General features: G+C 42.1%; 1 protein-coding gene and 1 long non-coding RNA gene across 14 annotated transcripts; one reads left to right on the top strand and one right to left on the bottom strand.

The window, feature by feature from the left end:
• Positions 1-44,279: 44,279 nt before the first annotated feature.
• Positions 44,280-106,104, bottom strand: LOC140617208 (uncharacterized). Of its 6 annotated transcripts, XR_012017411.1 has the most exons (8): positions 105,740-106,104; positions 104,865-105,099; positions 102,897-103,017; positions 101,318-101,437; positions 92,699-99,722; positions 55,822-55,893; positions 53,269-53,307; positions 45,813-48,409 (listed from the first exon to the last, which is right to left on the bottom strand). It is a non-coding gene; the product is annotated as an uncharacterized lncRNA (long non-coding RNA). The 6 variants fall into 6 exon arrangements; XR_012017412.1 differs by lacking the exons at positions 45,813-48,409; positions 53,269-53,307 and adding an exon at positions 44,280-45,806; XR_012017409.1 differs by lacking the exon at positions 53,269-53,307.
• PCED1B (PC-esterase domain containing 1B) lies at positions 52,845-114,288 on the top strand. 8 transcript variants are annotated; one of them, XM_072798215.1, is made up of 8 exons: positions 52,845-52,998; positions 64,999-65,206; positions 76,063-78,519; positions 89,642-89,804; positions 99,254-99,376; positions 101,813-102,017; positions 109,354-109,453; positions 112,679-114,288. In XM_072798215.1, exon 8 carries the CDS (start codon positions 112,733-112,735, stop codon positions 113,981-113,983), a length of 1,251 nt encoding a protein of 416 aa, XP_072654316.1. In that variant the 5' UTR covers positions 52,845-52,998; positions 64,999-65,206; positions 76,063-78,519; positions 89,642-89,804; positions 99,254-99,376; positions 101,813-102,017; positions 109,354-109,453; positions 112,679-112,732; the 3' UTR covers positions 113,984-114,288. The 8 variants fall into 8 exon arrangements, with proteins under 8 accessions (XP_072654316.1, XP_072654318.1, XP_072654320.1 ...); XM_072798217.1 differs by having other exon boundaries at positions 112,676-114,288; XM_072798216.1 differs by lacking the exons at positions 52,845-52,998; positions 64,999-65,206; positions 76,063-78,519; ... (1 more) ...; positions 99,254-99,376; positions 101,813-102,017 and adding exons at positions 105,528-105,968; positions 106,086-106,256; positions 107,829-108,029.
• The last annotated feature ends 29,891 nt before the right edge of the window (positions 114,289-144,179 follow it).

Below are 144,179 nucleotides of genomic sequence, written 5' to 3'. Positions count from 1 at the left end.
CATGTGTGACAAAGGTGACAGTCACCATGGCAAAGAGAAATGGAACATGTTTGTGAGGCGAGCCTCATGTTTCAAGTCCCATTAGCTTTAAAGGCCTTCCGTTCCTGTCCTGGACGCTCTGGTATGTCCTAGTAAGGTTACAGATGCAGTTTGACACACACTCGGTGGAGTATCAAAATAGGAAATGTACTGAAGCAAATCAAGAACAGAGTTTCAAAAAACAAAACAAAACAAAACAAAACACATCAAAGCACTAAGCAAACAGTCTGAACTTTTGGCAGAGGAATTGGACTGCCTGGATCCCCATGACTCTTTGAGTTATTAATAGTGACTCATTTTGCCATATTTTTGGCAGTTATATATTTATATCTTATGCGGCCTGGGCGAGGCTTTTGGGGCTCGATGGCCCTTTGAAAAACGTGTTACTCCGGACTGGAGCAGGGCAAGGAGGATGCCACGCTGGCACGGGAGCACCCCCTTGCACGCTGCGCTCGTTAGTGGCGGAGGGAGAGCGCAGGGCTGGGGGGCTGAGCAGCTCCCATCTGCTCCGCCAGAAGCCAACGATGAAGTCATAAGTTGCACAACTGTAGTAATTCGCAGCTATTTATGACCATTTGAATAGCGAGGCTCTAGATTGGAAGGCTGTGTTTACATGCCGAGTTCAGAATGGTTCCAGGAATCACTCCCACAGTAACTGGTGGTCAAACTGATCATCCAAGTGATGAGAAACCAACCAGTTGGTCCTGAAGCTGTGATGAGCGGGTCTCTGCTTGGTCTCTACCTTCCTCATGCTCTTCCCCATCTGAGCTGGACTCCTGCCCCCTGCCCCCCAGCCCCTACCCTGGGCCCACAGCCTCCCCTCCCCACCTGCCTGCCAGCCACCGCCCTGCAACCCTCTCTCCATCCCCGCTCACAACCCTAAGACTCAGGCCGAAGGAGCTTTAGAGACTCCTGAAGAGCACCTGAGAACATAATGGAGGAAACATGTTTATTCTTAGCACATGTTTATCTTCTCATTGGCGGTGCTCCCTCCTGTGACTGAGTCAGTGACCCTGATCGTTCATTTGCATCAAGATCAGTAAAACACTTGCCTTCATCCATTTAAACTGAGTCCAGGTTCTGGTTAATGATCACTACCTGACAGCCTGAAGGTCAAACCATTTCCTTTTGTTTCACATGGCAGTTAATCCCCTCATTAAGGGTGATGGAAAATGAATAATTAAACTTACGCCATTTTCATATTTCAGGGGATGAGAGGCCCTCAGATCCCAGAGATACCATGTGATAAGTCAGGACCTCCTGCGAACATGGGAGTCTCTCTTCTGGTCTCATGGTAAAGAAGGCTCAGCTAAGGCTCTTTCCCTAAGTTCGAGCAAAACAAAACAATTGGGAAAACACTTGCTGGCTCGGCTTTGGGGCGCACTGGCTGTGTGGCTGGGGGAAAGGCAGCTAGCATTTTCACAGGAAAGATTTTTCTCAACTGTAAAATGGACATAACAATAACCAATTTAGAGGATTGCTGTAAGCATCGAATGCACGCATGAATGAGGAGTACTTGCAAGAGCAAGGCCACACAGGAAGGCCTCAATAAGTGCTAATCAATCACATGATCACTTTCATTATCACCCTGGACAAGTCCTCTTCTGAACGCTGTGGGTGTCAGGCTCCAGCCTGGTGTTCATCCACTTGCAGTGCCCTTGCTCACGACTGGCTCAAGGTCACTCACTTGGACCCACTGGGACCAAGATCAAAGTTCAATTATGGTAGGCCTTGGAGAAACACCCAGGTAGCCATGCCTCTGGGACCTAAGGGGGCTCAACCTTTCCCCATTCTTCTCTAATCACTCTAAAAAGATTTTTTGAAGGTTGGAGATGGTAGAAAGTGAAAGGACACAATAGATGGGATCCAGAAGACCACTCCTGGGGAGGGAAGGTGTCCCTGGCCCTTCCTGGGAGTCTCCGTTTGTCATGAAGCCGGCCTACCCTAAGCCTCCCGGTCCTGTTCTGCTGAATCTATTCGGAGGCCCACCTCAGTACTTTGAGTCTTGTCCCACCTGACTGTGCTGTAGGGAGACCTTAAGCTTGTGCTGGGTGAAAGTTTAGCCTTAGTCATGCTAAGGAAATCCTAGTAACAGGGGAGAAAACCACCCAGTCTAATGTGGTCTTGTCTTTTGCTGTGCCAGGCAGTGGACTTCACAAAGTCGGGCTGGCACCCTTCAAGAGGCAGAGTTCTGGGAAAGCTCTATAGAGGAAAGGTAATCTCAGCTGTTTTTTTTTTTTTTTTAAGATTTTATTTATTTATTCATGAGAGACACACAGAGAGAGAGGCAGAGACACAGGCAGAGGGAGAAGCAGGCTCCTTGTGGGGACCCTGATGCAGGACTCAATTCTGGGATCCTGGCATCGCGACCTGAGCAGAGACCCTCAACCACTGAGCCACCCAGGTGCCCCTCGGCTAGTTTTTAAAAGATCAGTAGGACTCCGACTACAAAAGAGAAGGAGAGAAGATGTTCCAAGTCAGTGAGGAGAAGGGGCAAAGTGGGAAGGATCCGAGATGTGCCCAGAACAGGGAATCTTCCCAGTGACCATACGTAGACTGTGGAAGGGAGTAATGGTAGCTGGGCTGCTCAGATCCACCCGGACCAGCTGGGCGGGGGGGGGGGGGGGGGGGGGGGGGGGGGGGCGGCAGTCTAAAGGTTGTGTTAAGGCCTTAGACTATCCTGCAACCAATATAAACTTTGGAGGGCGGAAGCAGCATTTCAGGGGGAAGAAAGTGTGCAGTGCTGTGCATGTGCAATCAGTGGGAATAGGGTGGGCGAGCAGGGTCTAGGGCCTGTGGTCCTGGGGACCTGGTAATGGACAAGGACCATGCATAGTACACTGGGCTGCTTAGGTGCTTGCTTTCGTGGGCTGATTATATGCAAAGGGGGGTGGAGACCATTGCTCACAACTGAGCCTTAAAAAATTTATTTTCATCAATGCTTTACCCCATACTGTCATTCAGTACAAGCCTCCCTCAAAGATGTTGTGGGTTCTGCTCTAGACCACTACAGTGAAGCAAACCAAGGGAATTCTCTGGTTTCCTAGTGCACAGAAAAGTGGTGCGTACACTAGCTGTACCGTAGTCAGGTAAGTGTAGGACGGCATTATGTCTTAAAAAAAAAAAAAAAACCTACTGTATTCACCTTAATTCAAAGCATTTCATTGCTCAAGGAACACCACAACACAGATCCTAATAATGAAAAAGTTTGCAATATTGCAAGAATTGCCAAAACGTGACCCAGAGACCCAAAGTGAGCAAACGCTGTTGGAAAAACAGCACCTGTCAACTTGCTTGACACGGGGCTGCCGCAGACCTTTAATCTGTGAAAAACACAATTATCTGGGAAGCTCAATAAAGTGAAGTGCAATGAAATGAAGAACGCCCATAAATCCTGATTGGATTTTCGTAGAGAAAATATTTTGCCCCTTTAAAAAAAGTCCAGTCTAAAGCAGCTTAAAACCGCTTCTGGAAGAATCAAAGTCACCAGGAAAGTGGGCGGAGCTGGAATGAGTGAGAATGACAAAGCACTCCTGTCTTGGGAAAGGACACACTGTGAGTTGATGACTCCTGTGACAAGTACAATATCACTCCCTCGTTACTATTGGGAAATACTTTCTTTATCTTCCTATCGAGAGGAGAAAAAGAGCCTAATAATGATGCAATCAGCAAGTTTGATCATTTTTAAGACTTTTTCAATACGTTTTATCATTTTTAATTGAAACATTTATATGGAAATTCAGATAATTAAATCTGGAAGAGAGATACCTTGCATCCTTTTATGGAAGGGGAAACGGGACAAGAGAGTAAACAACCCCCTGAGGGCCTCCCAGCCAGCCAGACCCATTGCTAGGAGGTAACGGCTTGGACTCTTGGTCTAGGGCTCTTTCTGTTTGGCCTTGACAATCCCCGAGGGTCATTTGATTGCTGACATAGACGTGTTGGTTGGTACTTCCCATTTTCTTTCTAAAGTCAAGAAGCGAAAAAATAAATAAATAAAGTCAGGAAGCATTTAATTGCATGAATTTCTCACACTACTCCAAACTGCATAATTTTTCCTGTTTATGGAATTAAATAATTAACTCCGAGGTACGTTGTGGGATGAAGGTAGGTTTACCCCAGGGGACAAGCGGTTATAGAAGGAAGGAAAGTGGGTATATATGGGAAAGTACTCTGGCCAGCCCGCTCAACTGGTATTCAAGGTAGGGCAAATTCACAAAGCATCAGCACACCCCTGGCTCCGAACCCCCATGTGCCCGCACTGTCAGCCCAGGCCCCTAAGAGGTGGCACCTCCTGCCAGGGAGTCACAGGAGTCACTCCAGCCTCCTCCCCTCTGTGCAAGGCTCTTTGTTCTCAGAGAGGGCCTACGATGATTCTAGTACCACTTCCAACTCGAGGGACACCACAAAGCAATTCTAACACCGGCTCCGTGTCCTACCATTCAACTCCATTGTGACACTACCTGCCTGGACTTCTGACCCAGGGTTGCAGATTAGAGGTTCCAACCACCCTCTCCTTGAGTTGATTAATTTGCTAGAGCAGGTCACAAAACTCTGAGAAGCATTTTTACTTCCTAGATTATCAGTTTATTATAAAACGGCATAACTCAGAAATGGCCAGATGGAAGAGACGCATAGGGCAAGGTATGGGGAAAGGGCACAGAGCTTCCACGCTCACTCGGAGCACGCTGCTCTCCCTGAATCTGTGTGCTCACCCACCTGGAAGCTCTCCGTACCCCCTGCTATTGGGATTTTATGGACGTTTCCTGTCCATAAATGATCAATGATTAACTCCATTTCCAGTCCTTCTTGCTGCTCTAGAAAAGTAGGGGTGGGGCTGAAAATCCCAAGCTTCTAATGATGGCTTGGTCTTTCTGGTGACCGGCCCCCTCACCCCCACCCCCCACCCCCGCCATCCAGCCCATCCAGAGTTGCCTCGGTGCTCTCATCGCTTAAGAATCAACAAGGGTTTTAGGAGCCCAGTATCAGGGACTGGGGATGAACATCCAATATATCTTTCTTTTCTTTTTTTTTTTCAAGATTTTATTTACTTATTTGACAGAGGGAGAAAGCACAAGCAGGGAGAGCTGCAGAGGGAGAGGGAGAAGCAGGCTCCCCAGGGAGCAAGGAGCCCAATGTGGAGCTTGATCCCAGGACCCCAAGATCATGACCTGAGCCAAAGGCAGAGGCTTAACCGACTGAGCCACCCAGGTGCCCTTCTATCTTTCTTATTTTACATCATGGGGCCTCCCCTCCCTGACCTCACAGGGCTCCCATCAGCCTCAGTCCCCTGTTCTCTGCTTTTCCTAGAAAAAGTTTAAAGGAAAACTAAATTCAGTCTGTCAGTCCATACTGCTTTTCTTTATCCTCCAACCATTTCCTTTATGCTCAGGCCCTGGCTCTCAGCTGAAATCGCATTTCTCCACCGCAGGGAGGTGAACCCGCAGCAGGACCTTGGTTCCTCTGCCTCTGGGGCCTGCAGCCCCCTCCAGGGAACTTACCTCCCTCCACTGGTCTCTCTTGGCAGATTAAGAAGGGGGGGTGTCTGGGTAACCTCCACAGGTAACTGCAGCTGACTCTTTCTACCAATGTCTCAGTGACTTGGCCCAGGCGCAGGCACAGGAAGTCCTGGTTGCAGGAAGCTGCAGGCCTAATGAACAGAAACTCAAACAGTTGTATTTTATTAAAGTGCACACAGGGCAAGTGTACACACGTGCCACCGAGAGTCTCTGAAAGGCCATGATTTTTTCGCACAACCCAGGGAAGTACTCAGGTAGTGTGTTTTCATTAGGCTGTTATTCCATTAAACCTAGACTAATGGAGACTTCTATCTGGATGCCCAGCTTGATGATACTTCCCTTATAAAATTGGGTCAAATAGAAATATGGTGACAGGTGGTAAGTTTCTTAAGCTCAGGTCTGTCCTCATGTAATATAAATGTCAACTTGTTGAGTAAACTTTAAAATTTTCAGAACTGGCTGAAGCTTTGAACCTTCTTTTTTCTTTCTCGAACCTCTTTCTTTTTAGCCATTTTAAGGTTTTGACATTTAGCTCCTCAGACACTATTTTTTTCGTATGTCGGTGTCTCTGTTCTCTGGATTCCCTGTCAAGTGAAGCTGGTTGGATCTTCTAGTTCTAGGCATTCATCTCATTTTCTCTTGCTTTCTGTCAGCGTTTCTTAATTCATGGTTCTTTAACTTTGGAATCATCCAGGGCTGGCCTTAGATTGAATCTAGCATCAAAAAAAAAAAAAAAAAAAAAAGGAATCTAGCATCAAGGTTGAGCGGATTCTTCGTTTGATCTTTCAAGGCGGGTGATTGATTCAATCGTGCCAGGAATGTTTTAGGTGCTGGGGAAATAGTGGTGAATAAAAGAACTTGTGATCCCTGCCCTCATGGAGTTCACACTCCAGCTGAGCAGACAAACAATAATCAAATGATCATAGGATAAGCAAATAATTAAAATTGCGATTTGGCATAAGGGAAAAATATGGATAATACGTTAAGATCTAATTTCCAATGATTGCGATCTTATCAATTGGAATCCTCTCTGTAGATACCTATTTCAACTATTTAAAAAGCAAGAGGATGATGGGAGTTAAATAAAATAAATGTGTGTTTTACAAACACTGTTTCATTGCATAGAACTGTAATGGTCACTTTCCATTTCTGCCCAGCACTCTTTTCTCTTTCTCATGATAATAAAGCCCATTCCAGTTATCAGCGATGGCCACATGATCCAAAAGAGGACTATTTGAAACTTTCTTTGGGATTTTTTTAAGTGGAGCTGCTGGAAAGGTTTTTCCCTTGTTGGCAGTGGGGTGGAGGAGATGCGAGCTTGGGGGGCTGTGGTCTGTGCCCAACCTCCTCTCCACTCAAACTCTTCCATGGTAACCCTGAATTTACAGGGACTCCAATATGCAGAGACAGGCAGAGATCAGAGACAAAGAGAACCCCAGAGCAGTGGGAGTTCCTAGCTTCAGACATACCAAAGTCCAGTCTTCTATGACTTTTTCCATGGTTCAGATACAGGAGACTTTAAACTCCTCTCTCCAGCTCAAGTGAGTTTGAGTCAATGACTGTCACTCATGATAAGTCCATATTAATACAGAAAGCAAGCATTTAATGTTGTGAATACTTCTTAGGATGGGTTTTTACATGTGGCTGGGCTGTCTGGGCATATCTTCAGATGAGTCCACTAAAGTTCTAATTTTCTTGCTTCGTCTCCTTGAAGCAAATTTTTTTTATACCAAGTATCCTAATTCTTTGCTCAAAGTCAGTGGGATGAGCGGGATGGTGTCTTGATATTCCTCAGTGTTGATTCATACTCAGAAAAGATTTCTAAAGTTCTGATTGGTGAATACCTGTGCCAAGTGTCGCAAGTCAAAGGAGTCACCATGCTGCCTCGGTATGAAGAGGCTGGAGATCTTGATAGGGACAGAGTCTTGCCCACATCCATGGACCATTATCTTGCTTTTCCAGACAGGTCTATGGGACAAAACAGCATATACTCTGCCATAGAAAGAAGGAGGCTGTTCTCTCTACTTCCCAATGGGACACGGGGCGGGGGTGGGTGGCACACAAAGGTGGCAGCCCTCACGGCTCAAATTTAAGAGGGAAAATTGAGGCAAACTCATTGAAGTTTTGGCCGTTTTCCCAGAAGAAGCAAGGAGTGCAACAGATCAAAGTTAGAGCACTATGGAGGGCCATGGGGAGGCCCCTGACGTCAGCTTGGGCAGAGACCAGGTTCTACCAGTGGCAGCAGTGAGAACAGTGGCCTCTTTATCCAATGAATGTGCAGTGGAGGGGCACAGGGATTGACATGCCCACAGGACTGGCAGTGACCATGGCAGGGTGGGAGCCAGTCTCTGCAGTGGATGCCCAGTGCCTCAGGGAGGAAAGGAAGCAGAGCCTAGGGTTTAAGGCTTAGGCATTGGAGTCACCAGCCTGTGGTTAGCACCCCAGAGGTTAGCCATTTCTGCAAGGATTTGGTCAGAGGCAGTATCATCCAGGAGAAGAAATGGTAGAAAAGTGTGTTTTCATACCCCTCAAATTTTACATCCAGGTGACACTGCCGAACCAGAAAAATAGGGATTTTGCTGCCAATTACAAGCTGGGTGTCCTCACAAAAGATATTTAAACTTTCTAAATCTCTGTTTTCTCATCTGTAAATATGAATAAAAATAATAATTATGTTATAGGACTGTTGGAGGACAAAAATGACAGATGACAAAATGCAGTGCTTTGCCTGATAACAGCAAGCATTCAGTAAATGGTCGGGATGGTAGGGAGGTACACATCCAGCGCTGAGCTGGTGAGAAGCTCCCTACCCAGGGGTATAGGACCTGCCGACTTGCACAATGACGGGGCATTCAAAATGTAGTAGGGTGAGTGGGCATTGCTTTTTCCCATTGAGAACACCAAGATTCGCTGCTGGAGTGGGCTAGGAGTGAGATCAAGAGGCAAGCGGGAAAGAGAGTAGCCCAAACACTGCTGAGCTCCTCAGAAGTTGATTCTGCAGCAGCTCAGACACACTAAGCAAAGATTAGGGTGTCTGATGGGGCAGGTCAACAATCTCAGTGGAAGATAAAATAATGAGCTTGGTGAAGAACAATGATCCTTCCCAATGACTTCCTCTACTAGGACCTTATGTACTCTGCACATTCCTGTCATTCAGGCTCTGTCTGGAAGGAGCACATTTCCCAAACGTGCATTGGATTGCCCTTTTCTCCTCATCTTTACCCAGTCTGGATGTTATCAAAAAAAAAATTTTTTTTTTTTGCTTTTTCCTAATCTGATTTAAAAAAAAATGGTTTAAGTTCCATTTTCCTGACAGTGAGACTGAGCATCTTTTCACATGTTTATTGGCCATTTGCACTTCCTCTTGGGTTTCCATTATTTGACTTCTACAGCAGAATGGAATCAACTTTAGAATCAATTCTGTTATTTCATTTCTGTTTTCTTCTCTTCTTTATGGTCCTGATTAACCTATTGATTTTAGAAGTGTGTAATATTTCAAGGCACACACAGATGATGTTTGTCTTCCTTCATCAGATTTCTGATAAGAGGTAGAATTTTTTTCATCTTTTGGACTCATCGCAATTCAGATATAAAAATGACAACTAAAATATTACTGGGGAGACAAAACCCTAAGACACGAAGATACTCCCTTTCTTTAAATCGCATGGCACAGACCACAAGTACAAGAGAAGCAGCCTTACCTTGAACTTCAAGTGAGAAATGTTTTGGGAGCCCTCTGTGCCACCAAGTGGGGGCATAATCAATGAAAGGGTATGAGCCTCTCTGAGAAGGTGCTTTGATCATAAAAACATGAGCTTCATTTTTCAATTCAAACTAGCATTTTCTTTCAGGTAATTATTGATCAGGCCCTTCTCTGCTGAGTCAATAACTGACACATAACGCAGTTTGGTCCCATATGAAGTTCAGTTTCCCAGGCTGCAGATATGAGGAAACATGAGGTCAGAGCACCAAAGGTTTGAGCTCTTCAATTCAAAAACCATATGCGGCATGAAAGAATGTGCTGGTGTTCTTTGAAGTTTGACTTACGTAACTTCAAATTTCAGAGAGAAATACATTTCTCCTCCCACTGAATTCAGTTGCTTTAAAAGCGATCTGATTTCTTTAAATTAATTTTTGGTAAAATGGAAGAACTCATTTGACATTTGGACTGTCTTAAGCAGCCTGGGGACACTGTGGACCTCGTCTTCTGAGCCATAAGGACACAAAGATGAAGATGGCATCGCCCTGCCCCAGAAGAGCTCATTCTCTAGGAGGAGCCAACACTGACATGAAAGAGTCTTCTGGAAAACCACCTTTAAAATATTCCAAAATGCATTGCTCTCATTTTACGATAAGAAGAACATCTCCATGGTTTTCACTGACCCTCAGGAGAAAATAACCACTTACTAGATTTTTATTTATATGTTTATTTTATGTATTTTTAACTTGCGGTAAAATGCACAGTGTATAAAATTCACCACCTTCACCATTTTTTAAGTGTGCAGCCTAGCGGCATTACGGACATTCACATTTTTGCACAACCATCACTACCATCCATCTTCACCATGCAAAACTGAGACTGTACCCATTAAACAAAGACTCCCCTTTCCCCCTTCCCTACCCCCTGCCAATCACCATTCTGCTTCCTGTCTCTTATGCATTGGACCATCCTAAAGACCTCCTGTATGTGAAATCATCCAAGATTTGCTCTCTCATAACTGACTTATTTCACTCAGCCCAGTGTTCTCCAGGAAGACTTTTTTTTAAGGAGCTATTACTTTCAGACATCTCCTAAACAGCCAGCCTCAACTGTTCTAGTGGAGGTGGCCCAATTTATTTACAGATCTCACGAGAAAGTCCCTTCTGAAGGTGGTCAAGAGACATTTTGCCCAGAGTTGAGGGAAATCAGTGTCATTCATGAATTGTCTGGACTGATCCAAGGCTCTCTGAGCTCTCACAACCACCAGCATGGCTTTTAATAACTGTTTGTGGAGGTAGGGGAGCTCTTCCACAAGAGGAAGGGAGAAGGCCTGACTCAGAACTACCTCGCCAACCCCCGGGCCACACGGCTCTGAGCTTGATTACGCGTGCGTATAACCATCTGGTATGTGGGTTTAGCAGCAAGAATGAGAGGCTCCATTGTCACATGTTGGTATTATTTTATTTAACCCCCGTTATATAGCCAACACTGCACCAAGCACAGCATAAACCTGGAATTATTCCATGCAGCCCCCTCTCTATTACACAAGGGACAATTTTGCCAAATTTGCTTTGGGGGATTGATTTCTCCAGGCCAGTGAAAAGTAGCCTCGTTTCCTAATGCCTTTCAAATATGGTATCTTGATTGTTTAAACTCTAAAAGCTGTGCTATAGAATTTTTTTTTTTTTAAGTAAGTGCCATTCCAACGAGAGTCTCTAGGCAAATTTCACCATATTTCATTAGGTTTCTGTCTTGGAGAAAAATAGATCCCTCCATATTCTGTGAAGTTAGGGCAGAAAATGAAGCAAGCGTTTCCACCCACTCTACCCCTCACTGTTTCTATTTAACAAAACAGTGATTTCAGCTGAAGATTTGTGATTTTAATCACAATCTATGTGTTTGACCTCAGCAAATAGGAATTTGTGTTTTCTTCATAGGAAAGCCACTTCCAAGATACATTATTTTACCAGAATGCCTTCTGATGCTGTACATTTTTAACAAAAACTTTTTAAAGTCACATTGTTTGTAAATACGCACAACAGACATACTACTTGCCTTTCTCTTATGCCCTTTGAAAGACTCGCCCATTCTGCCCTGGGCTCCGGGGAGTGTTGGGGTATTCAAGTGCCTCCTTCTTTCAACCTGGACACTAACATTCCATTTCCACAGTAAAGAACCTCAGTTTGCAGCCGGCATCCCGAGCATGCAAGAGCTTGCCATTGATCTGCCCCCAGCACATCCTAATGCCTTGCTGGGTGCAAAGCCAAATGGAAATTCCTTTCCCTTCCTCTTAATTAATATTCCCCCACTCCTGGAAGGTTTGTCTCTAGAGTCTACTGCCTACTAGAGCTTGCTTGCTTATTTACTTATTTATTTAGAACTTGCTTTCTTTAAAATCACACACAGTCCCCTCCCAATTACATTGGCTGCCTTATCCATTCCATAAATGAATGCTGGGTACGGGGCTAGGTGTCTGGGATGTACTAGGATGAAGCAGAGTCCGTGTCCTGAAGAGAAGGGAGAGGAGTTACACTCCTTTACTGTAATACAAGTTAGTCACAAAGCATGATAGAAGAGGAGGCTATGGGAATTCAGAAAATGAGTGAATCTGTGACTTTAGAAGTCACAGACAAGAGGTGAAAATAACCAACTTTTCTTGAACACATACTATATACCAGGCAATGTGTCGGGCAGCTTACCTGCATTATCTATTTCAGTCCTCACAACCTTGATGTAATTAGGCATTTTCCCCCCAATTGAGAAATGAGGACACCGAGGTCTGTCCAAGTGTGATTGTTTGCTTAGCTTTTACGCTTTATACTGCACTAGTTCATGCTGGTAACTTCCTGCTTCCTGTCCCTCATCCATCCTGATTCTCACCCCTAAAAAAAAGGAGGGAAAGATGGGGAGGAGACTTCAGAAAAGCAGCTTTTCCTAGATTTGAACTGCTTCCTAGTTTGCAAAAGAAAGTTGTGGGACGTGTATGCAGAAAAACACATGTGCCCAAAGGGTGACCAAAAATGTGATTTTTTTTTTTTTTAAGAACATGGTTTTGAGGGATGCCTGGGTGGCTCAGTCAGTTAAGCCGCTGCCTTCAGCTTAGCTCATGATCCTGGGGTCCCGGGATCGAGCCCTATATCAGACACCCCTCTCAATGGGGAGTCTGCTTCTCCCTCAGACCTTCCTCCCTCTCATGCTCTCTCTCCCTCTCTCAAACAAATAAATAAAATCTTAAAAAAAAAAGAAGAAGAAGAACATGGTTTTGAGAGTCATGTGTTTTTTTTTGTTTTGTTTTGTTTTTTTGTTTTTTGTTTTTTGTTTTTTTAGTCATATGTTTTATTTAAAAAAAAAGCATACTGGTAAAGCTCCTTGTATGTTAGGATCATTCTCCTAACATTCAGAAGGGGAAAAACTCAGTTTGGGACTTGGGCAACTCACTAAAGATCTACTGAGAGTAGGAAGAGACACAAAGCCAAAGTAAACAAAGGGACACACACATAGAGAGAGCAACTATGGAAATTCAGGCTCGGCACATCTTCTGGGGTGCCCACTATGCACCAGAGGTTAGGGGCTTATCCTTTACATTGTATCTTCCTAGCAAACCTGGGAGTTGGATGCTAATGAGGAAATGAGGCCCAGATAGCTAGTAAGTGAGAGTGTGTATAGTCAGACTCAGGTCCTGGTCCCCCAAGGACAGCTCATAACTTACAAAACAAATATGTTGGAGATCAGGGCAGAGAGGCTTTTTAGCTAATTATAATCTGGCCTATCAAAGCTGGAAATACAGCTCTCTTCCCCACTCTGCTTTGTCTCCTTAGCACACTGGACAAGAGACAGAAGACACCGCCCCTGGGACCAGATCTCTGGCTGGCTGGCTCCTAGCACATACACACACGCTTTGATTCTAGCTCAAAATTAGGTTGCCCTGGGTTAGTGGAGGCTGCCTCCCCGATACTCCTCTTGCTGCTTGACCTGCAAAGCTTTCCCCCACTCAAAAAAAGAAAAAAAAGAAAAGAAAAAGAAAATATCCCTATCTCAGAACCCTTAAGGTTGTTGCCTTTAAGCTCTCCAGCTAGGGAATGAAGGCCACTATCACCAGGGACTGTCAGCAAGGGACAGGCCTCAGGGTAAGCCTTTAAGAACAAGAGGATGCCAGCATCTGGCTTTCTGTAGCCACCATCCTACTCCAGGGCACAGCAGGTTTTGAAGACGTTTCACTGTCATGTTTCCTGCCATCCCTCAAGCCAGCTCTAACAACATGGTTTGGAGATTCAGGTGGGAAGAGGTTTGGCAAGTTAGACTGTGTGCACATGGAGACTGTAACTTTTGTCTAAAGTACTCCAAAGTTGTTTTTTTTTTTTAAGATTTTATTTATTTATTCATTAGAGACAGAGAGAGAAAGAGAGGCAGAGACACAGGCAGAGGGAGAAGCAGGCTCCATGCAGGGATCCTGATGTGGGACTCGATCCTGGGACTCAAGGATCACGCCCTGGGCCGAAGGCAGGCACTAAACCACTGAGCCACCCAGGGATCCCCTAAAGTACTCCAAAGCTGATGTCTTACTCAAAACAATAAAGAAAACATAGAGCAAATTAAATCAATTCTAGTCCAACTCACTGTGGTCTGAATGTAACGTGCAGTTAGCAGTTTATCTAGGTATATAAAGGGGTTTATATATCAGAGCCTGTCACAGAGGTTATCAATAGATATTTGGGTGAATGAATGGGTGGTGGGTTTAGGGCCTTGCCAAAACTGAGGGTGACGGCCTTCTCTGCATTAGGCCTAATTCAGAATTTTTATAATAACGGTGGAGGAAATTTCAGGTGCAAGAGTAAGAGAGGAGTTAGAATCTTCTAGCAATGCTCCTCAGTCTCTGCCAAACTCATTTGGTGAACCACCTGCAAGGGCGATCTGTCCCCAGTTCTGGCCTCTGCTGGTGGGTTCTTTTCTCTTCCAATGTCTGTGACGATCTGGGCTTCCCATTTTGCACTTTTCAGGAGACAAACATGGGAGGTTTGTCTTAAAACTATAGCCACAGTCACGAGGTAAAACTGGAAACTGTTTTTAAAAAGGCAGGTGTCGCAAATGCCGAATGACCTTTTCTTGGGCAGAAACATCTGACCTCACTGGCGATGGGCTCCACGAGCAGATCCCTTTCTTGGACACTGAGAGAGTTTTCGTAAGAATTTGAAAGACATCACAAGTTCTTTCTGTCCCCGTCAGTGGTAATGTCCTCTGGAAATGAGTTAGTGGAATTTCAGTGCAATTACAGTGGTCCCATTTGTTAAAATAATCACTCATTGGGTCATCTGTGTTAGCAGAGTCGGGCATACAAAGGGGAATTGGACCAAGAGTCTCTAAAAATGATTGATAAATGGGTGGATTAACAGGCGAATGAGTTAAGCAGTTCAGTAAGGTGCATAGCATGGCCTTCTTCACCTCGCCTGCAGTATTGCACCTCCTTTGAAAATCTTGGCTGGGGAAAAAAAGAAAAAAGAAAAAGAAAATCTTGACTGAGAATTTTAAATCTTTAATATCTTAAAGAATTTTTCAATGACTTTCTAGGTCCTAGAGTTTTGATTATTAAGATTTTTCCTTGGTTTGCATTAGTTCAAGTACATTGTTGTAGTTCCAGAAATAGCTTATGTTTTTAAGATTAAAATTCTTTTCCTTAGCCTTGATTAGATTTCTTTAAAAATATTCAAGCTTGGGGTTCTTTCGTTTCAACCATACATGAGTTCATGTGGAACATTTAAGTTCTCAGCCTAAATGTATGCGTAGCAGTTCTATAATTGAAGCAGCTTTCCTGTATTGGTACTTAAATAGTGTAGTGTGCTTTTAAACTTTTTCAAAGGCAGGGCCGTCTGATGCCTACAGACAAGCAAACACGAAGAAAAAGTTATTTTCTTTATCTGTTTTCTCTCTTAAAAAAAATCTTCTTTCCCTCTTCCTCCTTTTTTTCCTCTTTGCCTCCTTCTTCTAGAAATGTTTTCAACTAAAAAATACTCTATTTTTCTGCTATTAAAAAATGCGAAAAAAGAAAAAAAATGCGGTATGGGGATGCCTGGGTGGCTCAGTTTGTTGAGTGTCTGTCTTTGCCTCAGATGATCCTAGGGTCCTGGGATCGAGCCCCGCATTGGGCTCCCTGCTCCCCCAGGAGACTGCCTCTCCCTCTCCCACTTCCTGCCTCTCTCCTTGCTTGTGTTCTCTATGTCAAATAACTAAATAAAATCTTAAAAAAAAAAAAAAACTGTGGTATGGGGGAGCACCTGAGTGGCTCAGTCGGTTAAGGATCCGACTCTTGATTTCAGCAGGTCGTGATCTCAGGGTCCTGGGATTGAGCCCCACATCGGGCTCTGTGCTCAGTGCAGGATCTGCTTGAGATCTTCTCCCTCTGTTCCTCCCTCCGCTCATGCCCTCTCTCTCTGAAATAATTTTTTTAAGATGTGGTATGAGTTGCATGTCCTTATTCATCTTACATATCAAGTTTCATATTCATGGAATGTGCAACCATCTATTCTCTAAGTGATGGGATGATTATAACAGATTGGAGGCACCCTTTCTGGCTTATACCTCTTACATCTTCATATAATCCTTTCATGTGTAACTACAATGAAAAATAATTACATACAATAATTTGAACTGCTGGATAGACTCTGATCCTGAACAATTGTCTAGATTGGTTTTTGACATCAAAGAGCCTTTACCAGTCAGCTTGGATTACCGTAATAAAAATACCATAGACTGTGTGGCTTGAACAACAGAAATTTACTTCTCACAGTTCCAGAGGCTAGGAAGTCTATATCTCATTGCTGATAAGTTCAATTTCTGGTGGGAATTCCCTTCCAGGCTTGTTGACAGCTACCTCCTTGCTGTGTCCTTACATGGTAGACAGAGAGAGAGACACAGACAGACAGACAGACAGAGAGTGAATTCTCATCTTTATTCCTCTTACAAGAACCCCAGCCCTATGGGATCAGGGCTCCACCCTGATGACTTCATTTCACCTTTATCACCTCTTCACAGGCCCTGTCTCCAAATATAGTCCCATTGGGGGTCAGGGCTACAAAATACGAATTTGAGGGAGACACAATTCAGTTCATAGCAGAGCACTGGAGCTTTTGTTCAATATCAATAAAACCATATTCTTTTAAATGAACACACTAAAAATCTATATTAATCAGACTAATGAAAAATTCAAATACACAAAGTATACAGAATAAGAAAATATTCCCAAATCACTCGTTCTATGATTTCTATTAGTTTATTTTGTTAGTGTTTTGCTTCAAAATATGACAGGTATTTTCTCATTATGTCTCTATTTTAAAATTATCTTTACTAATGAGATTTTTCTGGGGTCCACATGGGGCCAAGTATCCAGAAGACAAGTACAAAAGTCTGTCATCTAAATATTTGCTGACACACCCTCTGTGTGATGAGTCTTGGCTACAAAAAAGATGTTGATAAACTGTTCACACCAATAACTGTTGTTCCCTTTAGAGAGATTCAGTCTGTCAAAATACCTGAATTATTTCTAGTCTGCAAATAAATTTAATGGAGCAAATGCCTTTTGGGTCACACTTTGGAAGAAGATGGCACCTTTATTATGAAAACAGTCAAGGTTTGATTTTTTTTTAATTTATTTAGAAGTTTATTCTTTAATTAGTAAGCTTGTGGGGAAAAGCCGCATTAGGACTCATAGACAAAGGTGGAGACCCAAAATCAGCTGGTTTTTCCTTGTCAGGCTGGAGCATAATTTCAACCAGACCAGATCCAGTCCAAGTCTGAAGACATAGTCTACTCCTCAAATCCTGATTCCAGGTACCTTGGTTGCTTCATCCAAGCACTTAGCTATAGGGCTTTCATGGTATCCTCAAGTTTGAGTATTCCTTGTTCCTGTTGCTGGTGATGCCACTCAGCCAAGGACTGGACCATCCACCTGGCCCAGAGCTTGTACAAGTAAGAGTCATAAACCATGACCTCCGTGAAGCCCGAGGGTTCCAGAACCTTTAGTTCGAGTATGACTTTGCTCACTTGCTCAATGTCCAAGACTCGCGATCCAGCTAGGCCAAACATAGCTTCCAAGAACTGAGTGTGGACCTGCAAGTCTTTGCAAACTTTAACTCACAATGGAATATCTTTTCATTCTCTACCCATCTAGAGTGCCTCAAAACTAATCATGCCCCAACCCTAGGCTAGGCTTAACTCAACAGTCAGGGTCTGATTTTTAATCTGTAAAAACCATACAACAAAATAGATTGCCCTAGATAATGTCTAAGTTGTTTTTCCTCTTCCAGTATTGTATAATTTATTTTATTTTGAGATTTTGATTTTCAAAAAGCGCAATCAATAAGGAAATGTGACATTTTTGTCATGCAAATTTTATCCTAAACGTGGTAGATAGCATGCAACTTTATGGCAGTTTATTACTGGTTTAGTATAAGGTTCCAAAAAGTGGTTGGATCATTTGAGCCAAATTATCTGCCAAACTAAATGCTGGTTAATCATTATTGGAATTGCGAAGTCCTGGATTGTGTCAACCATGGATGTTTGTAAAATCTTATCCTGTGCAAAACAATGGCACTGGCATGGGAATAAGGATAGACATATAGAATATAGATAAATAGAATTGAGAGTCTAGAAAAATCAATATGTCTATGGTCAACTTTTTTGGGTTTTTTTGAAAAGGGTGCCAAGACCATTCAAGGAAAAAGAACAATCTTTTTAACAAATGGTACTAGGACAGTTGGATAGCTACATGAAAAAGAATCAAGTTGGGCCCTTACGTCACACCATATACAAAAATTAATTCAAGATGAATCAAAGACCTAAATTAAATAGCTTAAACTATAAAGCTCCCAGAAGAAAACTTAGGGTTAAATTTTCATGACCTCACATTTGGCAATGGATTCTTAGAACAACAAAAGCAAAAGCAAAAAAAGAAAAAAAAATAGATAAATTGGATTTCATTGAAACTAAAAACTTTTGTGTATCAAAGGACACCATCAAGAAAGTGAAAAGACAACCCACAGAATGGGAGAAAATATTTGCAAATCACATATCTAACAAGCGACTTGTGTCCAGAATTTATAAAGAACTCTTACAACTCACTAATAAAAAAGACAGCTCAACTATAAAATGGGCAAAGGATCTGAAAACACATTTCTCCAGTGAAGATAGACAAATGGCCGATAAGCGCATGAAGAGATGCTCAACATTATTAGTTAATCCTGATGGAAATGCAAATCAAAACCTCAGTGAGATACTACTTGACATCACTAGAATGGCTAAAGTGAATGTGTCAGAAAATAAGTGTGAGCAAGGATGTGGAGAAATCAGAACCCTCACACACTTCTAATGGCAATTTGTAATGGTCCAGCAACCTTCTAAAACAGTCTGGAGGTTCCTTAAGCATTTAAACATAGAGTTACCATATGGTCCAGTAATTTTACTCCTGAGTGTACACCCAAGAAGAATGAAAACATATGTCTACACAAAAGCTTGCATATGAATGTTTCTAGCAGCATCATTCACATAGTCAAAAGGTGGAAACATCCCAAATGCTTATCAACTGATGAATGGACAAACAAAAAGTGGTATATAGACCTACAGTGGATTGTTATGCAGTTATAAAGAAGGAATAAAGTATGGGTGAATCTTAAAAACATGCCACGTGAAAGACAACATATGATTTCATTGACCAGAAATGTTCCTATTGGGAAAACCTATAAAGACATAAAGTGGATTAATGGTGGCTTAGGGCTGGAGAAAATGGGAACGTGGTTTCTTTCTGAAGCTAAAGAATACAAGGTCTCTTTTTGAGGTAATGCACAGTTCTAAGACAGTGACATGTGAGTATACTAAAGCCACTGAATCAAAAAAAAAATTTTTTTTAAATAAAAATAAAAAAATAAAGCCACCGAATCGTACATTTTAATGGGATGAGATGTATGTTGTGTGAATTACATATCAATAAAGCTATGGCAAAAGTGAATGAAAATCGTATTCCTTACACATTGGAAAAGAAACCATTGTGCTGGTACACTGTGGGGGAAGGTTTATAGACGAGGCTTCCACAAAAGGCAGAGGCGTCTATGTGGCTTTCCCAGGTTCCTTAACTGGCTACAAATTTATGTCACTAATGGGTGCTCTTTGCCCTGTAAGATGAAACCTGCTCTAAAACCACTGACTCTTTAGGAACAAAACCATTTCCAGATTTTATAAAATGTAAAGTATGTTGAAATCCATAGTGAACTGGGTTTTTTAATTACTAAAAAATATCAGAGGTGGGTTTTTTTTAAAGGTTTTATTTATTTATTCATGAGAGACACAGAGAGAAAGAGAGGCAGAGACACAGGCAGAGGGAGAAGCAGGCTCCCTGCCAGGAGCCTGACGTGGGACTCCATCCCGGGACTCCAGGATTGCGCCCTGAGCCAAAGGCAGGCACCAAACCGCTGAGCCACCCAGGGATCCCCGAGGTGGGGTTTTTTTTAAAGGAAAATTTCCTGTGTAATTTTTCCCCAATATGTAAGAATAAGAATGCCTGTTGGAGATGTGCTAATACACTTATAATAAAATGGTAATTTAATCTAATTAAATGGCCAAAGAGAATATTTTGGATGGGTAGGCTCACCTGTCTGAGGAAGGGATGGGATAGTAGAGAAGAGCTTAAAAGCACCATGGACTTAGGCTTCTGTCCTGGCTCTGTCAAAGCCACGGTAAAAAGGAGTTGTCAGTCTCTCTTTCTTGAGCTGCAAAATGGGTATAATTCTAGTTTCTCCAGAAAGTCATAAGCAAATCAATTGGAATAATAAAATGGATACATTTTATATATAGTAATCACCCTGAAGGCTTTTTATCGTTATTATTATCAGTTAGGCATTCATCCCTTGGCCTAATAAGTATTTTATCGGAGGAATGTATAGAACCTAGTGATTCATTCTGGCCCTTATATTTTCCTTTCAAGCATCATGGCAGATTTGCCACTGACTTCAGTGTTTATACCAGAAAATGTGCTTCATTTGTAATTGGAGCCAACACGATGTTTCCCTGAAGATGGGCAGGACGCCAGTCACACACACTTGGATCCAGAACTTGGTATTTCACTTTGTCAGGGTGCGACTTAACATCGTAATTGCTCAAACCACATTTTGTTAAGTGCAAAAAACAAGTGCTTTCCTTATGTCCTCAGTAATAGAAAGTTCTTATACATCTTACAGCTGCTGGAATCTTTTTGTCAAGATATATAGTATGGAAAACTAGATTGATGAGGCCTCTCCCCTTCCAACCTTTGCTCTCAACGGCTACCATTCTTTAGAAAATGAACACTTCCCCCAAGGCACCAAGCAGCTTCTCTGTAGGCTGTAGTTCGGTCCCTTGAATCTGGAAAATGAAGAATTGGAGATGGGGGCACAATCCTTGGTACTTGGGTGACAGGTGATTTACAAGTTTATCTTGCTTTCATTTGTAGAACTTGGCTGTACAGTGCAAGTCTTGTCAAAAGCTGTTTGATGATTAAAGATTTATTAAGGGCAATGGGATGTCCTGTGCATTTTTGAGAAGTCACAAAGGAATTAGTGACCTCCTGGAGATTAGAACTCCCTAAATCAAAACCAAATAGCATATGCCCGTTTTCTTTCGCTATTTTCTCATTAGAGTGGGGAATGCCTGAGCTTCATGGGAAGCATGCCGTAATATGGGAGGCAGAATGCAGAAAGTAAGTTTATTACATTTGAATGAAGGACTTAATATCTGCTGATTGAGAAATCCCACTTTCCAGGATAATTGACAGTTATGTCATAGCCTAGATTGTTCGGCCAAATACGGGGTTTGTTGGTTTTTCACAAAATCAGGTGTTCCCTTTGATAGCAATCACATTAAAGAGATCCATGTTCGGGGACAATTGATGGGCAAAAAAACTTTGCTACAACTTCTATTAGGTAAAAAAGATGCTTTCATGTTTCTGAACACTAAAATTTTTGTGCAAGGTATAACAGCATTACTTGGGTTCTAGAATGGCCCCTTCTAAACGGTGTATAAACACAGCCTCATATATATCCAAGTCTGCCCAAGCAGAGGTCAGGAAAAAGTGATTAATTTTTCACGACATTAGTTATCTGCGAAGAACAGAGATTGCAAAAAATTGCCTTTTAAAGATCCTATTTGATCTATGGTTCAGATATACACTTTCATTAAAATCAACAAAACGATGTACCAAAATTCTATTAAGTTTACCAGGATATAAAAGTTTTATTAACAGTTTCTTTTCCCCTTCCTTAATATACTATATATTCAAGTGACAGATAGGTGGATCTAAGAAACCAAGAACAAAAGTTGAAGATAGATGTTAAAATGCCTGTTCTTAAAACGGCATTTTAACAGCCAGCGCATCACAGATGTTAAAGTCACATTTTTTTTTCTGCTTTGTCTCTATTTTATTTTAATTTACAAAATCAAATCATTCTAATCTAGAATTTGAATTCTCTTTATTAATATTTGCATTGTGATGTGACCTTTTCCCCATGTTATTAAATATCCTCTGAAAATATTTTAGTGACTGCATGATAATTATATTTCATGTATGCATCATTATTTATTTAGCCATTTCTCTACTGTTAGACACTTTGTTGTCTCCATTTTGAGTTACTATAAATAATAGTGCAATGAACATCTTTATGCATATATTTTTAATAATACTGATTATAATTGACATACAATAAACTGTATGTAAAATGTAGAACTTGGTAAGTTTTCACATGTGTATACACCCATAAAGCTATCACTACAATCAATAAGTTTTCTCATGTTCTTTAATCTTTCTTTGGACTTTGCCCCCATCCTCAGAAAATCATCAATTTGCTTTCTGCCGCTATATATTATCTGGTATTTTCTAGAATTGGGTAAAAGGGAAAGATAAAGCACATACTTTTTTTGTCTGGATTTTTTCGCTCCACATAATTATTTTGAGATTGATGCATGTTGTTTTATGTTTTAAGAGTTCATTTCTTTTATTGCTGAGTACTGTTCCATTGTATGGAAATATCACAATGTGTTTTTCCACTCATCTATTTATGAACTGTTGGGTTGTTTCCAATTTTTGGTTATTACCAATAGAGCTCCTATAAACATTTATATACACATCTTTGTGTAGGCGTATGCTTTTATTTCCGTTGGGTAGGAAACTGGAAGCGGAATGGCCGGGTCACGTGGTAAGCATGTATTTACGTTTTTCAGAATTTCAATAACAAGATGTGATGGCATTTCCAGTTGTTCCAATCTCACTGATTCTTATAGTAAGTCTTTCATTTTAGATATTCGAATAGAGTGGGATATATAAAATATCTAGATATTCTAATAGATATTTTAATAGGGTATGGTGATATTACATTGTAATTTTAATTTGCATTTTGCTAATGGTTAATGATGGTAAGCCATTTTTTACATCCTTATTTGCTATCTGTGTAACATCTTCAGTGATGTGCCTGTCCAGATATTTCCATTTCTTATTGTATTATTTGTTCTCTTATTATTAAGTTTGAGAGTTCGTTATATATTCTGGATACAGATCCTTTATCCGATGGATCACTTGTAAACATTTTTCTCCTAGTCTATGGTATGACTTCTCAATCAAACAAAAGAAAACAAAACAAAAACTACTTTTAAATAGTAGGTACTCTTGATTTTAGTAAAGTCTCACTCAGGTTTTATTGTATAGATCTTATGTTTGATATTGCACTTGAGAAGTCTTTGCCTAACTCAAGGTCACAAAGAATTTCTTCTGTTATCCAAGTTTTATAATTTTAGATTTTTATACTTGGATCAATGATCCATTTTGTGTTAATTTTCGTACACTGTGCGATGTATGGAATGAAGAGGGGGGTTTTGTTCTTTTTCTTTGTATACGGATTGTAAATTGTTCTATTTCCATTTGTTGAAAAGACTTCCCTTCCTCTAGTAAATTGCACTTTGTACTTTTGTCAAAAACCAATTGCCCATATGTGTGTAGACCTCTGGACTTTCTGTACTTGCTATTCTGTTCTATTGATCTAATTGTTTATTTTGATGAGAACATTATGCTGTTTTGATTACTGTAGCTTTATAATATGTCTTAATATCAGATAGTATTGGCCTTCGCTTACAGTTAAACCTAAGCCCTCTATTTAGGGATATAGCCCTCCTCCTATTCCTTTTCTAAGTTGTTTCAGCTCTTCTGAGTCCTTTGCATTTCTTTATGAAGTTTAGAGTCAACCTGCCAATTTTGACCAAAAAAAAATCCTGCTTGGATTTGGATTGAGATTATGTTAAATCTATAGATGAATTTGAGGATAATTTACATCTTCCTAATATTGAGTCTTCCAATCCATAAATATAGTATATCTCTCCATTTATTTAGGTCTCTAATTTTTCTCAGCAGTGTTTTTCCTTTTTTTCTTATTGGATTGGTTGAATATCTAGTTCAATGATGAGTGAAAGTGGACATCCTTGTCTTGGTTTCAATAATAGAAAGAAAACATTCAGTCAGTCTTCCATCATTAAGTATAATGTTAGCTATAAGCTTTTTTTGTAAAAGTCATTTTTTAGGTTGAGAATTTTCCTTTCTAATCCTAACTTACTGTGAGTTCTTATGAGGAATACATGTTGGGTTTGTCAAAATGCCAAATACAAATGGATTTTGCCAAACATATCTACTGAGATGTTCAATTTTTCATTTTAATCTGTTAATATGGTGGATTATAATTATTGCTTTTCTAATGTTAAAGCAACCTTGCATTCCTGGGACAAATCTTATTCACCATGATATATTATTCTATTTATGTAATGTTGGATTTAATTCACTAAACTTTTATTAAGAATTTTTGCGGTAAGGAGGCTCCTGGGTAGCTCAGTCAGTTAAACTCTGACTTGGTTTTGGCTTGGGTCATGATCTCGGGGTGATAAGATCAAATCTCATGTCAGGCTCTGTGTTCAACATGGAGTCTGCTTGACATTCTCTCCCTCTCCCTCTCCCTCTGCCTCTGCCCCTGTCCCTGCTCTTTCTCTCTCTCTCTCTTGCTCTCTCTTTCTCTCTCCTCTCTCTGTCTCTCAAATAAATAAATAAAATCTTTTAAAAAGAGAGAATTTTTGCACTAAGTTTCATGAAGGATATTAGTGTATAGATTTCTTGTCTTATAATTTCTTTTAGTATTGGGATAATGCTGGCTTGCTAGACTGAGTTGGGAAATATTTGTTTCTCTTCAATTCTCTTGAAGAATTTTTGTAAAGCTGGTAGTATTTCTTTCTTAAATATCTGATAAGAATCACTAAAGAAGTCATCTGAGCCTGAAGTTTTCTTTGGGGGAAAGTTTTAATTTCAAATTCAATTTCTTTAATAGATACAGGATTATTTAGGTTATTTATTTTTTGTAAAATGGGCTTTCATAGTTTATGTCTTTCAGAGAATTTCGTCTAAGTTGCCAAACTTATTGGCATAACATTTTTTAAAGTAATACTCCCTTGTTATCCTTTTATTATCTGTTGAGTCTATAGTGTTATTACCTCTCTCATTCCTGATGTTGTTTATTGTGTGACTTGTTTCTTCTTCTTCTCTCTCTCTCTTTTTTCCCTGATCAGTCTGGCTGGAATTTTGTGGGGTTTTTTTTGTTTTTTTGTTTTTGTTTTTGTTTTGTTTTTTAATTTATTTTTTATTGGCGTTCAATTTACCAACATACAGAATAACCCCCAGTGCCCGTCACCCATTCACTCCCACCCCCCACCCTCCTCCCCTTCTACCACCCCTAGTTCGTTTCCCAGAGTTAGCAGTCTTTACGTTCTGTCTCCCTTTCTGATATTTCCCACACATTTCTTCTCCCTTCCCTTATATTCCCTTTCACTATTATTTATATTCCCCACATGAATGAGAACATATAATGTTTGTCCTTCTCCTACTGACTTACTTCACTCAGCATTTTTTTTGTTTTTTTTTAAATTAATATTATTGATTTCCTCAAAGAACTGGTTTGCTGTTTCATTCATTTTATGTTGCTTTTCTGTTTTCTCTTTCACTGATTCTCACTCTGATATTAATTATTTCAATCTGTTTACTCTGGATTTTATTTGCTCTTTATTTTCTTATACTTAAAGTGAAAGCTGAAGCCAATGATTTCAGAAACTTCTTTTCGAATATAGGCGTTTTTATGCTAGAAACTACCCTTTTAATAACTGTGTCAGCTGAATCTCAATGTATACCACAAATTTTGATATGTTTTGATTGCATTTGCATTAAGTGCAAAATATTTTCTAATTTCCCTTTAACTTACTTTATTACTCAGGGTTTTTTTTTTTTAGAAGTGTGTTAGTTTCCAGATATTTGACAGCTTTCTTATCTTTGTTATTGATTTCTAATTTAATTCCACTGTGGTAAACGAATGTACTTTGCATGGCTTAAATCCTTTTAAATTTATTTAATCATTTTTTATGGCTCAGAATATTGTTTGTCTTGGTAAATGTTTCGTGAGTACCTGAAAAGAAATATGAGTGAGGTGTTCTGTAAGTTAACCATTAGGTCAAATGGGTTGGTCGTGATGTCCAAGTCATTGATGTGTGAAAGAGTATTACATTAATCAAAGACCTGAAAGCAGAACTTAGAAATGTTGTTCTGCCAATTTTTATCTTAAAATGAAAAGTTCAAATAGTTGGCTGATTATACCTGTGGATGGTTCCAGTCAGATCAACCCATGAAAAATGTTATGGTGGTAAACACACTGTGGCCCAATTGCTGATGATATAATAATTTAGTGATTTAAAAAAATGTTTAGTTGCAGAGGTTTTTTTCTCATATAAAATTTTACCTGGAACTTCAATACATATATCACTTCCAACAGAAGTGGACCTCTTCAGATTTTATGTAGACTTCAATTACTCAGCATCGCTCTGAGCCTTCCTCTCCTTCCCCCAGAGGCAACCCCTGAGATACCCCAGCTGGAGCTTCCAGATACTAAAGGAAGTATTGCAAACCATAGATCTATCCAAATATTCTGCTAAATAAGAAAAGAAAAAGAATTCCACTCAAAACACCTACTGAAGCAAGGTAAATAGATTTCAACTCTTGCATCAATAATATGGATTGATAAACTGCCTAGTGAACTACTTGAAAGTTTCTGAAATTGATTCCTGTCTCAACAGTAAAATAAAGGGTCATGTTCGATTACTGATGTACGCCCAGGGTGTAGGTGTAGAACTTCAGAAGGACACATGCTTCACATTTGATGTTCTGGGTCCTGAGATACAGGGGTCTAAACCTGGTGGTACATGTGATCTCTTGAATTGAATGATATGTTTGTTAAAGCAGGAAAATGACCCAGTGGGGGTCAGTGAGATTTTTTTCAAATTGAAATCTCAAAGTGTACATAGGTCACCTTGCGGGATAAAGATTTCTATAAAGATACACAGGAAAGTGGGAAACTATCCCAGAGTTTCCTTCATGGCAGGCCAGTGGTCCCAATCATCTGGCAAGGGAACTAAAGTGGGGACGGCTGCTTCCTTCTCCAGTGTTCTGGGTCATTAGGACCTCCCGGCTCTCTTCTCTTCTTTCACTTCTCCTGCTATAACTAACTCCAACTCATGTTGTCTCAAGTCTTCTGCTTTCTGCCTTCTTTCTGTATATCTCCCTATTACCTTCCTCTTGGTACATCCCAAGTTCAAATTTCCCATAGACAGTGATAGGTTAATGAGTGATCCTCCAGAATGCAGTGCCCGTTTGAGCAGAATTTTTGTGCCAGGTTACTTAAATGTCACTGGGAAACCTATAGATAGCTGTCCTTACATCAGGTGCCCATCCCTCGTCCAATCATCTGTGGCTAAGGTTGCAGAATCACAAAGTGCAAAGGATGTACCATGTGTCTGGCAGGAACCCTGAAGGACCTCAGCAGAGGGCAACATACCAGGCTGGCAGGGAACAGGATCCAGCCATGACAGCCAACTCCCAACAGGATAGTGTACACTTCTCCTCTGCTTGGAACCAGATGAAGAACACGTTTCCTTATGATGGGCTACAGCAGTGCTTTTCAGGCTGTGCTGGGCAGGAAGTCTTGAGTTCTGGCCACAGGAGACAGTGGGTAGGACTCTGAGCTCCCTATGCCCATTTTCAACCTAGAGGAGTTTCATACAATTCACTCTTACATATTAGGATTTTAAATAAAACTTCATTTGAAGATAAGATCCTACTACCAACAAATAATGAATTGAGAGCTGCCAAGCTCTAAGAGCAGAAAAACTTTTGTTTGGGTAATTTTTTCAAGTACTGTAACTTTCATTATCAAAGCATAAAGTTAGTAAGGAATACGCTGAAATACAAGAATCACTTAATGTGTTTTACTTAGTTTTCTGTAAAATGCTTTTGGGAAGGGTAAACAAGAAAAGAGAAGAAGTTTATTTAACATTATATTTCTTAGCCCAATTGTTTCTGTTTCTGTGTTTTGAGTGTTATCGTGAGAATTGCTTAATCATAACTGTGTAAATATATGTTTGATGAGTAGGATAAAATTTTTGATGACCATGAACAGATTGCTCACTCAACAAGTTAAAATAACATATTATTACAACTATTTTGTCTTATTTGGTTTACAGATACAGAATTGCCACATCAGGGTAAAAGTTTATATTAATTGCTAGTTGCATTAACAGTTAACTATTTCTGATGAACTGGGATACAATACAGCGATCATACACATTACTTATATGTTAGGTCAAGACATATATTTTGTTATAACAATCGTATTTGTTATGCTCAGTCTTAAGCATAGAATGATCATCTGCTAAGAACATTTTTTAAAGCCTGAAGGCATCCTGATGGTATTTATAAATATGAATTACTTTTCTTTTTTTTTAATTTATTTTTATTGGTGTTCAATTTACTAACATACAGAATAACCCCCAGTGCCCGTCACCCATTCACTCCTACCCCCCGCCCTCCTCCCCTTCTACCACCCCTAGTTCGTTTCCCAGAGTTAGCAGTCTTTACATTCTGTCTCCCTTTCTGATATTTCCCACACATTTCTTCTCCCTTCCCTTATATTCCCTTTCACTATTATTTATATTCCCCACATGAATGAGAACATATAATGTTTGTCCTTCTCCGATTGACTTACTTCACTCAGCATAATACCCTCCAGTTCCATTCACGTTGAAGCAAATGGTGGGTATTTGTCATTTCTAATAGCTGAGTAATATTCTATTGTATACATAAACCACATCTTCTTTACCCACTCATCTTTCGATGGACACCGAGGCTCCTTCCACAGTTTGGCTATTGTGGCCATTGCTGCTATAAACATCGGGGTGCAGGTGTCCCTGAGTTTCATTGCATCTGTATCTTTGGGGTAAATCCCCAACAGTGCAATTGCTGGGTCGTAGGGCAGGTCTATTTTTAACTCTTTGAGGAACCTCCACACAGTTTTCCAGAGTGGCCGCACCAGTTCACATTCCCACCAACAGTGTAAGAGGGTTCCCTTTTCCCCGCATCCTCTCCAACATTTGTTGTTTCCTGCCTTGGTAATTTTCCCCATTCTCACTGGTGTGAGGTGGGATCTCATTGTGGTTTTGATTTGTATTTCCCTGATGGCAAGTGATGCAGAGCATTTTCTCATATGCATGTTGACCATGTCTATGTCTTCCTCTGTGAGATTTCTGTTCATGTCTTTTGCCCATGTCATGATTGGATTGTTTGTTTCTTTGGTGTTGAGTTTGATAAGTTCTTTATAGATCTTGGAAACTAGCCCTTTATCTGATAGGTCATTTGCAAATATCTTCTCCCATTCTGTAGGTTGTCTTTGAGTTTTGTTGACTGTATCCTTTGCTGTGCAAAAGCTTCTTATCTTGATGAAGTCCCAATAGTTCACTTTTGCTTTTGTTTCTTTTGCCTTCGTGGATGTATCTTGCAAGAAGTTACTGTGGCCGAGTTCAAAAAGGGTGTTGCCTGTGTTCTTCTCTAGGATTTTGATGGAATCTTGTCTCACATTTAGATCTTTCATCCATTTTGAGTTTATCTTTGTGTATGGTGAAAGAGAGTGGTCTAGTTTCATTCTTCTGCATGTGGATGTCCTATTTTCCCAGCACCATTTATTGAAGAGACTGTCTTTCTTCCAATGGATAGTCTTTCCTCCTTTATCGAATATTAGTTGACCATAAAGTTCAGGGTCCACTTCTGGGTTCTCTATTCTGTTCCATTGATCTATGTGTCTGTTTTTGTGCCAGTACCACACTGTCTTGATGACCACAGCTTTGTAGTACAACCTGAAATCTGGCATTGTGATGCCCCCAGATATGGTTTTCTTTTTTAAAATTCCCCTGGCTATTCGGGGTCTTTTCTGATTCCACACAAATCTTAAAATAATTTGTTCTAACTCTCTGAAGAAAGTCCATGGTATTTTGATAGGGATTGCATTAAACATGTAAATTGCCCTGGGTAACATTGACATTTTCACAATATTAATTCTGCCAATCCATGAGCATGGAATATTTTTCCATCTCTTTGTGTCTTCCTCAATTTCTTTCAGAAGTGTTCTATAGTTTTTAGGGTATAGATCCTTTACCTCTTTGGTTAGGTTTATTCCTAGGTAGCTTATGCTTTTGGGTGCAATTGTAAATGGGATTGACTCCTTAATTTCTCTTTCTTCAGTCTCATTGTTAGTGTATAGAAATGCCACTGATTTCTGGGCATTGATTTTGTATCCTGCCACGCTACCAAATTGCTGTATGAGGTCTAGCAATCTTGGGGTGGAGACTTTTGGGTTTTCTATGTAGAGTATCATGTCATCGGCGAAGAGGGAGAGTTTGACTTCTTCTTTGCCAATTTGAATGCCTTTAATGTCTTTTTGTTGTCTGATTGCTGAGGCTAGGACTTCTAGTACTATGTTGAATAGCAGTGGTGAGAGTGGACATCCCTGTCTTGTTCCTGATCTTAGGGGAAAGGCTCCCAGTGCTTCCCCAATGAGAATGATATTTGCTGTGGGCTTTTCATAGATGGCTTTTAAGATGTCGAGGAATGTTCCCTCTATCCCTACACTCTGAAGAGTTTTGATCAGAAATGGATGCTGTATTTTGTCAAATGCTTTCTCTGCATCTAATGAGAGGATCATATGGTTCTTGGTTTTTCTCTTGCTGATATGATGAATCACATTGATTGTTTTAGGGGTGTTGAGCCAGCCTTGCATCCCCGGGATAAATCCTACTTGGTCAAGGTGAATAATTTTATGAATTACTTTTCTAATTGAGGAATCACATTCTCACTCTATGACTGGGACATCCCAATACCTATCATGTATTTTAAAAAGATAACTCATCCAGTAAAACCGTCGAGCCACAGTGACTTATTGAAGTGGCAAATAAAACTATCTGAAACTCTCGTCTAAGCATTCCACTCCTTAGGTTGAGCAAAAATACCCCGGATTGATCCTTTCCTTTAGAATGCTCCCCAAATACCCTCTTTAATACACACAAGGCAAGAGCCTCCTTTTGCTTCCTCTCAGACTCCTGGTGTCTGATTTCAGCAGAAAATTTTTCAACCAGTCATATTTCCTAGACACTTGTTAGAGTGAACATGTAAAAAGTTGCTCTCTTCATCCAACAGAACACTCAGAGGTACACTTTGTTGTTCCATACCTTCTCAGGCCTGGCTGGGATTATAGGGGCAGATTCTCACTGTTGGTTCTGCTGAGAACAGAAGGGAAAGAGAAGGGAGGTTGGAGGGAGCAACAGGGGCATGGACCATTTCCACTTTTATCCAACATCCTGATTGTGCTGATTCCATTGTCAGGTTTTACTTCATGTTTACGTTAAAAAATGAGGAGGTTGGGATGAGAGCAGCTGTCTTGGGCATTACATGGAAAGCCATTTGCAAACAAAACAAAACAAACAAACAAAAAACAAAGTAAAAACAAAAAGGAAAGTCATTTGCATCAAAGACAAATAATAACGATGGAAACATTGCAATTTTTTCCAATGCCTTTGGTCTTTTAATAAAACAATAATTGGCTGCCAGTACTCATGTAAATAAATAGTAAATCGCCCCTTCCCTTTTGGTGAACTCTCTTATTTGCAAATGAACTTCTTCTAAACAAGTCAGTTAAGCTGGAGCCTTGATTTATTTAAGTGGCTATGCATAAACATAGTTATGGGGCAAAAAATAACCATGCCATAAACACATTGCACTGATTAATTTTTATTCCTGTGTGTACTGAATCCTGTAGTCTGGAGCTTTGATACAGTCCATTCAAAATAAAAACGAGGCCCTCATATAATTTTAGTAAGACTTTTTCTTCTAAATAAATGTTCCTGTATAAATGCCCTAATGCTATGGAGAAATTAAATGGCTGGTGGATTTATAGTTTGAATTTGAATAACATCTTTATATTATCAAGGAAACAGTACATCACACCCAGTATGGCCTGTGTGAAATCCTGTGGCTAAGGGGCAGGCTTTTGAAGCCATGTTAGCCATTGCACTTTGTAAGTTAATTTTCAGATGGTCCTAACTACGCTCAACCCTATCCCAGACCTAAGAAACTGCTGTCAGTTAGGAGAAAGACTGAAGGGGACACAACACACAACTCAGCCCACATGCATCACTCTTGCTGGAATAAACCCCAAATCACGGCCTTCTGAGGCTGGCAAGTAATATCCTCTTAACACTGAATAACAGCCATCACGAACAAAGGAGAACCAACACCCAGCTGGTACACAATCAACATCTGTGGAATTTAAAAGTTAGTTCTTTTTGAGAGAGGGAGGCAAATCATAGGAGACTCTTAACTATGGAAAACAAATCAAAGGTTGATGGAGGGAGATGGGTAGGGGATGACTAGATGAGTGATAGAGATTATGGAGGGCACTTGTGTGATGAGCACTAAGTATTATATGTAAGTGATGAAGCACTGAATTCTACTCCTGAAACCAATATTACACTATACACTAACAAACTAGAATTTAAATAAAAACTTAAGATAATAAAAATAAATAAATAAATAGGTGATGGGGATTAAGGAGTGCACTTGTGGTGATGAGCTGCGGGTAATATACTGATGTGTTGAATCTCTATATTGTACACCTGAAACTAACACTGTCTGTAAACTAACTAGAATTTCAATAAAAATGCACAAAAATTAGCTCTTTCATAAAGATTATCATTAGGAGTATAGTACATTCAGGGAGAAATAATAAAAGAAATATGATACTATGGTAATCTGTAACACTAATGGGTAGAGAATGGTATAGTACACTATTCTACTTTTATATGTGTTTAAAATATTTCATATTTGGAGCTTAAAAATACAGATTAAAAAGTAATTCCACCCTCTTATAAAGGAGACTCTGGAGAATATTTTCTTTGTGCATTGTCCCATAAAATAATACAAAGTTAATTTAAATCACTTGAGACACAAACATTATTTGCTGACTGTTTTCCCACATTTATAAATCTGCACAGGTTTTAGAATTTAGTCCTTGAAAAGCCAAGCCAAACAAGGCAACATGACAGCAGCAAACATATTTTCCAATACCATGATATCTGTCGCAGAAGTGGTACTAAGAGAAAAAAGAGGAAAGACTCTATCCCTGTCCTAAAAGGATTTGCCCTGATGGATGCCCCTCGTATGGAGCCCTGAAAGAACAGAAACAAGATGGGTAAATAACTGGACCAAAAGCAGTTAGGTAATTTCCAATTTGATAATAATGGCTTAGATTGAATTATGGGAGTGGACTGGTTGGGGTGAGGTACCTCATGCCACTGAGGTTTGGAAGATCATTGTGGAGTTTCTGGAGTCCAGACAAGATCATCTGATATTCATTGCGACCTGGTTTATTTGTTTGTTTAAGATTTTATTTATTTATTCATGAGAGAAACAGAGAGAGAGAGAGAGAGGCAGAGACATAGGCAGAGGGAGAAGTAGGCTCCCTGCAGGGAGCCCAATGCAAGACCTGAGCCAAAGGCTCAACTACTGAGCCATCCAGGTGCCCCTGAGACCTGTTGTTAAAGATAAACAAAGCGAGGGAGTAAAGATGTGGGGAGAGATTTTATTCAGTCACAAACTATTGCAATAGGAGAGAGAATCCAGCCTGAACTGAACTCAGTTCTGCCAAAAGGCAGAAGCCTTTGTAAAGGCTGGGATGTGCTACGGAAAAAGCCCTGGAGGGGGTTGAGGGGGGTTGGTCCATGACTAGATCATCTGGTTTTGTTAACTAGTGCTTACCTGGAAGAGAAACACACGTCTCCTATCCTAATGACCAACAGGAGGCAGCGGTAGAGGCTAAAGCAAGACACCCTCCCACTGAGTCTGTAGCAGAGTCACTCAGGTCCCCGAGAAAACAGTTTGGGTGGTAGCATTATATCTAAAAGGGCAGAGAAAAAAATTACTTGTAAGCTTTCTAAAGAATCTGTTTGAAGATGGGGTTCAGAGGCAGATCTGTCGATCACTGGGTGTTGGCTTGGAACAGACAGTAAATTCTCTGGGGAGCACTGAGCTTTTTCAGTCAGGTCCTTTAAGAGGAGCTGGATTAAACCTAGGAGAGCAGCCTTGAGCCGTCAGACACTGTGCTAGAATCAAATTCCAGCCAAATGGGAATGGATGAAGTCATTTGTGCTGAGGGTCTGTAGTTTTTATAGGCTGAAGTTCAGATTAGCTGACAAGAGGGTTCAGAGAAGCCAGAGTACAGCTTGGTCAAGGAGAAAGCCTTTGTCATGGCTCAGACTTTGCACTAATATGATCCTGCTGCATATTACACACATCCCCACTCCTTGCAGACCGAAATCATGATACAAGTATAAGAGGCCTCACAGCAGCCAGGGCAAGACAAAGAAAGGAAGCCCTACTGGTGACTTCTAAGATACAATTTCCAGTGACCAAGATCCCTGATTGCTTCCTGATGTGAATTGTCAGTTGAGATGTGAGAGCGTCTGCGGATGCTCAAGGACGGAATCCAGAGCAAGATGGCATTTTCTGCCCCAGGGAAGAATAGAAGGGGATTTAGAAAACACAAGGCCTTTATTAGATTAGGACAGGAGATGACCACGAATTTACTTTGTAGATAGGACTGTTTACGTGTTTATGTTCCTTATCAACACAAAACCCCTTTCTTGGTCCTTTTCTTCCCTTTTAGCCTTTTTTCCATTTTAATATAGAGAAAAGACATGCCTTATTAACACTTAACAGAAAATAATACACGTAGCTGGTTAGAAAATAGAAAATTCAAACAAGGCAAAAACAAACAGAATGAAATGACAAGCCATGTCCCCTCTCCTGAATTGACTCCTTCCTGTCCAGGATTTCACATCAGAGGTAACTGCTACTTAATAATGTTTTTGTGATTCACTCATGACACAAAAGGACTTGTATATGCATATATGCATGTGCATATGTTCGTGTGTATTTTTCTATTTATTTTTCTTCTTTTTTAATCCATTGAGTCTATATGTCTCCTTGTTTTTTAACTTATTACTAAATATTGAAAAACTTCCCATATACAGATCTATATTATCTTTCATGTACCAGTATTTGTATCTATGGACTTAACTTTCTTTTATTTTGCTAATTTCCTACTGATAGGAATTGGTTGTTTATAATTTTTTGCAATTACAGATAATGCTGTAATTAATGAAATTTGATGTCCATAGATCTAGGTGAACTTCCATCAATATATCTATATAGTAAGATCCATGCAATGGGATTATTTCTTTCAAGGATATATGCAATTAAAATTTTTTTTTAAAGATTTTATTTATTATTCATGAGGGACACACAGAGAGAGAGAGAGGCAGAGACACCGGCAGAGGGAGAAGCAGACTCCACGCAAGGAGCCCGATGTGATCCCGGGTCTCCAGGGTCATACCCTGGGCTGCAGGCAGCGCTAAACCACTGCACCACTGGGGCTGCCCGCAATTAAAATTTTTATAGATAATAACAAATTGCCCTCCAGAAGGGTATTCAAATTTACATTTCCATCAGTAGGATACAAGAGCCTTTATTCCTCCAAACCTTCACCAGGAGTAAGTACCACCCAACTTCCCCCCGCCCCATGCAATAGGTCTTTCGTTGTTTTGCTATTCATTTCTTTTATTATAAACATCTTTCATGTATTCATTGGCCATATTTATTTTTGTACTAAAAGGTTCATGATCATATCTTATACCCATTTTTTTCTCTTGGCTTGCTCACCTTTTAATTTATTTGAATGATCTCTTTGTAAATCAAGAAAACTAGCCTGTCCATCTGTCAAAAGCTTCTAATGGTAAAAATAAATTATCTTCCTTCATCTTAGCAGATGGAATTATTAAGCCCGCTTATAAAAAGAGTTTCAGCCGGATCCCATTTAAAAATGAGATATTGGCGATGACAAAAGCCAAACTATCACTTTAAAGGATAAGTGAACAGTAAGAAGACAGCATGATGTACTCAAGGGAAATTTGATCAATAAGAATTGGGAAAGCAACCAAATATTCATGCCTTTATAATCTGCATAAAACTTGCACACCAGAACTTCAAAAAGCTGACTCTTTCATGTGGTTCCTCAATACCTTCCAGAATCCTGAATCTTTCTAATTTTAAGTGATACCACTGACAAATGCTAAGCTCTATTCTGAATACCTTGGTATCACTGCAAAATAATGTTACAAAAATCTTTCAATTAAAATGATATCAACTTATACTCTAAGGGCATAGTACAGCAAGAGAACTATGTTGTAGAATGGCCATTATGATTAGGGTTGGGGGACTTGTCTCTGTCACTTTCTTGTCATATAACCTTAGGTAACTCCCTCTGGTTCTCTGTGTCCCAATTTTCTCATCTATAAAATTAAAATAATAACTTTCCTACCTATCAAATAGTTGTTCTGCAAATTAAAAGATCTCATGGTGGGGCACCTGGGTGACTCAGTGGTTGAGCATCTGCCTTCAGCTCAGGTCATGATCCCGGGGTCCTGGGATCGAGTCCCACATCAGGCTTCCCACTGGGAGCCTGCTTCTCCCTCTGCCTATGTTTCTGCTTCTCTCTGTGTGTCTCTCGTGAATAAATAAATAAAATCTTTATTAAAAAAACTTAAAGTAAAACATTTTTGCAAGCCATATAGCACTCCCAATTACTTTAATTGTTGGAAAGTTACATATCTATAAATCACATTCAGCAACGTCTCATTGGCCTCCTGATTGTTCTCCAGCTCGTGAAAGATTGTGGTACTGATCGCAAAAACTAATATAAAATTTTCCCATAATGTAGATATAAACAGAGGCTTAATTTAATTTTATTTTCTTCATATTTAAACAATGGTATATTTTTGATTAAATATGTATATTATGGCTTCTTATTTTATCACGTTTAATATATGTCTTCAAATTAAAGAATGATTAGAATCAGAATCATCAACAAATCCAAAGCATTCCTTTGCAAAGATGACTTATCTGTTATAGGAAATAAAATATTTAAGGTGTATAAAGTAAGTCTTGCAAGAAAACTATTAGAAAGATTTCTATAAGAAGTATTTCTAAAATGTTTCTATTCTAATTTCTAAATATAAGTATTTAGGGAGGAAAAGCTCTTTTGTTTTTCAAAAAAAGGCATCTTTTTAATGCTTAAAATTATGAGGATTATGTAGTCCTACATTGTACCTAGAGATGTTCATACTGAAGCTGAGAGGTTTGAGCCACTTTAGAGATTTGAAACTTTATTCAGAAACACTCAACCTTGTCATCAAAGAGGGACTTATTATTTCAGTGCAAATGGTCTAGTTTGTGGAAATTGCCAGGGAACAGTTGTGATGATCTGAGAAGCAGCCCTCATTCTGGAAGTCCCAGCAGCATAAAAGCCCAGGCTACCATTCACGAGAGAATTCTTTCCATAAAATGATGATGAGTTGAGTTAATTGTGCCAGACAGGCAGAGAGGACATTTCACGAACATGTAGGGACTCTTCCCAAATATGCCTTCTCTTTCACCACACACACACATGCGCGCGGCACACACACACAGACACAGTCAGATGCTCCCATTTGGAGCCTGTCTCCTAGATAGAACCTCAAGCATGGGGAGAAGATAAAAGGAGTCTCTGAGCTCCAGGTAGGTCATTTTCTCAGGAGCCATTGTTTTGTGATCTCTCGCTTTGTTCAGATCTGGTCTTCCTTACCCCTGTGTTACTTGGTCTCCTCTCATGATGGCACCAGTAGGCTGTTACGGATCCAAAAATGGGTGTAGACTGGGCCATTCCTGGATGAGTGGTCCGATTTGGCTGTGGCCTTGGGTGTGACCACGGTTGAATTCCCAGTTTTCAGCAGCCTGGCTTCTGCTTTCAGACGGCTGATGATTTTCTCAGAAGATTCTTGGTGTTCAAGTCGGCTCTAGCTACTAGCGGCAACTGACTTTAAAACTACAATATCTAAACTCTGTGAGGGTTCTTTATGTACCGTGTTTTGAATGGATCCAGTCCAGATTTCACCATTATCTTAACTGCAATTATTGCTACAGAGAAAGCCAATACACCATCTAAGGGTGTTTTACGCCCAGGTACCTTGAACCTAGAGTCGGAAACTGTGCCTTCTTTTCAAGTCCAAAGGAAGCCCTTGCTAAATCTTCCGCACTCATACCTTAGCCTGCCACCTGGCTACTGTCTTGAAAGAACAGATGTTTTAACATCTGGAGAACTTCCAACACACTCCATCTCCACGTGCCTTTGGGATAATGTTTCTCAACTATTCCTGGCTATTACTTCTGGTTTTATTTTTTTCCTTCCTGCTTCTTGTTTTGTTTAGTTTTATTTTTAAGCATTAATCACTCCCTCACATCCACTATACACTTCCCTGTTTATTACCTGTCTCCCTGAAGAGAATGTGAGTTTTCTTGCCCTTTGGATACCCCTCCGATACCCAATACCAAGCTAGCAACCGGCACACTGGAGCTGACTAAATGTTTGATGAAAGGATGGACAAATGATTTGTGTAACCTCGGACAAGTCACTTCTTTTGCGGTTTCCAAGTCGTTCTCTACAAAAAATGAGACTCTCAGACTAGATTAGATGATTTCCAAGGACCACTCAGAACTCATGGTTGGGATTGAGCATACAAATAACTAAAGCCAGTTTGGAGAATGGATGGGAAGGGGCAGACACACAGGCTGGGAGTGATCTGTGTGTTTCCCTGGGCAGGGGGAGTCAGGGAAAGGCTTTCTGAAGAAAGCCCAAGTCATGTGCATGGGCAGGAGGGGAGAAATTCAGTAGCGGGGACTGCAGATGCAAAGACGGGAGTGCTTGGAGTGTTCAAGAAATGGGTTGGGAAGCAGGTGTATCTAAAGTATAACAAACAAGGAAGAGAGGGTTGAAAGTTAGGTGAGGAGGTAGCCAATGGCCAGATCATGTTAGGGTTAGGTAGGGAGGGGGCTATATTGTGTTTGGTGTAAGAGGACATGTGCATGTGGTATAGTGTGTGTGGCATGTGTGTGGTAAAGTCTCCTGTTTGCAGGATGAGTGTGTGTGGTATGCATATATGTGTGGTGTGGTGTGATGTGTGTATATGCATGTCTGGTTGATGTGAGAAGTGTATGTGTGTGTGTGTGTGTGCACTATGGTGTGTGGCACAGTGTGGCGAGCATGTGTAGTGGATTTGCACTTGGTGGAAAGGGAAATATGTGTGTATGATACACTGTGTATGGTACAGGTGTGTAGTGTGTGTGTAAAGGTGCGGTGTATGTATTGTGTGTAGTGTGTGTGGGTGTGTTTGGTGTGAGAGGGGAGAGTTGTGGGGTGGCATGTGTGTAGGTGGTGGTGTATGTGTGTATTGAAGTTAGTATCATAGTTAACAACAAACGCTTGTCAGACACACTACTTGGCCTGTTTCAAAATCTCAGCTTGAAAAGAAGAGAAATATTTCATTTCTGATTCTTTCCTTCTGAACAAGCTCACAGGTTAAAAGACCACCTTGCATATGTTACTGCATATTAATAAGGAATCTTGCTTATCAGATAATCCAGATTTTCAATAATTCATTGATGTTTGCTGAGAAAGAACAGTGTTTTGCTTCTGCTACATCATCACGATCATTGAAGTCGAATCCCTCATGACAGTGTAAATGCGTAATGTAGCAAAGCACATATTCCAAAACAAATCCATAAAACACCTCAAGAAAGTACAGAGTCTTAAGATTCTTTTGTTTATAATTCTGTTTCAAATGTGAGTTTGGAAGCCCAAGGATTCTTGACCTATATTATCTAGTGTCTTATGCCCCTGGCATCTTGGGCTGCCAGGAAATGTGTATCAAAGTGTCAGGGACAGCAAAATATGTTGTCACTTACAACTCTGTTTTATGTATTAATATCTGTACCCAAAACCTCTCTCCTCATTTAATCAGCGAAATGAAATGATATACTGTCTCCATCTTGACCCACATAGAAAACACAACCAGGACTGAAGTAGTAAAGATGTGCTTCACCACCAAGCTTTCAGTTATCTCAGAAAACAGTGAAAAATGCTTCATACATTTGACAGATGATATAATAGAATTCTCCCCTAGTCATGACTGTGACAGTTGTATGCCAAAAGGAAAATCTATTCAAAATACACTGGGCAAACAGGAAAAGGGAGCTAGGGCAGTGAATCCCCCTCCTCTTGTTGGTGGTGTTGACTGGTGTGTCTCTACACGTCCCAAGATACGTTTACTTGTTGAATATCCTGACCCAGAACCAAAGACAACCATCTTAGGTAAGACTGGTATATTTCCTCTAGTGGCCTTGGTCTAGGGAGAGCTTCTAGATCATTATTGGTGCTTTCAGATGACAGACTACACATCTCTAAGGTGTTTTATATTTAAGAGACTGAATTCACTGGGGGTACTTGATAGAATCGCATTGTAAAATGGTTGATCGCTTGAACTCTTCAATCACATGGCTGTGGTTTGAGTTTTAGCTTTGCTCGTTACTAGTTATAGAACCCTGGGAAGTTTGTTTAATTTCCTCCTCGCAAAGTTTCTATTTAAGATATAACATGAGGCTAATTCTAGAATAGGGATTCAACGAGCCAGTACATGTTCAAGTCCCTGGCACAAATTCAACACTCGGTGTTAGCTACTAAATATTCCACTTCTGTGTCAAGTATTAAAAGTATATGCAACATCTAATCGTTAAAAATCCATACAGTCTTCAAAGCGTTGTCACAAGCATTATCTTATGTGGTCCACACAACAACCTACTGTAGTAGAGCAGATCTTGTCCCACTTGGCAAAAAAGCACAGATTAGAGATCTGTGACTCCCCCAAGGCCCCTGCCAGTGCCATGTCATGGAACCGGGATGTGAATCCAAGTCTTCCAGGTCCCAGTGCTCTTTCCAGGGGATCAGTTGACCCAGCTAAACACTGAGTTGATATGCGACTCTAGAAAGAATATAAGAGATTTCAACAGAAGTTCTAGGTTTCTGTGTAATGGGGGTGTTGGGGAACCCCAAGACCACCTGCAGGCTCAAGGATTCACTAGAAGGACTCACAGAACTCAGAAAAGCTAGTAAACATATGGTGATGGTTTTTATAGCAAATAGTACAGATTAAAGTCAGTAAAGGCAAAGATGCACAGAGCAGGAGAAACCAGGTGTAACCTTCCAGCTGTCTGCTCCCAAAGGAATTGTACAGGCTGTGCTTAATCCTTCCAGCAACACTGTGTGATGACACACACTAAGTGTTATTGCCCACCAGGGCACCCGCCTGAGCCTTCATGTCCAGGGTTATTGTTGGGGGTCAGACACAAAGGCATGGAGCACCTGAGTGGCTGACCTTAACTACTCAGTTCTCCAGGTCTCCATGGGTCAAACAAATATGGTGGGGCCCAGCGCCCCAGGCAGATGGAACACATGTTCACCATAAATCATTTTGTTAGCATAAATTATCTGGCTTAGACCAAAGAATCAATTATACAAAGACACTCTCATCAGGAAGGATATTCCAAGGGCCTAGAGTTTATCTGCCAGAATTGAGTTAAGGCCAGTCCTGCGTTTAGAATGTGCATGGTTTGAGCACTCCAAGTCTGCTGTGCTAATCCTGTAAAGGATCACATGGCAGAGAGATAGTGTCTGGGCATCCTGAGGATACCAGAGGACAGCAGGAGGTAACGCAGAAGTGGTCCAGCCCAAAGGTGAGCCTAAGAACCATTTCTTTTTTTTTTATTTTTTATTTTTTATTTATTTATGATAGTCACAGAGAGAGAGAGAGAGGCAGAGACACAGGCAGAGGGAGAAGCAGGCTCCATGCACCGGGAGCCTGATGTGGGATTCGATCCCGGGTCTCCAGGATCGCACCCTGGGCCAAAGGCAGGCGCCAAACCGCTGCGCCACCCAGGGATCCCCCTAAGAACCATTTCTAAGTTTGGTCCATACATCAATCCTCCAGGCCTATGGGCATTTTCAGCTATTACGGTGGGCTACCAGCACCTGGAAAAGCTGCCTTAGAATCTAGCTGTGATGGGAGTCCCTGTCTCAACCGTGGGCCCATTGGTATGCTGGGAGCATCCCCACTCTCTGCACTCTGGGAGACCTCCCACATAGTGAGAGGGAGAGAGGCCTTACTGTTACTCCATGACCGGTCCTGAGGTAAGGGCTTTATTGCAGGCACATTCAAAGTTTCATTATAAGAGCAAGAAAAAGAAAATGGAACAACTTGGGCAACAGAGAATTCAACTCAGAATGGCTGAAACAGCTAAGGGATTTATGAGCTCACATAACAAGGGATATTACAGCTTCAGGATTGTTCAACCCAGCACCATGACAACATCATCAAGAACCCAAGTTCTTCCTTCTGCTCTTTCAGTCCCATCATGTTGGTTAGCTTCCTCATGCCTAAAAATATGGCTGTCGAGGTCCAGGTAGCACATCTTTGCAGTCCATTATTCAAACACAAAAATGAGACTTTTCCTTGTGTTTCTTTTTTTTTTTTTTTTGAGGAATAAAAGTTTTTTTAATTATGACAGTGATACAGACATTATACTAAATATAATTACCTAATTATCTGGGGGTTTTATTTTTATTTTATTTTCTTAAAAATAAATTTATTTTTTATTGGTGTTCAATTTGTCAACATACAGAATAACACCCAATGCTCATCCCGTCAAATGTGCCCTCCACCCAGTGCCCGCCACCCAGTCATCCCCACCCCCCGCCCACCTCCCCTTCCACCACCCCTAGTTTGCTTCCCAGAGTTAGGAGTCTTTCATGTTCTTGTGTCTCTTTTAAAGAGCTATAAAACCTTTTCCAGATCCCAAAAAAAAAAAAAAAAAAAAAAAAAAAAACCCTTTCCCAAAAGCTTCTGCCACTGGCTTTCTAGACATACCCCTGGCCAAAACAGCTTCTTCCTAAGCCAATTGCTGTCAGGGATTTAAATTTTCTCCATTGGCTTAGTGTAATCAAGCTTCCACATCTGGGACTGGGAAGGGGACCAGCATTCCCTAAAGCACATGGTTCCTTGGAAAAGTATGGATACTAGAAAAAAAAAAAAAAAATCAGGTTCTGTTGGAAGAGAGTGAGTTGGGGATTGCTATTGGATAGGCAACCAAAGTTGTCTCCTGCAGCATACTGCCAGGTTGTTCAGAACAGCAGAGGGGACTCCACAGCTTCCAAAACCACCAGTCTTCATGGGGGAAATCTCAAGGGTCATTCAAGATGCCTCAGTTTCTTGAATTTAAATGATGCCTAGGAAAAAAGGCCAAAGGCCTAAAGAAGCCATGTTTTGTGCTCATATAAGCTTTATCTTCCTGCTTTTTGCCAGATGTTCTCTGCAAAGGAGAGTCCTTGACTTTAGGAAGGAAGCACACCCTTTATCTCACCAGTGTCTTCATTATTAATTCAGATGCTCCCACCCCATTGGCCCCAGTGCTGGCGTTTCTGACTAGAGTCCCTTAAATCTCGGACAGATCTCCAACACCAGAGGGACCACAGAGATTTTCACATCTGTCAGCCTTCAGAGTCTTTCCCTCATCCCATGAGATCTTACAAAATTAAGACTCTCTATCCTCTTTTTCTCTTCCCCTTGCCCATTTCATTTTCCATCATCCACATACCCTCAGGCTTGGTAACGTTCCGTCAGGAAATGGGATGGCTGAGAACCCTCCCCAGTGAAATTCGGTGTAGGATTCCATTAATCTAACAATCCCTTTGGCTAGCTAGTCCCAGTCTTTTCAATTTACAGAAATAAATCTGTGCTCTCAACTGGTGGAAAGAACTTTCCAGCTATTATTTCTCAGTTGAAAAACCATTCAATTGCTTTCATAATTTGGTGTTTTGTATCTGGCTTCCAAACACTGTCTCCTAGTGCTGATAATGCACTGCACTCATCTTAAGTGCTTCCCCTATCCACCCACCCTCCCTATTGTGTTTAAATGCAAGAGGAGACAGCAATATCCTGACCCTCCATTAGAGCTCAATTCCTTTTTCTTCTCACTTCTGTCTCCCTTTGTCAAGTTCCCTTCGAACCAGCTCAATAATTGCCTCGCACTTTTGTGATCTGTTATTGTCCCCTTATTCTGGCCCTCCCATTAAATGATTCGGGATAACTGTCTTTTTATAGGCTGGTTTACCCAATAGTAGATGGCCTATCTGGAGGGGTGCAAATATGCTTCATGGTCCTTTTTCAGACAGTTGCCTTAAAGGTTGATTCTGGAGCCTCTCAACATGAAAGATTGTCCAAGAGAATGAGGAGTGAGGGATGGTATCACAAGAATCCTTTGATGGGAAAAAAAAAAAAAAAAAAAAAAGAATCCTTTGATGGGGACTCACACTTTAACATATGAGCTTGTTTGCATAGCATTTGCTTTTTTTTTTTTTTTTTCTGATTGTAAAAGTAATACATGTTAGGGGCCCCTGGGTGACTCAGTGGTTAAGTGTCTGACTTTGGCTCAGGTCATCCCTGGGATCATGCCCCATGTCAGGCTCTCTGCTCTGCAGGGATCCTGCTTCTCCCTATCCCTCTGCGTGTCACTCTGTCTGCTTGAGCTCAGCCCCTCTCTCTAATGAATAAATGAAACTGTAAAAAAAATTTTAAAAATAATACACGTTCATTGTAGAGAATTTAGGAGAAAAAAATATTTCCTTTATATGGACAGACAGCTATCAAAGAGACTGGGAGGACTATATTGCAGGCAAACATTCTAATGAATAAGACTGAGTCACATACGATACTTGTGCAGTTACTGTAATATGCATTCGAGTTAGAAATACAGATCGTCAGTCCTTATGCTGGCAATCTGTTATCAAATTAACACTAATCATCGACATCTGAAACATCTAAGATATTTCCTTAAAGAAAGATGAAGCAGGTTAATTCAATAACACTCAACAACAAATATATTTAAGTTCCCACTAAGTTCCAGGTACCATCCTAGGTCAGGGAGTGTGGCAGCGAGCAGAACAAAGCACTCGTGCAACTTACATTTTTATAACTAAGACAGATAAAGAAGAAAATATATAATATAGTGCCTCTTGCACAGAAGCCTGAGGGAAGTGAGGGCCTACCTGTGTCGACAACTGGGAGAGGGCGAGTGCAAAAGCACTAATGCAGAAGCACATGTGGGATGCTGAAGGGAGAGCAAGGAGGCCAGTGTGACTAGACCAGTGTAGGCAAGGGGTTATGTGGCGAGGAGATGAGGTCAGAGGGGCCTAAGGAGGCTGGATCATGCAAGGCTTAGAACATGGAAATACTTCTAATTTGACTTAGAGTAAGATGGCAAGTCTGGAGGGTTTTGTGCAGATAAGATCTGACTTAATTTTTTTTTAATTTTTATTTATTTATGATAGTCACACACAGAGAGAGAGGCAGAGACATAGGCAGAGGGAGAAGCAGGCTCCATGCACCGGGAGCCCGACGTGGGACTCGATCCCGGGTCTCCAGGATTGCGCCCTGGGCCAAAGGCAGGCGCCAAACCGCTGCGACACCCAGGGATCCCCTGACTTAATTTTTTAAAAGAATTTAAATGGTACCAAATGGACAATTACAGATGAACAACATGACCACGGTGAAGAGAATACCAAAGAAAAGTGCTAACCTGGGTAATTTCAGAAAATAATATTTTAATTATATATTGTATATAAGTAGTCCAGGTTCTCCAGAGAAACAGAACCAGTAGGAGATAGATACAGATATAGATATAACTACAGGTTGAGATTAATAGATGATGGAAAGATAGATGGATACCCTGTGATCTGTATTACCTCTCCCTATGATTTATTTTTTTTAAAGATTTTATTCATTTATTCATGAGAGACACAGAGAGAGAGGCAGAGACATAGGCGGAGAGCAGCGAGCCCGATGCAGGACTCGATATGGGGACTCCAGGATCACACTGAGCTGAAGGCAGACACTCAACCGCTGAGCCACCCAGGCATCCCTCCCTATGATATATTAAGAAACAGGCTCACACAGTTCTGAGAAGCCCCAGGATCTGCAGTTCACAAATTGGAGATGCAAGAGAGCCAATGGTTCCAATATGAGTCCAGAGGCCTAAGAATTAGGAGCGCTGATGGTGTAAGTTCTAGCTTGAGTCTCCAAAAGTCAGAAGAAAACCAATGCCCCTGCTGGAAGATAAGCAGAGAGAAAATAATTATGCCCTACCAGCCTTTTATTCTATTCAGCCCTTCAAGAGACTGTGTTTGGTCTCCACATGGGGTGGGAGGGTGGTGCTGACCATCTGCTTTACTCAGTTTACTGATTCAAATGTCAATCTCAGGGATCCCTGGGTGGCTCAGCGGTTTATTTATTTATTTATTTATTTTTAAGATTTTATTTATTTATTCATGACAGACAGAGAGAGAGAGAGAGAGGCAGAGACACAGGCAGAGGGGGAAGCAGGCTCTATGCAGGGAGCCCGATGCGGGACTTGATCCCCGGGTCTCCAGGATCACACCCCAGGCTGAAGGCAGCGCTAAGCCACTGGGCCACCAGGGCTGCCCATGGCACAGCGGTTTAGCCCCTGCCTTTGGCCCAGGGTATGATCCTGGAGTCCTGGGATTGAGTTCCACGCAGGCTCCATGCCGGTGTCTCTGCCTGTGTCTCTGCTTCTCCCTGTGCCTGTGTCTCTGCCTCTGTCTCTGTCTCTCATGAATAAATAAATAAAATCTTTAAAAAAAAATGTCAATCTCATTCAGACACACCCTCATAGACCCACCTAGAAATAATGGTCATCTAAATATCTGGGCGTCCCATGGCTCAGTCAAGTTGAAACATAAAATTAATCATTACATACATGTAATGTGATATAATGTAAGGCTTAAAACAAAAAGAACTTAAAGAAATATTTGATTTGAATTGGAGCATTTGTTTTTCACAGAGGTATGTTTAACAATTCTGAAACGACTCTATGTGCATTATAGGATTGTGCAAATAAGTAAATAGATTGTGGATAATGAGAACCAAGTATCTTAATAAAAGAGAAAGAAGACGTAAAGAAGGAAAAGGGGAGACTGCAAGCAACCTTGTGGTGTTGGATTGGAATCAGAGATATGAATGTGAATCATGGTTTATTTATTTATTTATTTATTTATTTATTTATTTATTTATTTATTTATGATTTTATGATTTTATTTATTTATTCATGAGAGACAGAGAGAGGGGGAGAGGCAGAGACACAGGCAGAGGGAGAAGCAGGCTTCATGCAAGGAGCCCGATGTGGGACTCGATCCCAGGTCTCCAGGATCCCGCCTGGGCTGAAGGCAGGTGCTAAACCACTGAACCACCAGTGCTGCCCTGAATCATGGTTTTAAACAGAGATGTGTATATGTGTGTACGTGCACATGTGCATGGGCATACAGATGTTTTCTAGATCTTTCATTGAAAAGGGCTGGAAGTGGTGACACCCCAGTAATGATGAGTACCCCTGGTACCCACCATTTCTTTGTTTCTGAACATCATTCTTCAATCAAAGGAATCAGGGCTCCTTGGAGAAATGGCTGATTCCAGGCCTGGCAAGGGAAAGTCCAGGGATAAGCCTGGACTCAGTAGAATTCCAATTAATGAATGCCAAAGGAATGATAAAAATTATTCTTTGGTAAACATCACGGTAATAATAGTCACAGGCTAGCAAGACTGCCAGAACCAGTGGACAAAATGTGATGAGAAATAGAATATTTGCGTAGTCACAGAGTGTCTCTCCACAAAAGACTTATGAGTTACAATGAGAAAAAAAACCATAACTTGACAGTGAAGAGAGTCCTGGCAGACACCATCTTAACTGAACGATCAAATTCAGCATCACCAAAGAGGAGACACACTGATTTCTCCTCCTGATAGGCCGCCGCGAAAGGGGCACCATATCACCGCTTTAATCTTCTTGCCAAAAAATGTGTAACCTCTGCACAATTGTGAAAAAGCCTCAAGCCGGTTCAAACTGAAGGGCCCTTGAAAAGATCAAGGCATGGAAAATAAAGAATTGTCTCAGACTGGGGGAGATTTTAAAAACTTGAAAACTACTTATAATGTGGGACCTGGAGTGAATGTTGGACCAGAAAGAACAAAAATTGAGTAAGGTCTGCAGATGAGTTATGAGTAGTATAGAGGTGTTATCTTCCAAAATAGCCCTAGGCTACCAGGGCTAGGCTACTAGGGCTTCTAGTAGAAGACACTAATTGGAAGACACTAATTGGAAGGCTCTATGCAGGGAGCCCGATGCGGGACTTGATCCCGGGTCTCCAGGATCACACCCCAGGCTGAAGGCAGCACTAAGCCACTGGGCCACCAGGGCTGCCCATGGCTCAGCGGTTTAGCCCCTGCCTTTGGCCCAGAGTATGATCCTGGAGTCCTGGGATTGAGTTCCACGCAGGCTCCATGCCGGTGTCTCTGCCTGTGTCTCTGCTTCTCCCTCTGCCTGTGTCTCTGCCTCTGTCTCTGTCTCTCATGAATAAATAAATAAAATCTTTAAAAAAAAATGGAAGACATTTGGAAGACACTAATCAAATGTATTCATTTTAGGAAAAGGAAAAAACGCTTAGAATTTAAAAATCGGAATTACAGCAGAATTACACGTGTTGAAATTATGTGAAATGTTCCAATCAGTTTGATGTAGAAATTCAAAACGGTTCAAGTTCCATTCATCTCCAATCTGGCAACTCTCTCTCCCCATTCAAATCCTTGAAGTCTGAGGACAAGGAGCCGTTAGATCCAACCCAAAGAAAGGAACAGTCATCTATGCAGAAGGAGGAACAAAAATTAACCCTCCATAATTGAACTCTGAATTCTTGGATCACCTTGAGACTAAAATTTTTCCAACTGCTGTAGAGCACCCAGTTTTACCCTTTCCTCTGAATTATGAAATGCATGATATGTACGTCTCTGAAAAAGGAGGAAAAATAACTATTCTTTGTTTCCGTTGTCCTGTTTCCTTCTCTATGAGTCGATCTTTTTATCCAAGTTCATTTCCATACGTAAATGAACTCTGCATGGCTCTAGGCAAGAGCTGGACCATGTGAGCTTCCTACTCAGTCTAATAATCCCCTCTTCACATTAATATTCTTTTGATATATGTTTCGATATTGTGTGTTTCCATATACTGTTCAGTAAGTTTATTTAGCGGGACAGGCATACTAGGGTACTCCACGAGGTCACATTACTAGGTCCTGGTTGGGAGACAATCCTCCGGGGTCTCTGGCCCCTCCACACATCTCGTAAGCAAGGTGCTAACTCTCTTTGTTCCAAAGAGACCTGGAAACTCATGTTTTCCTATCTGACCCCGACACCCACGTCACCTCCCAGCATCCAATGAAACAGTGGCAGAAAAACTTATCAGCAGACAAGGAGAGCGAACCCCCACATCCTTGACAGTTTGGGACAGTTGTTTTAACTTGCCAACCACAGGTACTAATTTCAGGCGTGAGAGTTTAAGACTGGTGGTCAATCCGGTAACTGCGCTATATGACTTGCCAATAAGCACCACACAAACACTCAACTTGAAACAGGAAGTTTAGCACCTATAGGAAGTTTTGGTTTATTTGCTTATCTATGTGCTTTTAACTATTTCTCCTGGAGGTCAGTGTGTCATTTAGGGGAGCAGCACCAACCTGTGTGTCTTCCAGCCGGCCCCCAGGTGGAGAAGTGACTTTCAGAAACCTGACTTCGCTGGTTACCGTGGTTCCAATCCATGGCAATGACATTTTAGCCCCCTTACCCATTGGGTCCCCAAGCAAGGGCCACCTAAGCTGCTTCATAATCTGGTTCTGCTTCTCACAAGAGCAAGTGCATCTGTCGTGTGTGTGTATGTGTGTGTGTGTTTGCACGAGCACCTTCCCACTTTCCCCCCCTCGCAGTAGGCCTGACATCTGTGATCAACATGTTTCCACAGGCCCAGAAAATTCCATTCATTACATTCCTGGTTCCATTTTAGAAACTGCTCTGAAAATCTCCCCGTCTGTTGTGTTCCGTTTGGGGGTAGCACGTGCGGCTGGGAGGACAGTCGAGGAGACCGGGAAAGGCGGCGCCAGATGGTATGGAGCACGTAGGGAGGCTGAGTACAGGGAGGCCTTGGACGTGTGTGTTCTTAGGAGCAGATGTGTGGCCAGGTTGCGGAGGCTCAGAAAGACCAGATGAGGCCTTGGCCACGGATCTTATCTTTTCTGTCTGAGATCTACCGAAGAGGAGCAGGCTAGGGCTCTTCCTTTTATCTGTTGGCTGGTGACCAAACTAAAAGCGCTCCCTGTGCCAGGAGAGACTACCCTATTTCGTTTGTTGTAAGGTGTCGCCCACTGTAAGATGCTCCAGTATTTTATGATCCAGTAAAAAAGAAAAACCATTGCCAGGTAGCCGTGACACAGGGCCTAGGATAAGACACATTCCAGTTTCAGAGATGTTAAAACCTGAAAAGCAGGGATGCCTGGATGGCTCAGTGGTTGAGCGGCTGCCTTTGGCTCAGGGTGTGATCCCGGGTTCCTGGGATCGAATCCCACATCGGGCTCCCTGCATGGAGCCTGCTTCTCCCTCTGCCTGTGTCTCTGCCTCTCTCTCTCTCTCTCTGTCTCTCATGAATAAGTTAATACAAATCTTAAAACAACAACAGCATGAAAGCAGTGTGTGGCTAAGGATGAATGACCTATGGTGACAGGGGTGCAGACTGTTTGCCTAGGCCACTTCAGGGCTTTATTGTTTGACTTAGCATGTGACTTTGTGTCCCTGAATAAATAATGACAGCTAGGAATTTCTGAATACCAGCATGTGCCTGTCCCATTTACCTTCTGGTCCTCTGGGCTACACTGGAGGGGGTGGATCCCATTTGACAGAGCAGGAAACTGAGCTAGTGAGGTTAGGTGAGGTGTGGAGGGGAAGCTGCTGGGGGGGGGAGGGAGGGAAGGGATTCCAGATTCAGTCCCAGCCTAGTCTCCGATCCACACGGAGAAGCTTGCAGTTCCTCTGAGGAGCTGTCACTTTGAAGAAGCTGCATGACTTGAGAGTGCCTTCGAGAAGGGTACCAAATCTAAATATTTGTGGATTTGTTTTAGAAACAAGTCCCACCCGCCACACAGCTGTCACACAGCAGTCATTGTGAGACTGCCGGGCTCTCTTGAAGCTCCAGTTAAAAGTGCAAGGAGGGGGTGGCGCGCGCCCCAGAGCAACCATTACTAGAGACACAATGGGGCTGATGCTTCTGGAAGCTGCAGAGTGCAGCGTCATTGTTTACCTCCTGTCAAGTCTTTATTCCTAAGGAGAAAGCCCTTTCAGGACTCTGCCTTGATAAGTAAGGCTTCTGGCCTTTTCAAGGGGCTGGGAGGTTAAAGCGTTTGAATTCTTCAAGCATATGCATAAAGCATTTCTAGCACATTCTTTAAAATATACCTTTCTCTCCCCCACCCCCTCCTCTTTCAGCTGGGATTTGAAGAAGCCTTCACCACACAGAATTTTAACTGATGGCAAAAATATAAAGCCTTGAGGTAATGTTTTATCACTGTTTATGATTGTAGCCAAAGAAGAGGCCTTGACAAGTGTTGGCTGCTGCTGGGTTGCCATGGCACTAATCAGTCAAGCAGGGATGGGATTTTGTAAAGCCTGCTTAACCCTTTTTCTTACCCATTAGTGCAACACTGAAAGAAAGACTCATTTCATGCAGTACTGGCAGATGAAGCAAATATGTCCCCTTGTAATGAAGCCTCGGCCCCGCTGCCCGGGTCATCCTGCCCCCTCTCCCCCTGGAGTTGCTCCAGCCTCGTGGGCGGCCACCTCTGGGGCCTCCGAGCACAGACACATGTGGCTTCCTCTGCCTGGAACACCCCTTTGCACCTGTCCTAGCCCCCAACTCCTATTTATGTTCTATTGAGTGAAGTAGCACCTCCTCCAGGTAGCCTTCCCATCCTTTCCTCCGCTCACTCTGGGTTAGAGACGTGTCCCAAGTGCTCTAATAACGCTCTGTATTTACCTCCACCTCAGCACACTTCACCTTGAGTATAATTATTTGAGACACTCCTGGTGAAGGGCATCTAGACTGGGTGTGGCCGTGTTTGAAGTTCTCCTTCACTACTTGAAAGTTGTGATCTTGGCCAAGTCACTGGACCTCTCTAAGCCTCAGCCTCCCCCTATGTGAAAGGAGGATAATAGTAGTGTTTACTTCCCAGAACAGTTGTGGGGGTTAAACGAGATAATCTAAACAAAATGCCTAGCACAAGGGGAAGTTGAGTAAACGGTAGAGTAGAAACTCATCTCCTCCACCAAAACTCCACCAGGGCAGGGGCCATGTCTTTAATTTTTGAATATTCAGGACCTGACATCGTAGGCGCTTCCTAAAAGTCGAACACAGAATGGTCAAGGCGTGAGTTTCTCTACGTAAATGAATGTTTCAAATAGCTACAGCTTACCCCTGAACACGCACAAAGAAAATCTTTTCTTGTTCCTTATTAAATTAATTCGCGTAGATTGGTGAAAATTTTGGAAAACACGGCATCGTAAAAAAACAAAATAAAAACCATCTGCGATCCTACCATCCACTGTTAATATGTTAGCGTACGTCCTTCTCTTTAATGAGCGTGTATACGTTTATATTACATTGAAATATTCTAATTTAATTTTCAAAATATTTGTTGACTGGTTCTTTATTGATGGACAATTTTTCATAGCGCCGATCCTGCAGGGAACAGCCCTGTGTCATATGTCTTTGCAAACATACAGCACTGTCCTTAAAATGTTTTTCTTGAACTGTTTGTGCCTTCCAGCAGTGTATAAGCATATCCAGATCTTGTGCCCTTATGGCACTGGCTCTATCTTAAAAATATCCTTGCCAAATCCATAGAGGAAAAATATCTCATTCCCCCCACCCCTTCTATAAATTGATCACACAGCTCCTCATTTAGATCTGATGACTCAGCGTGGTCATTTCCAGCATCAAGTGCTCATCCCTCGGAATCTCCTTGCAATTCCTAGGGGCTAATGAGGTGTGTGAAGCTCTTTGTCCCTACATTGAATGGCCCCAGATGGCTGGGCTTTTCTTCTGCGATTTTAGTTTCTTCCTACACCGTAACCACCATATGTGACTTCTTGCTGCTTCCAACAGAACATCAACACTTCTAATTCTCTATTTTTGATTCATTGTGTTTAACAAGCATTCATTGGACGCTGACAGTGCAGGAGGTTTTTGGAAAGACTTTGAAGGAGAAGGGAATATAAATAGCAATAGAACATATTAAGTACCTACCCCAAAAGAGGAAATGGAGTTGTAAACAACTATACAATGGAGTCAACTGGAGAGAGACAAAGAGTCCTAAAATTAGGACTAAGGACAAAAGGCAACAAGATTCCAAGGTAGGATCCAGCATTTCTTGAAACATGCTTTCAAATGCTACCCTCAGGAAACTAGCACTGAGTAAAAACCCTTCTAACCTTTGGCATAGAAACTACATAAAAGTATTTAAATCCTGTGCTAAATGAGATTAGGTAAACTTGATTTGGGGCTCTGGGTGCTTCTGGGTGCTTCTTTAAGGACTCTAAACCTGTTGGCTCTGACTACAGGAGTGTCAGCTGGCTCTTCAGAGAACATTCTTGCGTCTTTCTTTGGTCTCAGCTGTTTCTTACCGGGGAGATTTGGTCCCAGGATATTCCAATCAAATGCTTCTGTGTAATAGAAATAGTGAGAAGGGTGATAATAATGTGGTTTCTTTGTAACTGAACAATCGGAGCTTCTTGCCTTTTTATCCTCTCTTTGAAAAAGATGCTTATACAGCAGTGATCCAACTGGCTGAGACGTAAATATTACTCAAAATCTAAGATATTTTATTTACATGTGGCCAAAATACACATTTTGAAAACTTTACCTAACATATATTTCCTGATGTCCACAGGGTGCCGGGCACTGCATATTGGACTATTGGTTTGCAAATTCGTAAACAGAATTGTTTTGTTCAATTTTCACCCGGATCTACTGGCATCACCTAAGGCCAAATGTGATCAGCAATAAGATGACTTTTTTTTTTTTCCTGTAGGACCTTCAGCCTATAGCATAGAACCAATCTCACCAGGGGAATATCTGATTTAGTGAAACATGTATTCCATTTCCCTATAACATATTATCCCATATAATGTTCTTGTGATTGCAAAGATGAAACAATTTTACAACCGATAATGAATGATGGCCAATTTTTCTAGAATTGTGTTTCATCTTTGTCAGCTTCACGAAGGTGTTCACATTTTCACATACATATTTCCAAAGAGTGTCTGTGCTTTGGGAAAATGTTCTGATAACTAATCTGACATGTATCCTTTTCGCAACTCTAAGAGAGAACATAGATCCTTTATTGCCAGTTGTTTCAATAATTTTTCTACAATGAAAGGATTCATGAGGTTAAAAACTTCCATCCTGTATGACTAACTCCTTGATTTTCTAGCACCACTTAAAACTGGTAGGCAAAAGCTGACTTGTTTGACTTATGTCCCCACAAAACCTTGCTTCTTAAAAAAAAAAAAACAAAAAACTAACAGTTGTTCCAGATAGCTGACTCAGGGCTCTCCTTTAGAGCTGGTTATGGACATATGTATTATGCTGCTACTCAGCAATATCTTCAGGGGCTACTGAGGCATAATATTTGATTGGTCCTCTACTCAATTAAAAAGTTCAGTGTGGTTGGGCACCTGGTGGCTCAGTGGTTGAGCATCTGCCTTTGGTTCAAGTCATGATCCTGGGGTCCTAGGATCAAGTCCTGCATCAGGCTCCCCATAGGGAGCCTGCTTCTCCCTCTGCCTGTGCCTTTGCCTCTCTCTGTGTGTCTCTTATGAATAAATAAATAAAACCTTTTTAAAAAGTAAAAAAAGTTCAATGTAGAGTATTAATTTGATTTTGTGTTAGTAAACAAAATTATAAATTCAGTGACAAAGGGAAATCCTATGGTAACAGCTGTACACATTAAGATCATTATCATAGCGTAACTTCTTTTTTTTTTAAATATTTTATTTATTTATTGATGAGAGACACAGAGAGAGAGAGAAAGAGAGAGAGAGAGAGAGGGAGAGAGGCAGAGACACAGGCAGAGGAAGAAGCAGGCTCCATGCAGGGAGCCTGACATGGGACTTAATCCTGGGTCTCCAGGATCACGTCCTGGGCTGCAGGCAGCGCTAAACTACTGAGCCACCTAGGCTGCCCATAGCATAACTTCTTTAGGTTATATCTGAAAACTGTCCTTTACTCTCATCACCAGCAATTTCTTGCAACCCTTCCCTCCCACACACATGCACACACATAGATCTTACACACTAACAGGGCTTCTTACAGGTCAAAGCCGCATCTATGGTTGAGCAACTAGCTGGGAAAACTCAAGGTTGACAAAATAATTTACTATTTGTTCCAGTGAATGCCTAAAGTCAGGAACCCTATTCCCCAGTCTCTAGGGGGCAGCAGAAACCCCACTTCCATAACAGGCGGTTAACAAATCCTGAAGGCCTAATCATGTTGACCAACACCCCCTCCCCCACCCCCACCCCCCACCCCAAATACACACCTGCTCTTTGTGATTCCACTTTTCTGGCTCCCACTGGGTCTCCACACCTCTGCGCAGGACAGCATTGAGCTCAGTCCTACATTCAAGCTCTTTTTCTCTAAAGCAGTAGTTACTCAAGAAAGTCTTAAGTTGTTACTGGCTTTAACTAGTGTCCAGCTTTTTTTTTTTTTTTTTTAACACATTCCACTGAAAAAAAAACCCTCCAACTAAGCCTATTAGATACTTTTAGTTCACCTCAAAAACATCTCAATAGCAGTAGTCTATGGATTAACTCTAGTAGAATGGCAACTGGCCAGAGTCATGACAACAGGTGACTTGCAATCCATTCTAGGAAGAGCATTTGAAATAATGTTCTGCTCATCTCAATCATCCCTCCCATAAAATGAAAGAATCCAAGAGGGAAGTCTTGACAAACAAGTAGTGAGGATGAACTATAGTCAAACTTAAGAACATCACCCTTATCCCAAGGGTTAATTTTTCTGTCGGTGATGACTCTTATTTCCAGTGGGCATTCCTGGGATGTTCATGCTGAATTCCCTCACCAACCAACTGGGGATAGGAGGTGGAACTCAAACGGGCATTGTGGCTGCCTTTCTAAGTCACAGATGATTCATCAAAAGCCAACCATGCCACTTACCTGTGATTGGGCTGAGATGTTAGGTGAGGTTTGCTGGAGTTGTCTGGGGAAAGAGCCCGTTGTCTTTGCATCCTGCACATGAACAAGGATGAAGTTAGTGCCATAGAGGGCAGAAATAGAAAGAAGCTGGATTCCAGATGATATTGTTCAGCCCCTGAATCAACCACCCTTACAGGCTGCCTCGATGTAAAGTTATCTAAGAGAACGCACTTATTGTTTATGACATTTGGGGTTGGTATTCTGTTACTTGAAGCCATAGACATCTTACTTGAGACAGGAATCCGCACAGTGTTTTATAAGGTTTTCTCTCCACCAACAGTAGCAGAGCCCACAAGAGGGAGGCAGCGCTCTCCCAGGAAGAAGGAGGGGCCTTCCAGCTCCAACAAGCCCCCCAGGGGCAATATTGTCTGTTTGATCTGAGCAGGGAAAGTGGGTACCCTAAAACTCAGCCTGACCACCTGCCCTGGGGACACAGACTTTTTGATGAGGGAGGGGGCAAGGAGAAATAATTTTGAATCCAGCAAGTCTGTAAAGGCAGCTAAATGTGTATGTGTATTGGGGTTGGAGGATAAGACAGCTCTGGGTGAGCTTGAGGGGGAGCTGAACATTAAAGAGAGGAAAGATAATGAAGAGAGTTATGTGAGAGGATACTAAAGATTTCTTTTTCTTTTTTCTGCAAAAGTATGTTACATTTGGATCACCTGATTTATCTGTTTATTTTTAAAGATTAGCTAGAACTTAGTTCTGAATCCATCTGGTCCTGGTGATTTTTTTTTTTTTTTTTCAAATAATAAGACTTTTAAGCAGAGCACCAAAAGGAAGCCATCTTCATCCTGATGGTGCCCTTGGCCACTAGCCTTTCAGCCTCAGGATAGAACAGACTTGGCCCCTTTATTCAGCTCTCCTGAAAGGCCAGGGACACTAGTACACATCTCAGGAGCACCTCCATGAGCTAGTACTATCTCTCTTCTCTTTGGGTTGATTGATACTAGTCCCAGGGCTAGTTGAATTTGGATTAGTTGGGTTGATCGATACTAGTTCCAGGGCTCTTTGCAGCAGGTCTCCAGGCTCTGATTCAGTCTAGAGGGTAGAAGTCCTTCTCTATCTAACCCAGCTCAGGCCAAGGCCATGCTTCCACCCTCAAGCTTCAGCTTGCCTGCTAGCTGCAGGACCCAGTCCTCTCCGGGGGAGAAGCAGATGGATTGGTGTGGTGGAGAAAAGACAAGGGGCATCAACTTCCAAACTCATCAAATGTTTAAGAGGAGAAAAGCTGAAGCTGGAAGAAGTAGATCCTCTGGAAGACGAACATAGTCAGCCTTGAAGAAGGTGTAAAGTTAGGACAGGAGGAGGAGAAGGTTATTCCAGGTCAGAAGGTACATCCTACCTTAAGACATAAAACCAGGAAAGCCATATGGTAGGTAGCTTGGATGAAGTTTGGGGCTAATATAAAACTGATTGGATAAAATCAGAACTTGATCAAGGAAATCTATGAGTGCTAGATGGAGTTTGGTCCTGGAAGTGGTAGAGAACAAGATGACATAGTGAAACAGCATGAACTTTGTGGTCAGGAAGACCTGGGTATAAATCTCTGTTCTTCAAATGCTGACTTTGTGAACTTGGGCAAATTGCTTAAATTCTCTGACCCTCGTGGGGATAGCAATACTTTCTCAGAGCTCTTGCTAGGAGATCATGGCTGTAAAAGAGAAGGACTGGGATATCGTGAACTCTTTTTCCTCTTCTGGTGGTTTTAAGGAAGGAGGATATGGTCTCCTGAGACCCCAGAGGAAACAGAAATGTCACTGGGGGAATGAGGTTGAGGAAATGGCAAGAGGATATCAGTTTGAAACAGACAAGGCTGGGAAGGTACCAAACCGTACCTGTGTGTTTGTGGGGGCAGTTTTCTGGGAGACAAGTTGTTGAAAGAGCTGGTGGAGAAGACAAGACAATAGAAGAGGAAGAGGAACTAGGAGAGTGAAGTAAGAAGACTAAGATTTCCTCTGCATGTCTGACTCTGGGTCAGACACATAGAAGACACATCAAAGCATTGAATTGGATGATTTAAACTATGACAAGTCATAGAAAAAAGAAACTAGCCATCAGAAGAGTTGTGAATAGAGTTCCCCCAAAGCTAATACATAACTTACAGTACCCTTTGGGGAGTTCAGAATTATATATTATTTTTTTAGCTTTGTACACAAACACATAGATTTTTTTTCCCCTTGAACATGGGGTGGAGGAAGGAGAGACATATAATGTCTGTGATATTTATGATGGCATTTGAGGCATCCTGCCAAAGAAGATACACAATTACTAATTTTAGGATGAATGTGATTAATCTCTAAGATACTGGAAGAAAAATACAATGCCCAAATAAGAGACACTATTTTTTATCAGTTGTTTAACTATTATTCATCTAAAAGATTTCAGATCTTAGAAACATGATCATAAGAACCTCACAGATACTTCTCAGGTTTTTCGCATGTTTTGAAACACTGAGGAAACCATCTGCAGAAAATGTGGCAGATGCATTAAAGAATATTCTTATTAGGACAAATTAAAATAAATAGATGTGTGAAAAGTGTCTAGCATGATGTCCAGCAAACAATACAAACTCAATTAATGTTAGGGGAATCCAATTAAATCCTTTAATCCAAATTCAATCCAAAATACTGTCAGACAGACCTTTGCTGTAGAACAGATTTGGGTCCAAAAATGTGGCTGGAGTAAGCCTCAAAGGTAACCATGGCTATTGAAAGTTCCCAGAGACAGGTTGAGGATTATTTGAAATTCACTCCATTTTTCAATATTTAATATAGTGGGTTACAAGGAGAACATTTCTGTTGAGGTTTTCAAAAGTCCATTGATTACCTAACGGCACAGTTGACCAGAAGGCTGTTGGGATTAAGGTGCTATTTCTGGTCATAGAAGAGTGCAGTGATCCACAGAAGAGGGGGTTCTACACATACATTCCTTCCCTCTTAAATCTTGGGTGGCTATCAGATGTATTAATTAGAGATTTTTGTGTGTGTGTGGACGCATTCCCATTCATTGAATTCTCATTACTTCCCACATACTTGCAGACATTCTCTTACTTAATTCTCATAACAACCCTATGAGATAAGTATGATTATTTCAACTTCATTTTGCATATGGGAGAACACAGTCTGGGGTAAAACCAGCGCTGGGTGGGTAGACCAGCAGAATTTGAAATCAGATGGATCTCAGTTTAAATCTTGGCCCATGACTTTGGCATTTCCTACCCATGATGGGCCTCCATTTATTAATTCCAGCTTTGATAGAATAATTCTTAGAGAACTACAATCAGAGGTTCAGGTTAACAATTAGCTAACAAATATTTTTTAAATGACCGCTAAGAGCAGGTTGTGGATGTCAGATGCCCAACATGCAATGTTTGGGAATAACTGGCTCATATTTGTTTTATTCATCAGGATGTTTAACGTTGTGAAGACCCCGTCTGAATTTACTCTGCACCATGGCACCAAGCCAGAACTAAATTTTTAGGAGTTAGTAATCCCTAATTGATTTGGTGACTTTCTCTTTGTTTCTTAACAAATCCCCTCCCACCACCTTCCCCCTCCATAATGTAGGTGTTTTATATCCTGTTTGCCTCCACCTGCACATATATGAAGGGAAAACTGAATAAACACATAGTTATATTTATCGTCTCCAGTGCACTTGCTTCCTTCTTGTACATCCAGGTTCCCATGTGGTAACATTTCTTAGCTAAGGTCATCTGGCAGTGAATTCTCTTAATTTCCCTTGATCTGAAAATGTTTCTCTTTCACCCTCATTTTTTAAGCACTTTAATCAAGAAACAGTTTACCTTCAGTTAAACGCACAAATTTCAATGTTCAGCTTGGTGAATTTTTATGTAGGTATATACTCATGCAACCACTATCCCAATAAAGATATAAAGATTTCTGTCACCCCTCCCCTGTGCCTCCTTGCAGTCAATTTCCTTTCCTGTCCCCCAAGACTCGGTAATCACTAATTCGTTGTCAGGCACTATAGTTTTGCCTTTTCCAAAATGTTGTATAAATAGACTCATAGAGGGATCCCTGGGTGGCGCAGCGGTTTAGCGCCTGCCTTTGGCCCAGGGCGCGATCCTGGAGACCCGGGATCGAATCCCACGTCGGGCTCCCGGTGCGTGGAGCCTGCTTCTCCCTCTGCCTGTGTCTCTGCCTCTCTCTCTTTCTCACTGTGTGTCTATCATAAATAAATAAAAAAAAAATTTAAAAAAAAAAAAAAATAGACTCATAGAATACGTGCCCTTTTGAGTCTGGCTTTCTTCACACAGAATGCATTTGAGGTTCACCCAAGTCATTGCCTGGATCCATAATTCATTTCTTTTCATTGCTGAGTAGTATTCCATTGTATGGTAGGACCACGGTTTGTCTATCCACTCCCCCATAGGGACACCTGGGTTGTTTTCACTTTCTGGCAATTTTGGATAGAGCCAGAGTATAATAATTGGAAATGAGTTTTTGTCTGAATATGATTTTCAACTATCTGTTAAATAGAGGAACCCCAAGTTATAAACCGAGTGTGTGTTTAATATCATAAAAAGCTGCTTTTCAAAGTACCATCCCACCAAAAATGTGTGAGTTTTGGTTTCTTTTTATTTTTTATTTTATTTTATTTTATTTTATTTTATTTTATTTTATTTTGGTTTGGTTTCTTTGTAACCTAGTTCTTGGTATTAGCAGTTTCATTAACTGTTAGCCATTATCATTATGGCTTTTTTTTTATGTCATTATGGCTTTAATTTGCAATCCCTTAATCACTAACAATCTTGCGCTTCTTTGCATGTGATCATTTACCATCTATATATCACCTACGGTGAAGGGTCTTTAAATCTTTTTTCTACTTTTTTTTTCCTGGGTTGTTTGTTTCCTTATTGTGGAGCTTTGCAAGTTCTTCATATACTCTAGCTACAGGTATTTTATTAGATATGCATTGCCCTGCAATCGTTTTCTCTCCATCTGTAGCTAGTCTTCATTTTCTTAACACTGTCTTTCAAAGAGAAGCTTTCAGTTGTGGTAATGTCTAATTGATTATTTTCTGTTTTATGGTTTGTGCTTTTGTGCCATATCTAAGAAATCTTTGACTAACCCAAGGTCACAAGGAATTTTTCCTATGTTTTATTCTAGAACTTTTACAGTTTTACATTATATATTCAGGTCTATGGACTTTTTGAGTTCGTTTTTATATATGGTTCAAGGTACTGTTGATGTGTTCTCTCTTTCTTTTTTGCATATGAATGTCCAACACCTTTTATTCACTTCCTGAGTCCATTGGCTCCCTTGATTCTCTTAACATTTATTTCATGTTTATTATATCTTTCTAGAATCTTATTTCATATTCACTTTGGCTAACGACTGAGTTTTGAGCTTTAGTAATAAAACATTTGAATGATTCAGGAAGGAAGAATGAGAGGGAGGGAAGGAAGTAAAGAGCAAAACAAACAGAATGTCCATTGAAAATATTTGGGCTGTCAGTCGTGGTGTGCCTGAATGGAGAGAGCCTGCCGTCCTGCCTGGAGAAGTTGTAATCGGGTGCCTGTCTCAGAACCAGGGCCCTTGGACAACCCCCACTGCCTAAAGTGCTCCAAGGATAAAGGGTGTCAAGAGAGAAAAGTATGCTCTGAATGGGAGCTAGAGGCTATGAAAGAATCATTTCAGTTTTACCTAGTTATATCCAGGTTTGAATCATTGTTTTCAGTGTGAAATGCCAAGAACCCCCACACCTGAGTAGGTAATCTTTTGTTCTTGCTAAGATTCAAATTAATAAATGTGAATCAGGCACACGGATGTCAGTCTGGCAGCCTAGTAAAAACCCTGGGCAGGAAGGTTTCCTCCTCCTCTCCCTCCTCCTCCCTCTAGCAGGAAGGCAACATGAAGGAACAATTAGTCAACCACCCAAATAATTATTTGGGCTTCAGCTCCCAAAACTTGTGTGGTCAGAGTGGCTGCCTACAAAATGCAGAGATGTGGCACATCTGAACTATTATTGAGACTGTAAAATAGTTAATGGACACCCTGCCATTATTATACTCATCCTTGCAGATGGAGGTCCCTTTGTTCCCTATTGCTTCCTAGTTATCTTTGAATTCTGGAAGGACAGCATGTGAGATGACTCCACTTTATAGATTGTCTTTCACATTGTTGTTGTCTTACAGTTAAAGTCACAGAAAGTGCTAGTAGGATGAGATATTTGGGGGGTTTTTTGTTTGTTTTTTTAAGATTTTGTTTATTTATTCATGAGAGACACAAATAGAGAGAGAGGCAGAGACACAAGCAGGGTCCATGCAAGAAACCTGATGCAGAACTCGATCTCGGGACTCCAGGATCATGCCCTGAGCCAAAGGCAGACACTCAACCGCTGAGCCACCCAGGTGTCCCAGGATGAGATATTTGTATATATCTAACATACTGGTCCTGGCCATCGACATTCTTAATCAAATCGAATTCACACATTCTGTTGCGATTTGCACATGTGGTATGAAGTCCTCAGTCAACCAGTTGGTCTAGTTGCTCTAGGCAGACCTAGCTTCAGGTTGAACTGATACCATGCCAACCAGCTGGAAATTTGAAACAGAGAAGTTTAGTGAGGATCACATATATAAGAAACTTAAACGACTGCTAAAGCAATTCAGTAAGGTGCTGCATTTTCTAGGCTTTCATAAGACTTGATTCATATGGTGTCCTACTTGGCCATTTTCACACCCATTTCCCCCACTGGGCCACCAGACCCTTGTCTAGTTTATCCACACTTCATGACTATCTCTCAATCATCCTTGCATTTAGGAGAGTAACTAATTCAATATGTGTTCCATAAATATGTGTTGACTTTGGTTGAAAATTGTTTAATTTACTGAAGACATAGAAGGCAGTTTATCTTATGTTGTGGGTATTACAGAGCTTGAAGAGTTTGGCACTGTTGGTGTCGATGACATGATCAGCTGGCTGGAATTCAACCTGACGTCAGCCGGGTTGACATTTGGAATGTTAGGTCGCTAAAGCCACAAAGAAATTAATAGGAATACAGGCAAAGACCCATGTAAAATTTATTCGTAACTGGGTTTTCCTACGTCTAGGATGGATATCTGGTTTGCTAGGCGCTGTTTAAGTGCAAAAGATCCAGCAGTTTTCAGTGGCCCACACTCGGGGCAGGTGTGATGGTGGCGGCCTGAAATGCTAAGGCAATTTAAATGACAGGTGCCAAAAGCTTGAGATGTGGCTCAGGGAAGTAGCACACGCACTATACTCTGCTGCTGAAGCTTCAGGTAGGATGAAACATGAGTTTCCAGCACTACTTTCTAAGGGGACAGTTGGCAGATCGGGCATGTTCTGCAAGATGGGAACAGATGACGGTTAACCTGTGGCAGGCACAGGGCTCTGAATCATTTGGGAATCACTGAGTTCAGGGAGTGAGAGGGAGATTTACAACGTAGCTAGGAAAAGGTTTTCTGTATGGGCTTGGACTGAACTGTCTCTGTGAACCGATTTTTGCCCTTGGGAGGGAGGCATGTGGGCAATAATCTAGTAGAGCTCTGCTAAGTGCAGGGACTATCGGAGACTCGGGGAGCAAAGCATCCTGAACATCCAGCTTCCTGGTACTTCATCTACCTGGTGCCCTCTAATCACAGGCTTTCCCCAGGATTTTCTCCTGCACAGATGATGAGGCTCCTCCTTCTGCCTCAGTTTCGTGCCTCACACTGCCTGTTCCCACTCCAAAGCCGGCAGCCTAGACTGATTCTGCTGGGACTGGCTACTGACGTGGGGAACTCTTAGAAACCAGGGATGCAGGGACAGGAGAGCTGCAATCAGCCTTCCTTGGCTCGTGCTTCTGCTTTGGATGCTCCTCGTGCCCTCTTGTCTCTTGAAACCCTGCTCTCCCCGGATCTTGTGTGTGCTCGTCCTGTAGGAGCATCTCTGCCCTCTTCCCCCTCTTGCACGGACTCCTGACTCCCTCAGACTTCCACCTCCTCTGTTCTGGTAGGTTGCTCAATGGCATACTCCACCCACCGGGTTTGCCATCCATCAGCCCCATTTGCTCTCAGCTCATCCTCTTTTCCTGCATTTGCTTTTTCAGAGCTTTATCTAATTTGTACGATTGTAACAATTTTATAAGGAGAAAGAAAAGTAATTCATATATATACTTTGCACACCTGAGCATTAATCTTTTTTAAGTGGCTTCCTGGCCTGCCTGTCTCGTAGCATATTGGTTAAGTGCATAATCTCTGAGGTCAGACATGCACAGGTTCAAATCCTGGGCCCGCCACTAATAGACTGTATTAACTTGGGCAAGTTATTCAATATTGCTGAGCATTCGTTTCCTTGTCTGTAAAATGGGAATTATAACTATCTAATGCATAGATTAAATGAGATACTGTAAGTAAAGTTCTGGTAAAGTATGGTACATAGTAAGCCTAAGTGACATTTATTGTTACTTGTAACACTTCTAAATATATACCTGTTTATACCTTATATACAAAATTAGTATAACTAGATACTATAAGACTTATAAGTCTTTTAAAATATCCCTTTACCATCTCTGCTCAAATTTCTCCTATTCTGTATTTTTCGTGTTTAGTAGAGGATATTGAATCATAAATGATGAGAAATTGAATTGCTAGTTGAATAGAATATTTGCAGTTAACATATGGTATTGGCTTTATCTTAGAAAACTGGTCTTAGAAATTTAATTTTCCTTTTCTTTTTTATTTATTTATTTATTTATTTATTTATTTATTTATTTATAGCATTACATTATCCTCGAAGCAAAGTGGCCAAGTGCCCATAATATCTGGGCAACAAAACTAAGTTCAATATAAAAGTATTTACTCACTCTGGGGCTCTCGTATTACTTGAGTTGGTAAATCAATATTAACTTGCACAATATCCTCACATCCATGAATTAAATTAGTTCAAGCCTTTTTTTTTTTCCAAAGGAGCCAAACCTCATAATTAATTTTATTTGGTCATTATCTAGAACATCGTAATAGTTTTTGGATGTCAGGTCAGACATTTCTTATGTATAGAAATCCCATTTGGGAATTTCAAAACCGGTTTGCTCCTTTTAATATTGGTGTGTCCTGGCTGATGGTTCTTATAATAATAATGTTATTACTGAGCACTTTTTCTTCTTAAAAAGCATCTAGGTTTCAAACTGGCTAAAATCAGGAAAACTTGAGGAGGAGAAGTCAAAGCCATCCACGTTGGGATAGCAAGAAGATACAGTTGATGCTGAGTACAGAAGGGAGTGGAGGAGAGAAGACAAATAGGAGACCATCCCCTGGGAGCAGACTGAGCAGTCCCAGATGGAGCATCAGCTATGAACTCAGAGAAGCCTCTGAGCAGGGGTGAGAGGCTTAGCCTGCATGCTCTTCGGGGCTCTGGGGAAGAGGAAAAGGGATGCTACTAGGTACAAGACACCTAACAAACACAAATACGCATCTGGGGGGGGGGGCGTGAGGAAACTCTGTGTCCCTAGGAAAAATTTCCACAGAGACTCTTAATATTCAACAAGGGGATGTCTGACCCCTACACACTGGCAGTGCCCACCTAAATGATGTGCGGAGGAAATTATGTTGTGTGCACAGCCCAATGTTGTTAGATTTTTCGCCTACCTGCGGAAATGCGAGAAAAAGATTTCCTTCTGTAGGAGAGCAAGCAGCCAACTGATTGCTCATGGACCCACTCACCCCGTCTCCTCACTGTGTTCCCATCACCCTCACGTTAAATTCTCACGTGCATGAGGAGCTTCTGCTCCATGACTGAGTCTGGTTGGAGTGGGAGTGCCAAAGGTGAGGGTGTCTGTGCTCCAAATGATGCCTCAGCCCAGCCTCAGGAGGTTGGGGTGGCAACTGGAAAGTTAGGGAATGTTTCCAAAAGAATGTTTGAGACTCTGGCCAAGGAACGAGTGCCAGATCCTGACAGAAGTATTTCCATGAGACAACTGGGAAGATTATGAGTGAGGGTACAGTACAGAAGCTGGAGGAGTACAAAGTACCCTGGATATCATCAGATCTGCACAAGGACCCACGTAAGCCAGCGTAGCAGGGAATTAGAGAAAGGGCCTTTCTCCTCTTCTCTGCACTAAACCCAGTACCACACTCACACCCAGGAACATGGCACCCTTGGCATGAACACTGACATCCTTAGCTCAGACCATGGCGGTTGGCAGTGGTAGGTAAGTCAAATGGCAGCCAGCAGAAAGACATGGTGGATGCCATGTGGTAACCATCTGACAGGTCTGTGAGCAAATGTGAAGCATCTCTTTGGGGAGTCCCCAAAACAAATAGGAGCCAGTTGGTGGTGGGGTGGGGAGAGATACTGAGTTACTATTTGAGGAAACAGAGTGTTGCCACAGGAAATCTCATAGGCTGGTGAGGCCAGGTAACACTGGGTTTATGGGTCCAAATATTGGAAAGGCAATCGTCACATATCCCATATAGCTCTTGCCATCATCTCAAAAAATAAAAAGAAGAAAAAAATAGAAAAGAGGAAGGCACCTCAAATCTACCAGTGTCATGAATTTGGTATAAGAGTGAATCTCTTCATGCTGAATGATATAAAAATGCATTACATTTTTTTTATAAAGTGTTTACAAAAGCCCACAAAAGCAAGAGCTACCCATTTTTAGTTTTGAAAAGTAAAGCAGGATTAATGATCCAAATTTGTATCTAGCTGATACAAATCACAAACGGAAGCACGGCCATAATTTGTTTTAAGAGGTGCCCGCTTACTAACCATACAGCCACAACCACAACTAATCTCCCATCTTCCCCTCTGTGCTTCTGATCCTCTACATCTCCGAAAGGTCACACAGGACCTTCTGTGCCAATGTTAGTCTCAATTAAGAGCAAGAAAATTAATACGGAGTTTAAATTGGGGTGACCTCTTCTCAAAGATGAAATAAGGGACTATCAAAGTTCATCAGAACATCTGGCGATGCTAGCTGAGGGAGAAATTTCCATAAGGTTTTATTATCAAATCAAAGTTTGTACCAATTAAAATAATTCATAACCTCCGAGTCAGCACTTTTATTCTTAAACTTGAGGCCTCAATTAATGGAAATTGGTGGACCATTCTGATGAAATAATATTTCTGGTTCATCAACCCTTTTTTTTTTTAAAAAAAGCTCAGTACTTTGTCAGCATCTTTCTAAATACTTTATAAGTCAACTGTTCTGCTTTAAGAGGTCCAGTTCCCTTCCATATAACTGATACCGTGTCGATGATTACAAACATTATAATGCCTCTGCTTCGTAATTCGGAACTCTCACGTCTCATTTTTTCAGTACCATTCATTCATTCATTCATTCATCATTTTGACAAATATTACTGAGTGCCTACTATGTGCCAAGTGCTCTTCTAGAGGCTAAGGGTATAACAGAGAATGAAACAGGCAAAAATTGCTTCCATGGAGATTAACTTCTAGTATAATGTTCTATGTATAAGAAATAATAAGCTGGACTGACTTAGGTTATACTCGGGCATGCCCTTATACTTGGTTATTGATTAATCATGGAAGTCAACTAGCTTGATGTTATATGATGCTTTCTCCTGAAATATATATTTCCAATTTATTTTACATATAGTTTCAGGGAGTTGGGTCCTGGCTAGTGAAGGTATTTTCCATTGTATTTCTCTTAATTATGGGCAATAAGAGAGAAAAACCATGTATAGTAGAAAGAACATTGAATCTTTAAATCCTTTTAAATCTAGAACTATTTTCACCTCTTCAGTCTAAGCTATCTCCTCTACAGGAAAAAAAAATGTTTTAAGTAAAGCAGCTCCATTTTTTCCAGTGCTGAACAGAGGACGGAACATCATTACCAACCAATCACAACCCTTCTGCAATCTTAGTCCTGTCAAGGAACATCCTGTAATTCCCCACTCCCCCCTTCAAAATCAGAACTGAATCCAAGATCAGTGCAGAACTGGGGAGCTAATAATAGTCCACTCCCACTGATAACAGAAAGGCTGAGGTCTTCACAAACCTTTTCAAAGAACAGTTTGATGTAACTTTAAAGTCACAAATGGAAAAAAAATAAATAAATAAAGTCACAAATGGTTCTGCGTCTCCAAGCCATCATTTTGCAGAGGGCTGAGCTCAGAAATCTGAAAACTGAAAAGAGCCAGTGAAGCCTGAAGCTAGCTCATAAAAGAGCAGCTGAAATGGCCGATAGCTTGGGAGGCGCTCCTGGTGAGGAGATGCTAGAATCAAAAATATTGTTCTGAGCTGGCCGGGTAATGGAGTGCATCTAGAGGAATTCGAAGATGCGTGGCAGCGAGGCAATGCAAGCAATAGACCGAAATGCTGAGAGAGCTAAACTTATAATAATAGTGCATTGAGTGCTTGATGTGCATTATCCTTTTGAAGCCGTCCAATAATTCAGAAGGCAGAGATTATTGCTATTATTCCCACTGCACAGTTGAGGAAAACTGAGGTTTTCCTAACTTGCACAAGGCCCATAGCTAATAATGGAAGAACTGGGCTGTGAACCCAAGCTGACTCCAGAGTCCTCAGATCTTAATTGCTACACCATATATATAGCCTTAAGAGCAGAAATAGCCAGCTGTCCATAAGATATAAATAAATGAGGACATATAAACAAACAAGAATTCAAAACTCATCACCCCAAAGATTGTAAATGGAATAGAATGTCTTATTGAGATGGATGGGGTTCAGGTCTGCCTGAAAGCTAAAAGGGAAATAACTAAAATGGCTTAGCAGGGGTCTCTTTTTTTTCTGGTAATTATTGAAAGATGATTTTTACTTATTATACCATTTGGAGAACACAGGTGACAGGAGGAAAATTAACACTTTGATTAAATAACGTAACTGATATCCCGGGAATGTTAAATACCTAATTAGAGAGTGAACTTTTGTCAATTAGGGAAAACTGGAGTACCTACAATTCAGGTACTTTAACATTATAATGTCAGGTAAGTGTTCTAGTCTGGGTGATTCTGTATGGGTAAAGAGGTAGGCAGAAAGCACGTAGAAAATTTTGGAACTATCTCTGCTATGTCTGAGGGTGGAATTCCCAAATATATTCTACCTTAATGCCTTAGAGAAAAGAGCCTTAAAGAAATTGGCATAAATCTTTTTGACATCTAAGATGATGATATGTGCTTGTGTTTCCTGTGATAAAGTTAATTTGTATGTTGGGGACCCACAAAATGGAGGCCACCCTAGTGCCCAGCTCATGTCACAGATCTAAACATAAGTCAGCCTGCATTTACGGGAAATACTTGTCAAGGGAACTGAACACACACCAATTACAGTCCTCCAGTCTAGCTTTTGATACCTTACTTATCCTAGAAAATAGGGCCTGCTAGCTTTCCAAAGAAATCCCCGACCTCCTGGACAAGAAGCAGGTGTGTGCCAGTAAACAACTGAGGGGAAGGAGGTTTGATTTATTATTTTCAGATTCCCAGGATGGAATTACTCCCACCATGTCGGATTTCAAGCTACCAAGGTGACATCAAGCCACCTCCTAGAAATTTAACCATCTGCTTCCACAAGCCAGTACCAGAGACTCTAGCACATCATCGGTTTTAGATCTTCAAGGCAAGTTTTAGATCTTCCAGCCAACATTCTTCTTGACATAGACTTTTGGATTTCACAAGCAAAAATAAAAAATTTTGAAAATTCAAGGAAGAATAAACTAAAACCGCTTCCTCCCCCTTATCCCCCTCTCTCCTTCCTTCCCTTCTTTGACAAGGACTAAAAAAGTCCTTGTCATACAAGACATTCATCATTTCATACAAGAAAGGATGTTTTAATAACAGAGTGAAAGCAACATAATTTTGGAATAAAGAATAGCCCTTTAAATTTAATGAATCTAGATCTATGGAAATTTTATTACCTTATTTTTCTAATTTTGTTATTATAAACTAGTGGAATTTGGGGATGTCCATTAGAATATTTTTGGCTACAAGTGACAAAAAAAAAAAAAAACTGGCAGTGGCTTAAATACCTCAGGTCATTCTCTTGCGTATCAAGAGGTCTAATGGTTAGTAGTTGCTGGCAGTAATTCAACTGCGCTGTGATACTGTCAGATACCTTCCCTCACTCCTGCTCCTCTTCCCATCATCTTCAGCCTACTTCTGTTTTCTCATGCTTGTAACCTCATAGTCATTAGATGGCTTCTGTACTTCCAGGAAGGCAAAAGGAAAAGTGCACAAGGCCTTGTTGGAGGTTGAATTTTGTCCCCCCAAAAAGGTATGTTGAGGTACCTATAAATGTGACCCTATTTTGGAAATAGTCTTTGCAAATATAATTGGTTAATATGAGGTCATACTGCATCAGGGCAGGCTCTGGACTGGTATCCTTTGAAGAAGAGAAAACAGACACAGAGGGTAGGACCCCTTGAGAAGGCACAGAGGAGACACAGAGGGAAAATGGCCACATGAAGACGGAGGCTGAAATTGGAGCGATACAGCTGGCCAGCCGAGCAACATCGAGGACTGCTGGCAACCATCAGAGGGAAAGAAGAGGCAAAGGATTCTTCCTTAGAGCTTTCAGAGGGAACAACACCTTGATGTCAGACGTTAACCTCAGAACTGTGAGGGAATAATTTATGTTGTTTCAGGGGCCCCAGTTTGTGGTACGTTATGGAAACTAACACGAGCCTCTCCATTGAAAAGCCTATTCTTGGGAAGTACCCAGATTTCCCTGTAGAGCCCATTGGTGAGAACTGGGTCAGATACCCAAACTTAGAAAAATTAAGGGCCAAGAAGAGGACATTTCCATGACCTGTCCTGATTCATCCTTGAGCCTGGGTAGGGCATACTCTCCGTGATCCAGGGATCTCTCCCCACCATCTGAACACACTGGAAGAAGGGGAAATGGCCTCGTGGAGGCAATGGCCAGTGACTGTTATTCATGAAGATAGATTGTTTTTGCTGCTTTCTGGGCAACACGTTAAAAATGCTGCCTGATAGAACAGTGCTTGAGATTCACCCCAGAACAGATCTTCACATTCTCCAGAAGGACTCAGAGATTTAGGTGAAGATCCAGGTTGGTGGTTCCCGTGTAAGAATTTAGAAAAATGAGGGTATCTGAGAGATAGTATTCACAGGAAGAGACCACGTGATCTCATCTAAAACCAGGAGAGAAGTCATGGAAGCAGCCAGTGCCTGTTGATAGATGAATGGATAGAGATGGTATGTGTGTACAATGGAATATTATCTAGCCATAAAAAGGAAGGAAATCTTGCCATTTGCAATGACATGGATGGAGCTGGAATATAATGCTAAGTGAAATAAGCCAGTCAGAGAAAGACAAACACTATATGACTGCATTCATATGTGGAATTTAAGAAACAAAATAAATGATCATGATGGGGGAAGAGAGAGAGAGAGAGAGAGAGAGAGAAATCAAGAAACAGACTCAACTATAGAGGACAAACTGGTGGTTACCAGAGGGGAGATGGGTGGGGAGATGGGGGAAATAGGTGATGGGAATTAAGGAGGGCACTTGTGATGAGCACAGGGCAATGTATGGAAGTGCTGAATCACCAAATTGTATGCCTGAAACTAATATTACACTGTACATTAACTAACTGGAATTAAAATTAAAAACTTAATTTAAAGAAGTTTTACTTAGCTAATAATAGCTAAAGTATCATTTCAGATGAAGTAACAACCTTTGCAAGACTACTTGCAAAAATGGAGGTGGGAGGATGTCAAATATCCATTCAGTATGATCCAGCGTTCCTTAGCTAAAAATCCAGGGAAGAAAACAGCAAAATGTTAATAGTGATTACCCGCAGGTAGTGAGATTTTTTTTTGATGGCTTAGAGGTTTCCCTTTGATTTTTCTTTTTCAAATTTTCTACAATGAGCATGGACAATAATGACGATGATAGCGAACAGTTATTAAATGAACACGTGCTAAGAACGTTACTTGGATTTCTTTTTCTTTTAGTTTTCACAAGTCTTTGCAGTAGGCACTATCGTTCTCCCCATTGCACAGATGAGAAGACTGAGGCACGGAGACATCACTCAAAAAAGAAAGTGTGAGAGAGAGAGAGAGAGAGAAAACCAAGAGAGAGATGGCAAATTTAGAGGAAATGTAGTGTCAGAAAACTGGAAATCGGTGAAACGATCTAGTGCTGATGAAAATCCTCCATCCTAAAAAAAGTAAAAAAAAAAAAAAAAGAAAGAAAGAAGGAAAATCCTCCATCCTTACTCCAAGGGAATTGTCACCCTAGTTTAACTATAGGCAGCAACACATAGTAAGACATGCATTTTGAATCTTCACTCAGTTACAGGCCTAAATAGTTGAACCTGGCACCAAATAGTAAATGTATCAGTGTTGTTCAACCTATTTTTTTTAATAGCTAAGACAGAGACTAAACATGCTCAAGGATTTAGCTCTAAAGACCAGAGGTGACAAGGCGAGTAGCTGCCCAAGCATCCCATCTGCTAGGCAACTCTGGCTCTGCACATTCTGGAATTCCTCTCCAACATTATAAAGTCATCGAATGCCTATCTGGGCACTACATTGTCTGGAGGCCAAGTCTTGTAAAGACTGTTAACTTGCACTGGAATCTTCCTAGATGTGCCAGTCAAAGCCCGTTCTGCTGCATCCTCTACTGGGACCTATCCTTTATCCCACCGGCTCCGAGAGTAGGGTTTTTACTGGCCCAGTGATCTAACTGCCTTTTCCTGACTGCACCAGTTCTTTGACCGTGGGTGCTTTATTCTCAGTTTGCTCAGCCCAGGAGCACCTCCTCTTCCTTGGGGTCCCCTCTGCTCCCCAGACATACATCTGTCATAGCCCCGAGGCCCACTGTGGCATTTATTACCTGTCTGTCTCACGTTACTAAGGACTTTGGAGGCCGCAGCCATGCCTTCCTTACCTTTATATTCCCAGCATCTGACACAGTTGAGGGCCTATTAAATATTGGATGAATAAATAATTGAAGGCCAACCCCAAGGGAGGCGGATCACCTCATCCATGCCTCAGCTAAAGCACGGTGGCTTTCTGCAGCCATAACCTCAGGTGTACAGAAGCCAGACAAGGGAAAGAGTCCAGGAAGGGTGTGGGCCACACCGTGGAAAAGCACGAGACCTACCAGGAGCCATGGGCCCAGCATCCTTGGAAGTGGTCTGACTTATTTCTGCAAAAGTCAATGCTGAGAGGTTGTGATCTGTTTCTAAGGTGCGACTTCTGCTCTCCTGAGAAATTGAAAGGAACCTGAGCGGTGTCTTAGGATGTTTCAAGGCCACACTACTTCTCAGGGCTAAGCACTTCCTTTTTTGAATGCCCATGTGAACACTAGCAGTCGGAAGGCCGGGAGGGCAGAGCCTTGCAGCTGTGTGGCGTGGAAGCTCAGGTCATCCAAGTAGAGATGCCACACAGGGGGCCTGTGGCCACAGGGCTCTGCTGTGGTGACACAGTGGCCAGAGGACCCAAGGGCTCTGGCTGCAAGTGAAGAGAAGTCCAGAGACTGTTGGAAACATGCTCGTTTTCCATGTTTAGGGTTTAGGTTTAGGGTTTCCCCCTAAAACCAGACTTGCTGCTGGTACATGAACTATTTCCAGCCCGATTTACACAATTGCTGGACTCAGGAGTCCCAGAGTCCTGTTGCTTCTTACCTCGAAGTGCCCCCGCGTGGCATTTTGCCCTGTTTTCCTTTCTGCCATTTGTGAGGTCACCATGAACTTCCTGTCCATGTTTCCTCACACCCCAAGTGTGCAGGGGGGGGGGCCCTCCACCTGTGTTGAGACCACCTACCGTTTCTCCTGATTCACCTGGCTGTGCTACTTCTTCATTTCTTGTACCTTATGTTCTGATCATGTTTATTTTCTTCCACTTTATTGTTCACATCATTGGTTTCCTACCTGGAAGTGAACCGAAGAAGCCCCCTCTGCAGAAGAGATGCGTTGTGTTTTCAGACCTTGAGAGGACTGCCGTGGCCCCGTGGGGGGCCTTTTGTGAACCGGAGAAAGACATTCCTTCTGGGCAGATGCAGCCCCACACCAGGGTACAGGCTTAGTGAGCAGGGGGCAGAGTGATCTCAGGACCCACTCCAGTGTGCACTCTGGTGCCATGAACAACCTGCCCAACCGGAAGGCACAGTCCTGCTCAGAAGAGTCCGTAATCTTGCTTAAATAAATGGTGACAGTGACCGTTTTTTCTCATAATGAAAATATTCTTCAAAGGCCATTCGGCGGATGAGTGGCCTTGAACACACATTTATTTCTTCAAGCTTTCAGAACGTACAGGTCCTTAAACATTAACTCAAGGCTGCACGGTGGCTTTCTGCAGCCCTAACATCAAGTGCAAGCACCATGGACTTAGTTGCTAAGCCGTCTCTTCTCGGTGCTATATTGCCATCACGCATATTGTCTTCATCTCAGCAGACAATTGATGGGCGGAGATGATGAGCCAGACATTTTAATCCGTGTTCTCTTGTGTCTCTCCAGCTTGGCATTTTCGCTTCAACTAGCCTTATGACGAAGTGAGCGTCCTTGAAATTTCCAACCAGAAAGCTCCTGAGGTGTTTGGCAAGCCCTTGGCATAGCTTTGCCGCTGCTCCAGGCCTGGGAGCCACAGAAGAGAGCCCTTGGGTTGGCTCCTCCAGCCCCACCTGGCACTTGTCGTGGCCACTGGGCACCCTGCTCCCCGCCCACATGCCCGCTTCATGACCATGTGCTCGGAAACCCGCTTGAAGTGCACAGACTAGTTCAGTACCATTTGAGAGACTCTCCAGGTATAGACTCCGCACGGAAAAAAACATGATAAGGCTTTATTCACATAGTATTTTGTCCTTTGGAAAATATTTTCCTATGCATTAGTTGAAGTGGTCGGGAGCTGGAATTATCATCCAAAAAAGCAGAAATGCATAAACTCAGACTACTTTCTTTCAAGCTGTCAGTCCCAGCCCACCCTTTTTTTTTTTTTTTTTTTAAAGATCTTATTTATTTATTCATGAGAGACACAGAGAGAGAGAGGCAGAGACACAGGCAGAGGGAGAAGCAGGCTCCATGCAGGAAGCCTGATGCGGAACTCGATCCTGGGACTCCAGGATCATGCCCTGGGCCGAAGGCAGGTGATAAACCACTGAGCCACCCAGGGATCCCCCCCAGTCCGCCCTTTTCTATGGCTCAGGTTGGTTCATAAAAGGCACAAGTGACAGCCCCGCCCCATGTGGCCTCATTTCAGTCTCCAAAATGGGTGCAGGTCTCACCCCGGTTTGTCTGTTCTGACCCACTTCTTCTGGGCCTGGAACTCACACCTGTGACCTCTGCACCTTCACTCTGACTCCCACCCTCCCCACAGGCTGAAGGTGCACTGCTTCCTCTCAATTCCCTTTGTACTAGAAACCTTTAGATCGATGCCAGTTTCCAAGGGAAACCTTCTTTACCCGCAGCCACCTAAATCCTGAGTCTGGGACGCATGAGTCATTCACACAGAATCTTTATCTTTTGGAAACAACAGTAATATTAACTAATGCTTATTCCTGTCTGTAGGCCAGGCATGGCACTCTGTGCTCCCATTTGATCTCACAACAAACACGGAAGGGTGCTACTAAGAGTAACAAGTGAGGAAGCTAGGCTAAATTTATGCCACTTTTATCAAAAAGACCTAGCTGGCCTCACAGCCATGTGCTGTCTGTTTTCAGGCTTGTTTCACCTCTCTATCTTCTGACAGCTTCACAATTCCGTATATTTCACTAAATCCATCTTCAGAGACGCACAGTTTTTGCTTAAATTCCCCAGGTTTCTCCCAAATTCCGTAGCCCAGCATTAACCATTCAACAACCTACCAGATCTCAGAGGGTCGCTGCCCCCAAATCCTCAGCTTGAGCTTCCCCAGACAAACCAGCATTGCTCACAGCCCAAGGCATTCCCTTTACTCTCACCCCAGGCAAAGTGGAGGAAAGCACATTTTCATTACAACCCAAAAGAAGAAACATTCACCCCAGGCCTGCAGCTCTCCACACAAGACTTGGAAATATTCATCAGCTAATCTTTGCCCTAAGCCACAGGTTTTCAGCCCTGGATGCATGTTCTAATCATAGGGAGCTCCCCTAAAGCTTGGATGCTTGGGCTCTCAGACTCAGGGTAACTGCTGCGGGATCTCTCTAGGTGGGTCCTGGCGGTAGCTGGTTTTCACTAGTTCCAGGTGATTGTGATGAGAACCCCTACTTGCCCTTCTTTTTATTAAGCCATATTCATTACCGTTTTCTACAGCTGACTCAGAACCATCCAGAGGCTACTTGGACCACCTAGCCCTGGCCAAAGAGATGGCTGTTCCTTCTCCATACCTCCTCATTACCTCCCGACCAACAGAACATCATCAATTTATGTTGTCTCCTCTGTGTGACTCTCTCCAATCTATCCCCAAATCACCGTGGAATATCCACACGTTGTTCTAGAACTACTGTTTTCTCATTGCATATAGATTTGCTCTACTTAAACGAACTGGTAACTATCTCGAAGACGTAGGCTATACTTTTTCTTCTTTGCCTCTTTCCGTGGTTCCGCAAATAGCTTCTAAACCACCACGGACAGTAAATGGATGCTGATTTTAAGAAAACCTATTCTTTTTGCTTTCATTTCCCTTTGTAATGAAAGTCGATTAAATAGACTGCAGAGAACAGGGTGTTTAGAGGCTGAAATAAGAGAAGTATGTAGCCTGGAAAAAACCTGAAGATGTCCAGTAAGCAAAAGTGAATCTATAAATACCGCAGAATGATGACCTGTTCAAGGGGGTAATTCTTCTAGCTATGAACTCACCGAAATGTTAAATGATCTCATTCAAAACTTCCCTTTGGGACAAGTTGCTGGAGTCCCCACCTTACCCAAAAGGCTCCAACACTCTCTTTAGAATCTCCAGTAGAAGAATTTGAATTGGATGAGGCCACAGGTCTACGTTCATGTTGGGGCATAAAATTGGTAGCCTGTATCCTAGTCTAGGCCCTGCTATGAACTAGCTGTGACCTTGATATGTCATTGAGGCCATCAGAGCTCACAGACTCCCAGAGTCTCTACAGTAATAATGTTAATAAAAATAGCTAACCCCGATGGAGTACTTGCAGCGTACCAGGTCCTGTGCTGAGCATTTTTCATGCATTATTTCACTTAGTCCTCACAACCGCTCCTGGAGATAGGTACTAGCATTATCCCCAATTGAGGAAACTGAAGCTCACAGAGATTAATTTGTTCAGAATCATGGGGAAATGCATTTTGGTGAAACCATATTCAGTCAACCCGAGCTCAAATGCCCTTTTTCCTCACATGTGCAGCAGAGTGCATGATTCTGCACTCCTCGAACACTTCACGTGCACTGATATTTCAGTGCTTCTTCCCTTTGGTGTGTGTGGATTGTACCCCCAGCACCCTGAGAGTGCTTTGAACGCCTGGCTTGGCAATTAGAGACAATAAATGCGCCAATTTAGCGGTATAAACTCTTTAGTCCTCACAACATATCTGTACGTGGAACTATTCTTGCTTTTACAGATAAAGGCTCTGAGAGGCTAAGTAATGGCTCAACTTGGCATAGAAAATAAAAAAGCAGAGTCAGGTGTTGTATCCAGGGGTTAGAAGGTCCCTATTCTGTACTGGCATCACCATCCATTCAGTTGTCCAAGCCAATCCAGATACCCCTGTTAAATGAGCCAAACTAGGAGGCCATTCGATTGAAACAGCTCTGATGCCATGGCAGCCTAGGTAGGCAAACCATAACCTAAGCCCAGATTACAAAATTGAAATTAAGGATAGTTGATCACAATGGGCCAGCTGGGCTTTAAGCCAGAGCCCATCAGTGACATGTTCCCTTGGCTTCTACCTTTTTACTATAAGTAAAATCTCTATGGGAACTCCTGTTGGCAGAGTCCCCTTAACCACTTCTGATTTGACACCACCCCATGAGAACTGAGTTTTGCTCAAATAAACTCTTAACATTTTGGATGCTTCAGTTTATCTTTTAACACCAGGGAAATGTCCTCTGCAATTCTTCCTCGGCTGTGATTCTTGGGCTCTTCTCTACTCCATTCACCGTGTGGTTCATCATTTTGTCCCCCCCCCCACTGTAATTCAGATTCCTGCCTCCACTTACCCAGATTACCATGACAGCTTGGAGGAGAAGACTGGCTGACCTCCAAAACAAAAAGATATAAAGAATTGGGAATGACTTTGATAAACTCTAAGCATTTCTTATTGTCTCTCTTAGAGACAAAGACACTTCCACACCCTCGGTCCTGAATCGCTTAAATCATGATTTACTGGGAAGTTAGAGTTGTATTTTCACCCACTGACATAAATTTTGGTATGAGGATCAGCACACTGCTCTAGTCCTATAAATCATAGGAGGCAGCCGGATAGTCTCCAGGATTCTAATCTCGTTTGCCCATCGCATTTCACCAGTTTATGTCATTGCCATTTAGGACCTAATTGTGATAACTGCACTTGTTTTCTGGAGTTGTGGTTGCTTTTAACCCATTTCATTGCTTGAGTTCCTACAAGGCTGGAGCCTTGTATTGCTCCACAGGTGGAATTCCTGGTGTCCTGCCTGCCTACCATTGAATAAATGCCACAAGGAGGTGCTTTGCCTGTGCTTTGCCACCCAGAAGGGGGACACTTGGTCACGCTGCCCTGAGACGTCCCTGCAGTGCTGACAGCTTGCCCTTTGCTGCCATCATCCCTCAGGTAACCTTCTCACATGGCCCTGAAACAGATCTGTCTCCCCGCTGCCTGCCTCATCTCAGAGGTGGGTCCCCTTCCAAGCATGAGAACAAGTTCAGATCCGTAAATGTCCCATTGATATCTACTTATTGCAAACACAAGAGAAACTTCTTCAGAGCAAAAGTCGTTGGTCATTCTTGGCAGACTGCTCAGACTGTTGCAACAATGAAGCTTCTCCGAATATTATGGTCTCCTGCTCTTCTGGGAACCGTGGAACAAAGTAGTCTAGTTAATATTCTCAGATGACCTGCCAGGAAGGAAGGTCACACTGGTAGGAGTTCCATACGCTATTTAAAGAACAGATGTTCCTTAGATGGGGGAGCAGGAATAGATGGCCAGGGTTTTAATGAGGCAGGGAAAGGTGTGATGTGGCAATATGAGATAGTGAATGAAACTGTGCTCTTCAAAAATAACACTGGCCATTTATTCTGTTTTGTAATTCCATTTAAACTTATTGTCTTCATTTTGAGTACTGTGAATTATTTATTAGCCTTATGTATTTCACTTGTTAAATGAAGAAATTTGTTCTTATGTGAAAGGAAAAGAAGCCTGCTTTCGTCTTTTGGAATTAGTGTTTAGGAATATTTCTAAAAGTTGGAGCTGTCTCAAGGGAGTAAATGAGGGTCATGAGGAGAGGACACGATCTCTCTCCATATTCATTATGTTTACATTTCTTTTTTTTCTTAAGATTTTATTTATTTATTCCTGAGAGAGAGAGAGAGAGAGAGAGGGAGAGGGAGAGATAGGCAGAGGGAGAAGCACACCTCGCACAGGGAGCCCCATGAGGGACTCAGTCCCTAACTTGGGATAACACCCTGAGCCAAAGGCAGATGCTTAACCACTGATCCACCCAGGTGCCCTTATTACATTTCAATTCCATCTAATAATTGATGACTGTAAAGCTATTCCTTCTCCCTCTACCTACCCTTCTTCCTCCTCTGATTGTCCAAATTCATTTAGAAGCGGCAAATCCCAAAAGACTACATGGTGGTAGATGGAGGAGGGGTGAGCATTATTCTCTAGAAGGTGTAGTTGCCATAAGTAACATGGTGCAGGGAGAGTCAAAAACAAGGTGGCTCAGAGCAGCCCAGTCCAGTTTCATAACAGACACGAGGCAAGTCAGGAAGATCTAAGAAAATCTTACCTGAGTCCATCAGAGATATCTCCTCTACTTTTTCTATTCTCCACTTCCTCACCTTCCATTCTATTTTTTTTGTGTGTGTGTAGTTAAATATTTATTTTTTCACTCTATTATGCCCATGCAAATAGCATTCATAACTTAATATTGAGTGCACAGTGATTATTAAATTTTCTTACCATTTTCTTTTTTCCTGTAAGTAATAATTGCCATTAAAAAATATTGCTGTTTTCTTTGTCTCCATTACAATTCTTCCCACACCTTCCAAGATTCTATTAGACCAGTTTTCCACAAGATCTGTCAAACTAGGAAATGTGTCAATTCTGATTCCAAATTAATAAATTATTTTAGGGGTGCCTGGGTGGCTCAGTCAGTTAAGCATCTGATTCCTGGTTTCAGCTCAAGGCTGCGATCTCAGGGTTTGAGATTGAGCCCCACAGGAGGCTCTATGCTTGAGACTCTCTCCCTCTGCTCCTCCCCTGTCTCTACCATGCACTCTCTCTCTCTCTCAAATAAATAAATTAATATTAAAAATAAAATGAATTATTTTAGATTTATGAAGGCTATGACATATAGTTCTGTTATGAAATTTGAAAATATTGCCATTTTTGAAATAGAATATTTATGAGTGTCCTTTTAAAAAAATAGGCAAACCATAAAAAATATAGGTAAACCATATCATCTTTCAGTGGGAGCACTTTACTAGGAGTCAGTAGAGTTCAGGGATTAAGTTTCTGGCATTAGAGCACCTGTCTTCAAATCCTGGCTCTGCTCACCTAAAACAAGATGCTGACCTATTTGCTCCTCAGTTTTCTTTCTTTCTTTCTTTCTCTTTCTTTCTTTCTTTCTTTCTTTCTTTCTTTCTTTCTTTCTTTCTTTCTTTCTTTCTTCTTTCTTTCTTTCTTTCTTTCTTTTTTTTTATTTTTAAATTTATTTATTCATGAGAGACACAGAGAGAGAGGTAGAGACACAGGCAGAGGGAGAAGCAGGCTCTATGCAGGGAGCCTGGTGTGGGACTCGATCCCCGGACCCCAGGATCATGTCCTGAGCTGAAGGCAGACACTTAACTGCTGAGCTACCCAGGTGTCCCTGTTTTCTCAGTTTTCTCATCCATAAAATGGAAATAATAGTACCTACCATCAGGACTGCTTGAAGTTGAACTTCAATAATACTTGTAAATCACTTTATAAGATGCTTGACACATAGTAAATTGTCAGAAAATGTGAGGTATTGTTTAGCATAATAACACAGGAAGAAATAGTCAAAAATAAAAGATTTTATGTAAACCTTATGTAAGAAAAAATATGAACACTCAATTAAATGGAAGATAATAAGCCGGGGCACCAGTTTAAATATATTTAAAAATATATATTTACAGTGGGGCACCTGGGTGGCTCAGTGGTTGAGCATCTGCCTTTGGCTCAGGTCCTGATACTGGCATGTCGGGATTGAGTCCCACATCAGGCTCCCTGCAGGGAGCCTTCTTCTCCCTGCCTGTCTCTCTATCTCTCATGAATAACTAAAGTCTTAAAAAAAAAAAATTTACAGCTTGTATGACAGAACAAAAGGTTAAATTGTATTTATTTCATTAGTATTTTTTATTTTTTATTTTTTTTTTTAGATTTTACTTATTTACTTGACAGAGTGAGAGAGAGAGTGCACAAGCAGGGGGAATGGCAGGCAGAGGGAGAGGGAGAAGCAGAGTCTCCTCGGAGCAGGGAGCCAATGCAGCATTTGATCCCAGGATCCTGGGTTCAGGGCCCAGTAGAGCTCAGGGATTAAGTTTCTGGCATTAGAGCATCTGTTTTCAAATCCTGGCTCTGCTGAAGGCATACACTTAACCACCTGAGCCACCCAGGCACTCAAAAGGTTAACATTTAATATATCATAGGCCTTAGATAAAGTAGAAAAACAAGCAAAGGTACATGCCTTGGTAGTTTATTAAAGAAATAAAACTGGCTATATGGAAATATATCTGCCCTCACTTGTAATAGAATTACATATTAAAATGTAATCACATACAAAAAATGAGAGAAAAAATTACTAATATCAGAAATGAAATAAGGGCCATTGCTATGGATCTCATGGACTTTAAAAGAATAACAAATGAAAATTATGAATAACTCTGTGCCCACAAATATAATTCAGGTGAAATAGACTATTTCTTTGAAAGACACAATCTATGAAAACATACCAAGGAGAAATAGACAGTCTTACTAGGCCCATATCCATTAAAGAAATTGAATCAGTAATTAATAATCTTTCAAAACAGAAAGTACCAGGCCTGGATGGGTTCAATGGTGAATTCTAGTAGACATTTAAGGAAGAAATGATATCAATTCTTTACAGTCTCTTCCAGAAATAGAAGCTGAGGAAATACCTCCTAACTCATTCTATGAATTCACTGTTACCTAGTAGCAAAACCAGACAAAAATATTAAAGAAAGAAAACTACAGACCAATGTATCTCATAAACGTAGATGTAAAATGCCTCAACAGAATATTAGCAAATCAAATTTAACAATATATAAAATGAATTACACACCATGACAAGATGGGTTTTATTCCAGGTATGTGAGGCTGCTTCAACGTTTGAAAGCAATTAATGTAACTCATCACATCAATAACCAATAAAAAGAAATTATATAATATCAATAAATGCATAAAATCATTTGAAAAAAATCCAACACCAATTCATGATACAAACAAACAAACAAACAAAAAACACCTTACCAAACTAGGAATAGAGGGAAATAGAGAACTTCCTCAACTTGATAAAGAATATATGCAAGACACACAAAAAGATGCTCAACCTCATTACTCATAATTAGGGAAATGCAAATCAAATCTACAATGAGATATCACCTCACACTTGTCAGAATCAAAACAAATCAAACACCACAACAAGTGTTGGCGAGGATGTAGAGAAAAAGGAATCCCCGTGCACTGTTGGTGGAAATGCAAACTGGTTTGGCCACTCTGGAAAACTGTATAGAGATTCCTCAAAAAGTTGAAAATAGAGGCGCCTGGGTGGTTCAGTCAGTTAAGTGTCTGCCTTTGGCTCAGGTCATGATTCCAGGATCCTGGGATCAAACCCCACATCGGGCTCCCTGTTCCCCTGTGAGCCTGCTTCTCCCCCTTCCTCTGCCTGCTGCTACCCTTGCTTGTGCTCTCCCTCCCTCCACCCTGTCAAATAAATAAATAAATAAATAAATAAATAAATAAATAAAATCTTTTAAAAAAAGTTAAAAACAGAACTGCCATATGATCCAGTAATTCCACTACTGAATATTTACCCAAACAAAAGGAAAGCACTAATTCAAAAAGATACATGCACCCCTATGTTTATTGCAGCATTATTTACAATAACCAAATTATGGATGCAGCCCAAGTGTCAATTGACAGATGAATGGATAAAGAAGATGTGGTAAATATATATATATATATATATATATATAATATATATATATATATATATAATGGAATATTACTCGGCCATAAAAAAGAATGAAATCTTGCCATTTGTAACAACATAGATAGATCGAGAGGGTATAATGCTCAGTGAAAGAAATCAGTCAGAGAAAGACAAAGAGCATATGATTTCACTCATATGTAAATTTAAGAAACAAAACAAATGAACAAAGAAAAAAGACATAAACAAAAAACAGATTCTTAACTATAAAGGACAAACATAGTTACCAGATGGGAGGTGGAAAGGAGGATAGGGGAAATAGGTGAAAGGGATTAAGAGTACACGATGAGCACTGAGTAATGCATGCGACTATTGAATCACTACATTGGACATCTGAAACTAATATAATACTGTATAATCATTATACTGGAATTTAAATAAATAAATAAATAAATAAATAAATAAATAAATAAATAAATACTAACTACAAAATATCTGCATCTAACATCCTACATAATGGAAACTAGATGCTTTCTCCCTAAAATTAGAAATAAGGCAAGAGTATGTCCTCTCATCACTTCTTTTCAATACTGTACTGGAAGTCCTAAGTTATGCAGTTATAATTTTTTATAAAGGAAGTAAATGGTATACAGACTAAGAAGGAAGAAATAAGCTGTCTTTGCTTACAAACAGCATGACACTTCGTGTAGAAAAATCCCAAAGAATCAACAACAATGACAACACAACCCTGTGACTATAGCAAGTGATGATAGCAAGGTCACAAGATACAAGTTAATACACTTAAGTAATGGCTTTTCTATATAGAAGCAATGAACAATTGGAGTTTGACATTTAAAACCAAACATCATTTATGTTAACACCAAAAAATCCTTAATTAGAGATGTAAAAAAGATCTATATGATGAAAACTATAAAACTCTGATGAAAGATATCAAAGATTTAAATAAATGGAGAGGTATTCATGGATAAGAAGACTCAATATTGTCAAGATACCACTTCTTTCCAATTTGATCAGCAGGTCAACTCTGTCCTAACAAAAATCCTAGCAAGTTATTTTTTGGCTATTGATAAATTTATTCTAAAGTTTATATGGAAAGGGAAAAACACCCAGAATAGCCAACTTAATATTTTTAAAAAAAGAACAAATTCAGAGAACTGACACTATCTTTAAATTTTTCTATAAAGCTGTAGTGATGTGGTATTGGAGAAAAAATACAGATCAATGGCACAAAATAAGGAGCCCAGAAATAGACCCATATCAACTTATCTTTCACAGAGGAGCAAAGGCAATTCAGTGAAGTAAGGATAGTATTCTCAATAAATATTTCAGGAAGAAAGTTACATCCACAGGCAAAAAGAAAAAGAAAGAATTGATATAGAACTTACGCCTTTCACAAAAATTCACTGAAAATGGATTGCAGACCTAAATGCAAAATACAAAACTATAAAACTCTTAGAAGATAAAATAGGAGAAAATCTAGGTGACTTTGTATTTGGCAATACGTTTTTAGATTCAACATCAAAAGCATAATCCATGAAAGAAAAATTGGTAAGTGGGGCCTCATTAAAATTTAAAAATTTCTGCTCTACAAAAGACATCATTAAGAGAAGGAAAAAAACAATCCACAGACTAGGAGAAAATATCTTTTAAAAAAGATTTTATTTATTTATTTATTTATTTATTTATTTGAGAGAGAGAAAGGGTGGGGAGGTACAGAGGGGAAGGGAGAGGGACAGAGAATCTCAAGCAGACTCCCCATTGTGTGCAGAGGCCATCCTGGAGCTGGATCTCATGACACTGAGATTATGACCTGAGCTGAAAGCAACAGTCAGACGCCCCTAGGAAAAATTGTTTATAAACCGTATAATTGATTAAATTCTTATATACAAAATGTACAAAGAACTCTCAAAACTCAATAGTAAGAAAACCACCTAATTTTTAAAGTAGGCAAAAGATGTGAACGCTACCAAAGAAGATATAAATGAGAAATAAGCATGTGAAAAGATGTTCAATATCATATGTCATTGGGGAATTACAAACAAAACAAAAATGGCACACCTCTTAGAATGGCCAACGTCCAAAACAATGACAACACCAAATGCTGACGAAGATGGGGAGCAACGGGAGCTCATCAGTGCTGGTGAGAATGCAAAATAGCACAGCCTCTTCAAAGTTTCTTACAAAGCTAAGATTTCTACCAAGTCTCTATTTTTTTTTTTTTTTTTTGGTTTTTGAACTTTAAATGCATGCTGCTAAGTGAAAGAAGCCAGTAAGAAAAGGCTACCTACTATACGACTCCAACTATATGACACTCTGGAAAAGGCAAACTATAGAGACAATAGAAAAATCAGTGGTTGCCAAGGTTCCTGGGGGAAAGGAGGATGAGTAGGTGAAGCAGGCAGGATTTTTAGGGTAATAAAATTATTCCGTATGATACTCTAATAGTGGATACATGATATGGTGATACATGATGACTTGTGACACCAGGAAACAGGGTGGATACAAACATACATTTGTCCAAACTCACAGAATGTACAACAGAGTGAACCCTGATGTAAACAGAGAACTTTAGTTAAAATGAGATATCAAGATTGGTTCATCATACACAATATTTGTGTAACAAATATACCCTAATGTAAAATTTAATAGGGGAAACTTTGGGGGTCGGGGTGAGGAGAGTGTATATGGGAATCTGTACTTCCTACTCAATTTTTCTTTCTTTATTTTTTTTAAGATTTTATTTATTTATTCATAGAGATGCAGAGAGAGAGAGAGAAAGAGAGAGAGGCAGAGACAAAGGCAGAGGGAGAAGCAGGCTCCACACAGAGAGCCTGAAGTGGGACTCGATCCAGGGTCTCCAGGATCACGCCCCAGACTGCAGGCGGCGCTAAACCGCTGCACCACCGGGGCTGCCCTCAATTTTTCTATAAACATAAAACTACTCTAAAAATAGTCGATTAATATATATTTTATACATCATTATATATAATGATATAACATGTTTTACTTATGACATTTTAAAATTATTTTTATATTACAATAGTGAGGATGAATATTACTGTTAGGATGAAATTTACTCTCCACTCAAATACAGTATACATTTACACTTATGTATTTATATATATAATTGTGTGTATGTATTTACTTTATTATTTTAAGATTTTATTTATTTATGTGAAAGAGTGCACACAAGAGTGGGGGGAGGGGCAGAGCAAGAGGGAGAGAGAAACAAGCAGACTCCACGCTGAGCCTGGAGCCCCTAGGCAGGGCTCAATATCACAACTCATGAGGTCATGACCTGAACCAAAACCAAGAGTCAGATGCTCAACCAACTGAGCCACCCAGGCGCCCCTGTGTGTACCTACTTTAAAATTTCTATTTGCTTCTCAGTGCCCTCTACAAAAAAATCCTTATTGACTCCTATGCTTGTAGAACCTACTGCACTACTTAGTGCATAGCAGATACCCAATAAATATTTGCTAACTCAATGTTTGTTGAATGATAGTCGAATATTGAACGCACTAAAGTGCGTCATCATGTAGCACAGACATATTTCTCCTTCTTATTTATAAGGTCTTAATAACAGGGGTTTCCAAAGGCCTTGATCAGGACACAATGTGCCTATAGCATTCTCCTGGTATGTCAGATAAATAACTCTGATCTCAGTCCAGCTTGTCAGAATAGGCGGAAAAATAATGATGGCAGTTAAACAGTAAGGGATGCATGAGATGTGGATTAAAAGGCACAGTTGCTCATTTAAATTTTACTTCCCAGGATACCTGAGTGGCTCAGCGGTTTAGCGCCTGCCTTTAGCCAGGGCATGATCCTGGAGTCCCAGGATCGAGTCCCACGTCGGGCTCCTTGCATGGAGCCTGCTTCTCTCTCTCATTGTGTCTCTGCCTCTCTTGCTCTTTCTCTGTGTCTCTCATGAATAAATAAATAAAATCTTAAAAAATTAAAATAAATAAATAAATAAATTCTACTTCCCCAGTGTTTTACAAACAGAATAGAGAATTGCTGGAAGTTATTTAGAAGGCTTTTTAAAGTTCTCCATAGTATGGTTATCAATATTGCCCTAACAATATTATTATTATTATTATTATTATTATTATTATTATTATTCCCTAGCAAAGAAAACAAGTATTTTTCAGTTTGTCTTTGAGTAAACCTGAGCTTCTATCTGAAAACAGGCCATTGAGCTCTGCCCGATTGTGAAGAAATATTAAAAGCCATTTGGATCAACTACACTATCAATATATTGGTGTTACAAATATCTCATTATCTATCTTCATTGTTAGCACCACAAATTAAATAAAAACAAAACCTAAAAGATGCTTATGATGGATTCAGGCTTTGAGAATCTGATTTCAATGAACTGCAAAGACAAATGAGTATTCCTGAAAAACTCTATACTTAATGGAAAGGTTAAAATTTGCCATGACAGGGACTTGCTACTCAATAGCACATCTCAGCTTCCTTCCTTCGGCTTGTAAGACTCCAAAACTGTGCCCAAATTTGCCTATCAAGAAATGTCGCTGCATTGCAGAAGCACGTGGGTTTCCAGGCTAAAGCCAGACTGGATGTTGCCTAGGAAACCATTACTGGTTTCTGCTACAGCTAAAAGGGAAAATGTCTGTTCCTGAGGCAGGAATGGCATCAGAATTCTGTCTCCGGCCCTTTTGTAGTTTCTGCGGTTTTCCCTGCTTACCTGTTTTCTATCCCAGATCCCATTTGACTTGATTCTGTGTGGTCCGTGATTCCCAGATGTTCCCTTGAATTGGACTCTCTCACTATCTAGACAGAAGTAAAAACCTAATGGCTGCAAAGTTGTTTGGTTTTGCCTGCACAGTACTTTCATTTATTTATTTGGACCAATGTTTAAAAATCAGGATATATCTCTTAAAAACTTTTATGGCTTTCTTCTTTTTGAAACATTGGAATATCTGTCAATAACTGAAACCATATTCTCTTATGGAGCAATCTGCTAGGACAGAATGGCTAATGGCTACTTGAATGACGTGCGTTTTCCAGTTTGCCACAATCCCCGCGACTCCCTACTGTCCCCTACAATGAGGCTGAGAATAAGTTGTCGTTTACCACTCTACTTTCACTTTTGTTTTTTCTTTGTGGTAGAGGGGTTTCTCTCTTCCCACGTTTTTAGAAGAAGTGGAGGAACAAGATATGAGAGGTTTTAAGAATTTCAAGGAGGAAAATACTTTCTTGGAGGAAACAAAGACTACTTCTAAATATTTAATATGAAAAATGAGTATACACACAAAGAACAGACCTTGCCCATGTACTCTCTTATATCTCATGTCTATGCCTACAGCCATTGGAGTTTATGACTCCTGGTCTAGTTCTTAGACATCTGGATTTTCTTGGAGTGGTTACTATGTTCTGGATTTATTCCCAATCCTAACTTGCTGCCTCGTTTCCTTAACTTGCCCCTGCCTACAGACCAGGAGAGACAAATCATACATCTAATAGTAAAGGTTCTGGGTGCCTCCAATTGCTTCTCCTCATCGTCTACATATAAGCTGATTTCTGCAGATGGGCCATAACATTTCCTTCTAATTTAGTGATAAATGGTAGATAATCCATGATTCTTAGTATAAAAGAATCTGGATATCCTAGCTCACTTACCTCCCTACTCATTTAATCTTATAACTGTGGTTGTGTGTAGATTATACTATAACCACCAAGGAATTTAGCCAATAGTTTTTTGTTGTTGTTGTTTTGGTTATGTTTGTTTGTTTGTTTGTTTGTTTATAAAAAAAGAAAAGTTAGGAAGGAGGGAGAAGAAAGGAAACAGAACACAAATTGTTCAGCAAACCGTTATATTATCATTAGTTGGCATCAGGCCTAGGGGGTTGTGCTCAATTTCCTCTCCCCTTGGTAATTCCTTCAGCTTCCAGGAGACAAGGCAAAAGTTCACTTCTGTTTTCTGCACTCTCTCTTTAATGAGTTGGCACTTGAAAAAAAAAAAAAATCCCAGTTTTTAAGGACCTTGTATTTTGGAAAGGAAAGCGAGGAACAGATCCGCATGCACTCAGAGGATGTTAGCAAACGACAAGATACAGCAAAATCTCATCAGGAGAAGGTGTAGACCGAGGTTACCCTGGTGTGGGCTCCGACTGAAGGCCTCCCAGGGTACATCTTTTCAGGTTCTAGGTGGCCTCCCGTGGTCAAAGCACCAAGGAAGTAAAGAGGCCTTAGCCTAAAGTGGCCAGACTGAGGGTTTAAGTCTTTGTCTCCAGAATGTAAAAGAAATGATTAGGATAGTCCGTGCTGGTTTGAGTAAGTGCGCTGGTCTGGTCACGATGAAGCTGGACCTGGCAGCTGGGCTCATCCGCTACCACAGAGGAGTCCAAAGTAGCTGTAATTAGTGCCATCAAAGAGGAAGCCCTGAGCCACCTCCTCAGGGAGGTCAGGTTGGGGGGGGCATGCCCTCCAGCCGGCTGATGCTGCTGCCTCCCCCCAAGCCTGCTGACAGGAGTGCTGTTTCTCTCCTCATAGGACAACCATGACCAGGCACAGTGGCAAGTGGCCAAGGGGAGCTCCCGACTGCCTTTTGCTGCACAGGTGACAGTGTGGCATGCCCCCCCCCCCCTTTTCCTTCCTCCTCTGGACCAAGTGATAAAAGGACAGGACAGTAAGGAAACCTTCCTTGCATAAGCAGGTAAGTATGGGTCCCTCATCAGACACAACCACAATGTAAAGAATTTGCATCAGCCTTGGGAGCTGGGTCCTGGCCCACAGGTTGTGTTTTCTTAAGAAGTCCACTGAGAACCTACCCAGATGAAACATTTTAGTATTTTTCCCCTGCTTGGGGCTTTCCCATTTGAAGAAATAATAAGCTCCCTCTCTAGTTTCCTTTAACGAACTAAGCATATGATGGGCAAGGTCTCAGATTTTTTTCTTTGCCTATTTCCTCCTAAAATTTAAGTTTGTGGTTGGGTAAGCTCTGTAAGACAGTTCCTCCTTCAGACTGTGGGCTAATGAATAATACTCCACATTTGGTTCTTTGATTTTTCCCCGAGGAGCATCAGCAATCAGAATAACAAAACTGTAAATAAGTGAGGAACAAGAAATTCTCCCAGGGTCTTGCATCTGCAACTCCACCCAGTGTCAAGGACTTGTGAACCTGCTGTCACCAAACATGCATGCCTGAAACCAGAGCTGTGACAGGTTAGGTGGTAAACTAGGTGCTGCTGTCCGCTCGGGGCCAGCCTCTCTGCCCCCACAGGAAATAATTAAGCAGTCTGCTCATCTTTGCCACAATATTTTATTTTATTTATTTTTGGCCACAATATTTTAATCCTGCATGTCACCGTTCTCTATGGGGCACCCTGTGGGCATGGAAGCAGCCTCAGAACAGGAGGTGTGCAGTGCCTGATTAGGGGGAGGGAGGGGTGTAGGGGGAGGCTGAGGCAGGCTGGAACTGCAAAGTTGCTACTTCCTAGGGAACTGGCCTGGGCTGGCACTCTGTAGGGTGGTTTAAAAAGTAACGGTTAATGAACATGTTATGCCTGGAATGTAAAGGAGACGCCCAGTAAATGGCCGGAGTAATTATTGTTGCAGACTCTGTAAAATGAGTTAATATAAATTATTAACATTCAGTCCATGATATACTCAGTGTGTGTTCAGAAGGATATACTCGGGATATATTTGTAATTTATTATCATGATCTAAGATGCCTTGTCAGTTTGGGATCTTCGGGCCTCACACTAAGGTAATGCTCTGGAGGTATTTGACTAATACGCCTGATTAAGAAAAGGCAAAAGGCTGGGTGTTTTCAGAGAAATCTTGACATGATTTAGCAGGTTGTATTCAGCCTCTGAAAGGGAAATGAAATGAGAAGATGCACATCCAGAAAGAGCAAAGGCTGCAGGTTAGAGAATGGGGTAGGAGAAGAAAAGAACACACGTGGGAAGATAAATTAGGAAGCCACAGCCGGATTTCAGATTTGAACGAAGGTAGAGGCTCTAAGGGAGAGAAGTGGACTGACCACAGAATGGTCTAGAAAGGAGCATCTACTCTACTCCTGGTGGATGAAGGCAAGGAAGGAATTCCAGATGATCCTGCAATTTCTGTCATGGAGCAATTAGGTAAATATTGACTTCACTTACTGAGAGGAGGAACAAGCTTGGGGAGTAACATAATTAGTTTAGAATTTACTTTAAATTGGATCCTTACACCATCACAGAGTCTATTCAACCGGGAACAGGGAGACATTTCTTTCTTCTTAGCTATTTTTGTCATGCATTTTAACACTGCCCCATGATTTAACTAGCATGCATCACCAAGAGTAAATGCCTATCTAGAAAATAAACAGTCTTTTGTTCTCACACAAATATATAAGGTGACTGAGTCGACAGTTAAGCAACACCTAGAAATCATGACTAAGAAAATGGGATATTGACATATGACTCAAAGATTTATAGGCAGAGGTCAGTGAAACTGGTAAACATCAGAGTCAGAGAAGTGAAAGTAATTTATAGTTCTCCATTTTTTAAAGATTTATTTATTTTAGAGAAAAGAGCGCGAGAGCAAGAGAGCATGAGTGGTGGGAGGGGCAGGGGGAGAGGGAGGGGGAGAGGGAGATGGAGAATCTCGAGCAGGCTCTGTGCTGAGCCAGAGCCAGACATAGGGCTCGATCCCATGACCCTGAGATCATGACCTGAGCCAAAATCAAGAGTCGGATGCTTAACCGACTGAACCACCCAGCTGCCCTTTTATTCTCCATTTTCATTTATTCGAATATTTCAGAGATTCAACAACAAAATTTTAAGAAAAAGAATATCCTAAAGGAGAAAGAGGGGAAAGTAAAAAACATACACAGTGACATTAGTTTTGTAAATTGTAATTTGGAAAAATATTTAAAAGCCTACTGTTTATTGATAGAATGGAATAGTGACACACAGTTGATATATAAAACAATATATATAATGCAGTTTGGGTCAATCATAATTACAAAGCAAAAACATCCATGTGTAAAGAGTCTGACCAGAGACCACTTTTCCCAGTGCTATTTTCATATATTTAGTAAAATTTTTAAAAACCCTTTTCAATAATAGAAGTGATACTCTCACATAAGGCCATAACTGCATTTCCAACAATGAATTATAATCATCAACTTCTCTGTTTTCTTTCCTCTCTGAACACAGAGACCATGCCTTAGTCAATCTTCTAGCGGGGGGCCAAGCACTGTGCCTGGCCCCAGAGCCCCCCAGCCAGAGTTTATCCAGTGAAGGAGAAAAGGGAAATTAGCATGCGTCAAAAATACTAAGCAATGTCTACCTTCCTGGACAAAGAAACAAAGAAACCTCATGTTCAGCAAGTTAGCAGTTAATATCTCTGAAAATATTGGAACTTTTTCTTTATAAATGTAGTTTGGCCAAGTTTCAGATAGCTCTGAAAATAAAATTCCCGCATCCACATCCCATCATGTAAATATAGGAAGAGGAAGAGTTTTATATATATATATATATATATATATATATATATATATAGCATTTTGATTCAGGAAAAAATAATATTAGCCCTGTTAGAATTAATTTAAAATGCACTTACCAGCATGCATTTTTTTGAAATATCCAGGTTTTTAAAAAATTCACAGTGTTGTGGATAGCCTCTTCCAATATGACGACTTGAAGGAAAAGACAGTTTAAAAATAACCTTTTTAAAAATGCAAATCATGGGGACACCTGGGTGGCTCAGCGGTTGAGCACCTGACTTTGGCTCAGGTCATGATTCCAGGGCCTTGGGATCGAGTCCCACAACGAGCTCCCTGCATGGAGATGCTTCTCCCTCTGCCTATGTCTCTGCCTCTCTCTTTGTGTCTCTCATGAATAAGTAAGTAAATAAATAAATCTTTAAAAAAATGCAGATCATAAATGTGAAAGGTGAAGAAAGATTGTTTGCCAGCCTCTTTGATTGGGAAAGGGATGATGCTCCCAGCATTTTTTGAGTCTAGGTTGGAGCTTCTTGTTTTGCATAGTTTATGCGAACATGGATCAAGGACAGGAAGTGTTGTTGTAGCTCATAAATAGCTAAATCAACTGACCTGTAACATAAAACAGCCCAAGTAGAGGATCTGAAAGCTTCTGGCCTGGGATTTGACATAGCTATGTTCTTATGCAGATGGTATCCCAGGAAACTGTAGTGAACTTGGCAGTGGAATATTATTCAGCCTTTAAAAAGGAAATCTTGTCACATACAACATGGATGAACCTCAATGACATGGTGTTAAGTGAGCTAAACCGGTCAGAAAAGGCAAATACAAAAAAAATAAAAATAAAAAATAAAATACAAATAAATAAGTAAATAAATAAATATCATGTGATTCCACTTGGGTGGAGTCTCTAAAGCAATCACGTTCAGAGAAACAGAGGGTGGAACGGGTGGTTGCTGGAGGCTTTGGAGATCAGCAAAGTAGAGTGGTGGCTTAGTGGATATAGGGTTTCAGATTTATGACATGAAAATCCTCACGAGGTGTGCTGCATGATACTGTCGTATTGTGAATACACTCAACGCTACCAAACGGCACACTTACACATGGTTTAGTTGGTAACAAAAAAAAAAAAAAACAAGACAAAAGAGAGAGACAATTGGAATCAGAAGACTAAGTCAGTAGTTAGGAGTCCTCTAAAAAAATTTAATATTATTTAGAGGTAAGGGACTTTGCTAAATAATTCAAGGCCCAATTCTCCTAGGATGTTAAATTATTCTTTATGAAAAAGGTTAATCATCTTTTTGTGTTCTGTTTTGTTTGTTTTTTGCTCCTCTGGAATTTATGAACTGTGGCTCTGGAACTGAGACTGAGACTCAGGAGGCCTGGTCCTTAGTCCAAGCTCAGCAGCTAGCCTGGCTGTGATTCAGGCAGTTGCTTGACCTTCTTAGAATCTCAGCTTGGCCTAAGGTGCCATCATCTTACCCACTTGTCAAGTCTGTTCCTACATGGATCAGGGCACACCAGTCCAGAGCTGTGCCACCGAACGGGGTACTTGTCAGTGTTTACATTTTATTCAGTGGTAGTCATTTAAAGCCTATTTTTATATTACTAAAGCATGGATATATGTATACTAATTTCTAGAACAAATTGAGCATTTACTAAGTGCCAACTGCTCTGCTTAGCGCTTGGCATATTCAATCTCCACTGCTGGATTTGGGCCAGGGAAGTTAAGGAACTTTCCCCAAATCAGCCAGCTTGGAGGATTCAGACCTGAACTCAACTTTTCTGCCTGCAAAGGCCATGCTCTGAACCCCTAAGCAATACTGGACCCGGACAGAAAATTTGCATAAAACATCAGAATTCTAAGAAAGTTCATAGAAAATTTTAAGAAGTCCTGACAGAATGAGGTCTTCTATAAATTCACCTCTCACTCCATGCATCCTGGTGAAACTACCAATTTGGCTCTTCTCAACCTATAACCTCCCAAACTCCAACTCTAGCCTCCCTCCTCAACAACACAGAAGTTTGCAGGGATTGGCTTTGTGCAGAACTTAATTCAATCACTACACTGAACGCATGATAAATTTTAATCCAGTCTCAAAATTCTTAGTATACTATCAGAGAAGACTTTGTGCCTCAGTAGAAACAAATTACTCACATGTGCTTAAAAGTTCAAAATGCAAGTGCTTTGAAGAGAAATTATCGAGAACATGCAGACTGTTTCAAGTCATACAAGCAAAGAAAACACATAGTGTTTTGTGATTTGCCAAACTTGATCCTTTTTTTTAAGGTAGCCACTCACAGATTTGCACATAAACACACAGCAGCTTGCTGAAATAAGTATATTATAAGTACATATGTCATAGGTTGATTTCTGGCCTGCTTGAAGCACTCCGTTCCAAGAAGATAAGAAAAATAAGTGTTCTTGGAAACAGGAAATGTGAATAAAATGATATTAGCTCATATAAAGATCAACTTAAACTAATCTGTGGCTGAAACTACTAAAAGAGTTGTTAATGTTAAAGGAACATCATTTTTTTGTCCCGATACTCATAATATTTTTCACTGTCTAAAATATTTGGCTTTTATGGGTTTGCTTCTAAATAAATCAGAGTGTAAAACACATTATGAATTTGTAATGACATTTAACATACATCAGTAGAGACCAAAAGTCCTAACTAAATACAATTTTTGCCTAATCTCCTATCTGCCTTCCATGTGGTTAAAACAGACTAGAGAAGGGACGCCTTTGTGGCTCAGTGGTTGAGCGCCTGCCTTCGGCTCAGGGCATGATCCTGGAGTCCTGGAGTCCTGGGATTGAGTCCCATATGGGGACTGAGCCTGCTTCCCCCTCGGCCTGTGTCTCTGCCCCTCTCTCTCTCTCTCTCTCTGTCTCTCATGAATAAATCAATAAAATCTTAAAAACAACAACAACAACAAAAGATAGACTAGAGAAAATCAAGCATCCATGCTGAACACTCCCAGTTTGACCAGGGGCTCCCAGCCTGAAGTGGGCCTCCAAGCTGCTCAGTAATGACAGCCCCCTTCATCTCCCAGAGGACAATTTCATACCTTCTCCTCCATCCCCAAACCTCTAATAGGGCCTGAGGCAGGATCACTCTCAACTGGTGACCTTGCCTTTGCTGCCTATTTCACTGAGAACATAGCAGTCAGCAAAAACTCCACAAGCTGGCGCCCCCACACCTAGCCATACACCAGCCTCAGGCCCCAGTACCCAGCCTTTACCTGTGTGTCCTCCTGTCCAAGGTCAACCCCTCCACTTAGGCATAGATCCCAACCCTTTCACCGGCATTCCTCCTGCATCACCTGGTTTTCCCCACTCACTGACTTATTCCTGTAAGTATACAAACATACTATTATTGTTCCCATCTCTTTCATTCATTCATTTAAAGATTTTATTTATTTATTCATGAGAGACACAGAGAGAGAAGCAGAGACAGGCAGAGGGAGCCTGATGTGGGACTTGATCCCAGGACTCCGGGATCATGACCTGAGGCGAAGGCAGATGCTCAACCACTGAGCCACCCAGGAGCCCCCGTTCCTATTTTATTTTTATTTTTTATTTTTTTAAGATTTTGTTTATTTATTCATGAGAGACACAGAGAGAGGCAGAGACACGGGCAGAGGGAGAAGCAGGCTCCATGCAGGGAGCCTGATGCGGGACTCGATCCCGGGTCTCCAGGATCAGGCCCTGGGCTGAAGGCGGCGCTAAATTGCTGAGCCACCTGGGCTGCCCCCTATCCCAACCCCGTTCCTATTTTAAAAGAAAATAAAATTCTCTTGGCCTCCCTTCCCCCTTGTGGAGGAAGAAAAATTTTCCTCTGCCCTTCAAGATTCTTCTGGGTGGTATAAGAATTAAATTAACATGAAACAGATTAACGGGGCAAAAAAATTAATTCATATACACAGAGGTCTCATAGATATGGGACCTCAGAAGTGACCAAGGCAGCAGTTTTTATACTTTCTAGACAAAGGGACACAGGTTTATGAGGAACTGACAGGACAAAGAATACTTTATGTTTGGGACCGTCAATTAGTAAGGAATCTAAGCAGAATTTGGGCTGGGGTGGTGAATTAGCAAAATTAACAAGGTTTGTTTATGTGGCTTCTTCAGCCCCGGATTCCCTGTCTCTGATGATAAGAATGCCTCTCTTCCTCCTGGTTGTAGGGAGGGGACCTTTCACAGGGGAGATTTATGATCTGCTTTCTAGAGACCTAAGAGGGTCAGAGTGTTTTTGTTATACTGGCTGTTTCCTAAATAATGTTAATTAAAAATAATCATTATGCCATTGGGGGCATCCTACCCTGGGCTCCCCCACTTTCCAGCTGACTTCTCCTCCACTTTCCAGCTTTATTCATAGTAAAACTCCTCCAGGGTGGTACCATTTCCCATTCTCCTCTTATTCTTTTTTTTTTTTTTTTAAGATTTTATTTATTTATTCATGAGAGACACACACACACACACACAGAGAGAGAGAGAGGCAGAGACACAGGCAGAGGGAGAAGCAGGCTCCATGCAGGGAGCCCGACGTGGGACTCGATCCCGGGTCTCCAGGATCCTGCCCTGGGCTGAAGGCGGCGCTAAACCTCTGAGCCACCCGGGCTGCCCCTTCTTATTCTTTCTTACCACTCTAAGCAGCCTTTGTCTCTACCACTCAGTCAAGGTCACCAATATCCTGCACAGCCAATGGCCAAATATCCCACTTGACTTATCAACTGTCTCTGAGACAGACAACGTCTCTTGAGTCCTCCCTTGAAACTCTTTCCCCTCGGCTTCTAGGACCTCCCACTCTCCTAGTTTTCTTCCTTGAGAAGGACTAAGAGTCCTTCCTGTAGGACTTCCTTCTCGACTTCCTGGCTTCCTCTACCTGTAGTGCCCCATGGTTCAATTCTCAGACCTCTTTTCCTCTCTAGCTTCACCTGCTCCTGTGGTGAGAGCATCCAAGCCAAACTGATACCTCAGGCCTGGCCCTCTCCCCCCAGCTCCAGACCTATATATTCAAATCTCCATTCAACAACTCAATTTAGATATCTATAAGGAATCTCAAATGTAACAAGCCCCATATCAGACTCTTGACTCCCACCCCCCAAATCTGTTTCTCCTAAATTTTCTCCATCTCAGTAAATGGCAACTCCATCCTTTCTGTTGTTCAGGCCAGAAAACCACAGAGCTAGGCTTGCCTTCCCTCCTTGTTCTCATACCCCATCTTCTCTCCATGGGCGAGAATGGCCCAAAAGCTGACCACTCCTCACTCCTCAGCTAATGTGACTCTGGTTCAACTCTTGAATTACTCAATAACCTCTGAGGTAGTCTCCTTGCTTCCACTCCTGCTCCACACGGTCTGTAGTAAGGTGGTGGAAATTTTCTGCTCAGGCTCCTCACAGTGGCTCCCAGAATAAAAGCCCAAGTTCTTTCAGTGGTCCACAACCTACCGCCCTTTCTCCTCTGACTCCATCTCCTGTGTCTGCCTCTCTTAGTTCACTTCAAGCTAGTCAGACTCACCTCTTTATTGTTCACTTTGCCTGGAGCTTCCTCCCCCCTCCGATTTCTACACAGTGTTTCCATCACCTCCCTCTGGATTCTGCTCAAATGTCATCCTCTCTGGGAGGCCTTCTCCAGACCACTATTGGTTCCTTCTAACCTTTCTAGGTTCCCAGCTGGGTCTCTAACAAAAGACAGATCAACAAGAGAAAAGCATGCAAATTAGCCTATAAGCAGAGGGGCACTTGGGTGGCTCAGTGGGTTAAGTGCCTGACTCTTGATTTCAGCTCAGGTCAGGATCACCTGGTCATGAGATCAAGCCCCACATTAGGCTCCACACTTAGTGGGGAGTTCCTTGAGATTCTCTCTCTCTCTCCTCCTGCCCCCACTTGCTTGCTCTCTTCCCTCAAATAAATAAATCTTAAAAAAACAAACAAACAAACAAACAAAAAAAAACAGAAGACACAAAGCAAGGTTAAGCCTAAGTGTTTTTCACTCTGGTAGAACACAGGGTACCAGCTAAGGCTGATAAACTGGGGGAATTTAACAAAACTTGTTTGTTTGGATTCCTCTCTGAGTCCTGGTGTCTTCAGAGATAAGGATGCTACTTTGTTCCAGGTAAGGGGAGGGCACCTTTCACAAGAGGGCCTTGTGACCTGCTTCAGGGGAGGTCAGAGTCACTCTAGCACCTGCTGTTTCTCAAGTCCCTTGGTCTTAAAATATTCAGCATGCTGAGGTGCCATATTCTGGGGTAGTGGGTCTCAAACCCCGTCACTACACCATTTAAAATTCCAACCCACAGCCCCTGCATCTTCTTCATCCAACAATCATGTTCCTCTTCTACCTAACATATTATTTTACTTATCAGGTTTTATTTTTTTTATTTTTTATTTTTTTAGTTGTCTGACTCCCCCAACCCAAATATCAACTCTATAAGGGAAAGGTTTTCTTGTTTGTTTATTTTTTTCTTAATGTGTCATTCACAGCTGTATCTCTTATACCTCGAACAGTGTCTGCCACATTATTTATTGAATGAATGAAAGAACTAATGGCCTCAGTTAATGATGTGGATATATTTTATAATACACTAGTATATACCTGGTGCTCGAAGTCGATTTTCTCATCTAACCCTTGCCTCTATGTAGTGATTGTTATTGTCATTATTTTGCAGATGAGAAAAATCAAGCCACAAGGAGTTCAGTCACGACCAACGTCATGCAGCCATAAATGACATAATTCGTGATCAAACTCAAGTCTGTGTGGCCCCAAAGCTACTTGATTCACAGCATCATAGGTCTGGTTTCAATTCACACCATCAGTAGCCATGCAGTCACCATACCTCAAATCCATATCAAGGTTTAAGTGGTCTCCAGAGTACGAGGGTCTGGGTCAATTATAGTACCGCACCATAGGGACAGCTTCACCTAGCTCCTTTTATATTATTTATTTATTTATTTATTTATTTATTTATTTATTTATTCACCTAACTCCTTTTAGAGGCTGTCATGAGTCATGAGTTCTCTGATCCATTTCAAACAACTGAATATTCAGAACAATCTGGATGGTCAGTTTACCGAAGACTTTCTGCAGTTGAACATCTCTTCTAAGTGGTATTTGTATTCTTCTTTCCAGACATATGCCTTAAATAAAAAGGGAAGTTGACTCTTAAGAAGGAAGAAGGAGAATAAAATATTTCAGAGAGATATAGGTTATCTGCATAGAATATTTCTGATGGAATAGATGAGGAGCACATGACCGTACCACTTCTGTAAGAACAAATGAAGAATTAGGAAACAAAAAAGGGAGAGGGACCCCTCACTCTTACTTGTAAATTTGGAAGTTCTGTGCCCTAGTATTAAATACCTTCCAAAAATAAGCAAAATAATAATGGCTGTGTGCCCTGCCTGGCCTCCCACTGAGAGGGCAGAAAAGAGGACACACTGCTGTCTACGTGTGCCCAAGCCCTGGGTACTCCATCAAGGTCACAGGCATTCGAGGTCATTCCCAGCCTCAGTTTTACCAACTGCAATGTGAAAATAATGATTAGAGCTGGCCTGACCTTATGAGCGGGTTCTATTGTGAGACTCTGAGTATAAAACCTTATACATGCATCAGTGTTCATTATCATTTAGGAAAAGTTTGGTGGATAAGAAAGAAAGCCAGCTCACTAAGCTATGGAACACAAAACGAGGCCAGAAGAACAGCAGTAACTGTCTCCATATACCATTATAAGTTCTTAGACGTAAGAAAATGGGTAGAAAATCTGTTGTTTGGTCTTAAACAATTTTATTTTAAATTCAAAGAGTATAACCAAGATTATCATCTGCATGATTCCAGCTCCTCTAGTGTCTGGTCTTGGAATTATGCCAATTTTGTTCATGCTTCCTCAGACCTGGCAAGGCCTTTTACCTTCACAATGCACAGACTAGCTGGAACCTAGAGAACTGGAGAGATATGAAACTCATTCCTAGAATCAAATAAAGGCAAATTCTCCGTTGTGTAATATACTACTCTGAATTTTAAAATATTGAAGTTATCAGTTCGGTTCTAGATGCAGCCTTGCCTTGGGAACATAATGATAATCTGAAAAATCATGGGGAAAAATGCAAAATAACTTGACTTATGGATACTTATATGAGAATAAAAGCAATATGTAATGAGTGGAATCTTTGAGCCACAAACTGAGTAGTCAATGAAGTAACATCAAATGACATTTCTTAAGAAAAGGTAGTTGGGTTTCCTTATAGGCCAATTTACCTAAATAGCATAGTATTAAAGAAAAAAAAAAAAGAACAAAAATTAAGTGCACAGGGCATGTATTTCCGGACTGTTCTGGAGCCTTTTACTCTTGTAAAATAAATAAAATAACTCTTGTTATTTTATGCCATTAGACGGGATGGAGAAATGCCCTACTTAATGCATTGAAGACACCTATAAAAGGTTCACAGTTTAGGGAAAACTGTTTTGGAGCATCATTTCCTCATTTTTCCTGTTTTTTTTTTTTTTTTTTTTTCTCATTCATTTCCTCCTCCTCGTTGATCTTGGCATCTGTAGGGAAGGGTACTCCTGGGCCTCCAAGTCACATCCTTCCAAACCCAAGAAAAGGGAGCACTGCACACACCTAACCAGTCCAAAGACCCCGCCCTCTGGCCCCCAGTTCCCTGCCTGGTTCGTGGGGAACAGCAGAGGCCGCATGGGGGGGGGTCCTCATGGGTCTGCCACTTGCTGGGCTCACCTAGGCCCCTGGTTCTCCGTGGCTGCTCCTCCACCCACAGGGCCGCGGGAAGGTCAAGGGAAAGGATTCGAAAGCACTAAGGCAAGCTGATGCTGCACACCAAAATGCAGGATCACGACTCTGAAAAATTAATTAGAAAAGGGAGCAGTCCTCTTATCATTTCCTTATTTCTCTTTCTCACTTCCCCTTCACCTCCCCTCCCCGCCTGTCCTTCTCCCCTTCCCCACTCCGCGCACCCAAGCTCCAAGACAGTTAAGACCCCGGGGTCTGAATTGTGCAAACAGGACCAAGTTGAAGAGTCCATGGGGCCTCCACCCCGATTACTGAGAAATGCCAACTGCAAACCAGCTCAGCGCCCAATTCCAGGAAGATGCTACACGCGGGATTTCCTTGCCACTTTGCGCTTTCACATTTGTCAGGCCTTAAAGCTCTGGTCATTAGTCTTCCGCTTCCTAATGCAGAGAAGTAAATGCTGACTCATGTCATTTGCCTCAGATACCACCGGAAATGGCATCTTCACCCCAGCCGCTGGCTCACAAACCCAGCAGCACCCAGACCTGAGCTTATCTGCCGAGCAGCGCGGGGCCCTGGGCTCTCCACCCCGGCCTCTCTGATCTCCGGCCGAGAAAGGACCCTGTCTGGGGAAGAGACCTAGAGTCCACCGAGAGGTACACGTTTTAATCACCAGGTATTTTAATGAGTAAGTACTTTCCAGTTTTTTCCACTTTATTTTAAGTGACAGTTTCCCATCTCTGACCAGCCTTTCTTAGGATCCTCCTTTCTTGGGCCTAGAGCAGTCAGCACCCTAACCCCTTGCACCCCCCACCTAACTGGACAGCCCGCAAGGGACAACTGTTACTTTGTCATACGAAGGATTCGTGCTGGATGAACTCTGCTCTCTCTCTCTCTCTCTCTCTCTTTCTCTCTCTCTCAAAACGTACAGAAGTGTGACAGACAGTAGTGAACAGGAGAAAGGACGAGAAGCATCTGTTTTCTGTGCAATCGTGTATGTTGTGGTTGACCACAAAGGCTTGGCATCAGTTTTGACTCCCAGCTCTGCTTTTTCTGAAATAGATGACCTTGGGCGGATGACTCAATCTTCCAAACTTTTTTCGAATGTGTAAAATGGAGAAAAAGAAACTACCAATGTCACAGGGTTCTTAAGAGGAATGGATAGGTAAGACACTTACCGCGCTGATGGAGTGGATACTAAATGTCACTGAATAACAAGTTAAATCAGGGTTTCTAAATGATAAATTAAGTCCTTCATTCAACTGGAAAGCTCTCTGAACTAGTAAAACCCATCCCTCGAATGTGCTGAGGCGGCTCAGAAGAACAATAATTAACATTTGTAAAGTTTACAGAGCATTCATCTGATTTCCACAATTAACCCTAAGGTAGGCAGCTTGAGAGCTGCTGACGTATTTTTGTTACCGAGGGGTAGGGGAGGAGCTGAAAGGCCTGCTGAACCCAGCTGGAGGAAGACAGGCTCATGGGTTCAAAAGGGAGACAACGGGACTGGGGAAAAGCCAGTGTCAGAGTGAGTCCCCACGTTCCTTTCTCCCGCAGAGCTCCTCACCTCTTGGACCTTGCCTCTCTTCTGATTCCAAGCCACAGGGTCTCACACTGGAGAAATCCTCAGTCCTGCTGCCAGCACACTGAGCAGTAGCCACATAGGCCTTCCAGATCCTTCTACAACACTGCATGGGCAGGGAGGAGGAGGCAGACAGGGACCGACTCTTAGCATCCCATTCTTAAATTCAAAACCTTTTTCTCCCCCATAGAAACACTATTGTACTTGGCATTCAGACACTACACTGTTAATAATAATAATAACAACGATCATAAAAGAATTTCCATTTTAAAAGCTCTTCCATGCAATCTCCTTGGAGGAGCATTGGAGGCCACCTCTCCCGGTGAAATGCTGAAGACACAGAGATGAAGTGAGCTCTGGGGGTGGCGAAACCCCAACCTGCTGACTCAGCCGAATGTTCACATCACAGGTGAAACTGCCTTTTGTGGTCGTTCCCGGAGATAGAATTTTCTGAACCCAACCTGTCCATCGGTCGAAAGCCACTTAGTCATTATTGGCTCTTTTGCAACCATGGGAACTTGTGATTCAGCCACTGGTTAGGATCTGGAGTAGTCAGCATAAATAAATATAAAAAAACTCTGAAGCACAAATAGAGCTTTAGCACAGCACTGGCTTTTCCACTGACCCACGAGGGGGAACAGTTAACCATCAGGGATGCAGGCCGAACCAAGTGAACTTCATCTCTGCTCGGTTTCTTCCAGGGGGAAAAAACAAAAAACAAAAAAACCCTTAAAGCTGTGTACAAAACATGGCTTCATTTGGGTTTTCAACAGAGAATGAGAAGGAAAATGATATGCAAATATATTTTTTTCTAGATAAGACTATTTTTTTCCTCTCAACCTCAACTAATATTTATAGCTGGGTTGTTGAAAAGCTCAGGCGCTGGAGCCTTATTTCCTCCCAAAAAAAAACAACAACAACAAAACAGTATCTTAAGCTGATCTAATCAATCAGAAGATTCAGTGGCAATGACAGACCAGTTCTGCTCTTTGCTAGCTTGGACAGCCTTGGGGGAGGTCCATAACCTCCCCAGGCCTCAGTTTCCTTATCCATAAAATGGAGACAATAATTGTTTCTCCCTCAGCAGGCTGGGGGCAGAGAGCAGCAGGCCTGGCACATAGTAACTGCTCAGTGAACACTAACCATTATGCAGAAGGCAGTGGGCTGCGAAGGCTCTAGAAGGATGGGTGAGACCTACTTCTGCCGTCCAGGACTAGGATATACAGGGGTGGGATCACATGAGGGGTTAATCATAGTACAAAATAGAATCAAGGACTAAAATCAGAAGAACGAGACTTTTCTGTTGAGGGGGCAGAGGGGGAGGTCTTCAGACAGCTGTGCGTTTGAAACTGGATCTTAAGGCAGAAACAGAATTCAGTATTGGAAGGGTTGGGGGGACACTGATGCTGAGTCACAGGGTAAACACGAAGAGGTGAGAAAAGGCTCACCGGGTATACACGGGCTCTAAAAAAAAATCCATCCTCGGGTGTTGGGGAGCTGCACACGAGGCAGGATCCTATCCTAGGGTAAAAAAACCTAAGTTTCCTAATACAGAATGTTGGAGCTAGGCTAGCATTATCAAATCAAAGTGAAGTCACAACATTCAAAACCCTAGATGACCGCGTTTGAGATGAAGAAAACCCAACATAGAAACCATACCATTCTGGAAGGCTTTCAAAGTGAAGACGCACTTCCTCAAGAATTAAAAATAATTGAGGGCAAGTAAAAAAGTTCATCATAAAATCCACAACAGAGGTGACATTGGTCAACTGCGCTCAAAACACACTGCCACATCCTCCTCCCTAAAGCATAACCCTGAGAATTACACCTTATTATGATGATGATGATTATTTTTAATGCCAAGAAGCAGTTGAACTGTTCTCCATCTGGGCTATCATTCAAGGATTTTTGAGGTTTTGGGGCATACAGTGGCAACAGCCACCGGTCACGAACCGTAAACAATGACTTGATCCAAGCATTTGAGAAGCAGAGGTTACTTGCACCAGGTTATCCCGACCGACGTTGCCGGAGAACATTCTCTAGCAGCTCTCAGAAAACGCCCAGCAAGGACCTGCGGCCGTCCTTCCAACAGATGATCCATTTTTTACCTCTAGGAGGATGATCCAAAGGTCACAGGAGAATTATCTTAGGAATTCAGTCCCAGGTTGATGGCAGGATAAATGGGCCTCTGGAGAATTTGAAAGTGATAAGAGGCCCACCCAGGCGGTTGGGCCCCCACCCCTCCCCAGCCCCTGGGAGCACCGGCCTGCGCACCTGAATGTCGCCTGGAGCTCGAGGGACAAGCTTGGGCTGGCTACGTTTATTGAGCACTTAAAAAATGCTCGGTTACGAAATTCATAGTATTGTTCTCAATTTGTTGATGAGGCTTCTCAAGTGCAAAAAACCCCCAAATGCGCTGAAACTGGAAGGGGCCACAGGGGCTAGCCTGCGGTGGAACCGGATATAAACCCAGGGGGCTGCCTCCAGGCCCCCCTAGGGGCCCCTGGGCCAGGCCTCAATTCAGGAGGCATCTGCATACAAATGGTGATTGATAAGGAGACCGAATAATTTGTTTTCATCCCAAAGGAGGGGGGGGCTTGCTTTAGGTGATGGGGGGGAGGGGTGCCCTTAATTACTGCTCTGGGAAAACAGGGGGTAAGCCCGGACTGTTTGGGGGCAGACTGAGAAGCAGGATCGCCGTCTTGGAGCCAAGAGCTGGAGGGATTTACCCGAGGGAAGAAGGTTGAAGAAAAGAAGGAAGGAGCCCATTCGTGGGGTTCCTGAGAAAGCCCAACAATTGGGGGATTGCCCGAGAACGAGAAACTCACCCAGGATCGCGGGGCAGGTGAGCCAGGGGCCAAGGGTGTCAGTTCTCGGAAGGAGGTGACCCCGGGCGCCCCGGCCCGAGGACCTGGGGATGCTGCTGCCCGGGGTAAGGACCACGAGGTGGCCCTGGACAGGAGCGGCCGGGAAATCGCTGCTGATTTACTGCCCGACGTCTCCCCGCTTTGGTGGAGCTGGAAGCCGAATAAAAGTCCAAGGAGGAGTGAGTGGGAGGTGAGGACCCGGCCACAGGCCGTGCAAACTACTCCTTGAAAGTGGCCTTGAAGGGGAAGCAAAAGATAGGACTGTCCTGGAGGTGGAGTCAAAGAAGTTTCCTTTCTTTTTTTAAAGCAAGAAACTAGAGTGTGTCTAGTGCTAAAAGGAAGGAACCAGCCCAAGGAGGGTGAAGAAAAAGCAGAATGCATAATTATCCCCTCTCCAGGGGACATTCTGGAGCAAAGTTCCTGAGGAGGTGGAAGGGCGAGCCACCTGGGCTGAGGAATTACCTTTACACCTGAGGAGGTACCGGGCTGCCCCCCAGGGAGGGAGGAGCAGGGTGGGGGGGGCGTGGGCTGGAAGGTTCCACGGGGGCAACGGGAGAGAGGTGCCGTCTGCAGGCTCCAGCGGGGAGGGGGCGCCGGGCCCCAGGTTTAAAGGTCCCTGACCTGGGCCAGGCTCCGTACTAGGCTCTGGCAGGACGTAGTGGTGATCTCTTTGCATCCTCACTGCTGTCCAGGGAGGTAGGTGATCCCCCCCCCACCCCCCCGTGTGACAGCGGAGGGAACGGTGGCCTGGCAGTGGGCCCTGGGCCCAGGAGCACACAGTTGTGTGGGGTCAGAGTCCACGTGTGACTTCCCCGCCTCCCGGCAGGGGGACCGGCCCGCTGCCTCCCCGTTATCTCTCAGTCTTAGAGCAGTAACGGGTAGCAAGTTAGCGGATGTAGTTTAAATAATGGTCTGAGACCAGAATGTGGAAGTTCGTCAGAGGCTGTACAGGATTTGAAATCCTATTTTGCTTCATGTGAATTGCTTTGATTTGTTTTTACTTTAGGAGATCCAACAAGCGTTGTGTGGGCTTGTTTTGTTTTGTTTTTTTAAATGGGGGCTATTTGGATAAAGGCTTTCATTTTTAAGAGTTTTATTTTATTTATTTATTCATGAGAGTCACAGAGAGGCAGAGGGAGAAGCAGGCTCCGTGCAGGGAGCCTGATGGGGGGACTCGATCCTGGGACTCCAGGGTCACGTCCTGAGCCGAAGGCAGATGCTTAACCACTGTGCCACCCAGGCGTCCCTCGTTTTTATGGTAGTGACCCACTTATCAGGTATTATGAACCCTCCCCCCTTCATTTGTAAGGGATGTCACCTGCATTTTTTTCTAAAGTCCCCAGGAAGAACTTTTGGTTAGATTATCACTAGGGGAAAATGATGCCGCCTTGCAGATTTTTAAACTTGGTAATTTTCAGACCCTGAAAATGCGTGAAATTCTCCCGTGGATCTTTTATTTGCCAAAGAATCACAGATTTAAGAGTGTGTGGCCCCGGAGGGATGGAGATAATGCAAATTGCCTAGGCCTGCAGTGATTCCTGCCTCCACCGGGAAGACTTGTGGTTACGTGAAGCCCACTTTGAAGATTATGATTCTAGTTTCAGTTTTCCATTTACATCACGTGTGTTTGAGATGTTAGATGTGGTGTGTGAGGACCCACTGAAGAGCCAAGTTAGAAATGTGGGCCATATGGTAGGGTTGGGTGACCCAGGAACGGGGTAGAGGAACCCTGACAGTGGTTGTGGGGCGGGCATGGGTCACATTTGCAGAATGACAACTGTCACAGTGCCAGGTAGACACAGGTGTGTTCTCTAAATTTTTACTGACTTAATGGGCCAAATGGCTCTCAGAGCTGAGGCCTTTTTTAGAGGCCAGGTTACTTGGAGTGGGGGATTAGAATGGGACTTTCTAGTAGCTGATATTTGCAAATAGTTTGCATTATTTACCATAGCATCTCACAGTACTTTTCTGTGTTTTTGTAAATTTACCCCTAAAAGCACTTTTTAAAATAGTAGGCCTGCATTATTTTCCCCTTTTCTGTGTTATATAGGAGAGTGTGTGTTACCTGAGTTGGCCCAGAGCAAAAAGATGAATCTCTTGAGAATCCGCAAACCTCAGGCCATTCGTAAAGCTTTCCCAAAGGAGAAGTTTGAATTGTTTTTCTTCTTTGAAAATTTTATAGGACGCGCGATTTAATTTGTGACAGGTTTAAAGCCCACTTCGAAAACTAAGCAAATGCCAAGACATTGAGGTGAATTCATGGAAAATAATTTTATTTTGTATCATCTTTTCTGTTAAAACCTAGGGGGATCCTGGAAAGTTCAAAACATTGCTTTGATTATCAAAAATGCAGTTAGAAGGAAATGAACTGTTTGTATTCCCAGTATAATGTTGCATTCAGATGGTTAGTCTTATGCAAGAAACTTTTAAACTAGTTACAAGTACTTCCTACAACTAATCAAAACAACATCCTAATCGTTAGCCATTACCTCTGATTTAAGATTTCACTGCAGGGTCTCTAGAGCAACCGACCTATTTCTGTGTCCGTCTTCCTGTAACTAAAGATCAGTAAGAAAAGAAAAAAAAAAAAACCTAATTTCTACAACACATTGGTTAATGAAGAACAAATGTTACGTGTTTGGTTTGTGATAGTCACACAGCAATAGTCTGTGATTTATAGGTCATGGCTTATGAAGCTCTTGAAAAATTAATTACCCCCAACAAAGAAATGTAAGCAAAGTGCTCGAAAGTCATTTATTATAGCAGTAGCCATTATTAATGCACATTTCTGTCAAAGTCCAAATAGAAAGCATGGAACTAACTTAGGATTTTAGGAATCATCATGCAATCCTTTTTTTTTTTTTTTTTAAGGGGAAGGGGTTTTAATTTGAGGTTGAAATCACAAGACTGCCAGGATCACGCGTATACATACCTCCTCCTTCCCTCTTTCCTCCTCCCGCTGGCTTTGGCACTTGATTTGCATACATCCTTTGTAGCTGCTAGCACCTTCTTCTGTATTTGCCTTTTACTCGTCCTTTTCCTTGCTGCTCTTGAAAGAAGAGACTACCTTTTTATGCTAGGCTCTCCATGTGGCATAGTGTCAGGTTTGCAATGATGTTGAATGAATGAATGAATGAGTCACTCTTATCTCTAAAATATTTATGAAAACTAATAAGTGAGTTAAGCAAATTTGAAGAAAGAAGCCTAGGCTTAAAAGACCAGTAATCTGTTTTTCAAAGCCCTTTTTTGTTTCATTTTTTGGGAAATAAAAAGCTTTGAAAATGGAACTTACCAACCTTTTTTTTTTTTTAAGCAGCTCTAGCTCTCAATTAGTCTTCATTCACCACCCCACCCCTGCAAAAAAGTCACTTCGTTTTTGTTAGGTTTTGATTTTAGCGCATGGTATCTTAGTCTAAATGATTCTCAGGGCGATAGTCCTGGGGGTGGGTGTCTGATTTGTTAATCCTGTTACAGTCTCCGGTGCTCTTTATCAAGAATTTCATGAATTTCCTTTCAGTTTAACTTCTAACTAGAGGGCTCTTTCCAGTCATTTCCTCCTCCCTTCTTTTCCACAGTCTGATCCGCTCTCCTGTTCCATCCCAGAAGAACAATGAGAGATTCCCAGGGAGACGTTCTTGCCTAGTGTGGACTCTGAGCTCTTGGAGCAGCATCTGGGTAGGTTAAGTGCACTGGTGGGGATACAGGGCAGCCAGGATTTCTCAAACCCTGAGGGGCCTGGGAGTCTGCAGAGTTGTGTTTTGGTTATTTTAAAATCCAGGTCACTTAATTTTTGTATGTGTCTTGGTTGAGATCAAGGTATGGGATGAAATATGTATACTGTCACTCAAAGCACACACATACACACACACACACACACACACACACACCCCCCAGCCTGCTAAATACACATAAACCACCTCTTCTGGGCAGGCAGAGGAAATGGTTGCCCGCCTGTGGGGAGAGACACATTGAGGCACTCCCCTTCTATCTTGTCTCCGATATCTCCCCTACTGGAGCCAAGCATTTGGATTCAGACCCAGCCCGCAGGGCATCTGCTGTAAAGGACGTCTCCCTACAGAGACAGACTTCAGCGTCTGTGGTTTTAAATTTTAGCTCCATCCCATCAATATCCTTCCCTATAAAACAGAAATCATAAAAGTCATCTCATAAATAGGATTTCATTCATGAAGCAACTGGCATCCCATAGCCATTCAACAAACATTAATTTTGCTCTATCCTTTCCCTTGGATCATCTCTGCTCTTCACAGAACCCTGCTAGACGCACAGGACAAACACTGTAAGCCCTCCTCCCCCTTTTATAGATCATTAACCTGGTGTTTTGAAACTTGCTCAGTCATATAATAACTAACCCTTATCCGTGCCTACTACTTGTCAAGCGTTGTTCTAACCGTTTTACACTTAGTCCTCACATCAAGTTGTGTTGCTCCGAAAGCAGTGCTCTTCACCACTGCACTTCAGTGCCTCTCTTTCCCACAGCTTTTAAGTAGTGGATCGGACTCCCACCTGTGAGTCCCAGTCTAGAGCGCTTCACACCCAGAGGAGGGATGCATTAGGCCCAGGAAACAAAGTACCCTAATGGAGAGCCACCAGGTCATCAGAGCTGCCCGCCGCAGGGAGAGAACTCTAATGGCAGGGGACGGTGTTTGGTATCCTAGGGCACTAGGCACACGGTGACCAGAGTGCCAGCCCAGAGAGGGCACGCAGGTCGGGCGCCCCGTGAGGACCCAAGAAACCCCAGGAGGAGGTTTTCCCCCTTCACTTAGCACTTTGGAGACTGGGACCTAGAGCAGGGAAGTGCTGTTTGTTCAGAGACCCTGAAAGTCCAAAGCACCTATTTCCTTCTACGTTCAGGTACTTGGCACTCTGTGTTAGCCACCAGTCAATATTTCTGATCTGCTCCTGGCGGGTGACCAGGTTTTACTCATTTTTATATCCCCGACGGCGTGGAGCAATTGGTAGACACCTAACAAATGTGACAAATGACTGTCAACAAAGGAACATCCCAGAGCCCCAAAGGGATTTGGAGTTTGCTTAAGGTTTTATTTTATTGCACCACATTAAGCTATATATCCTCTTTTTAAGCCTTTTTTTTTTTTTTTTTGATAGCAAAAACATTTGAATGGAGATTCTTTTGGGAAAAAAATAAGCTAATATTTTCGACTATTCTCTTAGGGCAGCTCTTATATGCTACCCATTTTCATGGTTTCATTTTTGTACTTGTACCCATTTAAACACACACAATATAGCTTTTAAAAACTGAATGTGTAATTTCATCATAGCTATCCACCCGGCCCTATTAAAATGCTTACTGATGCATAAATGCCTACAAATATCAAGGCACAATGGATTTTATTGGCTTCTGTGTAAGTGTATCAAGTGAATGCCGTGGTCCTCCCCTTCTGAGATTTGTTGGTGATATCGAAGTGTACTTTTACCTTTTATTCATTAATGGATATGGTTACAAATGGCAGCTTTAAAATAAACCGAAGTTTTGAAGATGGCTTTCACAACTCTTAACATCTTAATGCAATGTGCTGAGGAGGAAAAACTTTCTACTCTCTTAGGTTCAATACCCAGGGCCCTGTGAATTAAACAAAGATGGGTTCAAAGGAAAAAAAAAAAAAGTACACAGTTGTTATTAATATTTGTGTGCACAAGAGTTCACAGAATGGAAATTCAAAGAAGCAGATTCAGGGGCTTATCATTTTAACAAAGGAAAAGGGGTTTGGGTTTCACGGGATGAAGAATTGTGGGGAAGAACTGGGAAATCTATGAGGGAACTAATGGGAGATGGGGGCTATTTTAGTAAAATCTGTTAATGCAAACTCATCTTGGTGTCGACAGCTCCCCGTCTTCTTCCTTGACTCTACTCTTCCTGGTGGGGGAAGGCGCACCTGCCTCAAAGGGAAATTTATACACCGCTTTTGGGCAGAGATGGGAAGTGCTGAGAACTCTTCCTGTGTCTTTTGATTCTTAGTTGCCTTGAGCTCAAAATAATCCTTATGCCAAAATGGCATATTTGGGGATGGCAGATTCTGATCTTCCTGTGGGAAGCAAAGAATATTACAGCTGCAACATGTGAACAATTTCCAGTGTTATTGCCCTTTTTTACAAGTCCTGTTGGCAAAAACCAGCTGCTTCCTTGTTAAATCTGTTTCTGTGTTTTCTGACCTGGCACACGTACTTGTTTTTTTAAAAAGATTTTTGTTTATTTGCAAGGGGATCCATGCCAGGACCCAAGCTGAAGGCGGACGCTTAACCCACTGAGCTACTCACCCGCCCCATACTTTTCCTTTCTGTTGTTTGTTGCATTTCATTGAATTCTTTGTAAGTTATTAAAAGAAATGTACGATTCTATAAAATACATTTGCAAAAAAAAGGAGGGAAGGCAAGTCCTCCGTAATCCTCGTTTTCTATGAAAAACTATGTTCTGGGATATTTTCTTCCAATGTTACTTATTCTTCTATAGTTTCAGCCGCACAGGGCACCCATGGGGCATGCAACTTCTTCAGCTTAACGTATCACAACACTCTGTGCTTTCTTGCTCACTCACAGTCCCGGTTATTGAGCAGCTGCAGAGCCGGCCTCGCCCTTCTCCACTTCTCTGCACCCGAGCTGCCTTCCCAGGGGCAGTTCCGCCTCCAGCCAGGGGAGGGCCTGGGGGAAGCCGGGCCTCCACCAGCCTCGGGGCAGGAGTCTGCAGGTTCAAGGGGAGGCCCGGCAGAGCAGGCCAAGCAGGGCTCGGGGCTCCGGCTCCCTTCTTGCTCTTGGACTCCCCAGGCCCACCCTCCATCCCCTTCCCCGAGGCCTGGGCTTGCGGACGGCCTGCCCAGGGTGCGGGTGGGGCCCTCCCAGCCGCTCTCTCTTGTGTCCCAGCAGTCTGCAGACCCGCCGCGTGTCAAGGACAGACCTAGGCCGCGCGCCCGGGGCGTCATGGTCCACCTGCAGGCCTCCGAAGTGCAGCAGCTGCTCCATAACAAGTTCGTGGTCATCCTGGGCGACTCCGTCCAGAGGGCCGTGTACAAGGACCTGGTGCTCCTGCTGCAGAAGGACTGCCTGCTCACGACCAACCAGCTCAAGGCCAAGGGGGAGGAGACGTTCGAGAAGGACGAGCTGGTGGACGGAGGCCAGATGGGCCCCATGCACAACGGCGTCCAGTACCGGGAGGTCCGCCAGTTCTGCGACGCCCACCACCTGGTGCGCTTCTACTTCCTCACGCGCGTGTACTCCAGCTACCTTGAGAGCGTCCTGCAAGAGCTGCAGGGCAGCGAGCACGGCCCCCCGGACGTGGTCATCATGAACTCCTGCCTCTGGGACCTCTCCAGGTATGGCCCGGACTCCTGGCGGAGCTACCGGGAGAACCTGGCGAGCCTGTTCCGGCGCCTGGGCCAGGTCCTGCCCGAGTCGTGCCTCCTGGTCTGGAACACGGCCATGCCCGTGGGCAAGCAGATCACTGCGGGCTTCCTGCCGCCCGACCACCAGCCCGGCGACGGCTCCCTCATCGAGCGCGTCATCGAGGCCAACTTCTACAGCTCCGCCGAGGCCAAGAGGCACGGCTTCGACGTGCTGGACTTGCACTTCCACTTCCGCCACGCGGGCCAGCACCTGCAGCGCGACGGGGTGCACTGGGACGAGCGCGCGCACCGCCACCTGTCGCAGCTGCTGCTGGCGCACTTGGCCGACGCCTGGGGGGTGGAGCTGCCCCGGCGCGACCACGTGAGCACGTGTGTCAGGGCCCGCCCCGGGTTCCCTGTGCGGGGACGCGCGCCCCCCCGCGCCAGGTGCTACCCCCTGCTGCCCACGCCCCCGCCGCCCCGGCCCTTTCCTCTCCCCCAGCCCAGGCCGCCGTACCTGTGCGGTCCCCAGGATGCTTACTTTTCCTCCGGCCCGTCTTTCCAGTCGGATGAGTTTTCCTCCAACTACTTCCATTCAGATGTCCCCTTCCCTGCCCAGATGGGCTTTTCCTTTGAGGATGACTTTATGATGGATGCCCGGCCCCCTGGGCCTCCTGGGCCTCCTGGGCCTCCTGGGCCCCCTTTCCCCTTACCCTACCTGCAGCGAGCCCCTGTGGTCCACAGGGGTGTCCCCCGCTATGCACCGCGTGGCCCCTATGGGCCCTGGGGTGGGCGGCCCAGACCTTCCAGGAGGCGGGCCCATTCCCGCCCACAGCCAAGGCCTCAGTAACCTGCCCGCGGCCTTTCTCCCCCTGGTGTCCGTGGACTGGACACATCCCCCCGCCACCCCGAAAACAGACTGATCCGGTTAACTCAAGCCCACAGTCCGTGCCTGGACTTCTTTCTGGTCTTTGCGGTCGCTGATAACTGCAGGGAAGGGCAGGCAGTCTCACACACCCAGGTTTGTTGACTACCCCCCTCTTCCCCTACTCTCTGGGGGGTGACCAAGCATTATTCCCGCCTCCCCACTCCCTGTCCTCTTTTGTCTTTTTGTAAACAGAACTTTGAAATAAAGAAGTTGTTTCACTAAAAGTAGCCGTGGGTGTTGGGTGTGTCTATATTTAGTGGTGTCTCTCCCTTCCATTAAGAGTTAGCTTCTTAAAAAGCGAGGATACTGTCTGCTGCTGTTCATCTGCTTGATAAACCACTCAAAGTAGAATTTGTCTGAAGTTGTTCTGAAGGTGTCCGTAAGATGGACCTGGTTCCTTACAGATAGACAGAAGAACTTTTCGCTTTTTGTGATCATATTTTCCAGAGATTCTAGAAGAATCGTTCAATTTTAAAACTGGGAAAACTATATAGTATTTAACTAAAAGGGAGAAACAAGGTAACAGACGTATATAACCTGTTCTAGGTCACACAAAATCCCTCTTCCACTAGTCTTTCCTAGTTTATACTCGTTTCTGATCGACATTGACTTTTAAACCATAGGGACTGACGTATAATATCAAACCAAGAAGTACAGTTTACCAGACAGGGTCTTTCTGTGAAAATGTTGGCGAAAACCGCTATGGCTCCATAACTCCAGAAGTTCACTGGTTAGATGTACAAGCTACGCAGACTAGAGTGGATGGCATGCTTGGGACTTTGCGATTTGCTTGAATAGTCTTGAGGTTTGGATTTGAGAAAAATTAGGAAAAAGTAAGTTGCATTCAATGACAATGTCTATCACCCTTAGAGAATAAAAACTACCCTTCAGAAGGGACCACCCAGGGCACAACTCTGACAGACAGCCACAACCATCTCTTCACCGTTTTGTAGAAATGTTAACATCATGAAGACTTCATGTGCTAGGGCTTTTATCACCCGAGACTAGTGAAATGTTATTACTTGTATAAAATAGTCAAAACAGGACATAACTAACATTGAATTATAGATTATTTTATTGGATTGATTTGATTGGTTTGTAAGTCCTCAGTTGAACCCTTCCTAAAGTTGACAGTGTCAGGAAATGTTATCCTGCAAAAAACGAAATTCATGAAATCACAACAAATAGATGAGATCAGTTCTCTTGAGAAGAAATACACAGAAGCATTTAATCTACTAAGAAACCATAAAATTCATGAAGAATAAGACCTTCATCTTACTTTTGTGTCTCAAATCCTAGTGCAGTGTCTAGCACTTAGTACTGAATAGCGTTTTGTGAATGAATCCATGAGTCAATGAAGAGGTGATGTACGAGCGTTCCCGGGGACACTGACCCAAGTCTCGGAGGAGGCACTATATATGGACATTGAATCGTTGTAGCACATCTAAAGGAACATTGCTGAAACAGCATTCAAGGACTCTAGAAAGATGGTATCTGCAAGACAGAATTTGCCAGAACCTCCCAGCGAAGTCAGGAGAGAGAGAGCACCTGTCTAATGTAAATGTTCTAATCCCAAAGAGGAGGTGAATGCACCAGGCTGTGAGATTTGGTAACATCAGCCATCGAGATAAACTCATTGCCTCATTCTGACTTTGCATTTCCCAGACCAGACAGAGCAGTGCATTAGGGGCCCATCTGAGTAAGCAGAGTCATTTAGTATTTATATTTTCATGAATAAACCAACTAATCAGCGGTGTGGTTTATACACTCTTACGAGTGTATTATTCCTCCTTAATCTGATCATGCCCGATAAGGCTAGGAGAAAGTTCTTCAAGATCTAGGACTGAGGACCATACACTGAATCGATGAGGAATCCACTATATTATATTATAGATTCAGTTGATTGTACTAATCACCTAATGGTCCTGTTTCTCTCAGGTGGGTAGGGGTGCGGGTAGACGCGCACAGGACAGGGAAAATCTTTTCCTGCCGAAGTGTATTAATTTCCTAGGGCTGCTGTAATGATTACCACAATCCTGGTGACCTAAAACAACAGATACTGATTTTCTTAGCGGTTCTGGAGCTCAAAAGTCCAAAATCCACTATCACCACCCCCAGCAAAATCTGTGCAGGGTTTCCTTGTGTCCTACAGGATCAGGATTCTGTCTGCCCCTGCAAAGTCATCTTCTGGAACTCTCTTCGTTGATCCTTATACTTTCGACCACACTGGACTTCTTTCCGTTCATATGCAACCTGCCAAGCTCTTTCATAACGTGGGTCTTTCCACTTGCTATTATTCCCTTTGCCTAGAATGTTCCACATCCCCTACCCTGTATTTCTTTGGATATCTCACTTCTCATCCTTCCATTCACACTTTTCAAGTCCTCTCCTCAAAGGCCTTATAGGGTCATTTCATCTGAAAGTACTAGGATCTATCACTGTATGCATTCTTTCCTTGTATGGCTTACCACTCTCATTAGTGGCTTCAGTGGTTGCTCGCTTGTTAGCCCCTCCCCCCACTAGAAAGTAAGCTCCCCAAGTCTTGCTCACTGTTAAATTCACCGTGTCTCATTGCACAGTGCCTGGCTAGGAAGGTGTCCAAATGTACCTACTGCAGGTAAATGTTCAAGAACGTAGTTAATTCACATTGTGTACTCACAAAGACATAATTTATATTAAAATTGAGCTGTATTTGATGCCTTTTTAAATAAAATGTCTCTAGAATTCTCTCCTAATTTGATCTGCAAGTCATCCTGGGTGTCTGACACCTCCAGAGTCTCTTCACCCCCAGAGGATTAACTTGATAGCACCTTCAGTGCTAATTGCATACATATCCTGGCCTTATCTTCCAGCCTCAAGCTTTCTTCTTTACCCATTTTTTGCTATTGCTACCTTTCTCCTTAAGTCAAGAAACCTAGCAAGGCAATCAAGCTATTGTCTGGTAAAAAAAGACCCTAAATTATTCAACAATTATGGGAGAAATTGCTTTATTGTTAAGCCTTACAATGCAGGGTTCATTCGGCCTATTCTCCAGTGTCAAGAAATGACAGTGCTCAAAGCTTTTTATCCTTTGGATAAAGAAGAGAAAAAAGTAAAATTAATGATTAAATTAACACTATCCAAGCAGTATATGATTCTCACCTTATTCTAGAATAAGGTATACCGTTCTGTCGGAGGCCAAAACTTCAAAGCTGTAACTATTTTTCCCTAAGCACTAAGCAAAGCCCAGCATTTGAAAACAAATGGAATCTTCTATCCTGCCATAGGATGGGAATCAGCTCCCTCTCCCCTGGTCAGTTGCAGAGCTCTTGTTTGTAGGGCCTCTGCACTGCATGATGCCTGGACCCAAAATTCATGTTATTTCCTTGAGTTGTTCACGGTGGCAGCTCCATCTCTTTACGTTCATGAATTCTGCAAAGTTAAGTTATTTTGAAAACTTGGATCTTTATCGAAAGGATCTGCCATTATTTTAAACTATTGTATGATTGTTTGTAAAACTCTAGAAACAATATCTCATTACTAGTACGTCAAAAAAAGGCCTCTTATCGCTGTTTCCTTAATTCGTAGAGTTTTTCGTAAGAGTTTACCCATTAAACTTTAAAGAAAGATTTCCTAAAACATGCCTCTCTGAGCCATAATCTGTACATGCATTCGACAGGCAAGGATACTTGTAAGGGTTTGTTGTACAGTTGCCCGGTGTGGAAATTTACAGTGGCTTTTAGTGGATTAGAGGCTCTGAGAAGTTCTGCATGAAATGCACTTGATTAAACATGGTTAGCCTAGTATTTTCCAGATTTATTGAGCCGCAGACCATTTTCATATGTATTAGCTCTTAGGAACATGTTAGGGGAAACATCATTCTAGAGAATGCCAAGGAAAATAGCTGGTGTAAGTGAAAAGAAGGCTTGTTAGTGACATGTGCTATATGAAGCCCTTTTTCAATGGAGCATTATAATCTGTGCCCAAATATGAGCTAATACTCATTAGGTAAGCCTGTGACAAGTCGGAGATTGGTTAGTTAACTGAAGTAGGATGAAATGGACCAGGAATGATGGCCCTCTTCTTGCTCTGAGGTGGGAGGCTGGGGCTAAGACTGGGCCAGTCCAGTCGGACGAGTAAGGTGTGCAGGAGAGGTGACATTCATTCAACACAGCACCTTCTGTCAGCACGTAAGACTATTGGGAGCAGGCCCCAAATCTCTAAGAAGGGGCCTGTCTTGGAAGAATGAGAGCACCCACGGAAGCTGCTGTGGCAGAGCCAGACACCCTCAATGAAGAAGAGACCCCACCAGGCCATGTGGCCTGGGACATCAAGTCCAGGCTGTAAACAGGTCCCCTCCATCATGCTGCAGTGATGCCTCAGACCTGGGAGGTACCTGGCTTCTTATCTTCCCTTCCCACTCCCATGTCTACGTCACATGGACTAATTTTTGATATTATATTTCATCTCAGTATTCCGTCGCACTGCCAGATGGATCCTTTCCCTACCATCCTCTCCTTCCTAACCGCACCATGCCAGAAGGCGCTGGATCTCAAACTTTATTTGGAGTCTGTCAGAATATCTTGGAGGGCTTGTGAAGACACTTCTGTTGCCGTCTCCCCAGCAGAGTTTCTGATCAGTAGGTCCCTGGAATCTGCATTTCTAATAACTTCCACACTTAAAAAAAAAACCACCAAAGGAACAAAAGTGTAGAGAGAAGCATGTAATCCCACTTCTGTAGCCATAACCTAAATTTATAACCATTGTTAACATTTTGCCATACTTTCTTTACCTTTTTTTCTGAAGTATTTTAAAGGAAATTGCTTCATAATATTTCATCCCTAAATATTTTGTATGTGGGAGAGAAGGACATTTTCCTACATAACCATACGTATTAAATCTAACAAAACTGACAATGACGATACCGTTATGGACTGTATGTTTGTGTCCCCTTCTCCCCAAATTCAAATGTTGAAATTCTATCCCCCACTGTGATGAGGGGGGCGGTCTTTGGGAGATAATTTGGATGAGATGAAGTTATAAGGTTGGAATCTTCATGGATGGGATTAGGGCCCTTATAAAAGTGACAAGAGAGCTTGCTTCCGCCTGACAATACAATGAAAGTTGGAAAATGAGTTCTCACCAAAATCCAACCATGCTGGCACCTCGATCTCGAGCATCTAGAGAAATTTGTTTATCAATTTTAATTTAATCAACGTAATCAATTTCTAAAGTTCTCTCTATACATTGTTTATAAATTTCATTCATTTTATTGCTGTAATAAATTTCTATTGTTCATAAGCCATTGGTTTATATATCAAAGTCTACAGTACTTTGTTACACTAGCCTGAACTAAAACAGATGCTCAATCCCAAAAATGTTTTCTAAGGCTATTCAAACTGGGAGCCACTAAAGAATCACACACTGAATCTCCTTTATTCTAGAAGAGAACCCAACCACGTGATTTTTTTTTTCTCATGATATTGACTCATTGAAGAGATGTCCCATAGAATGCTCCACTTTGAGTTTGTCTGATGTAATTTAATTTTTACTTTATCCCCTGTACTTCCTATAAAGTGAAAGTTAGCCTCAAAGTTTTGTTTAGATGCAAGTTAAACATTTTTGTTAGAATACTTCACAGGCAAGGCAATATATTTCACATTGTACCACAACAAGAAGCACATAGCAGGGTTCCTAGTATTCAGTACCAAGATTGATCACCAAATAAAAGGTGACAGCTTGAGCCTCCGTTTTTAGTTTTATTTTTCTACTTGCAGTCAGCAAGTGTCCTGTGGGCGATATGTTGGCACCACGTCAGTATTCCAGTTCCTCATCAATCTTTCACTTAACGGTGTTAGCAACCATTGATGGTTCTTGCTTGAAATGGTAACCTCATTAGGGATGGAAAAGCAGTGATTTTCTAGTTTTGCCATTCCTTATATAATTCTTACCCGACGTTCTTTTGTAAAAGAGAAATTTTTTCATCATTCAGAACTATTTGGTGACTCTGAGATACACTTCCTACAGAAAAACGTGGCCACTGTAAGACATGCCAATGGGTACAACTGGATTCTACTCTCAGACTCCCCCTCCCAATCGGCTGGGGCTTTATTGGCAAGGACCCAGACACAGAGGAAAAGAAATAACACTGATCATCTGAAGTGTGGTTCTAAGGAGAAGCTGGGTGTTTGAAACAACACAAGAAACCCGATATTGACATTGGGGAATAAGCTCAGAGCTGGACTGGCAGCAAGTAGACAGACCAGATGGGGATGACTGCAGATAGGATGAAGTGGTCTTGGTTTTAAAGATGAGAAGGAGGTAAAGTCTCCTGGAAAATTCTAGAAAGACTATAGAAAACCAACCCCATAGGCTAGTTAAAGTGAATGTTAAAAGTGGAAAATTCCCTTTGCCTGTAAGTCATCTTCATTTGGGGATTGTATCTTTCCTAATTGACCAATAAATAAATTATTGCATATCAGAGTGAGGGTATATATGTATCTATGCCAATTGGCAAATGAGAGACTAGTCTTTTATTAGTTTATTTTTTTTAATTTTTTTTTTTTTTTTTTTTATCTATTTATGATAGTCACAGAGAGAGAGAGAGAGAGGCAGAGACACAGGCAGAGGAAGAAGCAGGCTCCATGCACCAGGAGCCCGACGTGGGATTCGATCCCGGGTCTCCAGGATCACGCCCCGGGCCAAAGGCAGGCACTAAACCACTGCACCACCCAGGGATCCCCCTTTTATTAGTTTATTGAGAAACACATATTAACTCAAAAAACATATTGGGTAAACATTCAATTTTCATGGTTAGAGATAAAACTTAAATAAGAAAGCCGTTATTATATAATATTATTCAAGAAAATTGTTACTTGGGTGGATTAGCTTAAGAAGGCTTTACTAATTCCTTAATACCAAAGTCTCAAATTTTCTCACTGAAATACCTCTAATGGTGGAGGAGATTGAACCTCTATTCACAGAAGGTCTGCCTGTAGCAGCTGACCCCAAGATCAAATTTATTTTACACCTCCTATTAAAATATTAACTGAAGGAAAAAAAAATATTAACTGAAGGACACCTGGGGGGCTCAGTCGGTAAAGTGTCTGATTTCAGTTCAGGGTCCTGGGATCGAACCCCAAGTCTGACTCTGCACTTAGAGGGGAGTCTGCTTGTCCCTGTTCCTCTCTCTCTGCCCTTCCCCCTGCTCGTATGTGCTGTCTCTCTCTCTCAAATAAATAAAATCTTTAAAAATATATTAACTGAAATTCTATGTTCAACTCCATACGGTATCATTATTCGTTTTATATTTTAAAATAGTAAAAATGCCCTTCAAAGCATTGAATAGAATCAGCACTACAGAAATTCAGTGGGATTCAGGGTCCTAACCTATAAAAACAGGAGGAAGGCACCCATCTCATAGGATTCTTACAGTTAATATTTATAAAGTCCTTGCAACTGTGATTGGCACATAGTTGGCACCATAAAGTGTTTGTTTAAAAAATTAAAGATGTTTTCCAAATTCATCCTATTTTTTTTTTTACCTATCACCATACCTCCTGTAGTGTTAGTAACCCGGTTTGAGTGTGATTTTTTTTTTTTTTAAGATTGTATTTACTTATTCACGGGAGATACAGAAAGAGGCAGTGACATAGGCAGAGGGAGAAGCAGGCTCCCTATGGGGAGCCTGATGTGGGACTTCATCCCAGGACCCTGGGATCACGACCTGAGCCAAAGGCAGATGCTCAACCACTGAGCCACCCAGGTACCCTGAGTGTGATTTTAATATTTAAGATTGTCATTGCTGTTGGGGTAAGAGAAGATACAGAATGTGATCGTTTATTTGGGCTCACTTACAAAAGGAATCAAAGAGCAGAGGGAAACAGACAGGAAGGCATGAGCCTGGCAGAGAGTAGAGGTGTCCGGACAGGTTGGTGGCATAGCTTTTAGCAAACGTTTCAGAGCACCAGCCCCAGGCCGAGTTCCCAGGTACTGAGGACTACGGGAGCGACAACAGCTGTTGAGATGATGTGATGCAGTGTTTCATAGACCACTTCCATTAGAATCACCTAAGGTGTTCGTTAAAAATAAAGTGTCCGTGGCCCCAGCCTGGATGTGTACACTCAGAATCAATGGGGCTGCACTGAGGGCATCAGGATTTTTAAACAAACACCAATTCCTTATGTAACTAGAATGTGAAAACCAGGGCCGCCTGGGGGGCTCAGTGATTGAGCGTCTGCCTTCAGCTCAGGACATGATCCCAGGGTGCTGGGATCAAGTCCCACATTGGGCTCCCTGCAGGGGGCCTGGTTCTCCCTCTGCCTATGTCTCTGCCTCTCTCTCTGCTTCTGCCTCATAAAATCTTAAAAAAAAAAAAAAAAAAGGATGTGACAACCATTGTTGCAAGGGATACTACTCAAGGTTAATGCCCTTTTCTCCGTACAAATACTAACTTAAAAAATGATTTAAAAAATGTAATCAGTGTACCTTATCAGAATAGCCTAGAATTGTTGGCTGGAAGAAAATGTAACAATCATCTAGTCCAGTAGTTCCTGACTCTAGTGGCATGGTATAGTAACCTGGGGAGTTAAACCAACAAACCAACAGAATAATCCACAGGCCCTACTCCAGAACAAATAATTATCAGAAATTCTGGGGCAAAAACCTGGACATAAGTGTACTTAAAAGCTCTCAAAATATTTGTAATGTGCAGCCAGGAATAAGAATCAGAAATCTGGTCCAACCTCATCTTACAGATGTGAACACAGGACTCAGAAATCAGACGGTTTGCCCAAGATGGTAGAGCTTTCTTCAAAAGATAATTGTGTAAGATAAACCAGCTATTTCTAGTGCAGTGTTTTTTTCAAATTAAAGTAATGACCCATCAGTGAATTATGTAAACAATCTAGTGCATCCGGACCAGAATTTTTAAAAAATGAAATAAAAGAGGAAGACATCAGAATACATATCCAGCGGTAATGGTATGATTTCACGGTGTGTGTTCAGTGACTAGATGTTAAACATAATTCTCATTTTAGGTTGTTGTCCAAAAAGCTGGGAAGTCCAGCTCTGGAGTTTCCTTATAATTCTAATATCTAAGGACAGAAGCTGACACCTGTGTACAGGAGGGATACAACTGCCTCCTCTGCCCAGCAAGTAGCCCACAGAGAGGTCTGCACGTCACTGAGGTCAAGAACACAGGCTTGCGGATGCCCGTACCTCCAGGTAAGTTGAGTCTGTGCCCTTTGTTGGCGATGAAAGCCTGTGCAAGAAGTTAAACATGCTATGGCTCAGCTACCCAAACTGTAACATGAAACCCACCTCTCAGAATTGTTGGTTGTAAATAGCACAAGTGTCTATAAAGCACTTAGCATGGTGTCTGGCATGTAGTAAACAGTCGAGGAATACAAATGAACTAAAAAGGCATCCGTGAGCTATCGTTTCCCAACTCTGAGAAGACATTAAATGGACCAGAAGGTTTAGAAGACTGAAAATGGGCCGGGATTAGGATAGTCTTTGGAGGGAAGTGTATTCTTGGGCCTGATGTTTATTTCTGAAGAACAAAAGTCTTAAAAATAGCTAAAGTAATTGCTCCAACAGGCAAAATATTAACAAGAACAATTTTTCTGTCTTCACAGAACTGGAAGTTATGGTATCACAAAGATACCTGCTTATCCTGGAGACAAACATTCCTTTTTCTTTTTTTAAGAATGCCCTGTCTTACAGATGTACAAGCCAAGCGTGTCATCGGCCATTTGATGTCATAACTTGTTTAGTTTCATTCTTAGTTTCTTTCTTTCTAGAAAGATATTCAACTTCGGCAGGAAAAAAATGTTTTGCATTCTTTTCTGGTAGCTGGATCCCAAACAAGATGAAAAATTACACTGCTGGCCCCAAACCTCCTACAGTTGCTCATGGGCCTCCATTCCTCTTTTGCTCAGATCCTCTGCATGAACACAGGCATGTCTCTGGTACAGCTCTCTACTTTTACTATCAATCTCCTCAATTGAGAAATAAACTCCCCCATACTCACCCATGCCTCCACCTCCAATTTGTAGACAAGAGCTCTTCTGGCTCTAAAAAATAGGCATGCCTGGAATATTAACATTTGTATGGTAGTTGGTAAAAACAAAAAAACAAAAAAACAAAAAAAACCTGAGTGTTCTTTTTCCTCTTATTCTTGTGAAGGCGTACGGATGTTCTATAATGTCATTTGCATATATGTATATATACATATATATGCATACACATGCATGTGTATGTATATTTATGCACATGAAAAGGACTGCAATTATATAAGTTGGTAGGACATAAATGTGGTGGGCTAGGGATTGTAGAGGATTTAGAGATGCATAAAAACCAGCCCTCTCATCAAGGAGCTTAAAATCCAGTAGAGAAGGTATGACATAGGTGCAAATAACCCTAGGCTGGGAGAAATGCAGTAAGTGCTGGAAAAGACAGCTACCGCACCATGGGAGTTCAAGGGAAGAGATTCCATGCATCCAACAGGTGCAGGAGCCATGGAAGCCTGTGGCAGGGGAGGCATCCTGGCAGCATCCTGAAGGATGACAGGAGTCACCTCCACTGACATTGAGGTCGAGTGTCATCCTAATGAGGGAAACCATAAACAGGGATCCAGAAACAGGCAGGAAAGCATGCTGGGGTGGGGGAGGATTGAGGAAGTCACTCTTGGTCAGAGCACAGGGCCTATAAGGGAAAGAGAGGTCAAGAATTTGGGGGAAAGGGTTCTGTGGTAGTTTTCTCAGCTGTTGTAACAAATTGCCACAAACTGGTGGATGCAGATAACACAACTCTACCATTGCACAATTCTGGAGGAAAGAAGTCCAGAATGGGTCTCACTGGGCTCAAACCAAAGAGTTTCACCAGACTGTAACCTTTCTGGAGGCTCTAAAGGAGAAACCATTTTTCTCTTGTCTTTTCCAGTTAAAAACTGCTCCCCTTCATTGACTCCTTACCCCGTCTGTCTTCAAAGCCAGCAATGGCTGGTTGGGTCTTTCCCACCTCATATCCAATCACATTACTCTGACACTGCCTCTCCTGCCTCCTGCTTCCACACTTAAGGATCCTTGTGATGACACTGGCTCTACCCAGATAATCCAGGATAATCTCCTCATCTCAAAATCAGCAATTAGCAACCTTCATTGCTTCTGCAACCTTAATTCCTCTTTGCCACAAAATCTAACATGTTCCTAGGTTCTGGGAAATAGGACATGGACATCTTTGTGTGGGTGCGGGGAGGGGGAATTATTCTGCCTACCATAAACTGGAACCACAGATTCAAAGGCCCTGAGTGTCAGGATTGTCATCCTCATTTTTCATACTAGGGTAGAAAACGCAATGTCTGTTTTCAGATTAAAGATGTTTTTTTTTTTAAAGCAAATATTTTCTTGCTTTTAGCTGGAATTACAGCAATTCAGCATAATGACCCAGGCTGTCTCATACTGATTGAATGTTCCAGTTGGTGGTTATAGATGACTTTGATTAATAAAACATGGGGAAATAAATTAAATATTGATAAATGCAGGTTGGTCTGTTCAGTTTTTCCAAACACGGAGCCCATAGGGAGAGGAAATCATAAAAGAGGATCCCAGTATTGGAAATATTGGGAACTACTACCCTAAAAAACGTGGCTTCCAAGCATTCCAGTTGGTTCCATCCATAGTAGAGAGCATTCTTTTTCTATTGTTGACACATCTCTAGGCTTACAGGATGAGAAGTTAGGAAAAGATTCGAAAAAATAGATTTGGCAAATGCATTTCATCTTCCAGCTTGTTTATGATTTGATCAATAATTCATCCCTTAGCATCTGTCTCTTAAAGACTATCTTCTCTGTTGTCTTTGTGGATGACAAATTAGGGTATTAAAAAACAAAATACCTTCTTTTTAAAGCACACGGCATCTCAAACGAAATGCCCCAAATTTGGAGTGTGTAGATAACCAAAACTAATGACTTAAAGCCATACAACAGGAAGACAGAAGAAATATCTGACAAAGCAAGAAGCACAAATGAGATAACAGAAAATCCATCTGGTCTTGGGCACGGAGCTGTTCTAGTGGCCTTTATTTATTTGCTTAGTCAATTTGAAGTTTCTCCCTTTGAAAACATCATTGCAGTTAACATGTCCTACCATGAACTACTGGAGTGTGAGATTATGTAGCTGTTCATTGCACTGAGCACAGATTTCTTTCTATTCCAGCCATTGGTATAGAACATATTTTAAAGATTTTATTTATTTATTCATGACAGACGCACAGAGAGAGGCACAGACACAGGCAGAGGGAGAAGCAGGCTCCCTATGGGGAGCCTGATGAGGGACTCGATCCCAGGACGCCAAGATCACATCCTGAGCTGAAGGCAGACGTTCAACCACTGAGCCATCCAGATGTCCCCTTGGGCAATTTTTAAAAAACACAAATGTGGTCATTTTACTCCCCTGCTTTGCAAACATCATCTCTTTAAAACCCACAATCCTGTGGTTCTCCACATTGGCTTGGCATTAGAATCACTCATGGACTTTTAATAAAATACCACTGCCTGGAATCCACTCAGGACCACTTAAAAACGACAACAGGAACACCAATAATTGCAAACACTTATACTAGGCTCACAATGTGCCAAACATTTTCCCGAGGGCTACAAATATTTCCATTTAATCCTAAAACAACTCTGTGATGAAGACATCATTAAGTATCCCCGATTTATAAGTAAGGAAGGTGAGGCTCCCAAGGATTAACTGCTCAGCTCAAAGTCACGTGACAAAGCTGAGGCTCTGATCCAGGCAGTCTGGTTTCAGAGTCTCTACTCAGAAAACAAAAACAAAACAAATTAAGCAAACACAAGGAAAAGCCTCACTGGTAACCTCTGGAGGATGCTAGAGAACCAACCCACTATTTTTTAAAATGCCAAATAAACACATAGAAGCAGGTATTTATTCTGCCCTTATGTGTCTAAACTATACCTTAGGATAGCTAATGATCTCTCTTTGTAGGAAATTTTTGACTAATAAATGAATGAGTTAATAAAATTAGAATATCATTATTTTACAGTCCTCAACAAAGTAATGAATTTAAGCCATGACCATCAATGGATGCAGATTTCTCAGAAAGAGGTGTCCAGGTTCTTCCTTATAGAAGTACACATCACCTCTTCTGTAATGTTCTTGCTAGAAGAATCAAATCTCTTCAAGTTTCTATAACCAAATACCATTTGGAATAAAATAAGAGACCAGTGGAACATGTTACATGACATCATGGCAGCATGAGCAGCAAAATCCAGACCGTGGGGAACTCAACAGACAAAACACTTGATTTCCTTCACGTGTAAGCTGAGAAAGAAAAAGAGAAAAAGAAAGAGATGGAACCTAAGGATTAAAAGATTCATATAAACTAATAGTAATGTTTGAACGTATCATGTTTGGATCCCAATTTGATCAGATACCTGTAAAAAATAAAATCTGGGAACATTTGAACATGGACTAGATATTTGATGCTCTTAAATAATTATTAATTTCTTTTTCGTGTGATAATTGTAGTTATGTTTTTAAAAAGAGACCACACCATCCATAGATACACACTGAAAGATTTATGGGTGCGATGGGAAATATACAGCAGTAATTACAATTTAAATACACGTGTAAAGATGTGTATTTAAAGTAAAAGCAATCTGACTCCTGGCTCTATCGGCACTTTTATTAACTTTCTCGAAGACTTAATTGAAATCATAATTCTCATCATCATCGTTTTTTAAATTACCTTGTGTGGGGCAGGTTTTTAATGAGAGGTTTTTTTTTTAATTAATGATAGCAATATCAGATTATGTGGGATTAGAGCACAACACTAAATCCTTCTCTATAGCCCACTGACCAAGAGGGTACGGGTACTACTCAGAAATAATTGGCAAATTCATACACACTTCTGGATGGTTGTCATCACTGCTCAGCCATTCTGGACTTGACCTTTTATTGGCTTCTCTTTCCTACTCCCTAAACGGCCATTCTGCATCTTACCTACTTTTTATAGTCTTTCACATCTCCTCTCAAGACTTAATTCTTATAAAAAGTTCCTTATTTTCTCTTCTATACCCGTTGAAAAGCCTCTGTGCTATTTTATTTATGTTTTCACTAATTTACTCATTCATCCATTCATTCAAAAATGTTTGGTGGGCTCCTATTTTGTGTGGAGAATGGGTGTGAGGATACAACAGTGGAAAGACAGACACAGTTCCTTCCCTGTGAATATGCAGAGACCCTTTGTTTTTTTTTGTTTTTTTTTTTTAATTTTTTTATGATAGTCACACAGAGAGAGAGAGAGGCAGAGACACAGGCAGAGGGAAAGCAGGCTCCATGCACCGGGAGCCCGACGTGGGATTCGATCCCGGGTCTCCAGGATCGCGCCCTGGGCCAAAGGCAGGCGCCAAACCGCTGCGCCACCCAGGGATCCCTACAGAGACCCTTTGAACATCTCTTGGTATGCTTACCATCCTTTCCTCCTCTCTTCCTCTCAAACACCAATAGCTCCCCTCTTCTCCAGGAACTTGGAAAATTTAGTCTAGCCAAGTAGAAAATAAAAGCACAAAGCCAAAAACACCCCACAGGCTTAAGAGTTGAGCCACAGATCTAGGCTCAAATCATGATTCCACCACTTGGTAGTCATACGACTGAGCAAAGCCCTCTCTGAGCTTGTGTCTTGATCTACAGAATGAGAATAAGAAAACCTAAGTCATAGTGCTGTGGGAAGATGAGGTAAATAGGGCCCAAAGCTGAGTAAAATACCCGGTATGTGGAAGGCACTTGATGACAGTGTTGCCACCATCGCCATCATCATCATCACACCATCAATCTTCCCACCCTTACATACATATACCTTGATTTTTCCTTGCTCAGTGGTTTTTTTCTCCTCTGTCTGCAGAAGGATGTGGCCACATCACACAACACTGCCCAGTTCATGGGAGCCACACAGGAATGTTTGTTCCCTGCTCCCACGTAACCCCTACTTACATTGGAGAAAAGGTATTCCCTTCCTGAACTTTGCATCATTAAAACCACACCTTTTCCCATCTCTGTTTCTCTCACGGATATGTTTTTCTGCATCTCTCATTCAGAGGATGAGATGTTGGTGACAAATGCATACACACATGACCTCTGAGAAAGAAGCTTTACTTTAACTGGCTCCCACTGTGCTCAGTTGTGCACACTTGGCCCCTTTTGGTTACACTGGAAGCAATGATCAGGGCAAATACGATAGGGCCTTTACTTTTAAACTTTCGAGAAAGTTATTTCTTTTCTTTAAAGATTTTATTTGAGAGAGAGAGAGAGAGAGAGAGAGATTGAGTACGAGCTGGGGAGAGGCAGAGGGAGAAAAAGAGAAAAGATCTTAAGCAGACTCCCTGCTAAGTGGGGAGCCCAGTGCAGGACTCAATCCCACAATCCTGAGATCATGACCTGAGCTGAGATCCAGAGTTAGATGCTTAACCGACTGAGCCACCTAGGCGCCCCCTCAAGAAAATATTTTCAATTGTCATTTTATCTTCCACTCACACTCCACCAGGAGACTCATAGAACTGCTCTTACTACCCTCACTTAGGGGTGAGAACTTTAAGTCCCAGGCCGGTTAAGCAACTTGGTGGCGGATAGGGTTGCTCCACTCTTTCTGAAATCTGTTCACCAGAAGATAATTTTCTCTTCTCCAGTCATATCACACAACAAGGAGTTTGCTGCCCATAGAAGAGTCTAAAGGGAGAATGAAATAAAATGAGGACAGAGATCGAAGAGGGTAGAAGACAAATCAGGGTCTGAGAAGTAAAAGAAAAAAGCTAAATCAGCATTTTGAGCAGCTGCTCCTGGGTTGCTGCACCAGGCGTGGCTGTCCTCTCTACCAGAGCATTCGAATTTGCAGATCTTTAAAACATCACTCATTCATTCATCATGGATTGCTCGGCTACCGGGTGTCCCCTACACTGGTGCTGGGCTTACAGGTACATAAGGAAGTGACAGTCCACACTCCAAATCATTCTCTGTCGCTGGAATTTTGTTATAAGTGCCAGAAGCTTCGACCCAGCCCAAAGGGCTTCTCGGTGCAACAATCACAGATGACCTCACCCATCCAGCTGGAGGCCAAGGCGCATTAGAATTCTGCAGCAGTGGGATCCCTGGGTGGCGCAGCGGTTTGGCGCCTGCCTTTGGCCCAGGGCGCGATCCTAGAGTCCCGGGATCGAGTCCCGCATCGGGCTCCCGGTGCATGGAGCCTGCTTCTCCCTCTGCCTGTGTCTCTGCCTCTCTGTCTCTCTCTCTGTGTGTGACTATCATAGATAAATAAATAAATAAATAAATAAATAAATAAATAAATAAATAATTCTGCAGCAGAGTTCTAATCTGTGTCTCAGTTAAATTACCTCTTGTCCTGGAATCCTGGCCCCACCATGGGATTCAAAGAGAATTGTGAAGAAATATGCTCTTATGTAAGATATTCTCATCGGACCTCATTCCAGGAGCTCAGATGTTTTCCACTATGTTCATGTGAATTGACCAAAGAGAATGGAGGATGGGGAGACAGTACAGGAGTTCTCTAGAAGGCAGGACTCTTTCACCTTCGGCTCAACTTTTAAAGTGTACTTTGGCACAAGGTCATTGGCAGAGGCTCAGATGCTCTGAAGAAAGTTTGGTACACATATGTGAATCCTTGATTTACATGGGAGCTGAGGAGCCTCCTCAGAAGAAGACTTGAATCGTGTATACCCTAGATGACTGGACACACACATGCATGCGTGCATGTGTGTGTGTGCGTGTGTGTGTGTGTGTGTGTTCAAAACATTCCAGTGGTTCTGAAGCAGCCAGATTACAGGGATAATGATGGAGATCACTGAGGAGAACACTCCATGAGGAAGGAAGTTCTCTGGCCCTGGGAGCTCAGGCGCTGGTGATTCTAGGAATCACTAGGAACCTTATACTTCTTAGAAGTCAGTGTTACTGAAACTCAAGTATAGCAGGACTCTAACAGCAAAAACATATGGTGGGATTCTAACCTCAGAGGCAGACATTAATTTTAGTCACATCAACTTGGTATTTAGGGGCAATATTCTAGCTCAGTGACATCACTATAGACCTATCGGGCCAGGGACTGAGAAATTAGGAAGTCTGCAATAAGCAGGGCTGATCCACGGACACATGTGAGCCCGACTGGAGGGTTCCTGAAATTGCTGAGGAGGGGAACACTGTCTAATCAGCTACACCAAGATGCCCCCGCCTTTAGCCTTTCTCAGCTGTTTTAGCAGCCAAAGACCAAACAAAACAAACAAGTGGAAAAGCTCCATATATCCAGTTCTCAAAAAAGTTGGTGAATAATATTAGGATTTTGAAGGAGTCTCATTTGAGGAGACTCATCCTCCCCACCTGGGTTCTGAGCAAATTGGGGAAATGAAGCAGAGGTAGAGCATATGAGGATCAATTTTGCTACCTTTAGAGACCAGACTGGAAGAGTAGGTTTTAGGTCTGGTGGTCAAGTGGGCTGAAATTAGGCAGACTTGCCCATAGGCAGGCATTTGCTGGACCAGGGCAGGCCCAGGCAAGACAGATAGTACAGAGAGATACTGTATTCTCTTGGAAGGTTCACTCCAAAAAGGAAGAAGCAGGGCTGAACCAAGAAGTCCAGGAATTCTTCCAAAATTGTGATCAGATTATTCACTTCAGTGCCCCAGGAGTGGAATGAGTAAACGGGTAAAGAGAGACAAGACCTGTGTTTAGGGAAATCCTCATAGAAACCGGGAAAGGAGAAAGATACCTCTCTTTCCTGTTATCAAGCAGGACCCTGCCAGGAAAGCAAAATCCATGCCAGGGTTATTCAGTAGAGGGTATGAAACACAGGGGATTGGTTACAAAGGTGTTAGAATTGTTGAAAGAATATTCTGGATGGAGGAAGCATCCTGAAGACCAACAACTGGGAAGCCACTACACATGTCTTTTAGGGCAGGGGGGACATATGAAGAAGGTGGTATTACCACTCTGTAGATCCTTAGCATCAAAGGGGCCTATTTGGGCAAGAGCTGGAGCCACACAGGTGTTGTGGCTGCCACTGGCTAGGCCTCCGGAAGCAGAGGGAAAGGGTGGGAAATACCTTGACCCAAACTCCAGTCTCCAACAATGTCTCTGGCTGGCAAACCTCGTCTAGAGCTGGTGGTCAAGAGAGCCCGAGAAGCAGAGCTTGTGACAGCCAGATGGACAGTCAGACGGACAGAGCGCAGGCAGGGAATGGATCTGAGAGCAAACAGGCGACCAGCCAGCACCACCTTTACAAGGAAGAGTTTTATTCCTGTCCATTTCTGTCAACAAATTAAAGAGGAACTCATATACTTATCACACAACAAAACCTTTCCAAATTCTCTTTATTTCTTCAAATCTCTCTCCCGCAGCAGGTGCCATGTCTCTCCCCATCTCTCCTCTCTGCTGAGCTCTCTCTCTCTCCCCCTGGCTGTCCTCTGCTCCCCCACCCCTCCCTCTGAATCCTTTCCACCAGAGCCTTGTCCAAAAGTCCCGGGGACTTCAGTTGGCCCCCACTCACCTTCCCTATCAAAGATGACTCTCCTTGGAGGCTCTCTTGCCCACCCTCAGGGCTTCGAGACTGGGTGAGGGGTATTAATGTGATCCACCGGCTCATCACAGTTTAGTCGAGGCAATCGAATTACCCAGCGAAGGGCGGAGTACTCACCTGCCCAAACTCAGGTCCTCAGCAGGAGCCCCGCTGCTTCCTTTTCCTCTTTCAATTTAGGGCAATTGACCACTTAGTTACCCTGGTTAAGGCCTCAGTCAAAGCACAACCCCTGAGGCCCCCCAGCCTCATCTACAGGGGTATTTGCTTTATTTTTTTTTAAATAAAGATTTTTATTCACTGTTATGAAAGACACAGAGAGGGGGAGAGAGAGAGGCAGAGACACAGGCAGAGGGAGAAGCAGGCTCCATGCAGGGAGCCCGACGTGGGACTCGATCTCTGGTCTCCAGGATCACACCCTGGGCCGAAGGTGGTGCTAAACCGCTGAGCCACCCGGGCTGCCTGGGTATTTGCTTTAGACGTAAGAGAACTGAAAGGACCTCTTTCTGGTTACATTTTCTTGGAACCACGGAATTTAGATGTCTGTGATAGCTCATGGGATCACCATTGGAGGGTGGTAATCGCTGCCATTTCAAGGTGGATGAAAAAGATTAGCGCCTGGGACATGACAGGAATTTGAAAACGGTGTCGGTAACACACAGCTAGATTCTGCCATCGCATTCGCTTGCTAGCGCTACCATAACAAAGTACCACATCCTGGGTGGCTAAAACAACAGAAATTTACTTTCTCACAATTCTGGAGGCTAGAAGTCTGAGATCAAGACTTTTTTTTTTTTTTTTCTGGCCAGGGTTAGTTTCTTCTGGGGCCTTTGTTCTTCTGAGGCCTTGCTGTGCAGATGGCTGTCTTATCCCTATGTTTTCACAGGTTCTTCCCTCTAAATCTGTCCCGATGTCCTCTTCTTTTTTTTTTTTTTTTTTTTTTAAAGATTTTATTTATTTATTCATGAGAGACACAGAGAGAGAGGCAGAGACACAGGCAGAGGGAGAAGCAGGCTCCATGCAGGGAGCCCGACGTGGGACTCGATCCCGGGTCTCCAGGATCATACCCTGGGCCGAAGGCAGTGCTAAACCGCTGAGCCACCCGGGCTGCCCCCGATATCCTCTTCTTATGGGGACACGATTCAGATTGGATCAGGGTTCAACCTAACGTATCTTGGAGTAAGGTCATATTCTGAGGTGCAGGGGTTCAGACTTCAACGTGAAGTGTGGGGGAGGAACGTAATTCAGCCCAGTATAATGATTTGCTCAAAGTCACACCACATCTCATGCAGTAGATTATTATTATTATTATTTTATTATCTGAACTATGGAGGACAACACAGATATTTACATGGTTAACTTTATCGTCGGTAGTGGCAGGACCAGGATTAGACTGGATTTCCTGGCACTTAATCCGTCCCTGCCGGCTCTGTTAGGCTGTCTTTCCATCTGGGAAAGACAGGATTACTGGGATTACTGCATAGTTGTTAGATGATCAGGCTGTGTAGACATATCCAGGGGTCCAAATCCCAGATCTGCTACCCAGTAGCTACTTGACCAACTCCTTAACATCTCTTGGTTGAGTTCCAGCATCCATGTAATGGAATAATAGCAGTCCCTTCCCCACTAAGAGGGATGAGGATTCAGTGAGATGATATATGTTGTCAGGGAGGAAAAACTTGCCCTCCACACTCTTCTGTTTTGTCTTTGGGCACCTGAGAATTAAACTAACAAAAGATAGATTATCAAGAGAAGAGGCACACTGTGTTTATTTCTATTTAAATGCTTGGGAGTCCACAGAAAGGAGTGAAGGTCCAAGAAACAGACTCAGGGGCTTACATACCGTTTTAACTAAGGAAAGGAGGTTTGAGCTTCAAGCAGTGATAAACCATGGGAAGGTAGCTAGGAAATATATGGGGGATCTAAAGGAAGATGAGGGTTATTTTAGCAAGGTCTGCTTATGCCAACGCATTTTGATGTCAACTCTCCATTTCTAGAGATTTAGAGTCATTCCTGCCTCCCTGGTCTAGGGGCAGAGATGTTGCCCATTTTGGGGTGGCATAGTCTGATCCCTGTCGGTGGGAAGTGCCTAGTCCCGGGTGTGGTCACTCCTGGGTAATCACCCATCATTGCAGTCAAAGATGACCCTCCCTGGCAGCCCAGAAGGGTGGCATGGAAAGAAGAAGAAGCACTTTTGTCTCTTCTCCAGTTTTTCTACCCACACTTCCCTACAAACAAGATTTTCTACATTTAAGACATATTTGACCCACCCTGAAATCTCACTCAAATCCGTCCTCGCTTCTGCACCCCTTTGTCACAGTCTTGGTTCTTCAGGTTCCTGGAGCACGGACTGCCCTCTATCTGGCTTCCTTCCATCCTCTCAGACACCAGGAAAAAATGCAGAGTGCTTCATGGGTTCCCCACACCCTTGAGCCTTCAGAGTCAAGTTCAAGTGCAAAGCCCAGCACCATGTACTCTGAACATAATTTTTCAGTCTGAATCCCCTCTCCCCTCAGCTCAGCACGGACTGGCCCCTGATAGCTGTTACGGACTTGGGGATGTGCTCTCCTGCCTCCAGGATTTTGAGTGGGGGGCTTCCTGCTGTGCTCTCTCCCTCACTCAAATATCGCCCGCTGTGCTCTTTGTACTATTCTCAGCTGCCCTCCTGCCAGCTCCCTTCCCATTTTGGCTGATTTAGGTGTCACTCTGTGTCTCCTCTGCTCTACGGAGCTGTAATTGTGCCTTTTCCTCGTTGTCTCTACCTTTAAGTCATGAGGTCTTGGAAGAGGGGACCACATCTGGCTCATCTCAGAATCTCAGTGCCCAGCACAGTCCCAGCCTAATAGAACAAGCATTCCTCACGTGCTTACGGATTGTATGATGCCATGTAGTCTGTCTATGGTGACACCAAAAGCAGCAATAGCTTAATAGCTTCATCTCTTGTCTAAAGTTCACAGCTTCTGTGAAGAATATGGGAGGTGCATGGGAGGTGACAGGCAGTGATCTTACCAAAAATGTATGGATAGAGGAGCGGTTGTAATGTAACGAAATAGCCTTCAGAAGTTTCCTGAAGGAAGATATATGTTAATTTCCCAAATGTATGAGCATCTGTGTATTTTCCTGGAGAATATAGCATCTTTTCTAACACGGAGATGCTTGAAATGGGATTATTTCCCTTCCAAATGAAAACCAATTAAATAAATTATATTTTTCCTCTCGGTGCTTACAAAGTGTGGGAGTTGTCACCAAACATTACTAAATGTTCTAATTTAGTCATAAATGGGCTGAAAGAATGTAGCATAATTACTAAGTCCAAAGTAACTTGTTCTAAATATTTTATCTTGTTCAGCATATGCTGTTAAAAAAAAAAAAAAAAACCACTCGAACTATAATTGTCAACATGCGAGTCACCAAAAGTAAACAACAGCTGAGTATAATGGGATGATAAAGAATCTCTCCATAATTCCCAACATATGGGAAAGAGTATGTCCATTTTGAAGTGAAAGATGATCACGTTTATCAACTGAGCTCTTTGGTGTCTTTAAATTCTTCCCAGTGGAAAGCCAGCCCCAGGAAAGCGAGAGGCATTTTCCTAAGTGGACAGAAAGACAGGAAAACCTGTTTGATCATGGGCAGGAGGAACTTGGGCCCACTGCGGTGATGGGAGGGGACCAAGTGAAGAACACGTCCTGTTTCTGTAAGAGCAGTTGTTCCAGAGCTACCACGCATGAAAGGAACAAGCATATGTGGAAGATGTGTGGGCAAATTTCTATTTATCAGTTTCAGTTTCTGTGAACCAAGTCTGATGAGTGGAGCCCCCGATACATCTATCTGGTCATGATTTGGATTTGTTTTCACCACGAGGACAATATTTCAGGGGAAGACTTCTGGGAAGCTGCCTGAAATATCTTTTTCTTTTTCTTTTTTAAAGATTTTATTTATTTATTGATGAGAGACACAGAAAAAGAGAGGCAGAGACATAGGCAGAGGGATAAGAAGGCTCCATGCAGGAAGCCTGATGTGGGACTCGATCCTGGAACTCCAGGATCACGCCCTGAGCCAAAGGCAGCCGCTCAACCACTGAGCCACCCAGGTGCCCCTGAAGTGTCTTTTTCTTAATCAGAGGTTCTGTGCATGTGGATTCCAAGCTTAAAGGAGACATTTAGAAACCACATGTCTTCAGAGTGGCTGCTCTAGAAGAGAGAGATGGGGCAGGTCTCTTGAGAGCTGGCCTTGGGTCTTGGCTGAGAGAGACAAGGAGCAGAAGCCCAGCTAAGGGACAAAGGGCTTTGTGAAGAAATGCTGAGGAACGTGACTGTCCTTTTGTTTTTCCCCATGAATGATGACAATCCAACAGAAATCCTTTCTGGAGTGAGTAGCAGGCTTCAGGAGCAGGTATTGAATGAATCAATCAACAAATCATTGAACTAATTGGTTATTACAAACCACATCAAGGCAGAGAGAGATGATCAAGAGGTCTGGCTCACTGAGAACTCTCTAAGGGGGTCCAACGTGGAGTAAAACACAGCATTTTGGAGGCAAGGAACTGCTTTCTGAACTTCAGTTTTCCGAAGATGATAATCAGGAGTGTTGTGAACACGCTAAGAGCCCATATGTGTTACTTATCTCATTCTGCCCATATCCTTGACGTGCGGTTCTTACAAATGACAGTGTTGCAATTAATCAGGTTAATCTCACTGAATAAGAATAAAGGCTGCCTTTGCACAGAGCTCTTCGTTGTGCCAGGCCACGTATCTGTCCCCACGCAGTGCTTCTTTCTGTAGAAAGATTATTTCTGTTGGACTTCAAGGAGACGAGAGGTGGGAGCCAGAGAGACAGCAGGGTAAACAGGCACACACACACACACACACACACACACAGCTCAGGTATGTAAGGTTACCCCAAGGAACATAAAACAAAAAAAGTCTAAGAAGACAAAGGCGTTTTGGGGAAAGACTCAAGATGACTTGTCTGAAAAAAAAAACTGTAAAAGTCATTATATGACTTCTTGATGGATGAGATGGCATTCCTATTCCTGGGGCGCAGAGAAGGAAAAGTGAGGATTCTGAAAGGAAAACATCCCTAATCATGACAAAAGACCTTTGTAACTGAGGTGTTTGATTGGCTTTCAAGAGCCATCAGGGGCACCTGGGTGACGCAGTCTGTTAAGAGTCAGCCTTCAGCCCAGGTCATGATCCCAGGGTCCTGGGATCCAGCCCTGTGTCAGCTGGGAGTCTGCTTCTCCCTCTCCTCACCCCTGCTCATGCTCTCTCTCTCTCTCAAATAAATAAATAAAATCTTAAAAAAAAATAGATTCTGAGAGAAGTGAAATCAATGACATGCTCAGAGCTGACCTGGAGGAGTTAGCAGGTAGCATGTGTGGGAGGCCCAGAAGTGCTTTAGGCATGACGGAGCCCCAAGAAACCTGCCACATCCAAAACAGGATGGGTCAGATTCCCAAAGGGAACCCCAGAAAGGGTCTTTACACAGAGAAAAGAAGAACAATGGGAGCCGAAGTGGCAGGGAGGAACCTCGCTACGCTAACTGGTAGATACTCTGGCCCCTTTTCCTATGAGGCACATAGTAATCTCTTAAATATTTGATGATGATGATGGGGATTATGATGGTGATGGTGATGATGATGATAATGGGGGGCAAAGTGTCTTAAAAATAAAATGAGTGAAGTAGGAGGAAATGGTGGGTCTTAGTCCCCATCCCACATCGTTGAATCATGAAATATAACTGGATTTCATGGAACACAGCATTGTGATGACACTGGGCTCACAGTATGGATCCTGAAAGCGGGATCCTAGTCATTCTCCTTTTGGAACCATTATGGTCATTTTGCTTCTTCCCCTTAAGATGCTCTTTTCCATCCATTATCTTGTCTGATGGTACTTACCTAACGACTAGGTGTCGAGTTGGGAAATGGTAATTAGATGCCACATCTTATTCTCCTGGTTTAATTTGACCTTTTCTTGGTGAGGTGTTTTCTCCCCTCGGGTACTGGCATTTGATGCCACGTAGGCAAGCTATTTTGGGCTGTTCCTTGCAGCAGAACTTCTCCTATGAAGAGCTTCAACGTGAAAAGTCAGTCATTTCAGTTTTTAAGTTCACATTTCTGCTGATTTAAACAGGTTCCCCCCAACTTATAGACAAAGGCATAGAACGTATGTGAATATAACATGACAAATGTCAAGTGCTTCCAGAGAAGGTAAATATAATTTAGGTTCTAGATCACTCCCTTGTCTAACTTTTCATTACTTAACTGGCAATGGTAGTGATCTTCTTGCTGATGAGACTTTGTTCTTTTCTCAAGCTGAGATTTATACTGACTTCAGATATCTATTTTGGAGGAACATTTTTTGTGGTAGGAGGAGGGAATTATCTATCAACTTTTCTCCGAATTTTCATTAAAGATTCGTCCCCATTTCATTGTCCTCAGAGAATTGTTGCTGCTGCGGTCTGTATTTTTTCAAAACAGATCTCTGAGTTGGCAGAGTAATTATGCTTGCATTAGTCTTTTATGCCTAAAAAGTAATTGACAGTGCTTGTGGGATATCCATATTTTACATTGACTAATTTGATTATCGAGGACGCTCAGTTTTTTGGCCTACGGGTTTTTTGTTGTTGTTTTGCTTTTATTTTGTTTTGAGAGAAGGAGCCAGCAGAGCACAGAAAGCCACTTCTCTGAGATTACTGGAATTTAGATCATACAGTTTCAGAAAGATTTATACATATCCCTTTTCAGAAATTGCAATCTGTAGGCTTGCAGTAGAAAGAGATCCAAGCAGGAAAAAGAGACAGATTAGTTTCTGAGGAAAAATATGCATTTGGATGCCTCTTGAATTCATGATTTTCGGATAATTTGATATCACAATAATCACAATATTACCATGTATTTTTCTACACAGTAATGCTCACTTTAGCTCAGCAAGTCTTACTGATGTTTGTTGACTCCTGCAGCAGCTAGAGTCACTCATTCATAAATCCTTAATGAGCCCTATCTAGGAGCAAGACACTTTGGCACTACGCAAGGGACACTTTTATATTAAATCTTCGTTGATCCTAGTTTAGATCTTGTAAAGAGAGTCAGGCACCTCCCTTATGGTGTTTATTACATTGTTCAAGGACCCAGCATGTATTTGTGATTCCGAAATAAGCGAACTCAAAATAAACTTCCTGTGTGATTCCATCTTCCTGGATAGCAGTTTCACCCCTTTCAATGCTGTGGTACCCTCTACCTTGACAGTATCTTTGTACATAATAGCAGCTCAATAAGTGTTTGTTGACGGCAGACTGACTGGGGGTAGGTATACAAAAGGTAGCGCACACACCCCCCACTCGCCTGCATTTGACTGCACCCTCATGGGGCTTCTTACCATTTTTTCCAATGAACTCTCAGTGGATATCAAAGACATGGGCTCATACTCACCCCAGATTCATGTTTATAGCTGTGATCAGATTGACTGTCACTCTTTAAGAGTGTCAACGCAAAACAGTTAAACAGTACAACCCAGGGAGGCAGGAAGCAGACGATCTTAACCATAGCCGCTGTTACCGAAGGGGGATGGGTGGGTTGGGCTTTACTGTGCAAGACAGGAAGCATCCAGAGAGAAGAAGGAAGGGCATGGACTTGTATCAAGTGCTAACTCTTGGTGGGCACCATGTCAGCTGCTTGCAGGAACCATGCTTGGTTCACAGAGCAGCCCTGAGCCATCGGCATTTCAAGGCAGAAGGGATGGGTCTCAGAAGTAGTAAAGTGACTTGCCCAAAGTCTCACAACTCACAGTTCTAGATTCTGGACTGCGGCTCAGACCAGTGTGCTTGGAAGACCATGCCTTCTCCGTTCTGCTTGGCTGTGTCCATCCTTCTGTGGCGAGGGGACACCTGCATGCCAAGCTGATCATTTGAGTTAGGCTCTCTCGATTTTTAAGGATAAGATGCAGGTTACTAAGGTAGCAAATAATGTGCTGCACGTATTTTTTTTTTTTTTTTAGAAATGAGGAAACAGTGATCTTGGCCACATGGCCAAGTCCCAGGGAACCCAGGAGAAGCAGAAGAATCGGGTTTCAGGAAGTGGAGGAACGATACCAGAACTGGGCTCAAGGAGGCTGGAATGAGAGAGTTGTGCAGAAGCCAAGACCACTGTGGGACCCCAGGTGTTGGAGTTCCTTGGTCTTCTGGGAGGCCCCCCACCACTAACATGACTTGTTCATTCTCTGCAGGTTTGCTTCTCTGAGCTTCTCTGATTCTCTTGGACTTTCAGCTGGTTTCCCCACTTTTACTCACCACCTTTTCTTACAGTATCTGAGTTTCCACTAATTCTGCTCCCTCTCAACTTCAACTTGCCCACGGCTCCTCACAGCCCCCTTTCTACTCAAGCCTTCTTTCCTTTGCATATTTTGTACAAACTCTCACTGCAAACTGCCCCACTCCCTCCACGGTTCTGTATCCTAACTCCTGAGAGACCGCTAGAGCCAGTTTATCCTTGTTTCGAAAGGTTTTTCATGTCAGAATATCTCATGGGCTGTCACCTGCCTACAGGCTTTGACTGCTCCTGAGTTAGGGATCCAGCTGGGTGTAGTCACCCCAGGATTGCTCAGGAATACCTCATTCCTCAGGAGTGCCTAGGGACTTGTGGGCAGGGTACCTGAAATGAGGGCAGTGCCTGGCAGCAGTCAGAATTGACCTCCCGTCCATATCAGGCCAGCAGGGGAAGGGGTAGATCGTGAAATGCAGTGACACAATACGGTAGCAGAGCAGGGGGTGAGGGACCAGATGCAGCACTAGGAAGAGATGAAAAGACACCCAGCTGGGAATTGAAAGTTCTTAGGAAATGAGCTACAGCTCAGGAGTCATCAATAAGACATCCGCTGGGAACAGCCAGCTTCTCACAAAGAAATCACCAGAGAGACCTCTAGGAACACTTCCTTTTTTTCTTCCGGTTGTGAATTTCATGAAAATGTGTACAATCTCACCCAGAGCAGAGATCTCCTTACTTCCTTGGTATAGAATCTGAGAATATGACATTCATTGTGTATTTTCGCTCTCAAATTTATTTTTTGAAGTTGTTTTTAAAAAATAATTGACAGGTAACATTGTGTCTGTTTCAGGTGTAAGCCAAGATTTGACATTTACATATATTACGAAGTGATCACTACAATCAGTCTAGTTAAAATCCATCATCATCCATGGTTACAGTTTTTTTCTCTTGTGCTTGAGGACTTTTAAGATTTACTCTCTCAGCAACTTTCAAATATGCAATATAGTTTTATCAACTGTGGTCACCAAACTGTACATTATATCCCCATGACTTATTTATTTCATAACTGGAAGTTTGTGTCGTCTGACCCTCTTCACCCAGTTCGCTCAATACCCACCACTCACCACTGGCAATCACCAGTCTGTTCTCGGTATCGACGAGCTTGGTTTGTTGTTGTTGTTGTTGTTTTTAGATTCCACAGATAAGTGAGACCATAAGGTATCTATCTTTTTCTGTCTGACTTATTTCCCTTGTCATAATGCCCTCCAGCTCCATCCATTTTGTCACAAATGGCAAGACTTCTTCTATTTTTTGTAATGGCCAAATAGTATTCCATTGTATGTATATACCACAACTTGTTTATTCATTCATCCATCTATGGACACTTAGGCTATTTCCATATCTTGCCTATTGTAAAGGATATTTCAGTGAGCATGGGTATGCAAGTATCTTTTCAAGTTAGCATTTTTGTTTTCTTGGAATAAATACTCAGATGTGGCATTGCTGGATTATTTGGTAGCACTATTTTTAGTTATTTGAGGAATCTTCATACTGTTTTCCTTAGTGGCTGCACCAATTTGCATTCCCACCAACAGTACATGAGGGTTCCCTCGTTTCCACATCCTTACCAGCACTTGTCTTTTTTTATACTGGCCATTCTGACAGGTGTGAGGTGATATCTCATTCTGGTTTTGATTTGCATTTCCCTGATGATGTTAAACAACACCTTTTCATGTGTCTGTTGGCCATCTGACTGTCTTCTTTGGAGAAACATCTATTCAGATCCTGTGTCTATTTTTAGTTGGATTGTTTACGGTTTGGTTTTGGTTTTGGTTCAATGCTATTGAGTTGTAGGAGTCCTTTATGTGCTTGGGGTATTAACTACTTATTAGATATATGATTTGCTAATACTTTCTTCCATTCAGTAGGTTGTCTTTTCATTTTGTTGATTGCTTCCTTTGCTGTGCAGAAGCTTTTTAATTTGATGTTTTTTTTTCTTTGTTGCCCTTGCTTTTGGAGTAAGATTAAAAAAATCACCACTAACACTGATGTCAAAGAACTTTGTTCCAATGTTTTCTTCTAGGAGTTTCATTGTTTCGTGTCTTACATTCAAGTCTAATCCATTTTGAGTTAATTTTTGTGTATGTTGTAAAGTAGTGGTCTAGTTGCATTCTTTTGCATGTGGCTGTTCAGTTTTCCCAACACCATTTATCTAACGAAGAGATTGTCCTTCCCATTGTATATTCTTGGCTTCACTGTCATAAATTAACTGATCATAAATGCATGAGTTTATTTCTGGACTCTGTTATGTTCATTGAGCTATGTGTCTGTTTTTTTTTTTAAATAAAGATTTATTTATTTATTTATTTATTTATTTATTTATTTATTTATTCAGAGAGAGAGAGAGAGAGAGAGAGGCAGAGACACAGGCAGAGGGAGAAGCAGGCTCCATGCAGGGAGCCTGACGGGACTCAATCCCAGGTCTCCAGGATCATACCCTGGGCTGAAGGTGGCACTAAACCACTGAGCCACTGGGGCTGCCCAGCTATGCATCTGTTTTGAGGCCAATTCTATACTCTTTTGGTTATTATAGCTTTGCAATATAGTTTGAAATCAGGGAGCATGAAACTTCCAGTTTTGTTCTTTCTTAAGATTGCTTTGGCTCTGTGGGGCCTTTTGTGACTCCATACAAATTTTAGGATTGTTTTTTCTATTTCTGTGAAAAATGCCGTTGGCATTTTGATGAGGATTTTACTGAATCTATAGATAGCTTTGGGTAGTATAGATATTTTAACAATATTAATTCTTCTAATCCACGAGCATGGAATATCTCCATTTATTTGTGTCATCTTCAGTTTCTTTCATTCATGTCTTATGCTTTTCAGTGTATAGATTTTTTATTTCCTTCATTAAGTATATTTCTCCATATTTTATTCTTTTTGATGCATTTATAAATGGGATTTAAAAAAATTATATCTCTGATGGTTATTAGTGTGATGCTGTGATGCTGTGAACTCTGTACACATTTGCCTGATAAATAGTAGCTGAATTGAACTAGTATAGAGGTCAGGGTCAGCTGATAAAAATGGAAGTTCCCTCAACCCAAACAACTATAAGTCACACCAGACAATAATAGGAAAGTGAGGACCTAAACAAACAAATGAAAATTTTATTTGGCTGCCCTCCCTCTCCCAGCAATTATTGTTATTTCCATTCCAGCCACATCACCTAAAACTCTTCAGGGGAGAGTTGATTCAGGAATTTAACCCTGCA

This window comes from Canis lupus, chromosome 25, assembly GCF_048164855.1.
Source record: "Canis lupus baileyi chromosome 25, mCanLup2.hap1, whole genome shotgun sequence".
Classification (NCBI taxonomy): domain Eukaryota; kingdom Metazoa; phylum Chordata; class Mammalia; order Carnivora; family Canidae; genus Canis; species Canis lupus.
This window is presented reverse-complemented; position numbering and strand designations above follow the sequence as displayed.

Coding starts and splice junctions, on each gene's coding strand:
- PCED1B (XM_072798215.1), top strand. CDS start 112,733: ATGGTCCACCTGCAGGCCTCCGAAGTGCAGCAGCTGCTCCATAACAAG.